At 38.0% G+C, this 138,921-nt stretch overlaps 19 protein-coding genes, 2 long non-coding RNA genes and 1 other non-coding gene across 31 annotated transcripts in view; 11 read left to right on the top strand and 11 right to left on the bottom strand.

Moving 5' to 3' along the window:
* Window positions 1-6,556: 6,556 nt before the first annotated feature.
* On the bottom strand, window positions 6,557-8,720 carry LOC114824893 (uncharacterized). The gene is made up of 2 exons (XR_003773444.2): window positions 8,518-8,720; window positions 6,557-7,801 (listed from the first exon to the last, which is right to left on the bottom strand). It is a non-coding gene; the product is annotated as an uncharacterized lncRNA (long non-coding RNA).
* A 9,634-nt stretch (window positions 8,721-18,354) lies between these two features.
* Window positions 18,355-19,903, bottom strand: LOC139195943 (uncharacterized). Its single transcript, XR_011581024.1, has 2 exons — window positions 19,753-19,903; window positions 18,355-19,161 (listed from the first exon to the last, which is right to left on the bottom strand). It is a non-coding gene; the product is annotated as an uncharacterized lncRNA (long non-coding RNA).
* Window positions 19,904-20,612: 709 nt separating this feature from the next.
* On the top strand, window positions 20,613-24,152 carry LOC103435983 (uncharacterized). 2 transcript variants are annotated; one of them, XM_029102492.2, is made up of 10 exons: window positions 20,613-20,975; window positions 21,486-21,562; window positions 21,855-21,934; window positions 22,070-22,130; window positions 22,412-22,479; window positions 22,603-22,684; window positions 22,786-22,869; window positions 23,024-23,101; window positions 23,398-23,517; window positions 23,784-24,152. In XM_029102492.2, the coding sequence occupies exons 1-10, from the start codon at window positions 20,735-20,737 to the stop codon at window positions 23,817-23,819; spliced, it is 927 nt and encodes a 308-aa protein (XP_028958325.2). In that variant the 5' UTR covers window positions 20,613-20,734; the 3' UTR covers window positions 23,820-24,152. The 2 variants fall into 2 exon arrangements, with proteins under 2 accessions (XP_028958325.2, XP_008372633.3); XM_008374411.4 differs by having other exon boundaries at window positions 23,779-24,152.
* Window positions 24,153-25,064: 912 nt separating this feature from the next.
* Window positions 25,065-25,949, top strand: LOC139196195 (uncharacterized). Its single transcript, XM_070821863.1, has 2 exons — window positions 25,065-25,331; window positions 25,488-25,949. The coding sequence occupies exons 1-2, from the start codon at window positions 25,065-25,067 to the stop codon at window positions 25,947-25,949; spliced, it is 729 nt and encodes a 242-aa protein (XP_070677964.1).
* A 16,342-nt stretch (window positions 25,950-42,291) lies between these two features.
* Window positions 42,292-46,471, top strand: LOC103409178 (uncharacterized). Its single transcript, XM_008347984.4, has 6 exons — window positions 42,292-42,815; window positions 44,009-44,067; window positions 44,173-44,435; window positions 45,138-45,212; window positions 45,301-45,363; window positions 46,164-46,471. Exons 1-6 carry the CDS (start codon window positions 42,709-42,711, stop codon window positions 46,206-46,208), a joined length of 612 nt encoding a protein of 203 aa, XP_008346206.1. The 5' UTR covers window positions 42,292-42,708; the 3' UTR covers window positions 46,209-46,471.
* A 1,129-nt stretch (window positions 46,472-47,600) lies between these two features.
* Window positions 47,601-47,673, top strand: TRNAK-UUU (transfer RNA lysine (anticodon UUU)). The gene has a single exon. It is a non-coding gene; the product is annotated as a tRNA-Lys (tRNA).
* Window positions 47,674-47,936: 263 nt separating this feature from the next.
* LOC103435850 (probable methionine--tRNA ligase) lies at window positions 47,937-51,479 on the bottom strand. Its single transcript, XM_008374273.4, has 14 exons — window positions 51,262-51,479; window positions 50,937-51,081; window positions 50,705-50,858; window positions 50,442-50,597; window positions 50,099-50,329; window positions 49,846-49,989; window positions 49,670-49,760; window positions 49,454-49,560; window positions 49,226-49,340; window positions 48,869-48,987; window positions 48,709-48,774; window positions 48,502-48,630; window positions 48,265-48,402; window positions 47,937-48,173 (listed from the first exon to the last, which is right to left on the bottom strand). The coding sequence occupies exons 1-14, from the start codon at window positions 51,398-51,400 to the stop codon at window positions 48,054-48,056; spliced, it is 1,854 nt and encodes a 617-aa protein (XP_008372495.3). The 5' UTR covers window positions 51,401-51,479; the 3' UTR covers window positions 47,937-48,053.
* Window positions 51,480-53,150: 1,671 nt separating this feature from the next.
* LOC103435848 (putative pentatricopeptide repeat-containing protein At3g25060, mitochondrial) lies at window positions 53,151-56,381 on the top strand. The gene has a single exon (XM_008374270.4). The coding sequence runs from the start codon at window positions 53,292-53,294 to the stop codon at window positions 55,131-55,133; it is 1,842 nt and encodes a 613-aa protein (XP_008372492.3). The 5' UTR covers window positions 53,151-53,291; the 3' UTR covers window positions 55,134-56,381.
* LOC103435849 (uncharacterized) lies at window positions 55,136-58,445 on the bottom strand. Its single transcript, XM_008374272.4, has 2 exons — window positions 57,541-58,445; window positions 55,136-55,691 (listed from the first exon to the last, which is right to left on the bottom strand). The coding sequence occupies exons 1-2, from the start codon at window positions 57,824-57,826 to the stop codon at window positions 55,318-55,320; spliced, it is 660 nt and encodes a 219-aa protein (XP_008372494.1). The 5' UTR covers window positions 57,827-58,445; the 3' UTR covers window positions 55,136-55,317.
* Window positions 58,446-66,505: 8,060 nt separating this feature from the next.
* Window positions 66,506-67,609, top strand: RIN4-2 (RPM1-interacting protein 4; the record flags this gene model as incomplete). Its single annotated transcript, NM_001293905.1, is given in 4 exon segments — window positions 66,506-66,510; window positions 66,512-67,018; window positions 67,304-67,486; window positions 67,580-67,609. Coding segments are annotated over 4 exon segments (725 nt in total), but the record flags the coding sequence as incomplete, so codon positions are not given.
* An 826-nt stretch (window positions 67,610-68,435) lies between these two features.
* Window positions 68,436-70,910, top strand: LOC103435846 (uncharacterized). Its single transcript, XM_008374268.4, has one exon. It carries the CDS (start codon window positions 68,929-68,931, stop codon window positions 70,720-70,722), a length of 1,794 nt encoding a protein of 597 aa, XP_008372490.3. The 5' UTR covers window positions 68,436-68,928; the 3' UTR covers window positions 70,723-70,910.
* A 1,198-nt stretch (window positions 70,911-72,108) lies between these two features.
* LOC103409180 (uncharacterized) lies at window positions 72,109-75,219 on the top strand. Of its 2 annotated transcripts, none has more exons than XM_008347988.4 (6): window positions 72,109-72,384; window positions 73,279-73,558; window positions 73,649-73,700; window positions 74,331-74,443; window positions 74,524-74,762; window positions 75,021-75,219. In XM_008347988.4, the coding sequence occupies exons 2-5, from the start codon at window positions 73,319-73,321 to the stop codon at window positions 74,752-74,754; spliced, it is 636 nt and encodes a 211-aa protein (XP_008346210.1). In that variant the 5' UTR covers window positions 72,109-72,384; window positions 73,279-73,318; the 3' UTR covers window positions 74,755-74,762; window positions 75,021-75,219. The 2 variants fall into 2 exon arrangements, with proteins under 2 accessions (XP_008346210.1, XP_008346209.1); XM_008347987.4 differs by having other exon boundaries at window positions 72,115-72,384; window positions 74,331-74,449.
* A 1,792-nt stretch (window positions 75,220-77,011) lies between these two features.
* On the bottom strand, window positions 77,012-78,229 carry LOC103409212 (uncharacterized). Its single transcript, XM_070822552.1, has 2 exons — window positions 77,648-78,229; window positions 77,012-77,605 (listed from the first exon to the last, which is right to left on the bottom strand). The coding sequence occupies exons 1-2, from the start codon at window positions 78,081-78,083 to the stop codon at window positions 77,166-77,168; spliced, it is 876 nt and encodes a 291-aa protein (XP_070678653.1). The 5' UTR covers window positions 78,084-78,229; the 3' UTR covers window positions 77,012-77,165.
* Window positions 78,230-83,366: 5,137 nt separating this feature from the next.
* On the bottom strand, window positions 83,367-86,639 carry LOC103435859 (oleoyl-acyl carrier protein thioesterase 1, chloroplastic-like). The gene is made up of 7 exons (XM_008374281.4): window positions 85,814-86,639; window positions 85,155-85,288; window positions 84,961-85,074; window positions 84,324-84,419; window positions 84,129-84,216; window positions 83,988-84,056; window positions 83,367-83,881 (listed from the first exon to the last, which is right to left on the bottom strand). Exons 1-7 carry the CDS (start codon window positions 86,174-86,176, stop codon window positions 83,606-83,608), a joined length of 1,140 nt encoding a protein of 379 aa, XP_008372503.3. The 5' UTR covers window positions 86,177-86,639; the 3' UTR covers window positions 83,367-83,605.
* A 3,838-nt stretch (window positions 86,640-90,477) lies between these two features.
* Window positions 90,478-94,309, top strand: LOC103435984 (membrane protein of ER body-like protein). The gene is made up of 7 exons (XM_029102490.2): window positions 90,478-90,856; window positions 91,362-91,850; window positions 92,129-92,185; window positions 92,306-92,860; window positions 93,037-93,225; window positions 93,414-93,475; window positions 93,608-94,309. Exons 1-7 carry the CDS (start codon window positions 90,622-90,624, stop codon window positions 94,070-94,072), a joined length of 2,052 nt encoding a protein of 683 aa, XP_028958323.2. The 5' UTR covers window positions 90,478-90,621; the 3' UTR covers window positions 94,073-94,309.
* A 294-nt stretch (window positions 94,310-94,603) lies between these two features.
* On the bottom strand, window positions 94,604-98,113 carry LOC103435857 (uncharacterized). The gene is made up of 2 exons (XM_008374279.4): window positions 97,659-98,113; window positions 94,604-96,221 (listed from the first exon to the last, which is right to left on the bottom strand). The coding sequence occupies exons 1-2, from the start codon at window positions 97,913-97,915 to the stop codon at window positions 94,832-94,834; spliced, it is 1,647 nt and encodes a 548-aa protein (XP_008372501.3). The 5' UTR covers window positions 97,916-98,113; the 3' UTR covers window positions 94,604-94,831.
* A 2,522-nt stretch (window positions 98,114-100,635) lies between these two features.
* On the bottom strand, window positions 100,636-102,956 carry LOC103435856 (dolichol-phosphate mannose synthase subunit 3). 2 transcript variants are annotated; one of them, XM_008374278.4, is made up of 4 exons: window positions 102,830-102,956; window positions 101,404-101,533; window positions 101,197-101,304; window positions 100,636-101,021 (listed from the first exon to the last, which is right to left on the bottom strand). In XM_008374278.4, exons 2-4 carry the CDS (start codon window positions 101,503-101,505, stop codon window positions 100,959-100,961), a joined length of 273 nt encoding a protein of 90 aa, XP_008372500.3. In that variant the 5' UTR covers window positions 101,506-101,533; window positions 102,830-102,956; the 3' UTR covers window positions 100,636-100,958. The 2 variants fall into 2 exon arrangements, with proteins under 2 accessions (XP_008372500.3, XP_070678652.1); XM_070822551.1 differs by having other exon boundaries at window positions 101,404-102,599; window positions 102,830-102,911.
* Window positions 102,957-103,037: 81 nt separating this feature from the next.
* LOC103419922 (FHA domain-containing protein FHA2) lies at window positions 103,038-105,421 on the top strand. Its single transcript, XM_008358009.4, has 3 exons — window positions 103,038-103,776; window positions 104,487-104,644; window positions 104,977-105,421. The coding sequence occupies exons 1-3, from the start codon at window positions 103,152-103,154 to the stop codon at window positions 105,184-105,186; spliced, it is 993 nt and encodes a 330-aa protein (XP_008356231.2). The 5' UTR covers window positions 103,038-103,151; the 3' UTR covers window positions 105,187-105,421.
* Window positions 105,422-105,677: 256 nt separating this feature from the next.
* Window positions 105,678-107,477, bottom strand: LOC103419921 (uncharacterized). The gene is made up of 3 exons (XM_008358008.4): window positions 107,018-107,477; window positions 106,761-106,865; window positions 105,678-106,025 (listed from the first exon to the last, which is right to left on the bottom strand). Exons 1-3 carry the CDS (start codon window positions 107,217-107,219, stop codon window positions 105,745-105,747), a joined length of 588 nt encoding a protein of 195 aa, XP_008356230.3. The 5' UTR covers window positions 107,220-107,477; the 3' UTR covers window positions 105,678-105,744.
* Window positions 107,478-108,142: 665 nt separating this feature from the next.
* Window positions 108,143-112,462, bottom strand: LOC103435852 (ethylene-responsive transcription factor-like protein At4g13040). 2 transcript variants are annotated; one of them, XM_008374275.4, is made up of 7 exons: window positions 112,152-112,462; window positions 110,978-111,094; window positions 110,641-110,768; window positions 109,871-109,949; window positions 109,314-109,494; window positions 108,650-108,771; window positions 108,143-108,572 (listed from the first exon to the last, which is right to left on the bottom strand). In XM_008374275.4, the coding sequence occupies exons 2-7, from the start codon at window positions 111,024-111,026 to the stop codon at window positions 108,430-108,432; spliced, it is 702 nt and encodes a 233-aa protein (XP_008372497.4). In that variant the 5' UTR covers window positions 111,027-111,094; window positions 112,152-112,462; the 3' UTR covers window positions 108,143-108,429. The 2 variants fall into 2 exon arrangements, with proteins under 2 accessions (XP_008372497.4, XP_017187578.3); XM_017332089.3 differs by having other exon boundaries at window positions 111,849-112,175.
* Window positions 112,463-128,468: 16,006 nt separating this feature from the next.
* On the top strand, window positions 128,469-130,049 carry LOC103419919 (wound-induced basic protein). The gene is made up of 2 exons (XM_008358005.4): window positions 128,469-128,670; window positions 129,774-130,049. The coding sequence occupies exons 1-2, from the start codon at window positions 128,600-128,602 to the stop codon at window positions 129,844-129,846; spliced, it is 144 nt and encodes a 47-aa protein (XP_008356227.1). The 5' UTR covers window positions 128,469-128,599; the 3' UTR covers window positions 129,847-130,049.
* Window positions 130,050-136,667: 6,618 nt separating this feature from the next.
* Window positions 136,668-138,921, bottom strand: part of LOC103435860 (uncharacterized) — a 4,263-nt gene continuing 2,009 nt past the window's right edge. For 4 of the 6 annotated variants that reach the window (XM_029102485.2, XM_029102486.2, XM_029102487.2 and 1 more), the window contains 3 exons: window positions 138,423-138,921; window positions 138,189-138,335; window positions 136,668-137,827 (listed from right to left, as the gene is read on the bottom strand). The exon at window positions 138,423-138,921 is cut by the window's right edge and continues 260 nt beyond it. In XM_029102485.2, coding sequence (XP_028958318.2) covers window positions 137,207-137,827; window positions 138,189-138,335; window positions 138,423-138,921 — 1,267 coding nt within the window. In that variant the 3' untranslated portion in view covers window positions 136,668-137,206. Of the gene's footprint in view, window positions 137,830-138,188; window positions 138,336-138,422 lie in introns of all 6 variants that reach the window. The other 2 variants (XM_070822547.1, XM_070822548.1) reach the window with 2 other exon arrangements.

The raw sequence follows: 138,921 nt of genomic DNA, 5'->3' as shown, positions 1-138,921 counted from the left end.
ACAAATTTAGAACATTCAGGTACTAAGACATGGTTTGGTTTAAACGGATTTAAGCATGGAGAACTTCGGGTCTCAACATGAGTGTTGCGCATTAAGAAACTTCAGGTTCATATGGCACTTTTCCGAAACTTGGGGTTCGGAAGTATGAATTTTAAGTTCATAATATCTGCAGGCAAACACAAATATATATGCAAGCAAATATGCAACAAGTATGTGCAAAAATATAACTTTAGGTTTACAATTATAATTGAATTAATTTATTTGGACTTCGGGCCAAATTAAAATGTGGGTGAAAAAATATATAACCCATTGGGCCTAAAATAATTAGGCGAATAAAATTCGGGAGCCCAAAAAAAAAAAGTCAACGGGGTGGCTTAATAAAATGGGTGCCGTGTGACCTAGGCCCAAAATTGGGCTAGGGTCTCGGGTGGGGCTGCAGGCCCACGGGAAAAAAGCTGGGCTGCTGTAGGCAGCCAAAACAAAAAAAAACTTTTGTTTTTCACGGGGCCGCTGCAGGCGAGCCATAGAAAAATTGTTTTTTTTTCTTTTATTTATTTCTACGGGCAGTGATAATGGGCTGCAATCTAGGAGCCCAGATTGCAAATTTTTCGAACAAAACACCAAAGCCCAAAGGGCTGGTGTTGGACTGAATGCAGCAAAAACCCTAATGGGCTCGGGTCTGAGGCAAAAAACATCCCAGTCGGAGCTGGGTGTGTGTCGCCGGGGAAGAACACTGGTTTTGATCGACGACGCCATGTCAGACAACGTTGCCACGGTCAAGGCAAGCCTGTGGGTTGACAAAAACTCAAATAGGAACGGAGATTTGAAAAAAAATCTCGAAATTCTTAAAAAAATCTCTACTTCGAGTCATCGACGACATGAACCAAAGATTCGAGACAATGGCTGCAAGCCATGTCGTGATCGAGAACAAGGACACCATCGATGGGTGTCGAGTTTGCTGAGTTTTTGAGGCTCGGAGCTTCTGGCTCCGTGGGTTTTCTGGGGAAGAGGAGAGCTGCAGGCTCTCGGATTTGGGTATGGAATTGGATGCAGGCTGCAGGCCTGGCTGAGGGACGTTCTGGGCCATCGCAGTTTGCGGGCATGGTGGCTTGGTGCAAAGACACGGGTTCGAACAGAACCCTAGTTCCCAATTCCAATCTTTTTCCAATTCAATTATATTATATGCATGTATAATTCAATGAATCACATATTTACGTTGATGCATATCCAAATAATAGTTTCAATGCATGTACATATGTAAGATTCAATTCATGGCAAATATCAAATTCACATAATTGCAGCAATTTTGGTTATGAGGCATACACAATTTATGTAGAATCTAAAATACGTTAAACGTAAAGTTGGGTCATGCATCATGGTGAATGTTCATGCGATCAGGGCTTCAAAAATATCGAGTTAAAAGTCATTGTTTTGGAAGAACCTGATTGCGTGATGATATGAATGAATTGGTTTGATGCAGAAAAATTATTTCTTCAATTTTTGGCTTTCATCTTCAAGCTTGTATCACGTTCAACATAAGAAGAAAAATAAATTGAATCAATAACAATATATGAATTCAATAAAATCAAGATTTAATCAATTAAAAATAATTGAAACGTAATACTCATCTGATTGTAGACGAATAAATTCTCTTTAAATTCTTCTAAGCACAGCGTGAAGAGCGTGCTGATAACGTGTTGTGGCCTATATTTTACAGAGATATGCGGCAAAGAGAAGAAGAGAGATTGGAGAATAGACTTGAGGAATTGTGTGTTAATTCCCCAGTCCTTGTGCCTTTATTTATAGTAATTAGGAGGAGAGAAACTTGCTCTCCAAGTAATACAAAATATATTAGGAAAGATCTTCTAGATCCCAAAGGATTCCTATTTTATCTCTACTTAGGATTTACACAATCACATATTGATAAGAACATATGTCACAACATGAGAGTTTAAAATAAGTTGTTGCTTAGTACTACAATCTAGTAATATTTATCTTTAGTTATAAGTGAAAGGTCTTAGGTTCGATTCTCGCCAAAGGCGAATTTGAACCACATTATTGCTAGCCGATTATGAGACTTGGTCCACCCTATTCTTCTTAAAGTAAATAATATCGTTTGTTCAAAAAAGATAAAAGCTCAGTTATTAAATTGTCATGCAACCAATAACAAGTGGGAAACTTGTTTCATAATGACTAATCTACCATGGGATCAAAGTGCTTAGTTAACCTCGTGGTGGCCGGAAAAGTTTTTTTGGGGTGTGTCTCTGATGAACCCTTAGTCGGTCACATGGTAACCACTTCATATAAAGTGTCTGACATTTGACATTGCTTTGTATGAAGTGTTATCGCATCTATCGACAGATTTTCTTAGTGTATGTCGACAACCATCCTACATGGCTCGGCAAGACTATAGACCTATATACCTCAGCAGTTGTTGGACGAAAGGCCACACTAAAAAATTACGTTTATTTTCGTCCCATTTGTGGCGTGCTATTTCTTCATGGACCCACCAATAAATTTTCCCTGAATTCGCTATTGTTGCTTCACATTTATCATTTTTATTTTGAGAAATTTTGTTTACACCCAATTTCGTCTCTGGACACCCTTACTAGAATTCTTTGGACATTGAAATTGAAAATCATTTCAAATTTGACCCTAAATTGGAGTTCACTTATTAAATAAAATTAAATCAACAAAAAATGGGCGATTCAACATCCAAAAGGGATCGACGACCTAAAAGCATCTCCAAAGAAGATGTCAAAATGTTCAAATCGTCATTAACAATCATAAAAAGCAGCAATAATGTTTTTCAACCGATAAGTCAAATCTGATGTGGTATGACATGGAATGATAATCCTCACCCTTGCTGCCAAATTTGACAAAAGCCTTTAAATAATTTTTAATTCATTATCAAATGCTTTTTATTTTTAAAACCTATACCATAATTAATTGTTGATTGATATCGTTCCAATCCTTACAAAATCTTCAAGTAGACAATAGAACGGTGGCTAACGCTTGCCACCACTACCACCTGCCCTTGTCTTAAGTCTTCTAAAATTTCATTACTTCTGTCTTCTTGCCCTTCTTTTCGTCTTGGTCTTCTTCATTCTTTCCTTAATTTTACAAAGTGCAGCTTCACGTGCAACATCACGAAATTATGGCATCTCTTGTAGACAACCCTCAAGCTTCTTGACGTCTCTTCTCCTTCACAGCTTCTGATATCCTACTGTTAATGAATATGAACTTTTAATATGAATTATTTATATATGCAACATTAAAATATAAAATAGAAATTATGAAAAGAAAATAAAGTATGAACTTTTAATATGAATTATTTATATATGCAACATTAAAATATAAAATAGAAATTATGAAAAGAAAATAATGTAATAAAATAATAATTTAATTTGACATATTGGGTGGAGTACAAATTTTTTTTTAAAAAAATGTCAAAATGCCACTTAGGATGTTAAATTCAAATTTTATGTTTAAAATTTGACTCCTCTTATGGGATAGTATAACAAGCCTCTTGTAAAATTATTTTTTCTTCTCACCCAAACATTGTTTTGTACAATTGCATCTTCAAATTGTGTCTCTTCTATTTTTCATTTGTGGTTACCTTCATATAATCTAGAGGCATTGAGAGAGACCAAGGATAGAAGGGTGTTGGGGCCCAAAAAGCTCACTTAAAGCTTAATCATGTCTCAAAGCCCAATTGTTATGAAAGCGTCATCAAGCCGAGCCTTAATCCATGCATAAAGTGAGAAATGACGAGTAAGCAAATTTACAATCATGGACGATAATATAATAGATTATGGGACACCAAGCTCATGAAAATCACACATATTTATCGTGCCAAGCGATATAATAATATTAATACATTAAAATTATAATTTGAGTCATGGCAAGCATGCGACACACTTAAATGAGCCTAAGCCATGTAACGGGGCTTACATGGGCTCGTCAAATGGATCGTGGTGTGGATGGTTATGGAAATTCATTGGACCTATATGGAATTAGGGTTGTGGAAGACTTTGGGCTACTTGGGAGCACTAAAAGTCCAAGCCTATGATTTTGGCTTCACGTGGGAAGGTTTGAGACATAACGGACGAAGTTTCCCATCTTCCTCGCAAACCAACTAGGATACTTAGGAAACAACCAAAACCCAAAGCTGAGCTAACGAATCATAACCAAATCACATGTAAACCTAGAGTCACGCGCCTTTTTATTGTGCAGAAAATGGGCTTTCCCTTCCAAGATCACACAGGAAAAAGAGGAAAGAAAGCAGGAAAGAGCGTTACCAAACATGAAGTCGTGCTATGGAACTTGGTGCAGGAAAGGAGAAACTCTTGGCGGTGTGCAAGTTGCTCTACGTTAGAGGAAACAGATGACCTTAACGGTTGATGAGGTGGGGGTGAGAGAGAGGGGATTTACGGCTGGACACCAACCTACTCCCTCTTTCTTTTCTTTTCATTTCATTTTTTTTTTTTACAAACGATAGAATAATTTACACTAACCACATCTAAACTACGAGGAGGGGAATTCAAACACAAAACCTCAGGTATAAAGACGAATATTTTTAACGAACCGAACAATAAGTCGCTTTTGATTTTTTAATTTTAGATCTTCCATTTTTCAAATACTAAGAAATATTAAAATTCAAATTGAATTAGGCATTTGAATCATTAGACATTATAATACAGTTGTCATTACAAAAAATTAAAGTTTTATGGGTTCAGAGATAAGAATTGAGTATAATTAAACATAATTTCCCTTTCATTTTTTGTCTTATTTTTCACATAACATGTTTCTAGATAATTCTGGGCCAGATTTTTCATAGATCGAAATTAGGCCCAAGTTTTTTTTTTGTTAAAAAACCCAAATTAAGTAGGGAAATAAATTTTAGCAGTGACGCGAGAAAGGCCGCACATAAAAACATCTCGAATGGTATAGGCAAAGGAAATAGTAAATTTATATTATAACAGTTGGCATGGTAAGTTGCCTACTCAATTGCCTTACAGAAAAAGTGTGTCACTTCAATGGAATAGGCAAACCACGTAGACAAATTTTATTTCAATATTTGCTACTTTTATCCTTTATTTTTGTCTTCTTATACATGACACATTTTATTATAAATAGAGACGTGGGATCTCATTTACCTATAATGTTGAAAGTTGGCGAGTGCTAAATGTAGAATTATCAGAGAGACGGGCCATACGGCCCACTTCCAACAACACTGATATTGTCCCCACTTAACCACCTGCACAATCCGTCAGGTGTGGGGTTTTTATCACAAAAGGCCTCGGTATTAGTTAGAGTGGGGTTAGGATATTTAAACTCTTCTTTTGTCATTGATACGGTCGATGTGGGACATTTCAACACGCCCCCTCACGTGGGACCCAATTAGCAGGTCACACGTGAGAGATCCACACATCGACAACCACGTGGAGCCAAGGGGACTCACCCTACACGCGGGGCCAAGGGATCCACCATCATCGCGCGGGGCCAAGGGGACCCACCCATCACGTGGCACTACGGTATGGGCCCGCTCCCTGGCTCTGATACCATGTAGAATTATCAGAGAGACGGGCCATACGGCCCACTTCCAACAACACCGATATTGTCCCCACTTAACCACCTGCACAATCCGTCAGGTGTGGGGTTTTATCACAAAAGGCCTCGGTATTAGTTAGAGTGGGGTTAGGATATTTAAACTCTTCTTTTGTCATTGATACGGTCGATGTGGGACATTTCAACACGCCCCCTCACGTGGGACCCAATTAGCAGGTCACACGTGGGAGATTCATACATCGACAACCACGTGGAGCCAAGGGGGCTCACCCTACACACGGGGCCAAGGGACCCACCATCATCGTGCGGGGCCAAGGGGACCCACCCATCACGTGGCACTACGGTACGGGCCCGCTCCCTGGCTCTGATACCATGTAGAATTATCAGAGAGACGGGCCATACGGCTTACTTCCAACAACACCGATATTGTCCCCACTTAACCACCTGCACAATCCGTCAGGTGTGGGGTTTTATCACAAAAGGCTTCGGTATTAGTTAGAGTAGGGTTATGATATTTAAACTCTTCTTTTGTCATTGATACGGTCGATGTGGGACATTTCAACACTAAAGCCCTTGACGAGCTACACAAATCATTCTTGTGGCCCTCGGAGATTTTAGAGATGATGAAAAACAAACAAGAAGAAGAAGAAGAATCTTATTTTGGGCGCTGTTTTGCGTCTTAAGTACAATATGCACTTCACTCACAATTGCCCGATCTATGGAATACTTTGTAGGTAGTGTCATCGTAGCATTGATAACAGCCATGAGCCCAGCTGCTACTCTGGCGAACATTCTGGATATGCTGTAGAATTTAACATTTGATATACACATCTAATTGTATTTACTGGTTGTGGTTGACCACATATTTTCTACGTACCCTACGGTATTGTACTGGTTGGTCAAATATTTGGGTGGCCTGGCCACACCATGCATCGAACAAAATATGTGAGTGGGTTTTAGCAAGAATGGAACGTGACAGAAGAGATTGCATAAGAGGGACAATTGACATTAAAAACATGAGTTTGAAGTTAACTGGAATGCATGGCATCCCATGATGAATGTTAATTTCCATGCACTTGACTTGAGCTAAAAAGAAAATCCAATGCTAAATAGATAAAATTGGCTTGGAGATGTGATCGATGGCATTATTAAGATCGATCCCTCGGAGTTTCTGGTCCCTCCATCCCCTGGTCTGGTCTCTCTGTCGTGGCAGCCTTACCTAAGAGTTCCCGTACGCTCTCAACATACTACAGATGTTTATTCTGGATTTTGGTTTGCGGCCATCTCGGAAGGTGTGTCGAGCTCCAACTCTGGCTTGTTGCTTGGGTGGTCACACACCACCTTCCATCTATGTGCAATTTGCACTGTTGCTTGCGGGAAGTTTTTTCCACTGGCTACCTTTACTTGTTTGTTGCGGACTTGGACTTTGTGGTGCTCGGTGATGGAGGGTGGAATGTTCTTCTTTTCCATTTTGGAGTCTTTGTTTGGTTGGTTCTCGGCCTGCATCTGGCGTTGGTTTGTGCTTCAGCGGCGGCAGAGTTGCTAGGGTTTTTTGCTTTTTGTCTGTATATTTTGGACTCTATCTTTTGGGTTTGGCTCTGTTTTAGTGGTGCTTTGGGGTCCATTTTTTAGTATAGTGCTTTCAATGTATTTGGACCTCTTTTTGTATCTTTGTTGTTGTGGTAATGAATTTTATAATGACCAAAAAAAAAAAAAGATTTCCGTTTTTCTAAATTACATGTCATCAAATTAATAATCACTTTATTTAGCTTTGAATTTTTTTTAGTCCTTCAGACAAACACTGACAAAATCGATCTTAATCCTAGTAAACGTCAGGTACAGGAGACTCATATGGTGTTGTGTCCAAGGTTGACCACACAACCACCGTGCGAGGCACAAATGGTGCTCTGTCCTTGGGACGATACGGGCACTTCTCGTACGGGTGTTGACCCATAGTCATACAACAAGCGCAAAACATGACAACAGCACGCCCTTCCCAGTAGCGCCCAGGGTGGCCATTAAGCTGATTACAACACTTGCAAACTATGTCATAGCCAGGGCCAACAGTAGCACCATGTGGGACATGCGTCAGGTACGGGCAATTGTGACTGAAGTGCTTCTTCTTGTTACAGCAAACTCTACAAAGCCTAGAAGCACCATGGCCGTCATTTGTCCAGTTGGAGTTGAGTCATTGAGTCTTCGACATCCTTTGGTACAACTTTCTGTTTTTCTGTTTGTTTGTAGTTCCTTAGTTAAATACAAAAATAAAATAAAACTAAATCCTCAATTCGCACAAATTAAGAAGCACAAGAAAATTCCAAATAATCTCTTCCAATATAATTGAAAGAAAATGAACGAAGCCAAGCCCCAAAATGAATGAAGAAACTCAGTATTTATAAAGAACAAAATGAACAATAATCAGAGTAGGAAGCATGAGAAGCATATAAGAAACAATAACCTCTATATGAACCCAAGTTAAGGGAATCAAATATTGGTGTCGGGCTGACACCACATACACCAGTAGTTTGCTAGATCAGGACATGGAGAACTCTAAAACCCTAAGGCTATATTTTGGACGAGGTTTTTCTAAGTCCCAAATGCACGAGAGATAGGTAGATGACACCTCCAAAATATGGGGCAAGGGAGGCCATTGTAGACGAAAACAGCACCAAGGTACAACAACAAAAGTCAATTCAATTCAATTCAATTCAAGACAAGACAATTATAGCTTAATTTTTTAAACTCGTCCATGCCAACTGCTTAATTGCTTGAAATACTCCGCTAAATCGAAGAAAATAAAGATTATCATGTAGTAGCAATTGAATTCCAGATAACCATTCGGGAGATGTTGAGAATTATAGTACTACTCAATTAGCCAAACCGGATAATCTTCTTCGACGTCACAAATTAGCCCTAAACCTAAAAATCAATAGCATATATATATACCTTTTCTAAGATCATTCTCCTCATCAAGCACTTCCTTCGCCGGTCGGGCTGGATTCTGCCCCTCTCCATATGCCGATCCCAAGTCGGATTCGGATGCCATGGCTTAGATAGTTTGCGCGAGAGAGATTGATTGCAGGGAGTTAGCGTTAGGCGGGGTGAGAGGCAGGAGTGCGTAAATTTGTGGTTTAAACAGGTCAGAGGTAACAGACCTAAGGTTGGCCATGCGTAGCGTTCACGAGGTTCTACTAAATTTAATTTGGGCTTCGGCTCTTTCTCTAATATTCTGTTTTAAAATTAAAGGATAACATTAGGCTTAGGCCCAATTTGGTATTGTTTTTTACACCAAAATTTTCTTCATTTTAAAGTGAAGCAGTAAAAAAGTATTTGATAAAAATAAAATATCGGGCTTATATTAAAAGCAAACCTCCAGATAGTTGTTTTTTGAAGATGGTTTAATAAAAAAAGGAGTTAAGCCTTTAATGGATGCTTTTAGTTCTTGTAATACGCTCATTAATTTTAAAAATAACATTATTTATCCTTCTAAACACATTTATCTTTGGAAAATAAAGTGACCACCACCACTATAAACCCTAACCTCTTACGCGACCATTGCCATTATCACTACCATTGTTGTCACCACCGCACCACAATCACCTCCCACCCCCACTACCACCACAACTGCCACCATCATCGTTGCCACCGCCGCCACCACCATCACAACCATTGCCTTCGTGACCGTCGTTGTTGTCATCGCACACAGTATTATGTCCATTTTTTGTCATTATATACAATTATATCACTTTTACATTAGAATTTACCAAACGCCTTTACACTGCTTTTCATACTCACAAACTTTAAAAAATACAGTTTATTCAAGGGCACAAGTACTACTTTATCTTGCAGCTGATTATTCTTAAAACATAACAAAAGTGATTTTTAAAATAAGCACAGTAATTCCAAACTGGTACTTAGCATTGGAGTCTACTTATATTTCTCTTTCCCGTGTTTTTAAACCTTGAACGTGTTTCAATCCTCATCTTTGTTGCATGAAAAAAATGTGACAGCAGGGTGTTGGAAAATAGAAAAAAGGAAAGTATTTCGATATTCATTTTCTTTTCGAGTAATGCTAGATAGACATTTTTAGATTAAATTTATAAATTATATGATGTGTCACTATAATAGGAAATAAACATGTTAATTAACACAATAGCACTACTACATCATATGGTTTACAAATTTAATTTAAAATTTTGATCTCCCCAGCATTACCTTTTTCCCTGCCGAAGTTTAGGGTATCCCACATTTTGAAGGGTATGACTAATTCCCAGTGGAGCCCGGAAGGCTAAAGGAATTTCATCCCACGTCCCTAACCACAAGCAAATCACACATCCTCCCAAAGCTTTTAACCAAGGAATTACCTATGTTTTTGCCATCTTCGTGCCTCGAACCCAAGACCATAGAGCATACCTGTCTTAGAATTCTACCGCATTTTCATTGGACTTTCTTGTGTATATTATGATATTGATCGAATCAGTGGTTTGGTTTTATTGATCTTTATTGTATCCTAAACTATGGTTTGGATTTCTTTCCTAGTATTGCCCTTTTTATTATTCTGGTATAAAAACATTCCTAATACTTGATGGAGCCTTATTTTCCTGTTTTAATCTCTTGTTGGAACATTCCTTTTTTTTTTTAAATTAAAAGTATGTCCAAATTAATAGGAATTTGCGTATGCTTATGTATAAAACCAGATATGTAAAAAGGTGCAAAGAATATTTTGCAGAAGATTAATTACTTCAATTGCTACTAAGAGACTTTATACAAAGAGAGATCTTGCCGAAGAAGTAACCTAGCCTACATTCTAGGTTTTACAAATATTCACAAATCAATTACAAACAATTTACAAAATAGTTTTCCTAAAACTAAGCCAAGATATCAGGAATGATATCATTGACTTCTCAACACTCCCCCTCAAGTTGGAGAGTGGACATTGAGAACTCCCAACTTGTGAATGATATTTGAGAAAGTTTCCTTCCCTAATGGCTTCGTGAGTGCATCTGCAAGTTGATTGGAAGAAGGAACAAATCTCGTAACAACTGAACCATCTTGTATCTTGTCCCGGATGAAGTGACAGTCCATTTCTATATGCCTAGTTCGCTCATGAAAAACTGGGTTAGCAGCAATGTGAAGAGCTGCTTTATTGTCGCAATGGAGCAGAGCCGGTCTTTGATGTAGTATACCTAGGTCTTTCAATAAATATCGTAGCCATGATAATTCACAACAAGTTCCAGCCATGGCTCGATACTTGGCCTCCGCTAATGATAAAGACACAGTCTTTTGTCTCTTTGACTTCTAAGAAATCAACGAATAGCCCAAAAAAATACAATACCCTGTAGTTGATCTTCGTGTTGTTGGACAACCTACCCAGTCCGAGTCACAATATGCATTTAAGACCAAATCATTCTCAGAAGAGAAGAACAAACCTTGTCCAGGTGTATTCTTGATATATTTCAAAATCCGAAGAGCTGCTTCCATGTGTGGTGTGCGGGGCTCATGCATAAACCTACTCAACACATGCACGGAATAGGTTATATCTAGCCTAGTGATTGTTAGGTATATCAGACGCCCTACCAATCTTCTATATTTTGCCGGGTCTTTGAGGATTGCACCATTGTCTGATAACTTAAGATTATGTTCCATGAGAAATTCGACGGGGCGAGCTCCCAAAAGGCCTCCATCTTTCAATATTTCTAAAGCATACTTCCGTTGGGAAATAAAGATCCCTTTCTTAGAACGTGATACTTCAATCCTAAGAAAGTACTTCAAATTGCCAAGATCCTTGATTTTAAAACAACCATTAAGGAACCGTTTTAGGGAATCGATAGCACTCGAATCATTGCCCATAATCAAAATATCATCAACATAAATTAGGAGGGCTGTAAAAGACTTGCCTTGTGTCCGGGTAAACAAAGAGTAGTCAGCCTTGGATTGTACATAACCAGTGGATTGAATCAAGTCAGAAAACTTTGCAAACCATTGACGAGAAGCTTGTTTCAACCCATATAAAGACTTGCTAAGGCAACAAACCAAGTTCTCCCCCTGTCGCCGAAGGCCTGGAGGAGGAGTCATATAAATTTCTTCATGAAGGTCACCATGAAGAAAAACGTTGTTAACATCTAGTTGATGAAGAGACCACTGCCGGGAAGCAGCAAGAGCCAATAAACACCAAACCGTGACCATTTTGGCAGTGGGAGAAAATGTGTCGTGGAAATCAACACCCTCAAGCTGGGTATAGCCCTTGGCAACCAAACATGCTTTATAACGCTCAATGGAGCCATCAGAACGGTGCTTAATCTTGTAAACCCAACGGCAGCCAATGGGAGTTTTGCCACGAGGAAGAGAAGTAAGAGACCAAGTGCGGTTAGCTTCCAGTCCCTCTAATTCAGAAGCCATGGCAGCTTGCCAATGAGGAAAATGAGCAGCTTCCTTATAACTCCGGGGTTCAACCTGTTGAGTAATATGGGCAAGGAAAGATTGCTGTGCAGTTGAGAAACGATGGTAAGTAAGGTAATTAGCGAGTGGATACCGCGTACCTGGAGTGAGACCAGACGACGAAGACGATGGAGGAAGAGGTTGGGTAAGCTTGAGAGTAGGATAATCATAATCACATAACTTAGGTGGCGGAGAAGAATGACAGCTAGAATGACGGAGCACCGGAGCAGGCGCTGACAGGGTAAGGTCAGAAACGGTAGATGGAGGAAGTGTTGCAGGTGCCGGAGATGCGGCATCAGCGGAAGGGGACGACTCAAGTGGAATCATAGGGTCAGATGGGTGGATAACGGAGGGTGACACGGGATCAGGTAAGTGAGGTGAAATAAGTGGTGTAGGTGAAGATACAGGTTGAGGGGAAGATGGAAAATGTGAGGTTTGATAAGGAAATATATTTTCATGGAAGACAACATCACGACTGGTAAAGATTTAGTGAGTGGTGAGGTTATATAATTTGTAGGCTTTCTGACCAATGAGATATCCTATAAAAATGCACTTGTGGGTACGAGGAGAAAATTTATGAGTAACATTGACGTCAGTGGCAAAAGCAAGGCAACCAAAGACTTTAAGGTGTGAAAAGGTAGGAGGTTTAGAATATAAACGTTCAAAAGGCGTTTTCTTGGAAAGAATGGGTGTGGGAAGACGGTTAATAAGATGAACGGCTGTGAGTACACATTCACCCCAAAAATGGAGGGGAAGATTAGCTTGAAAATGCAAGGCACGAGCGGTTTCAAGTATATGTCGATGCTTGCGTTCTACGACCCCATTTTGTTGAGGCATATAAACGCAAGAATGTTGGTAAATCACTCCATGATCTTTAAAGAAATCACGAAGGGAAAAAAATTCCCCACCATTGTCAACATGGATTTGCCAAATAGAAGTATTGAATTGAGTTTTGACAAAAGAAAAAAAAATCTTGAGAATAGATTGTGTTTCATTTTTGTGTTGCATAAGGAAAATCCATGTGAAGCGAGAATAATCGTCTACAATGGTTAAAAAATACTTGGCTCGAGAAGTAGATGCAACTTTAAAAGGTCCCCAGATATCCCAATGAATCAAAACAAAGGGTTTATTAGAAGAAATAGAACTAACACTAAAAGGTAATCGATGTTGCTTGGCTAAAGGACAAATATCACAAGCATTATTAGATGCAAAAGGGAAATGTAACAATTGTTTGGACATGAAATCTAAACGAGGGGCTGACAAGTGACCCAAACGCCGATGCCATAGCTCCGTAGGTGAAAGCACAAGGTTGTAAAATCGTCGAGGATGTTGAGGCCGCGCAGGAGCCAAGGCCACCAAGTAGTACAGCCCGCCTCTTCGCTTACCTAAACCAATCATCGTCCTCGTCATTAGGTCCTGCATAACACACCAAGAAGGAAAAAATGTTACTGAACAATGTAATCCACTCGTAATACGACTTACTAACATCAAATCTACTTTAAAGGTAGGCACACATAGCACATCTAGCAATCTAAAAGTAGAACTCAAAGGAATGTGACCAATGGAAAGTATGCGGGCTTTCTCTCCACTGGGTAACAAAACAGAAGACATTTGCTCATTTTTAACACCATCAGTAAGCAATTCTGGTGAGGAAGTGATATGATCTGTTGCACCACTATCGATTATCCATCGATGGAGATGCAAAAAGGGATTCGACAAACCTGTCTTAGTGGCATTGGCCTGTGGCTGTTCATCATTGCCCTGACTATTCATGATATGAAGAATCTGTTGGAACTGGGCATCAGAAAGCCCAGACATGACTAACTACATCTCCTTTTTGGTGGCTGCATTTTCTGAGACATGATTCACCGAGGAAGAACCCCGCTCCGTCTTAGGACGATGGTTCCCTTTTTGTGGTTTAACCTTATGCAAACGGTGGCCTGGTGGATACCCATGGAGTTGATAGCATGTATCAATGGTATGGTAGTCTTGATCGCAATGAGTACAATGCAAGGGTTTGCGATTAGAAGACTTTGAACCACTTTGACGCACAGTCATGGCTGCTGTGCCGGTAGTAACTCGAGAAGAGGCAAGGCTTCTTTGCTTCTCCTCCTGGAAAATCGATGCATAGGCTTGACGAACAGTTGGAAAAGGGTTCATCAACAGAAGCTGCCCTCGAACAGCACTATAGGAGTCATTAAAGTCCCATGAGAAACTGCATCAACTTGTTCCTCTCATTTTGTGCTCCACAAGTGCAAGAAATGGAATCATTGTAGGACGACAACTCATCCCATAAGCTTTTCATCTTCGTGTAATATGCAGCAATAGAGAGTTGATCTTATGTAAGCGAAGCAATGTCCCATTGTAGTTGAAAAAATCAATGAGCATTACTTTGACAATAGCGCTCGTGCAATTCCTCCTAAATTGCATGAGCGTCAGTCATATAAAAGATACTGTCAGCAATATCCAAGTCAATGGAATTAATAATCCATGCTACAATCATGGCTGGATGATCAGAATGATGAATAAAAAAAGGGTTGGAAACATTAGCCTTTGTATCGGAATTGTTTCTAGAAACAGTGTCGGTGGCCATGGAAAACGACGGAAAAGAATATGTGAAAATAACAAAGAAAAAAGGCAGCGGAAGGAACTAGGTTTTCAGCCTAGCTCTCGATACCATGTAAAAAGGTGCAAAGAATATTTTGCAGAAGATTAATTACTTCAATTGCTACTAAGAGACTGTTGATGCACAAAACCGGAGGTCTTGGAACAACGTAAATTCGACCGTGAATATGCAAGTAATATAAATAACACAAGATGTATCGTGGTTCACCCTAAGGTATGGGCTACGTCCACACTGATTATGTATTTATGAGAGGATTGTGAGGGAGAGAAACCTCTGTAATGTGAGAGGAGGTATGAGAGGGATGAGAAGGCTTTAGAATTGGTCCCCCCCTAATTGTGAGGGTGAAGGGTCATTTTATAGAATAAGGACTCCTCACTTATTACATATTTGCCCCTTCCTTTATCACATAATTACATTTAAGTCCCCCGAGTATTTATACGAGATCTAAATACGAGGCCCTAAATATGGTATAAACAGTAGTCCCCCAAGTCTTCAGTCAAAAGAGTCTTTTGGCTGGAGACTTGAAATTCAGTCCATGTGTGGGTCGAAGTAAATAGATGTTGTCTTGAACTGATGCTCGATATGAGGCAGTGCTCAATCTGAAATGATGCTCAACTAGAAGTAGCACACGCTGCGAGGCTGCTCGGCTCGTGGCTTATGTTGCCTTGGTTGGCTTGGCTTGCGGCGTTTGAAGGTGAGGGAGTCCCTTTTATAGAATAAGGGCTCGCTCCTCAATACATAAGTGATGGGTTAAGAGTGATGCTTACGGCGAGGCGGTTGCTCTCTAATGATGGTGAAGGAGTCCCTTTTATAAAATAAGGGCTCGCTCCTCAGTACATGAATAATGGGTGCTCTCTAATGAAAGTGAGGGAGTCCCTTTTATAAAATAAGGGCTCGTTCCTCAGTACATGAATAATGGGTGCTCTCTAATGAAAGTGAGGGAGTCCCTTTTATAAAATAAGGGCTCGCTCCTCCATACATAAGTAATGGGCTAAGTCCCCCAAGTATTTTTCATGAGGCCCAGTTGAGGCCCAATATATGGTACATAATGTAGTCCCCCAAGTCTTCGGTCAATAAAGTCTGTTGGTTGGAGACTTCAAATTGAATCCATGTATGGGCCGAAGTGGCGATTGTTCGGATGCGGTATTTGTATACCCTGCACTGAAGCTTTGTAGGTGAAGCTTTGCAACTGGAGCTCTGTAAATGAAGTTTTTGTAAATGAAGCTTTTGAAGCTGTAGCTCTGTAAATGAAGCTTTCAAAGCTAGAGCTTTTGTAAATGAAGCTTTTGAAGCTGATTGACATGAGTGATGATAATGAATGTTTGATTGACATGAGTGATACTCATGGATGTTGACATGAGTGATGTTCACGAATGCTGACATGAGTGATGCTCATGAATGTTGACATAAGTGATGATCATGAATGTTTATGTATGATTGTCATGAGTGATGCTCATGAATGTTTATGTATGAATGACATGAGTAGTGCTCATGTATAATTTGGAGTACTAGGCGTACTTTTGATCACCTGGTTGGTGGCATGAATGGCTAGTTGCCAAATTAGAGTACGGGTTTTACATCTCATCACCTGGTTGGTGGTATTAGTGGCGGGTTGCCGAATAATTGTGGAGTACTGTGCGTACTTTTGATCACCTGGTTGGAGCTATTTTGGGCTTATGGGCCTTCGCCCTCCACACAACATTCTAGCTCTCATGATATTGAGAAATTTCTTAAACAATTTTGCTTTGCACCTTATTTTAAAATAATCGGAATCGTTTATATTTTCATAGCTAAAAGCGCATGCAGTTTTTTCTTCTTGGCTCTGTTTTCTGACATCTGTTTCTCTCTCTAACAAGAAGTTGCTTATTTTCTTTGTTTCTTGGGAGTTTTTCAGTCGGTAAGAGTGGTAGAAGAATGTACACTAAACTAATTTAAATTATGTACGCGGAAGAAGATTCAAACACGGGATTCTATTTGAATCTCAGGTGCAAGGGTGAATACTTTTAACGAATTGAGCTACAAGTCACTTGCTTTTTTTTTAATTTTTTTTAGTACATTGATATTTTTACACTAGGGGAGGGGGAATTTGGCTAAGCCATACAATGGTCAACCTAATTTGGTATCGAATTCGCCATCCACGAGATTCCAACCTAAGACCTCTCACTTTCAAGTTAATAGGAATACCACTAGACTGTAGTACTGAGTGACCCATTTTTCTATTTTTTTTTAACAAATGATAGAATAATGTACACTAAACTAATTTCAAATATGTACGCGGAAGAAGATTCAAACACAGGATCTCTGTTGAATCTCAGGTGCAAGGGTGAATACTTTTAACGAATTGAGCTACAAGTCACTTACTTTTCATTTTTTTTTTAGTACATCAATATTTTTACACTAGGGGAGGGGGAGTTCCGCTTAGTCACACAATGGGCAACCTAATTTGGTATCGAATTCGTCATCCATGAGATTCCAACCTAAGACCTCTCACTTTCAAGTGAAGAGGAATACCACCAGACTTGCAAGTTGCCTACTCAATTACCTTATTAAAAAAGCGTGTCACTTCAATGGAATAGACAAACCATGTAGGCAAAGTTTATTTTATTATTTTATTTTCATTTCTAACATCTACTTAATTTTAGCCTTTGACGAGCTCAACAAATCCTTCTTGTGCCCCTTGGAGGTTTTAGAGATGATGAAAAACAAACAAGAAGAAGAAGAAGAAGAAGACGACGGAGAAGCTGATTTTGGGCGCTGTTTCCTTCGTCTTAAGGACAATATATTGCCCGTATTGGAAGAATGTCTCGCGGGGCACTATTGTTGGCCCTGGCTAAGGAATACTTTGTAGCTACTGTCATCGTAGTATTGATAACAGCCTTGAGCCCTGCTGCTACTTTGGGGAACATTCTGGATATGCTGTACAATTTAACGTTAGACAGACATATCTAATTGTATTGTACTGGTTGACCACATATTTTCTACCCTGCAGTATTGTAATGGTTGATCAAATATTTGGGTGGCCTGGCCACACCATGCATGGAACAAAATATGTGTGTTTGGTTACGTTATTTTAATAGAAGGAAGAGCGGCGAGGGTTTTAGCAAGAATGGAACGTGAGAGAAGACATTGCGTTAGTATGAGGGTAATTAATTTGATTACTGTAGGCCAGGTGTAGTGAAATTTTTTAATTTTAAGTGACTAAGTTTAACCGCACTACATCCTTGAAAATTTGAATTGGATGTAGAGGCACAAAACATGACGAGTTTGAAGTTAACTGGAATGGCATCATATGATGAATGTTTCCATGCACTTGACTTGATCCAAAAAAGAAAATGCAATGCTAAATTGGCTCGGAGACTTGAACGAGGGCATCATTAAGATCGAGCAGTAAGAGTTTCTGGCCCCTCCATCCCCTGGTCTGGTGTCTCTGTCGAGGCAGCCTTACCTAAGAGTTCTTGTTCGCTCTCAACGTACTACACATGCTAATTCCGGGTTTTGGTTTGCAGAATTGAGGTGTTGATGATGAGAGAGTAGAAGAACAAAATGGGTGATCTGAACCTTGAGTATTAAGATTAAGAATGCATTACCGAGATGGGTAGGTTAATTAGGAGTCGCAAGCATTTGATGGTGAAGAGCTGTGGCAAAGAAAACTCGTCACGATTGGCAATTAGTGGCAAAGGATTGCACTTGAATCTTGATCGCATTAATTTGACATGAAATAAGCCAATGTATGTGTTTTATTCTTATTCAAAGTTCAACTTTCAATTAGAGTATTCTCAAGCTCTTACTTATCTCATTATAATACTAGCTAAAAATAAGCAAGAAAAACAACGGCAAAATTGAGATCTTAATCCTAGTAAACGTCAGGTACAGGATACTCATATGGTGGTCTGTCCATGGCTGACCGCACAACCACCGTGCGAGGCACAAATAATGGTAGTCTGTCCTTGGGACGATACGGGCACTTCACATACGGGTGTTGACCCAGAGTCATACAACAAGCGCAAAACGTGACAAAGTTTTACCCAGTGTGGCCACCAAGCTGATTACGACACTTGCAAAATATGTCAGAAAGCCAGGGCCAACAGTAGCACCACGTGGGACATGCTTCAGGTATGGGGCAATTGTGACTGAAGTGCTTCTTCTTCTTACAGCAAACTATGCAGAGCCTAGAAGTGCGCACCATCATCGTCGTCATCTTCTTCTTTGTCGTCCAAGGAGTTTAGTCATTGAGTCTGATTTTCAAAGTATGTTTTGTATTTTCTTCATGATATCATTATAATTGTACAACAATATATAAGGAGATTGACTCCTTGATATATGCCACAAAGGTGGTTTAGGGAAGACAACCGACAAAATGGTTTAGAAAAGACAAGCTCCTTGAATTAAGAAGTTGACACAAAGTTGACAGCACAAAGATAAAGGAGATTGACACAAAGTTAAAAGAGATTGACATAAAGTTGATTGACACAAAGTTGCTTGCATCCAATAGTCTCCAACATCCTTTGGTACAACGTTCTGTTTTTCTGTTTGTTTGCAGTTCCATAGTTAAATACAAAACTAAAACTAAACTAAATCCTCAAATCGCACAAATTAAGAAGCAAAAGAAAATTCCAACATGGGTATTACAAATACATGAGAGATATACAGATGACATCTCCAAAATAGGCATTAGCGAATCCTTCTCATACGCCTATCATGTTCATGGACGGTTTTCTAATCCCTTCTATGTTAATTTGTGGCCAATTCCTTTCTAACTTACATCTATTCCTTAAAAACTTGAAAAACCCTCATCCAAACATCACAGCCTGGGGTAAGGAGGGCATCGTGGACGAAAACAGCACCAAGGCATATTAACGAGTTAAATACAAACAACAAAATTCAATTCCATTCCATTCGATTCAAGACAATTATAGCTTAACTTGTTAGTTGTTACGATAACCAATTAACTCATCCATACCAACTGCTTAATTTGCTTGAAATACTACGCTAGACCGAGGAAATAAAAATTATTCAGTGGCAATTGAATTCCAGATAATATAGTACTCAATTAGACAAACCAGATAATCTTCTTCCATGTCATGAATTTACCCTAAACCAGAAAATCAAGAGCATACCATTTTTACGATTATTCTCCTCATCAAGCACTTCCTTCGCCGGTTCGGCCTGATTCTGCCCCTCTTCCACGTGGTACATGGCCTTGTCAGAGAGAGAGAAAGCAGAGAGAATAATTTGCAGGAGCTAGGGTTTTAGCGCTGGGGTGGTCAAAACGCCCCTTTTGTAAAATAGAAAATGTGATATAAAAAATGTGATATAAAAAAGTATCAAGGTATTTTAGAGAAGAGTAATGTTAAGGTAGATCATTTGTTAAAAAAGGTAGACCAACTTTTTAAGGGGTGGTTTGGGAGTGAGATGCTTAAAAAAAACACCCATGAAAAAAAGCTGTGAGGGTTTTAGGTGTTTGGTAAACTGAAAAAAAAAAAAGGCTTATTTTGGAAACTGCTGTGAGAATAAGTTGAAATCAAAGGAAAAAGTTGAAGCTGCTATTTGCAGCTTTGGAAAACTGGTTTTTTTTCAAAGCACACGGAGCTACAGTGCTCCTTTAATGAAAAGACCCACTATCAGACTGCTTTTTTTTTTTTTTTCTAAAAGCACTTTTACAAAAAAGTTTACCAAACACTCTGCTGATTTATTTCACAGCCACTTATTCTCACAGCACAGCCGCTTATTCTCACAACAGCTTTTTTTTCAAAGCACAGCAATACCAAACCAGCTCTAAATCATATTGTACCTATATTTCAGACACATTGAAAAATCTTTTCAACACTTAAATAATAATTCAATCATCAACTACTATTTTATATAATTTACAAAATATAATTTAAATAGATAGTCTCACACATTACACGAGAATAGAAAGAGTGATTATGTTACACTCAACCCTTATAATTTAAATAGATAGTCTCACACATTACACAAGAATAGAAAGAGCAAAACCCAGTTCCTACGAGGACAATTCTTTTCTTAAATCCCAAGAAGCCGAAAGGTATAAATTGAGAATCAATCAACTGAGATGAAGGTTTTAGAAATGTCTTGAAAATGGCTGTCCTCCGACTCCTCCCATCTTTACAATGCTTCTATTGCAGGACTCCTCAATTCCCATTTTTTCATTTAAAACTCTCAATTCCCAACTCTTCTCCGATTTCGACCAGAAACTGCAAACCTTTTCTGGCCGAAAATACAGGCATGGCTGTTCCCGAAGTGGACAAGAAATTGCTTGGAGAGCTTGAAGCAATGGGATTTCCGAGACCCCGAGCAACTCGAGCGCTTCATTATTCTGGTGAAGCTTTTTCTTGCTCTTATTTTCAGCTTTGGTTTAACAAGATTATATGTTTGAAGGACTTTGTGACTTTTTCACGGACATGGGAGTAGATTAGACTATTTCTCAAACTAGAAAAGAATTTGTGATTTTATAAAGTGTGCGTAAACTTGATTGTTGAAAGTGTTTAATGGTAGAGGACTGAAAAATTGTGAAAGGGCTTAGTCAGAACTCCTTCGTATAAAATGAAAGCTTTTCAACCTTTAAGATTATAGTTTGCTAATTGCTCCACTAATGGTGATTGCGCTGTCCGGATTTAGCTTCTTCGGGTTGTTTAATGAATATTCTTTTGAGAGGATATAGGAGTTTTATGTGTTTTAAGGCTTGGATTAGTTGAGCTTGAATTCATGATCACATGCTGTTTTGAATTTTAATCAAACGCATTTTTATTTTCGTTAATTACTTGAATGCTCATGTACTATTCTCAAGTTTTCAGGTAATTTCAATTTTCTTTTATGCCCTTTTTACCAGGTAATGCCGGCTTAGAGGCTGCTATGGATTGGATTATTGATCACAATGATGATCCGGACATTGATGAGATGCCCTTGGTATGGTTTGGAATATTAGCCGGCGCTGCGCTTCTTTCTAACATTGCATATGATTTTTCACTGCAACAAACATATAATTTCCTGTTCGTTTAGGTTTTGGAGCATGAGATATTGTCCTGTTGGTTTTCATTTTGCTTTTGGTGGATCTTTATTTTATATGCTGGAAGGGTAAAAGATCTTTCAGTTGTATATATCATTCATTTTTTTATAGGGCGTTTGAAATCATTTTATCTACACATACAGTCACTGCATTTACTTTTGCAGTTTTGCTTAGTTGTTCAAATACGCACAGGTAACTGCGGACATTAACATTGAATCTCCAGAACCACTCTACATCACGGAAGGGATGAAATTGAAAGCACAGGAGTTAAGGTTACATTTTCCTCCGCTCATTAATCTTCCATATTTGATTTCTTTAAGTTGTCTGATATTTGAGACTTTTAAGAGTTGTCTTTCTAGTTATATCCGATTCCTTATTGTTGTTTTTTGTTTTTTCCTTATTATCAGGAATAGAGCACGCAAGAAGAAGGAAGATGAAGAAAAGAAATTGGAACGAGAAAGGGAGAAGGTATTAAAGAAGGATTCACTGATGAACTTTCGTACCGTTTTCTTTTTCAGATTACAAAGTTATGCTTGCTAATGAGTTGGTTGTTACTGAATTACAGAGGATGTTATCCATGCTTGCTTGTTCTAATTCTTCGATCTTTTGACTAAAATTACAGTGGGAATTCTGTTTATTTGTTTGTTAGGCACCCTTTACATCCCTAACCTATATATGTCGTAAACTCAAGCTGAAAAAAGTACCTTTGTTTTCGGTTCTAACTAATCCGTATACTATGTTTGTTTCAGGAGAGGATTCAATCTGGCAAGCAACTCTTAGAAACAAAGCGAATTTTAGAAGAAAATGAAAGAAAACGGTCTGCACTATTCACATTTTTTTCTATTGTTTCTGTCTGGTTTTTTTTTTTTTTAGCCTATATATTACTACTTTGAGAATTATCAATCAACTTCTGAGTGAAACAATAACTTTATTTTCTCAGCAATATAGAGTTCCGGCAAGCTGAGAAGGAGGAAGAGAAACGAGCAAGAGAGAGAATTCGCAGGAAATTAGAACAGGATAAGGTGCTTGCTTAATGCTGATCCACTTTTCTTTTAGGCTTCCCTACCAATGGAGGCTCAGTAATGTTGCATTACTCAAAAAACTGTATGCATGCCCTTTGCAGTTAGAAAGAAGGACCAAGCTTGGATTGCCACTGGGACAACCTGCACCCGAGAAACCTTCAACACCTTTAGCAAGTGAAAAACAGGTACTGATATTTTGTCGTGACGTCTATAGACTATGCATTTAATTTTCCTATATAAGACAATCTCATCGAAAAGTACAATTCTTTTTTCTTCTGGGAATTGCAGAATGAGAATACAAAGTATCATTAATGTTCTTTTCCTGATCTTTAATATCAGAATCCAATTCGTGTCAGTTCTGTTGCAAAATCGGAACACATGAGAGAGTGTTTAAGGTCCTTGAAGCGCAACCATAAGGTAAATGACTCCACTCTCTGTACAACAAGAATTGGAATAGTAGCACTTGTTCGTACTGGCTGTTACAAAAGGGAAAATAATCTTGCTCCAAATATATGGCATGTAACTGAAGACTAATTTATTGAAGTATACAGTAATTATGATCTTAAACCCATCTTAAGCAGTGTTCTAGACGATACCTTCTTTGTCCTCTTTAAGCTACATTTTTATTTCGTTCAACATTGGTGTAGAACTAGTGAACTACCATTAATTTAATTGATCCACATTAGTCTATTGGTTTTCTTTGGTTGGTCTAGGATAATGATGCTAAAGTGCGAAGGGCCTTCCAGACTCTGCAAATTTATGTGGGAAATGTTGCAAAGAATCCTGATGAAGAAAAATTCAGGAAGATCAGACTCAGTAATCCGTTGTTCTTGGTAAGCTTGTGTTGATTTGTCTCTTCTTTTTCCCCAACAAGTGAGTGTGTGTGTGCGGCGCGTGTTTGTTTTGAACACTAGCTCATTGGCTATATAGCAATGCTGATAATCTGGTAACTTGTGATGATTGTGTGTGTGTGTGTGCGTGTCTAGAGTAGATCAATATAATGAAATATTTCCTTTATAAGTAAAATCAGAAGGTTTTGAAAGATAATAACGAACAGTTGTTATATATTGTCTAAATTTTTATTTCTTGAACAGGATAGAGTTGGCAGTTTGGTTGGAGGAATCGAGTTTCTTGAGCTCTGTGGATTCGAGAGAACAGAAGGGGAAGAGTTTTTGTATCTTCCTCGGGACAAGGTTGACATGGCCACATTATACTCAGCTGCTTCTCATCTGAAGAATGCATTGACGAACCCCTTCTTTGGCCTTCTGCAGTATTGATGAATTGTTTTCTCAAGGAATATCATGTTAAAGCTCTGACATTGAGCCTCTTGCCTTGGTCTAAGAATTTTACTTTGGGGAAAATCAAGAACATGTAAAAATGAATGTAGTTTAATTTGTTTGATCTGGTAGCACAGTAATTTAATTTGTTTGATCTTATGGAACAGTAATTTTACACACTTTCACCGACATATCCTTTTTCTTTTCTTACAACCCAGTTTATTTATTGCCACTGGATTCAAAGAAAATCAAGAGGCATAAATAAACAAGGGTGTGCAAAAGGAGAAAATCAGCGTGTGAAAATCATTTTTCCTAGAATAATACATTCAAGACATGAATATCTTATGAGTAGAGTTGCCACTACTACATTTTGGGGCCTAATTCTAGACAACTCAATTTCAGAGATTATTTGGTAGAAAGCTTCTCAAATTAAGAACGAATACATTGGTTTATCAGATTCGCCGATCATCAACCTGCAGAACAACTCCATTTTAGATGTGTAGTCGAATGCCAAGGTGCTTAGGCTCGGCTCAAATAATTCTATTATGATTTTATATGACTATACAAATCTTGTGTTTTAGTCTTCCATCTGTTAGAGTATGAAGAATGAATGATGAGGATTAGGCCACGTGTCAGTAATTGGAAGGATAGATTACACTAGGCAGTTATAAAGGTTGTTAGGCTTAGTTGTAATGAATAATGTTGTAATAGAAGGATAAGGTTGTTGTAACAAGATAAAGAAGCAGATATGTGTAAGATTGAACACTGAAGAAAAATAATCAATGATTTTCTGTGTATCTTCTTTCTATCTTCTCTCTCAAGCTTTAACTCTTCTCTCTCTCATATATTCTCTCTCTGTTTTCTATATTCTTGAGTTCTTCACTATACTTAACATGGTATCACTCGCCTGTATAGCTTAGATTTAAGCTTCTTCGATCCTGCGATCTGTCTGCTTCCACTTCTCATCAAGATTTAAAGTTTCTTTGGCTGGTTTCTTTCTGATTTTTCTGGGCATTTCTTACCAGCTTCTTGGTATTCTTCATCTTCTATTTTTCTTGCACACCAGGTGTTTGACGTTTGTTCTCAGAGAGAAAATTCTTACAATGGTTACTGCTTCACAATTGCAAATTCTGCAATCACCGATTACTGGGTTGATTTCGTCGGTTTCAACGTCGATGACAGTCAAATTAGACGATACAAATTATCTTCAATGGCATTTTCAGATGAAGCTTATGCTCGAAGGTTATGGTATTATGGACTTTGTTAATGGCACCAATCCATGTCCTTCTCAATTCATGTCCCCTTCTTCTTGTGATTCCGGAGTTGCTTCTAGTGGGTCTGAATTAGGAATTGAGTCTGATGCATACAAGGTCTAGAAGATGCATGATCAGGCATTGATGCAACTCATTACTGCTACTTTGTCTTCAATGGCAATCTCGTGTGCTATTGGTAGTTCCAGTGCGAGAGACTTATGGGTTCGTCTTCAGGAGCAATTTTCTACAGTCAGTAAAACCTCTATTTTTCAGTTGAAGTCTGATCTGCAAACAATCAAGAAAGAGGCAGACTCAGTTACTCAATATCTTCAACGCATCAAAGAAGCACGAGACTATCTTGCCGCTGCTGGAGTCATGTTTGCTGACGAAGATATAGTAATCTTGGCCTTAAATGGGTTACCTGCAGAATACAACATATTCCGATGTGTGATTCGTGGTCGAGAAAATGTCATTTCCCTAAAGGAATTTCGTGCTCAGTTACTTGTTGAGGAAGCGCTTATTGAGAATACATCAACCACTCCATTTCTCTTTGCAATGGTAGTCAAGAATTCAGATATGGACCATAATGTTGTTGCATCTTCTGGTTTTCATGGAAATTCTAAAGTTCATGGGTCTTCTGGTTATAATGGTTTTTCTGGACAGCCAAATTTTTACAATGGTGGCAACCTATCTAAGTTTAAAGGCAAAGGCAAGGCTTTCAACAATCAAGGTTAAAGGCACTATAACAATCAAGGTTAGAGATACTCTAAACCAATTATACATGATTTTTCACCTAGAATTCTTGGTAGTCCATCACAGTTTCATAATGGTGGATCTTCTTCTACCATTATATGTCAGTTGTGTTCACAGCAAAGCCATACTGCTGCTAATTGTGCTTATCGAAGTACTGATGTCTCTGAAAATTGTCAGATATGTGATAGGAGTAATCACACTGCTAAGACATGCTTCTATAGAAATAAGGTTAAGAATAATTTTTCCCCCATGGCTGCAATGCAAACTACATTTTCTGGAGTACAACATCTTGTTATGATGGCTTCTCAGCCTACATATAATGTTCCTGCAATGATGTCTCACCCTGTGATGCCTTCTTCACTAGTGAATATGGTCCCTAGTCATATGCCTAATCAAATGTTAGCCTCTACTTCATATGCCATGCCTTCCGTTTCTACCTCTACATCCACTGGAGTTCCTCAGCAAATTTGGTTAACAAATTCTGGTGCCACCAATCATATGACACATGATCTGAACAATTTATCTTTTGCTTCGCCATATCCTCAACCTGATATTGTGCAAACTGCTAATGGGGAAGGTTTGCATGTTACACATATAGGCGATTCTCTCTTAAGAACTCCAGTTCAATCCATCAAATTAAACTCAGTTCTTTATGTGCCTAAACTGTCTCATAATTTGTTGTCAGTTCATAAGATTTGTTTGGACAACAATTGCTGGCTAATTTTTTATGCTCACTGTTTTTGGATTCAGGACAAGGCCAACGGGAAAATCTTGTTTAAGGGGCTCTGCAATAATGGACTTTATCTCATTCCTTCTTTAGCTGCACTTCCTTCTGCTCCAGTGTTCTTAGCAAATCAAGCCATTACCTGTCTTGGGAAACTTGTCACTTCTACCTTATGGCATAACCGATTAGGTCATCCCTCAAACCTAATTGTTTCTCTTATGCTTCATAAGTCCAAAGTGTCAGTTGTAAAGGATACATCTCCTATGGTTTGTCAAAGTTGTATGGAAGGAAAGTTTGCTAAACTTCCCTTTCAATCTGTGTCAACTAGATCTGTAATTCCTTTTGAAGTCATCCATAGTGATTTGTGGGGACCTGCACCATGTATATCCATTGATGGGTTTAGGTATTATGCCATTTTTGTTGATGAATGTACCAGATGTTGCTGGATGTTTCCCTTACTCAATAAATCAGATCTTCATTCTGTCTTTGCTACATTTCATCAGTTTGTGTATACTTAATTTTCTGCAAAGATTAAAATATTACAGAGTGATGGGGGTGGAGAGTACATAGGACACACATTTCAATCATTTCTCACCACAAATGGTATTGTTCACCAAAAATCTTGTCCTTATACCCCAGAACAAAATGGCTTAGCTGAGAGAAAACACAAACATATTGTTGAAACTGCCATTACACTTCTGCAAAATGCCAAATTACCATCCAAGTTCTGGTCTTATGCTTGTCAAACAGCTACTTACCTCATTAATCGAATGCCATCTTCTGTTATTGATCATAATTCACCTTTTGAAAGTCTTCATTATGCCATACCTGATATCCAGCACCTTAGAGTATTCGGATGTGCATGCTATCCTCTTTTAAAACCGTATAACACCACCAAATTACAACCTAAGACTTTGAAATGTGTCTTCTTGGGTTATGCATCTTGTTATAAGGGTTACATATGTTATGAGCTAAGTCATAAGAAAATCTATATCTCAAGGCATGTAATATTTGATGAGTTAGATTTTCCTTATGCTTTATTTACTGCAACATCACAACCTTCACATACATCACATGTTCCAGTCACTTCCCCTTCTTTGGTCCCTAACCTTCAGAATATTTTGGTATCTAATATTGAACCATCTTCCTCACCAATTATAAATGTTCCTCCATTTTCACTATCACCTATACCTGCCTTTCAGTCCATTATTGCCCAAGATTCTCCTGCAGCAGTGGTCCCTGAATTTAGTACTAACAGTTTACAAGTGGTTATGAGTATACCACCTATGAATCTTCATCCCATGCAAACTCGGTCTAAAAGTGGCATCTTTAAGAAGAAAGCTCTTATTGCCCCCCTTCACAGTGACTCTACTGTTGATTTTACACAAACAGAACCTACAACTTATAAAACTGCTTTGAAGGTTCCTGTGTGGTTTGGTGCTATGAAAGAGGAAATTGAGGCATTGCATTCTCAAAAGACTTGGACCTTGGTTCATCTTCCTTCTCAGAAAAAATTGGTGGGTTGTAAATGGGTGTTCAAGATTAAAAGAAATGCTAATGGGACAATAGCCCGGCACAAGGCTCGTTTAGTAGCAAAGGGCTTTAGTCAAGAACAAGGTCTTGATTATGGAGAGACGTTCAGTCCTGTTGTCAAACCAACAACTGTAAGGTTGGTTCTTGCACTGGCTTCTCAGTTTGATTGGGAATTAAGGCAGTTAGATGTCAAGAATGCTTTTCTGCATGGCATATTACAAGAAGAGGTGTATATGTCGCAACCACCTGGTTTTGAAGATGCTAGGTACCCTTCCTTGGTTTGCAAGTTACACAAATCGCTCTATGGATTAAAACAAGCTCCCCGAGCTTGGAATGACAGATTTACTCAGTTTCTACCACACTTGGGGTTCAGTAATACCTATTCAGATAATTCTCTGTTTGTGAAGCATGTTGGCAGCTCAATGGTGATATTGCTTTTGTATGTCGATGATATTATAATAACTGGTAGTGCCACTGATGGTATACAACAGTTTATTTCTGCTTTGAGAAAGGAGTTTGATATTAAAGATCTTGGCTATTTGCACTTTTTCTTGGGAATTCAGATTACTAAAACCAAGGCTGGTTTATTCTTATCTCAAGAAAAGTACATCTAAGACTTGTTGAAGAAAACAGAAATGTTCGACTCCAAAGCTGCTGCAACTTCTTGTCTTCCTTATAGTAGGCTGCTTAAAGATGATGGTCAGCCATATAATAATCCTTCTTTGTATAGAAGTATCGTTGGGGCACTGCAGTATCTTGTGTTTACACGGCCGGATATTGCATTTTCTGTTCATCAGGTTTCTCAATTTATGCAGGCTCCTATGGAGTCTCATTTCACAGCAGTTAAGCATATTTTACGATATCTTAAGGGGTCCTTATCTACTGGGATTACTTATACCAAAGGAGAGATGGTCTTAAAGTCTTTCAGTGATGCTGACTGGGCAGGGGACCCAAATGACAGGCGTTTTACCACATGTTTGGTTATGTTTCTGGGTAATAATCCAATATCCTGGTCATCCAAGAAACAACATACCATATCCAGGTCATCTACTAAGGCCGAATACAGGGCACTTTCCTCTACAGCTGCTGAGTTGGATTGGATTCAACAAATACTTCACTTCCTGAAGATCAAACTTCAAGATACTCCAGTCTTGTTTTGCGATAATATGTCTGCCATTGCTCTATCCTTTAATCCGGTTCAACATTAGCGCACTAAGTATATAGAAGTAGATGTCCATTTTGTCCGAGAGAGAGTTGCCGCAAAGAAGCTTTTGGTTCAATTTGTATCTTCTTCTTAACAGTTCGCTGATATCCTTACCAAGGGACTTAGCTCTCCTTTATTCAATACTCACTACTCTAATCTCATGCTTGGTTCATCCCACCATGAGCTTGAGGGGGGATGTTAGAGTATAAAGAATGAATGATAAGGATTAGGCCACGTGTCAGTAATTGGAATGATAGATTACACTAGGCAGTTATAAAGGTTGTTAGGCTTAGTTGTAATGAATAATGTTGTAATAGAAGGATAAGGTTGTTGTAACAAGATAAAGAAGCAGATATGTGTAAGATTGAACACTGAAGAAAAATAATCAATGATTTTCTGTGTATCTTCTTTCTATCTTCTCTCTCAAGCTTTAACTTTTCTCTCTCTAATTTCTTCTCTCTTTGTTTTCTATATTCTTGAGTTCTTCACTATGCTTAACACCATCATCAACCTGCAAAACATCTCCATTTGATCATCAAGCAGTCCCAGGCATTTCCGTTGCCACTGGCCAGTCTCAGCAAAAGCATGACAAGGCCCGGCTTTAGTAGAACCGAAGTGGCGCACTTAACTTTTCCCCATGAGAACTCATCTTGCTCTAACCCTAATTGCATGCCCCTTCAAAGAGAGGCTGCATGTATTTATATTCACATTCAGATTACATCAGGGATTGAAATCCCTATTTACAAGGCTGTTTCAAATTCAAAATTACAACAGAAGCTACAAAACATATTAAGGAAAACAACTAACATTCGAAAAGAAGTTTGAACTAATCTAACTCTTCTTGGATAAGAGTTTAGGTTGATCACAACCTCCTGAATTTGAGGAAACCACCACCAGACTCGGACTTGGTCTAACACTATTCACCTCTAACCAATTTATCCCTGACCTCAGATACTCATCATCCAATCTCTCCACCCTTTCTTGCACCTTCCTCACAAGGCAAGACGACCAATGCATTGCCAGCAAACCCTGGTGGAGCTTGAGGCATGACGCATTTGCGAACATCAGACTGGAAAAAATGGTAGTAGTTTTTTCGTCCGGCATGTTAAGCGCGATGCTCCTAGCCTTCCATATTTTTGCCGCCACAACTTGAAACGTAGTGGATCCCTTCAACTTGCCATCTTGGCCAACCTTTTTCAAGTTAGCCATGTTATACTATCCCAGAATCCAACAGTATGAAACTAGGGTTACATTTTAAACAATATAAACAGCGTGGCATATAAAGCCATGTATTGATTATAGAAACACTTACCTGCAGCCATGGACATTCTTGGTGCAAATTAGAAGCAGTCTTCTACTTCCAGTGCCCCTCAATGAACCGTACTAACGAAATAAGTTCGTAGTTTTGGTGAGATTCAGTCGGTATGGAAGCACGGACTGTTAAAAGTTAATGCTTTACTTAAACTGTTTTTGTAATTTAAAATGCTTTGGAACTCTGATCTAGTGCCACATGTATGGCTTAGATCTGTTGTAAAACAAGGCCTGACTATTTCCTTTATATGTCAGCCTTGTGCTATTGTAAAAAAAAAAATCTGAAAAAGTTGGCTCAATCTCTCTGTTTTTCTCTCTACCTTTTGACTCCTATTTTCTGCAGTAGTAAACTGCTCCTTCCTCTTAAAATCTCCATCTTTCTCATTTTTATTCAAGTTTTATTAATGTTGAAGATGGTCTGAATTCCAACATGGTATCAGAGCCAATCTGATCAAAAGAGTGGGGCGTTTTTTTATTCTCAAAAAAGGGGGAAAATTCTAAGTGAAACCCTAGAATAAAAATTTTTCAAATTCATGGCTGGTTCAAGTAGCAGTGGTGAGATTCGAACTCCTATCTTCAGTGGAGTGAACTACGACTTCTGGAGGACAAAGTTGAGAACAATTTTTGTATCTCATGATTTGTGGAGCTTGATTGAAGATGGCTATGTTGTACCTCTAAGTACTGTGATTTTGACAGAGACTCAAACAAGGGAGCTGAAGGAAAACATCAAGAAAGATGCAAAAGCTCTTGGGGTCATCCAAAATGCTATCTCAGATGAAATTTTTCCGAGAATCTCAAATGAGACAAGTGCTAAATCAGCTTGGGATGTGCTGGAGAAAGTCTACAGAGGCTCTACTAAGGTAAGGGCTGTCAAACCCCAATCCTTGAGAAGAGATTTTGAGTATATAAGAATGAAAGATGATGAATTGCTAGATGATTACCTGAGTAGATTATCTGAGATTATTAATCAAATGAAAAGCTATGGTGAAATTTTTTTTCTGATGAGAGAATAGTTCAAAAGTATCTAATTAGCTTGCCAAGAAAGTATGATAACATAGTTTCAATCATAGAGGAGACTAAGGATTTGTCAACTTTGAGTGTTGAAGAATTGATTGGTTCTCTCAAAGGTTTTGCTCAGAGACTATCTAGGCATGACAACAATGATGTAGAAAATGCTTTCCAAACACTTACAGTGAATCCAAAAACTCAAGTTAGTTCAAGTCAAAGCAAAGCCAAGTCCAACAAGAATTGGAAAGGCAAAAACAAAGCGTGGGAAGGAAAGGGTAATTTTGAAGAGAAGAAAAAGGTTGAGAAGAGTTTGTATGTTTCGAAGTGCAAAATTTGTGACAAAGCTCATTCCAGTGAATGTTGGTTCAAGGGAAAAGTGAAATGCCACAAGTGTAGCAGATTCGGGCATATGTAAAAGGATTGTACCTATAAAGATAATCAGCTTGCTCATTACACCAAAGCAGAAGATGAAGAGACCAATATGTTTTATGTTGGTCATGATACAACCGTCCAAGAAGAAGCTAAAGTTTGGTTTGTGGACAGCGGCTGTAGCAATCATATGACGGCGAACAAGAACATTCTCCATAATGTTGACACTACAAACCTAACCCGAGTGAAGATGGGAAATGGACAACTAGTTGATACATTGGGAAGAGGTACTATTGCCGTGCATACGAAGAATGGAAAGATGTTCATCAAGGATGTCATGTTAGTTCCTGATTTGAAGCAAAATTTGCTAAGTCTTGGACAACTCATTGAGCATGGCTACTACTTATATTTTGGATACAATACTTGCAAGATATATGATAGGAGGAATCGTCAACAACTCTTGGCTAAGATTGAGATGAGGAAGAGTAGAAGTTTTCCTCTCACAATTGAGTATGCAACTCAATCTGCATTCAAGATGGAAGTGCAAGAAGATTCAAAGCTATGGCATAAAAGGCTTGGCCACTTGAATTTTCAAAGTCTCAAGAAGCTACAAGAAAAAGAAATGGTGCATGGGTTGCCGAGCATCCAAGAAAATGAAGAAATATGTGAAGGGTGTGCACTTGGGAAGCATCATAGAGATTCATTTCCACATGGTAAAGCTTGGAAAGCAAAAGTTCCATTGGAATTGATTCATACAGATGTTTGCAGACCCATGAAGACCTCTACTCAAGTGGGAAACAAGTATTTCCTAATCTTCGTGGATGATTATTCCAGAATGACTTGGGTATACTTTCTAAGATAGAAATCAGAAGTGTTCTCAATCTTCAAGAAGTTTCAAGCTATGGTTGAGCGACAATCTGGTTATCTAATCAAAGTTCTTAGAAGTGACAGAGGAGGAGAGTATACATCCATAGAATTTGATAAGTTTTGTCAAGATATTGGTTTGGAAAGGCAGCTTACTGTCAGCTACACTCCACAACAAAATGGAGTAGCTGAGAGAAAAAGCAGAACCATAGTCGAAATGGCTAAGGCAATGTTGCATGACAAGGGAATGCCTCAATATTTGTGGGGTGAGGCAGTTAATACAGCGGTCTACTTGATGAATAGGCATCCAACAGTGGCAGTTGAAGGCAAGACACCATTTGAGGCATGGAGTGGAAGAAAGCCATCCGTGAATCACATGAGAGTGTTTGGGTCAATCTGTTTTGCTTATGTTCCGAAAGAACTAAGACAAAAACTTGATGAGTCAAGTGAAAGATGCACTTTCGTAGGCTATGCTTCATACACAAAAGGGTATAGACTCTACAATTTAAAAAGGAAGAAAGTTGTGGTTTGTAGAGATGTTCTTATTAGTGAGAAATCTTCATGGGATTGGAATCAAGCAACCATCCGAGAGGAATCTGCACTAATCAGAATTGAAGAAGAAAATCAACCAAATGAAGAGGAAATTGAGTAAGAAATTCCACAATTATCACCTGAAAACAGTCCACAAGTTCACTCTCCTACACCTTCGAGTCCAAGTTCAACGCCGGTTCGATTAAGGAGCTTAAATGAAGTCTATGAAAGCTGCAATTTATGTGTTGTAGAACCAGAAAACTTTGATGATGCAGTGAAAGAAGAGACATGGAAGGTTGCAATGCAAGAGGAGATCAATGTCATTGTGAAAAACAAGACATGGGAACTAGTAGACAGACCTTGTGACAACTTCGTCATTGGAGTGAAGTGGATTTATATGACTAAGCTAAATCAAGATGGTTCCGTTCAAAGGAACAAAGCTATTGGTAGCAAAGGGTTATTCTCAAAAACCCGGGATTGACTTCCAAGAAACCTTTGCACCAGTAGCTAGGCATGAAACAATCAGAGGCCTTATTTCTGTAGCTGCTCAGAAGGGGTGGTTTCTACACCAACTTGATGTCAAGTCGGCTTTCCTAAATTGAGTCCTAAAAGAAGAGGTGTTCGTTGATCAACCTCAAGGATTTGTTCTTAAAGGACAAGAGCACAAGGTGTATAAGCTTAAGAAGGCACTTTATGGCCTGGAACAAGCTCCGAGAGCATGGTATGGAGAGATCGACTCATATTTCAATGAAAGAGGTTTTCAAAGAAGTGAGAATGAACCTACCCTCTATGTCAAAACTGAAGGTACTTCAGATATCCTTATTGTTTCCTTATATGTTGATGATTTGGTTTACACTGGAAGTAGTCATAATATGATCTTGAATTTCAAGAATGACATGATGAGGAAATATGAGATGAGTGATCTAGGCATGTTGCATTATTTTTTGGGAATTAGTATCATTCAATCAATTGATGGTATCTTTATTACTCAAAAGAAATATGTAAAAACACTTCTAGAAAAATTTAAAACGATTGGTTGCAAGCCTGTTGCAACACCTCTAGTTGTGAATGAAAAGTTTCAAAGAGAAGATGGTAATGGTGATGCTGATGAATCTATGTATAGAAGCCTAGTTGGGAGTTTGTTGTATTTGACAGTGACTAGACCCGATATTATGTATGTTGCAAGCTTGTTGTCCAGATTTATGCACAAGCCTACTTGCATTCACTATGGAGCTGTAAAGAGGATCCTAATATACATACAAGGTACACTTAACTTTGGTATTATGTATGAAAGGAATGTTGAGCCAAAATTGTATGGGTTCTATGATAGTGATTGGGGAGGTAGTGTGGATGACTTGAAGAGCACATCTGGCTATACTTTTACATTAGGGACCGGTGTATTCTCTTGGACGTCTAAGAAGCAAAAATCAGTTGCACTATCAACGGCAGAGGCTGAGTATGTGTCGGCTTCAATTGCAACTTCTCAAGCAGTGTGGTTGAGAAGAATTATGCAAGATTTTGGTGAGAAACAAGAATCAGCAACTCCTATCCTATGTGACAACAAATCAGCTATTGCCATGAGCAAGAATCCTATCTGTCATGGAAAATCAAAACATATTGCTCTGAAACATCATTACATCAGAGGTGCTGTGGAAGACAAGGAAGTGGATGTGGTCTACTGCAAGACAGAAGATCAAGTTGTTGATATCTTCACCAAGGCATTACCAAAGGATAGATTCATCTACCTAAGAGAACTTATGGGAGTGAAGCAGCAAAGCATTAAGAGAGAGTGTTAAAAGTTAATGCTTTACTTAAACTATTTTTGTAATTTAAAATGCTTTGGAACTCTGATCTAGTGCCACCTGTATGGCTTAGATCTGTTGTAAAACAAGGCCTGACTATTTCCTTTATATGTCGGCCTTGTGCTGTTGTAAAAAAAAATATCTGAAAAAGTTGGCTCAATCTCTCTGTTTTTCTCTCTACCTTTCGACTCCTATTTTCTGTAGTAGTAAACTGCTCCTTCCTCTTAAAATCTCCATCTTTCTCATTTTTATTCAAGTTTTATTAATGTTGAAGATGGTCTGAATTCCAACACAGACTGCTCCTTAGTTTTATAGCTAGAGTTTTAACTAATTCCACTGTTATAGCTAGGATCCTTTATTGATTGCATATGATTAAAACTCCAATATATTTACTCCATTAAGACACCGAGAATCCTTGAACGTTCAATAACCAAGTTATTTATCCTCCTAAACCTGCCTAGTTGCCTGCCAAGGTGGACATAAGCAGGCTAGGTGGGTCTAAGCAAGCTGGGTAGTTTTTGTAAGGATGTAAAGGTAAAAGAATTTCACATTAGTGAAAGGAACAACCATGTAAGGACTTATAAGAGGTTGATCTACTCCCTATATTTTACAATTTATGTTTCTAGATACAATTACGTATTTTCTTTAAGTATAAGTAGACACTTATTATATGTTGTATAATAAATTTTATTAAAAAAAAGACCTAATCTCCTAAGGATTAAGCCCATACCCGCTGCTCGACTGGCGCCTTTTAAAACTATTTCATATTAACAGAAATAAGATCTCTAATGTTGGCCGTGGTTAAGTTGAGAATCACCCCGAAAGATAGAGACTCTCGTAGACTCTCTCAAGTAACATTGAAATTGGAATGAATCGAAACTGCAAACTTGATTAGTAGACAAGCAAATGTATCATAACACGTCTGTAACCCTATTGAATGGTATAATCTTTGTAGTAAAGAGTTACTTATTTAAGGGTTTTTTTTATTATTACAAATGGTCCCTAAAATTGTCTTCTCACCATTAAGATGGTCCCTAAAATTGAAAATCAATCAATGTAGTTCTTAAAAATAGGTGTCCCAAATCAATGTGGTCTTTCCGTCACAATTATTTTAAAAATTTTAGTAAGTGCTGATGTGGCACATAAATGGGCCCCACAAAATTTACAAGTTTTTATCAGAAATGGTCCCTGAAGTTGACCCATACTATCAAGATGGTCCCTGAAATTGAAAATCGATCAATATAGTTTATGAAAATAGGTGTCGGAAATTAATATGATCATTCCGCCACAATTTTGTAAAAAAAAATTGTTATGTACTGATGTAGGTTTAATAATATAATAATTGATTAAAAAAGTTGTCTAAATACCTTTTTGCACAATTAATTTTTTTTCTTTTTATAGTAGGGCCTATTCCGAAAAGAGATCACTTCCATAAGTTGTCAAAGGCACAAGGCTTAACCAAGGGAAATGATTTTCAACCAACAATAGACGCATCTCAGTTAGAACATCATTATCTTAAGGTAGACCTCATCGTTCTCTATGTCACCAGACCAGTAGGGGAACGCCCAACAAGCTCTCCAAGATTAAAGTTGTGAGGATGTTGATCACCTAAATGTTAACGATGATGTCATAGATGCCATCGTCAATCCAAGCTATCACCAGTCCAATTCGATGAAGGGTGTCGAAGTGCGTAAAAATGAGTGTATTGAGAATATTTTTTTTCTATAGAATAGACAGGGAATGCTATCATAGATGGAGGTAGAGGAATGTGGACTGGGATCAGAAGTGATTGCGAGACTACGTTTTTGGGTTGACAAATTTTTTATTAATTATTACATTATTAAACCTATTTGTAATTTTTTTAATTTAATTAGATTTGTATGACCTATTTATGTGTCACACCAACATATAACAGAATTTTTGACATAATTGTGACAGAAGAACTACATTAATTTAAGACACTTACTTGCGGGACTATACTGATCAATTTTTAGTTTTAGGGACCACTTTGATGTCTCGGGTCAATTTTAGGGACCATTTTGATGTCGCGGGTCAATTTCAATGACCATTTATGATTAAAAAAAGGACTTATATAGCTCATTTATGTGCCACATCAGCAGTTAACATAATTTTTAACAGAACTGTGACAAAATGACCACATTGATTTGCGACACCTTTTCGGGATTACATTGATCGATTTTCAATTTCAAGTACCATCTTGATAGTGAAGGTCAATTTCAAGGACTATTTGTAATAAAAACCCTTTATTTAAAGGTTGTACCTCTTTATAGTTTTCATATATTCATTGCATTTAGTTTACATAATAAAATGAAGCATCTCTTCATTAAGTGTATACTAATGCCTATTTTATAAGGGAGTTTTAACAAAGCGCTTCCGGTACTGTTTATTTTTAACGAAAAACCACATTTTTACCTTTTCCCTAGTACTATTCACTATACCTTCATTTGTCATTTTTCATTAAAACTAGATTTTTTTTTTTGAATTTTTCGTTAGTTTTCCTATTTTATAATGATAGTAAAAGAATCATATACTATTGCCTATTTTTAAGTGTATACTAATGCCTATTTCATTGCAAAGAAATGCAGCTTCACCCATCAATCATTTGCTCCTCAAAATATCTCATCTGTTTTTGAAAAATATGTTCTAATGATAGTAATCGTACTATTGTTGCCTTTTGGATACAGGTGCAACTCGAGCGGGTTTGAAGGTCAACTTAACCCTAACTCAACATTCACAACTTAGGTGCGGGTTCGGATTAGGTTTCATTTGGGCTCGTGTGGATTTGGGTTTAATTAGATTCGGGTTTACTAAGGTTGGTTCGGATTTGCCTGATCTTAAGCCAAATAGCAACAAAGCTAATTTACTTCAATTTCATAAATCAATCAAAACTTCAATTCAGTTCCATAAATAGATATCGCCGCGTAAAAGTTAAAACAAATAAAAAAGTTTTAACCATACAAAATTTGAATTAAAATACAAAAAAGTACCAAAGCTTGTAGGTAGGGGTGGGCTCAGTGCAGTTCGGTGCGGTTTTGAAGCCAAAACCAAAATGAAACCAAATTGTTTGGTTCGGTTCGGTTTGGTATGGTTTCAAACGGTTTCGGTTTGGTTTTTGAGAAAAAAAATATACAATTTAAAATATACACCTATTTATGCATAAGACCGTAAAACATGCATGACATCTCCACCCTTAGGAAACCATTCTCCTCATATTTAGCTTATAATTCCTAGTTGGTACGTTGATACACCCTAACCGAGATTGAGGCATGTTGGCCGTCACGTGAGGGTGACGTAGCCATGTGCATAGTGCGGAAGCAATTAAGATAAGAAATATACGAATAAATAAAAACCGAAAGCTACTAATGTGCACTAATAACCAGGAAGTGCTAAGAATGAGATACATGTGTAAATACTCCTAACCAGAGCGTAGAAAGTCTAGGTGCAGTCCAGTAGGATAAGTATTAGTTATACAGTACCATAAGATGTCCTACAATTATTTTATTATGTCAGAACCGCCGAAATCTTCGTACACCACCAACAGCAAGTCAACCTAAAACCTGAAGGGGCGCAAAACATAAAATGTGAGTGGGCAAAAACAAATGTTTTCAAATTCATTTCATTTCTCAAAAGTTCTAACCCCTTGCCTTAAAACATGTATAATTTTTCCAGAAATAGAATATAAACATATGCATAAATATATATGTAAATATCTCAATTCAAATCATGCTTCACCTAACTATATTCATTAATATGCCATGCCAAGATATAAACAGAATAAGTAATTCAGGTGAGAATAAATTCATGTAAAATAACATATTAGCCGGAACCCCTGTAGAAGTCTGTACGGCTGAATTCGTAGCTCATTAGTCAATCTAGCCGGAATCACTACAATGACCTATACGGCACTACACTGCACACAAGTCGGAACCACTAAAAGGGTTTGTACGACAAGACTGGGTGTTATATAATTATGCTCAATACTACGCTCTCATGATAGCTGGGCGATAAATATCTAGTCACCTACGAATCAGAACCACCTATAATGGTTTGTACGACAAGACTGTGCACCTAAATTGGATTTAAAGTAAGCATATGGTGCGGGAGGTGACATTATATACAAGCCTGTGTCATATCTCTGGCTAAATCACAATCACCCTAGGTGCAGGTTTATGAGCTCAAAGTTACTCAGTCACATGTCACATTATCAATAATTCACATAACAAAACATAACTCACCTAGTCCTTACTTGAGCGTCCGCATCACCACAATTATATATATATGTAAATAATTCAACTCATCGTTTAAGCATAATTTAGTAGGCATGGCATTTTCAAAGCATACTTTCATTTAAACACATTTTCTGGGAAAATATCAAGTATATAAGTATATATTGAAAACCAAAAGCCCACTCACTGGTATGTTGAATGGTCGTAACCCCCGAGTCGCCTTTGATTGTGCTCGTCATCTAGATAAGTCTCACCTATATGCGAAATAACTGAATAAACGTTATTTAAAGCACATAGACAACACTAGCTAATAACTTCTCATACATTGCTCAAATGGAATGTTTGAATACATCAACGTGATCTACACAACTCCACGAATATCCCCATATGTTTAGAAAAATTTTATGACCCCCCACACGCTGGCCAAGGCACGGCCAGACGAGTTGCCCACTCGCAGGCACATGCCTGGCACACTGACGGTGGCAGTAACGGCGTTAGGGAATATTCCGTCTAAAAGCAAGCATATTCCGTCAGTTATTAACAGCATCATCTAACGCCGTTAGCATATTCCGTCAAAACTGACGGAATATGCCCTCATCTTATCCGACAAGTCGCCGGACGCCAGTGACTTCGCTGGGTTCAGGATTTTATTTCAAAACCTTATATCTTCTTCATTTCTTAACCAAATTCCATAAAACTTGACCCATTTTGAAGATCTCACCAAGACGAACAAAACCAGGCCTGAGTTAAACCCTGAAACCATCGGAAACCCATCAAAAAAAGCCTCGATATTCCGGCAAATTTTAAAGCTCGTCGTTCTCGATAACCCGACGTCCAAATTCTTCCAACATACCACTCCAAGCCTCGTGAGGACCTCTTTAAGCTACATATAAGCTTGAAATCCTAAAAAACACACGATTTTACGATTGCATGAATAGTGACATAAATCGGGTTAGGGTTTTCAAAGAAGTTCTTCCCTAAAAATGGCACCATTCAACTCGTGTGAGTCTGAGGAACACGATGGTGTCCTTTAAACCCTCGATCTGCAAACTTTCCACTAGTTTGTTGTTGATTTGTACAGGAGAAAGGAGAGAGGGTGAGTCTGATGGAGAGAGCACGGGAGAGGAGAGAAAGAAAGGTACTTTTGTGTGTGTGTGGTCCAAATTTTGGGTCATTCACCACCACCAAAAATTATTAAGTTCCAGAAACTTAGGAACTAACCAATTAAGTTTAACCCAAATTTAACCACAACACCACATAACAACTCAATGTCCAAAGGCAATTTAGACATTTCACACCATCGAAACTAAATATTTCGGGACGGGTTGTGACATACGCTCTAGCCATTTGGACTTAGTCGGTGATCTTATGACAATTCTTACCATATATATCCTTGTTCGTTTTTATTTTATAGTTCTTTGTTGGGTGTTATATGTTTAGGTTGAGCACCCTTTTGCATTGGGCTCATTTGATCGAATGATGAAAGCAGCAAAAGGGAAGAGGATGGTTGTTTTCCTAGACTACGATGGGACCCTTTCACTAATTGTTGATGATCCTGACCATGCCTTCATGTTTGATGAGGTCAGTCTTTAATTTTCTTGATAACAACATTCATGTTTTTACATATGACTCATCCACCCTAATTATATTGACTATGTTCCATATGCTGACAGATGCGTGCTGTAGTATGGAAAGTTGCCAAGTATTTTGCAACAGCAGTGAGGTCGCAGAGATGCAAGCAGCCAGGTCGCACGCAGAGATGCAAGTAGTGAGTTCAGGGCACTGATGTCGACTGTGGAAGAGGTGAAGATGAGTTTTGAGAGAGAGATGAAGATGAGTTTTAAGAAAGAGAGAAACAGACAGATGCAAGCAATGAGTTCAAGGCACTGATGTCGAATAGTGGTGCAAAATTGGATGACTATTCTAGTTGAACTAATTAAAACATAACATTCAATATATGGTGTGGTTTCAGTTTCGATGCGGTTTTGAAAACCCAAAACCGAAACCAAACCGTTTTCTTTGCCGTGGTTCGGTTTTGAAACTGCAACCGTTTCAAAACCGCAAAACCAACCATTTAGTGCAGTCCGATTCAATTCGTGTTTCGGTTTCGATTTTCGGTTCCAAATGCCCACCCCTACTTGTAGGAAAAGGAAAAAAAAGAGCAGACATTTCATTATCCAAATATAAACAAGCCCATGCATAATATATATATATATATCATATATCCACAACAATCATTAAAATCCTTTAAAACAAAGTACATGAGGGCCTAAAAATTATCAAATAGATCCGGTTTAATGCTACAAGAAACCCCCATGCCAAATGCTTCAGCACTATCAACTATTCCTATAAATGAAATTGTACCAAATATTAGAAAAGTTGGTTGTTGGTCGGGTGTGATATATGCATTAGTAATTTAGGTTATAACCGGGTTACAGCGAGTTAATAAATCGGTTTGGACATAATCAGGCAAATGATAACCGGTTACAGCGAGTTAATAAATCGGTTTGGACATAATCAGGCAAATGATAACCGGTTTGAATTGAATACTGTCAGGTTATAACTTATATCCAAGAAAAAACCCACTTATTCGGGTTTAAATTTGGACTAAACATGGACGAGTTCTGGATAACTCACTTCAAATTGCACTCCTAGTATTGGACGACACAATTTTCCAAAATTAATTTAAGAAGTAAAAAAGGGATTTTTTTTGTAAAAGGCGGTTCCCAATGCGGTGCGTATCACAGCACTAATTCACCGTTGCCCAAATCCCCCTCCGAAAAATCAAAAGATGCCGAGATCCGAACCCGAAATATCAAGTGACGGCGTCATAATATCTCAAATTGTTTTGCAGCTGAACCGGCTTTCTCCGTTTCCAATCAAATATATATCTCTCTCTCTCTCTCTTTTCTCTCTCTCTTCTCTCTTCAATTCCTTCCGACTGTTTTACAGCGTTCATCTTTTTTCTCTCACTGATAAAACGAGGGTTAGGGTTTCCCAAATTTCCCCCCTTTTCCTCTCTCTCCATGTCTCTCTAGAATTTCGAATTAGGTTGTGCTTTTTCCCCATTTTTTTCCGACCCGTTAGGGTTCAAGACTTCAAGTGTGAGTTCGGAGTTGGGATTTAGGGTTTCTTGTATTTAAGGGAGATGTATGCTGATCGAGAGGAAGCTGATACCAAGTTGTCCGCAAAGGACCGCCTCAATGGCGGCTTCAGGGAGGACTCTGGTCGCCGTAGACAGATAGCCGGAAAGAGGTTCGCTTTCTCTTCCTTCCTTTTTCTTGTTTTTTCCGAAGAACGGGAATCGATGGCAATGATTCTTCTGGTAGTTTATGGATTTTGGTTTAGTTTGCACCGATTATATGTTTTTGGGTTTGAATTGTGTATGTTAGAGTGTTGTTTTTGTTGCCCTTTTTCTTTGTATGTTGCAGAATAGTTTTCGTGATGCGCTCGATTGATAGAAATATCAGATTTTGGAGTTGGATTTGTGTAGATAGTCAAAGTAGGTGGCAAAAGTTCAGGAATTTGGTCTCAGTGTTGGCAACTTTAATAGCTAATAATGATGATAGTATCCTTATAAATAGAAAAGCTTGGATATTGACAAACAATACTTTCAAATCCAATATGATTACGCAAGTAACAATAGTCCACAAAGGTTTTATACTTTCAAAATGCTGGATTTCAGGCTTACAACATTGTTATCAATACCATTAAAAATGTATGCAATTGAATTGGTATTCATATCCATCGATCTCCTTTTCATCGAAATGAGGACTCTTTACAAAGTGGTGTATGGAATCAAATTTGGATACCGTTGGACTCCTTGTTTTACCATTTTCTCTATTTCTACTACTTGACTCTTCATATTTTTATTACAAAAAGTTGTTATTTTTGTATTTCTAGTAGTGAAAGTTGTGAACTCTTATTTATGTATGACTTATGTCAAACACAAAGTGGTATATGTTATCAAATTTGGATACCATTGGACTCCTTGTTTTACCATTTTCTTTATTTCTACCGCTTGACTCTTCATATTTTTATTACAAAAAGTTGTTATTTTTGTATTTCTAGTAGTGAAAGTTGTGAACTCTTATTTATGTATGACTTATGTCTGTGTTTGATAAGACAGAATTGCGTGGCAGTGGCAATGTTATTAGCACAGTTGATTTTGTGTTTGATGAATTTTGAAGACTTCAATGAGAGCACTTGTAATTGTTTCATTCTTGATGAAATCATTGTAGTTACAAAGATACTGCATTTGGTGTTGCAATCTGGCCTTCACCAGATTCTTTGACCCATTTGGTGCATATACTTTTTGTTCAAAACTTCAGAGGATGCAATTTGTTGAATAGTTACTTTGTGTCAATTCAACTGTTACTGTTTGATCGGACTAATGTTATTCAGTCCAAAAAGCTTTATAATTGAGTTCATAGCATATCCTTTTGCAGGCAGAGACAAGATGGCAAGTGGGAGCATGATCTATACGAGGATGATCCTCAAGTTTCAAGTATGGGCTATGACACTTTCACCTGCAACTAAAACTTCAGCTATGGCTTTATGCCATTGAGTCATCTTTCTTTGGTTGCTGACTGTGTGTTAATATCTTGTGAAGATCGGAAAGTCGATGCTCGGGACCTTCGATTGAAGCTCCAAAGGAAAAGTTTCAAAAAAAGTGGAAATCGATCCCTTTCAGGTGTAAGGGACCTGCGCGAAAAGCTATCTGGTACTATGAATCCACAACCAATGAACACAGATCCACCAAAACCAAAAGTGGAGGCTGCCAAACCAGCCAGGAGAAGTATTGCTGTTGGCACCCCTGCAACAGAGACTAAAAAAGTGTCCAACCCAGCTCCTAGAAAGAGGGCTTCACAAAAGGCGAGAAGTGTTTTATTTTTTGTAAATTCATACCAGTAAGCACACACTTACACTCGGTGTGTTTGAGATTGCTCTCTACATCTGATTACTAGAATTAATATAGTTAGGTTCATCTTTACTACGTTGCTCAAGAGGAAAACGTTTCGATATTTAAAATGTTTCACCAAGCGGAAGTTTGCTTTACGACATATGACATGTTGATTTTAGATATGTGTTGACCCAGCTATCTTTTCCATTCTCTTTTTTAATTTCTATTTGTTTAAGGGGCCACAATGGGATGGGTTTGGGAATAGTATGTATATAGCAGTTATTGGGTTTACATTACAACATCACAACATAGAAGTATGAGGTTTCATTAGGACTTGATTTTAAATATTGTCTTCATGTAGAACGAATAAGCAGTTTCATACTTTATTTTGCACCAGAAAGGGTGGCCTGAAGGGACTTTCTAACAGGCTTCTTAAGAAATAAATAAGTAAGAATAAGACTTCTTTACAATACTCGGCGTGACAGGAAGAAATCATTTCATGAAGTGGTTCATCAATTGTTGGTGGTATACGGATATTTTTACATTGCAATGTCTTTAAGTAAGCATAAAAGAAAATTCATTTTGTTTCTAGATTGAAGTATTGAGTGTCTATGTTCCAATATCATTATGACAGTTGCCTCTTAATTTCATGACCCATACCTCTTTTGTTACAGGCTGGTTCATCAGTGGATGAATTTTTGACGTCCTTGGATCTTGAAAAATACTCCATCACATTTCAGGCAGAGGAAGTAAGCAGATTATAGCTTTTTTTTCTTTCTTTTTTCCACCACCTGCATTTGATTACTTTCGAGTGCTCAATTCCAAGTGTTTATGCAGGTTGATATGACAGCTCTTGTGCACATGACTGATGAGGACCTCAAGGCTCTAGGAATACCAATGGTAAACTCAACCAAATTCCCAGATAGAATTCTTGAAACATGAATTATGAATATCGTATCCCAATAGGCAATATATTATACTCAATTGTTGTTTTCAAAACTAAGAAATCCATACTTATTTTACGTCGACTTTATTGTTACTGAACCTTTGGTATGCTCTGGTGATTTGAAGTATGCTAGTTTACATGTTTGTTTTTGGGTGCGTGTCAGAAAACTTTGTATAGCCTATGTTTCAACATGCAAGAGTGGCATAAAAGCTTTTTGAAGTTATTTTTGAATCACTAGGAAAAATTCATTTATTGTAAAGCATACATACCATCCTCACAATAGTCTAATAAAATTAATTAGTATTGCATGGTTGAACAATAGTTACTTTCCTAACATCAGTCGGATGTCGTGGAGGTTAAAATAAAACAGAGAATTTCAAACACCAATTAGGGCTATCATTAATTAATGTTGAGGACGGTGTCTGTTCATTTGACCTGAAACTAATCCTGTTGCGTTACAGTTGTTTCAAACAGTTAAACTATTTGTTTTACTGAAATTCATTTTTTATAACACTAGATCAAAGAAAGATTAGGCTTGGGCACACCATTGTCCATGCCTCAATGGTTTTTTTGTTGTAGTTTTTTTTTCCCTTAATTTTGCTAGAACTACGCGATATGTTAGTATCCTTCAATTTCCCGTGATTGTGTATAATGTAATCGTGATGAACATACAAGCAATTTGAGTTTTCCGTTTGATCAAATGAGTTTTGGCTACGGAGCTTTGAGCTAACCTTTTTCCATCTGGGGGTTTCAGGGCCCAAGGAAGAAGATACTTTTGGCATTGGAATCAAGAGTCTGACACTTGAGGGTGGACTGTGGAGCCGTTTCATCGCCTTGTTTCATCATGTTTAGTATGACTCAGTCTAGCAGGCTTTATTGCGATTGGTATCAACCTGCTTGTAACTTTATTTTACCCCTCATATTTTTTTTCCCGTTCGTTCTAGTACGCATCGCTGTAAGTGGCTTTCAATGTGCTCATTATTGATATAAACCTTGTGAATTTGTTAGCTTGGAACAGCCCGAAATTTAAATTTTATGGATGTACTCTGTTTTCTCCCTAAATCTAGCTTGAAGATGATGTGTTCCGTCTACCGATACCTTTACTTTTTACTGACCAACTTGTATTCCTATGTGTTTTGCTCTTAGGTGAATAATTGCGTAGGAAATTTTTGAAGATCCCCCATGGCAGTTTTGAAATGGAATGTATATTTGGGCAAATAAATCCCTATTGAATCTGAAAAGGGAACCGAACGGCTAACACTTGAACAAATAACTCCGCCGCCCTCAACACCGCAGCCTCCTCCTCAACCCTGCCGGCAACCCAAGCGTGGCTCCACCTCCTCACAAGGAGGATCCGGAGAGGATCCTCATTCGTCTTAAAAATGAGTAAAACAATCCTAACGTGGATTCAAATTCAAAGCACGTACTCAAGAAGGTCATCTTTTGCCCTTTTCGATGCTTCCCTTCCTTACCACTTTGTCTACTCCCCAAGACCGCAAGAAACATGCATATATCACGAGAGCTGGATTGCTTTTTGATGCCTTCTGGCCTCCTGCCCAAATAACAGACACGTGCTTCGTGTCGACTATGATCAAGATGCTTTGTTCACTTTGGTCTTCCGTGCTAACTACCTCTTATTTTCCTGCTTGTATCTTCTCCATTCTCGTAGAGCTGCCAGGAGAACGTCTATTGAAACTTGCAGGAAGATTAGCATAAGAAAACATAAGATGATGAATGCATGATAACTAACTGGAGATACAAAGCTATATTAGTCTTAGAAATCAATGGGATTTCCACGGATTTGTATATCAATGGGATTCCTGCATGCAAAATCAAAGTCAGAAATCAACAAATATAAATTGGAGAGAGAGATGAGGAGAGAGACAGAGAGAGAGAGATAAAGAGGACCGAGAATGAAGGAGAAGAGGACTGAAACGGTGATGATCAGGCGCTTGAGTCCTTGCGTGATTCTGCACATCGTCTTGGGATCGAAGTCATCTGCTGGCTCTAGCGGTTTGGATGTTTCTGGGGTTTCCTTAGGAGGGAGGAGAGGCTCTGTGATTTCCGCCATTGTTGTGGAGGCTCTGTAGCTCTGAAGCATGTTGCTTTACAGGATTCCCCAGAATCAGGAGGTAAAGTAAACTAACAGCTGCTCTTTAAATAGAATCCTTTGTGGTTTACTGTCGCAAATGCCGTCTTAGCTCAGCCGGTAGAGCGCACGGTTTTTAACCGTGTGGTCGTGGGTTCGATTCCCACAGACGGCGTTTTTATTATTTTTCCATCTTTTTATTTTGTTGTTCTGCTATTGAATTCACCCATCATTTCGAGTCTCATCTCTTTTACCGCATGACATGCATTGGATGAAATTAAGCGTTTAAATGCATACTAAAAAATTCTTTCTAAAATTATATTATGCTCTGGTGTATAACATGCACCAAATAAATAAAGTGTTGAATATGCCAAAATTCAATTGCACTGATGCATACTAGAAAATCTCAACTTAATTCTATAAACACAACGTTCAAAATAGTACGCAAAATCCTTCAAAATTCATTATTAATTCAGAAATTAAGCACTTGGTAGCCTCCAACCCATCCATACAAGTTACTACAACAAGGAATCTACTTATTATATAAAGGAAGCATCAAATTTTTGTTTGCTCCAATTTCTCAGCCATTTTCTTTGCTTCAGCCTCTCCCTTAGCAACCCTTTCAGCTTGGCTTCCAGAAAATTTGCTCCTAAAGAACTCCACATCTTCATCTTTCTGTGAAACAATAAGTTGAACACAATTACATTACATTTCAAAAACTACAGACAACGAATACAGAAGATTATACATGAACATATAATGTTACCAATTCTTTGAACAAAGGCTCTGGTGTCCCAATCTTGTGACCATCAGGTAATATTTCCCAAGGCTTTCTTGCCCTTTCAACATCCTCGTTGCAAAGCGAAAATTGATTTTCGGGTGGCAAATTGAGCTGCTTTAGCACCTGTTGGACATGAAAAGGAAAAATTAATACCAAGGTGCTAAACATGGAGTGAAGTATTTTGTTTGTCCTTAATCTGCTCGATACAAGACATTTTTGTACCTTAAGAGAAAATGAAGGCATGAAAGGTTCCAGCACACACGCGAGAAGATAAACGAGTCCTGCAGAAGTCTTGATGACAATACAGCAGGAAGCTTGATCTTGTTTGTAAAGTTTCCAGAACTGGTTCTCCTGCATTACATATGGGAAACCTTTATTCATACACTGTCAATAATTTGAAGAAGAAAAACTGAGATTTTACGAGCTTACTTGTAAATATGCATTTCCCTCACTGGATATGCTCATTGCAATTTTCAGTGCTTGCTTTAGCTTGACCTATACATATCGCTGATTGTGAGATAATGTAACTTCTTAGTCAAACAAGATAGTGCAGAAAGGAATTGAGAGACTAGTTTCAGATATAAATTGCCTTCTCCATTGCTTCTATGTATTGATCCACATATATGCCGATTCTCTCTGCCAATCTTTTCGTCAAGGAATGTGATTCCGCCTCAGAAGCGTCTGGAATAATAGATCCATATCCTAGTCCTGCAGGAAAAAGTGAAAGTTCACATGAATGCCAAAATGCAAGAGAAAGCAGAACATGGTACATAAATTTGATCACGACATGTTGATCGAAGAAGAAAAAAAATGTGATACAAGATAAGTAAAAACAGAAATGTAAACAGAAGTTTTGAACTTCCGTAAAACGCAAGGAAATTGAAAACTTCGAAGTGAATTCAAGTAAACTCCGAATTATAAATTCTTTGTTTAGCGGATTACTGACCTTGAGGTTTTGCAATGAAGCTCAATACCCGGTTAATGAAATTTCCCAAATTATTCAGCAACTCAGTGTTTAGTTTTGCTTGTAAGTCCGCCCATGTAAAAACGGTGTCTGAGACCTAATCATGATTAAGGAAACAGATAATTAAGTAATAACCATTGGAATTTTCAACTATCCAAGTTCAACGCAAGAACTGCAAAATCACCAGCAGCTGAAGAAAAAACAGATTACCTCTGGCCGGTTAGCTAGCAAATAATATCGCCACACTTCTGAGGGAATGTTTGTTTCTTGCACATCATTGCCGAAAATTCCTATGCCCCTACTCTTGGAAAACTTCCCTGTGGCATCGATCAATGAGTGAAAATGAAAAGAGAAATAGAAGTATGAGTTGAAACTTTAAATGGTAAAACTTTTGCGAAGATCATCGCAATTCTCACGCGCAATTACCTGTTTCATACATCAGATATTCTGTGACGCTAAGGCTCTTCATCAGTGTCCAATTCTCTCCGGTTCCAAGAAGCGTAGATGGAAACATAACCTGGAATCAAATTGTACCACAAATAAACATTTCAGCAACAAATACAAAGTTACAAACTTCCAGATAAATAAGATGAAATCTTTACCGTGTGGAATGGCACATTGTCCTTGCCCATGAACTGGTACAGCTCAACATTTTTGGGGTTCTTCCACCACTTCTCCCAATCGGGCGTGTAGCATGAAGTGATAGAAATATAACCGATAGGCGCATCAAACCATACATAAAAAACCTAAGCATATCATAAATTGGCAAAGGAAAAAAAAGTTACCAACGTGCAAATTTCTAGTAAACATTAACAAGGGGAAAATCACCATTTGTTAAATAAATTAAGTGCTAACCTTGTCCTCAAATTTTTCGAGTGGAACGGGAACACCCCACTTAAGGTCCCTCGTCATACATCGCACCTTAAGTCCTTCTCTAAGCCATGCGTATGTAGTTTGAATAGCGTTCGGGCTCCAAGATCCTTCAACTGACAGGTTGTTGACAAATTCTTCCACTTTATCCTTCAGTAAAGGGAGCTCTAGAAATAAGTGGTTCGTCTCTCGTATGCATGGCCGTGCCTGACATGCCTGTTGATTACAGTTTCGAGTACAAAACCAGGAAATAAGAAGCTGGTAATTTCGACGAAATCCTAACAAATTAACTGTAATGAAGTATGAAATCTCAAGGAGCTAAACATACTTTACATCTAGGATCCTTAAGCTCAGTTGTATTCAACAGCTTTCCACACTTATCGCACTGATCTCCTCGTGCAGAATCATAGCCGCAATCTAGCGTTGGGCAAGTGCCTTCCACTAGCCGGTCAGCCAAGAAACGATCGCATGTTTCACAAAACAGCTGGATTGTTGCCGAAATTCAAACCATTTAGATACAAAATTTTCACTTAAGTAAGCAGTAAAGTGATGTAAATTTTCACACGAGCAGTAGTACTAGTACATATATACCTGCTGAATTGTGTTCTCGGAAAAATATCCGTTCTCCAAAAGTTTCTTGAAAATATGTTGGCAAATTTCTGTCTGTTGAGGAGTTGACGTGCGTCCGAATTTATCAAAACTTATATCGAACCACTCGTAGACCTGTTTATGAATTTCATAGTATCTACAAAACCAATTAAGCTCCGTAATTAGTAATAAGTTCATACTGCTATTCACTATCCGAATTTTTGTCACAACTTACTTGTCACAAATTTGCTGTGGAGTACAATTTTCCTCCCTAGCTTTTGTCTCGGTTGCAGTCCCATACTCATCAGTCCCACATATGTATATCGCATTGTACCCGCGAAGGCGACAGTATCGAGCGTAAACATCAGCACTTAGAACACCTGCATCATGTCCATATACGATATACAATCATAAGCATGCATACAAACATCAACCGCAAATCACGGTCTCAAACAAATTAAATTCACGAACATGTTGCACACGTGAAACTGCGATTTGTGTATAAATAAAGCGAGCTAAAACAAGGCGAGGAAAGAGCAGTAGTTGGGAATTATACTTACAGCCAATGATGGTGCCAAGGTGAGGGATGTTGTTGACATAAGGGAGGGCACTTGTGATGAGTATGTTGCGTTTTCCGGGTACCGGCAGCTTCGGATTTCTTTGGGAGTTGCCTTCCCCGCCGTCTGATTGATCGTCCATGATTTGATTACTCACAAAGAGGTTGTTCTGCGTGTTGTGGCTTAACAGAATGTTGGTTGCTTTAATATTCACAAACTAAATATTCTCCAAATATATGCTCAAACAAATAGATGCAATTTGCTTCTCCAACTTTTGGTAATGGAATTTGGAATCTGATTTCTTCTTCTTCTTTTTCTAAGTTGTGGGATTATGAGTAGACCAACAGAATTTATATAATTTTTCAATTGGTTCCTTCAACTTTAGAGCCAAGAAGACTGTTCTTCTTTTTCAGCTTAATTTAATAATTTATATATGAAGTGATCGGAGAGAATTAAATATTAAATACAAGAAGCGAAAATGGTGACCCTAACCAATAAAGCTCCTGGCTTTGCAAGGGTCAAGGATAATGTCTATCGTATAGAGCCTTACTCATGTTTTGCGAATAAGTTGTTTCTATGACTTGAATTTGTAATCTTTTACCAAAAAATGTAAAAGAAAATGAAGTAAATAATTGTCTTGCAAGCAAAGAAACGTGGGGGTCAAGGAAGTGAGCTTTCTTGCGAGCAAAGAAATTGAAAACTCGTCTAACTCGTGTCCATGCAAGGGAGAATGAGATTTCTAAGACGAACCCTGTTTATTTCCCTGCGCCAAGTTCTTGAGTCAAACAATTTAGTATGATTTAATTTGGTTCAAACTCAAAATGTTTATTAATTCTCAAATTCCAAATCAAATATCTAACTTGTATAAAATCACGACAAAGCCCAAATAGTACTAACCAAATCCGTACAAATTAATAGATTAATTTAGCTGATCACATAATGTCATATCTCAGCCTGAGACTTATACGACTCATCCATATCTCATCAATCAATGCTAGCACATAGGTCGGAGATTGATGAGATATAGATGAGTCGTACATGTCACTATAGGTGACTCTGACTTATGTGCTAGCATTGATTTATTGAGCACATGATTATTTATATTGCTCATGAGATGTTGGATTTACTGTTGGTATACTTTTGATTTTACATTGATACGTGATATGATTTTTTTTTAAGCTATACAGGTGTTACAGCAAGGGGTTATAACGATTTAGAAGGTTTTTATTAAAATTTTATTTCCAAGGTCACTCACCCTTGCTTTGTTTCCACCCTCTAGGTTTTTTTAGCTGAGCTTTCTTATCGACGAGGATTCGGGGCAAATCTTGGTATTGGAGATTACCTTCAATGGTATGATTCTTAATCCACCCTACTCTACTTTACTTATACTCTGACATCACGTGTGAAATTGGTTCATTTCCGCTCACAGCACACTCTCGTATTTAGACATTTTTAGATTTAAATTTATTCACATTTTTCCCACATCACTATATTTTATGGTTTCGTCACCCTCTTGGTGTCAGCCAGCACAACTCGATTTGGAGTCCAAGTAAACTTTCTAGGTTGGGGTGTGTCACATAAAGCGTGCATTTGTTCGCTTCAATTCTGTCAAGGATACAAAATTTTAGATGCAATCATAATAAATTTCATTTTGAATTCCAACCAATCAAATTCAACGCCAAAGAATCTATGGCTCGATCGAGAACATATTTGCCTCAATAATTCAAACGTATTTCCAAATGTTATCCAAGTACCATCACCAAAATCCCAAATAAATAAAAACAATTAATTAGATAATTTAAAGGGAAAAGAGTTAATGCTGTAAGAAAGGATTTGGACCAAATTATTCTGTCTGTTTTTTATCTGATCGAATATTATGTCCTAAACTAAAAGAAAGTATGATATTCGCTCAAAAGAAAATCAAACAAATTGCAAAAGTAAAGTAGGAAATAATAATCTCTCTTTTGCAAAGGCTATAAACAGTAACCTAGTAGGTGTTAACAGAATATCAAGTTTTAGCTTCCCATGCATAGATGCAGTTACTTCCATGGCCAAGGCGCCTCAGAGCTCTCCTCTTATCCTGCACGGATAAGAACTCCATAGCTAAAGTCCATGCTCTTATGATATTGACTAGTACCCTCGCCGATGGAAGCTTCAACGCTCGACTCATAGCGTCCTACGCGCGTATTGGGGATACGGTGTCCGCCCGCAAAGTGTTCGATAAATTGCCTCAACGAGGCGTGAATGCATGGAATGCCATGATAGTCGCGTATTCTCGGCAAGAGTACCCGTCTCAAGTTTTAAGTTTATATCATCAGATGGTAGCGGATGGAGTTAGACCTGATAGTTCGACTTTTACTGTCGCGATTAAGGCTTGCGCAAGCATGTTGGACTTGGAGATTGGTGAGGAAATTTGGTCTAAGGCGGTGGATTGCGGGTACGAACGTGATGTGTTTGTGGGATCATCTGTTTTGAACTTGTACGCCAAGAGCGGGAAGATGGATGAAGCAGTGGTGGTGTTTGAAAAGATGCCTAGAAAGGACCTTGTTTGTTGGACAACAATGATAACAGGGTTTGTGCAGAGTGGAAGGCCAATGGAAGCAGTTGAGATGTTTAGGGGAATGCAACATGAGGGAATCGAATTTGATGGGGTTTCGATGACGGGGTTGGTACAGGCTTGTGCAAGTCTTGGGGACTTGAGATTGAGTCTTTCTGTTCACGGGTTTATGATTCGGAGAGGTCTTCGTATGGATGTTATGGTTCAAACCAGCCTTGCCCATATGTATGCAAAGAACGGGCATTTGGAGCTAGCTTATAGGGTGTTCGATAGGATGCCTTACAAGAATGCCATTTCGTGGGGTGCTTTGATTTCCGGCTTTGCTCAAAATGGCTTCGCAGGGCGTGCACTCGAAATGCTAGTAGAGATGCAGGGCAGTGGATTTGAACCCGATTCAGCGTGTCTTGTGAGCGCACTTCTAGCATGTTCACAAGTAGGGTTTTTGAAATGGGGTAAATCCGCACATGCATTTATCTTGAAGAGGCTTGATTTTGATGAAGTTTTGGGTACTGCAGTGATTGACATGTATTCGAAATGCGGATCCCTTTCTTACGCACGTGCTCTCTTCGATCAGATTATTTCCAGAGACTTAATCTCGTGGAATGCTATGATTACAAGCTACGGAATTCATGGTCATGCAGAGGAAGCTCTAGCACTCTTCCTCCAGATGACGGAGACAAACGTAAAGCCCGATCATGCTACTTTTGCTTCTCTTCTTTCAGCCTTCAGTCATGCAGGCCTCGTACAAGAAGGCCAGTATTGGTTCGACGTCATGGTCAATAAGTACAAAACCACTCCGGGGGAGAAACATTATGCTTGCATGGTTGACCTACTGGCTCGCGCCGGACGAGTGGAAGAGGCTTATGAGCTAATTAATTCTGTGAATACTGAACCTGGCCTTGCTGTTTGGGTTGCCCTCCTGGCAGGTTGCCACAATCATGGGAAGTCGTCGATTGGAGAGGTCGTGGCTAAGAAGATCCTCGATTTGAATCCGGATGACTTAGGAGTTTACGCTTTGGTCTCGAACTTCTACGCAATGGCGAGGAAGTGGGATGATGTAGCAGACATGAAGAAGATGATGAAACAGAGAGGAACAAAGAAAGTGCCTGGTTATAGTGTTGTGGAAGTGAATGGAGAGCTCCATGCTTTTCTCATGGAAGATAAGACACACCAACATCATGGCGATATCATGCAAATCCTGAATAAGTTGGATCATGACATGAGAGCCATCGGATATGTTCCCAGGAATGAATTTCTGTTGCACAATTCGGAAGACGAACATTCCTTCCAGCAAAGAAAATTTATCAAAGTGCTCTAACAGATTCAAATTTCCGTGTGCATATCTATTAATCGAAAGGCATCGTGAACTAAATCTGGGAGTGTACGTTCTAATTTCACGAGAATTACAAAATTTTCAACAACTTTCCGGCAGGGGATCAGACAAGAACATCACAAGTAAGCAAAATACGTCTCAAAGCTCAAACTGCGGCGGTGTTTCAAAATTACCTGCTCCTATAACCTAGAGACTGAGTCTGAAGATTTTGGTTGTCTTCTAACAAGCGGTCATATTCGAGAAGTAGATCTGCAGCCTGTTTTTGGAGGGAGGCAACATGGGATTCAGCAGTTTCGATGCTTTTATCCTTCTCTGCACATTCCAATTTCAGCTTCTTCAAATCCTCTGTTAGAGTTGAGATTTTGTCTTGCAGCTGCTTGATTTCTTGGGACGATTTATCTTCCTTTTCTTTAAGCTGTATCTTCTCTTTCTGAAGCCTATCAAGTTCTTCTTTTGAAGCTCCCACGCTACTCCTCAATCCAATTAGCTTACTGAGATAATGGTGCATTCGATCAATTATGAATCCAAGAAATAGGGTAAAACCTGCAGGCAAGATCAATTATCGATTAGCTTACTGAGATAATGGTGCTTGATTTCTTGGGTCATCAGGGATAGAAAGGATCATTCACTGGAATGCAAACAACAGTTCGGACATCAATCCCAGAGCAGACACCATGCATGAAGCTCTACTGTCAGTTGCCCAAGAAGACTGTATAATCAACTTAAGCATTCCCTTTTCCGGTAACCAAAATCGTCTTCTTCCAGAACATGAAAGCGATTACTAGGTGTACAAGGACAGAGAGGCCGGACTAGCAGCAGCAACCAAGGGTAATGAAGAATGGAGACACCAAGTATTCAACCAGTAGACAGCGATTCTGAGGATTCGGGACACAGTCCAAGAGAGAGATGGAGTCATCTGGTTGCCAGGTTTGCATCATTTGACCATAAAAAGAGAGAGGAGCAAGAAACAGTTCTTAAGAGTGAAATTAATTAGGGTCATTCCGACAATAGGAGAGAAACCTGCAGCGAAACACATTTACAATGGATGGTGATAGTACGAGGCCAACGTGAAGATTTTATTAATGAATGGCTAATATCTTGTCGCCCCCATGCCTATTTACCTAGTGGATTGAGTCCTTACATTGACGATAGTCGCACTGTAGATTGTGAGTGCAAAACTTAGGTCGCAATTTTTTGATTGAATTCAATATAATTTGACTTGGTACTGAACTACTCCTCGTGCGTTACATACAGATTTATGATGTCACATCCTAGAAGATATACAATTATGCATGCAAATACTTGATTATTATTAAGCTATCGGAAAAGGAAAGGAAATGAAAATCATAAGAACTAACACTCCTAGTGATATGTCTTTAACAAATGTATACGGGGAACAAGGAAAACCAATGAAATTAATTTCACATTAAAACGGAAAAACCAACAAATACTGGCAAACTGGCAAAGGGTAGGCAACTGAAGGAAAACCTTTATATCTTATATTTTCACTTTCTTAATTAGTCTGATAAGCGATATTTAAGAAAATGAAAATATAGGATACTTCTTACCAACTACAGCTTGAATTTTGCTAAGAGAACAGAACAAAAAGGAAAAGGAAAAACCAAATAAAAAACGTCTGTATATTGAAACAAGTGATCTTTTCCACCCAAACGATATGATTTTCGCTAACGATTCAGATATCATCTTGAGAACTTTCATTTCAAGTTAACACCACACTATACTGAAGACTTACAATTAGACCAATTTCTAGTCCTTACTAGATCCACTAATCAAAACAACCAGTTTTTTCAGGCAAATCTTTTTAACACAGTCTAAAGAAGCCAAAAGATCCTTGCAATGTATAAAGAATTATTGACGGGTACATCTGTAAAGCCGAGGGTTAATCATGGTCCAACCAATTGCGAGAGAATCAATAGATTCTTTTCCAGGAGCGACCCCTTTCTCAACAGAACCTAGTGGCAACAACCTTAAAAGTTTCTTGTTTATGTGCAACAAAACTAATTGTGCTAGAGAACTTCTACTTTTCCCTTGGTGGACTCGTGTAATAATCCACACACTCGTACACATTTGTTAACTTCCAATTAAAACTGTTAAAAATGTATAGTCCCACATCGAAAACGCGAGAAAAAAAATTCAGTAGAACTTATATTGAGTGGTTCCACCACTAATTGCATCGAGAACTTTTGTACAAAATCTACGGGCCAGGTGATTAAGTTAGGTTCAGTATCGGTGTTCAATAGTAGTGAGCCGCTAGCCGGTCTCTATGAACTCTTAACAAAAACCCATAACTAAAGCAAGAAAACCCTAACTAAATAGTAACCAAAACACTCAAAACTACTAAGAAAACAGTGAGCAGGATTGAGGAACATACCCAACAATGAAGCTTCAAGCAGGTGGGTCCTCCACAGAACCTGATCCATCGGCGACATCGTCCCAAGCTTCACACCTTTGTTCTGGATCTTCACAATGCTGATGAAGTCGGAGATTAAAATCACAGACATGGTCCCGGCAATCGTTTTTATGGTGGCCGGACCCTTACCCATTTTTATCTGATCCAAGCTCTTTATTACCAGCTCCCTCAACGGCCCAATTTTCACCAGCAGAAGGAATGCTACAACCCCCTCGGCGAAAAGCACTACGAACAACAGCTGAATCATCCTTCCCTGCTTCCACCAAAAGCTCTGGGTGTTTTTTTTTTTTTTTTTTTTGCTTGGCTTGTGATGGAATCGGAACGGCTTCTCAGAAAAGCAGCTTCATTTCTCGGCAGGCAGAATCACAGATCCATGGAGTTGAAAAAGCAGCTTCCTGACACTGTAGCAATAAATACTGGCTGCAACAACGGATTTCTGACTGAAAATCAGATTTTTTTGGTGATGGGTAATGATATTTCGAGGTAAATAGCAAAACCCAGTTGCTACAAGCTGGATTTATCGACAAAAAATGGGGTTTAAGGACACAGATCTAGGCTTTTTGAGGGAAATGTAAGAAAGCAGGAAGCTTTTCTGCAGAAAACCATTTGTTAATTAACTTAATTTGGTGGCTTTTTCTGTAACTAGGCGGTGTAATTTGGTTTATTTGCAAATGGGTTTTGCTTTAAGATTAGGGGATGAAAAGTAAAGTTGTTTTGCAGAGTCAAAAGCAATGAACTTGATGTGTAATTGAAGGCAAAAAAACTAAGGAAGCTTTTAGCCGGAGGAAGAGCGGGACAAGGGTTGTCTGCCTCTCACGTCCGATGCTTTTTCATATCTTTTTATTTTATATAATTACGGTTAAATTATGTTAATATTTTATATTATCTTTTATAAAGATAATGAGACAAAAATAAATAGTAATATAAAATGTTGATTTAGCCTAACCGTGACCATACAAATAAGAGGGAACGGAAAGGCACCGAAAGTAGAAGGGCAGACAATCTTTGTCCGGAAGAGAGGTGGGAGAGAGATTGTTGAGTACTGTACTTGTTATTGTGAGTAGAAGCTGCAACAGCTTGACTTCGACTGTCGAGAACTGAGAAGGTCTCGCTACTTGCTACACATACTTTGACATTCAACCAAGCCATTATTTTGTCACATATATTCATATGCCACATTTTGCAATTGCATGCTAGTATGCTACCAATTTGACTATTTATTTATATGGCATTTGTTTGAAAATGCAATAGAAGAGGGTCCAATGGGCTACTATCTACGTTATGGCCACAAGCATGAAGCTGGGGTTCGTTGGTTATATAGAAAGGAATTTTAATAAAAAATTCTAGATGTTGTTCATTTTAACGAAAAATTATATTTTTACACATAAAAATCAATTCTAGTACTATTTACTTTACTCTTTATTTTGTCCTTATTGTTAAAACTCAAAAATTTTAAACCATTTTCATTAGTTTTCCTTATATGAAATCATCCACTTTCATTAGTTTTCAGATTTGTAAACGTTCATTGACTCACTCTTTTGTCATTTCAAGTTTTCCTTGGCTTATGTCGAATTAGTAAACATGTCATCAATGTTTTGAGTAAGAAAAAGGGAAAAAAGTGGTACAAAAATATCATCCAATAAAAAAGATTCTTCCAAAACAGCCTCATCATTCTGAATGATAGTTAAAAGCTTGTTTTGCTTATTTGGAAATGCTTTTAAACAAGCTAAAAGCACTTTTAGTGAAATGTTATTGAAATCAATCTATAGTAAAAGTGCAAGTGAATCTTAGAAAAACTTGAAGTGCTTTTAGAACCTAAAAACGTTTTTTCTAAAAGCACTTTCACTTATTTTAAAAGGACTTTCAAACAAGTCATATTTGTATTATTTGAATACGATAAAGTTTTATCATGCTCGGGTGCATGGTATTTACTGAAGTGCATGATATTTACTGAAGAATTGAAGGTATCAAAATCCTATAGTCATTCCTATTTTCATTTTATCAAAGAATCCAAAGCATGTAACAATTTATAACTCCGCTACACGCTATGCTCTGGTGCATTATACAAAAACTATTGAATAAGACCGAACTTTGACTATGAAACGATGATATGTCACAACACCCACCTTAAACATGTATGTATAAAACAATCCCATACAAACACCAAGTTTTTTTCTATTAAGTGTACGAATAAAGTTAAAGTGGAAGATTAGTGAAACTAATGAGGGCTTTCTATTTAATACAAACTTTATAAAAGTGATGAGATGAGATAAAGAAAAGTTGATGAAGGATTAGTGGGAAAGATTGTGCAATTAGATGTGAATACAATCTGGCCGTTATCCCAAAAGACAATGATTCTTTATGCAAAAAGGCACTACAATCATACAAAAGATGCACCATTTGTTATGTAGTTGGTCATTTTGTGCGAGGCTAACTAAGAAGCAAAAATATCAACGTGAATCCAAATTACTCCAGTAATCTACAATTCAAAGATGATATATAATTTTGGGTGTGACTGATGTATAGGTACAGTGTTGGTTGAAACCTTCTGACGGTCAAGTCAGCAAACCTAATCGAACTAAGCTAAAGTATTAGATACATTACATAGCTTGTGTTGTTTTGAAGCCCACGATTAGCTTAAACCATTACTGTGGATTCAAAGGTGAATCAATATTTGAACTCATATTATGCTCTTAATTGTAAGTCATACATACAAGAGATTTTTAGGTACAGGCTTTTATGTCTTGTTATGTATCCATTCAAAATGTACCCACAAAATAAGTTTTATGTATTCGAATCATACTTTGGTCTATTTTAATGAACCAAAATGCAGGAATCCCCTTTGTATTTTAAACAAACTCATGTTGTGACGTAACAAACAAATAAGCCCTTGCACAAAAAATTATCTCAATCAGGCCTAGAATACTTTTTTTCTCTATAAAGCTGTGTTCTTTCAAGATTTGAACCAGATTTCTTCATGTCAACTAGGGCATTTGTTTATGACAAGTTTAGTTTTGAATAAAGGCTTTATTTATGATTTTCTTTTTGTTTATCAACCCAATTGTTAATTAAATTAAAACTTAATTAGTTGACAAATTGGCCTTTCTAGAAGGTGCATAAGTTCATAACCCTACGTAACTGTACTAACCATGGAGGCAAATTTTACACGATTTATAGTTGATATAAGGAAAACATAAGATACAAATTTAACTGTGTATTTTGGAGTATCAATAGTTAAGTTTGTATTTTATATCAGCTCTTGAGTTGGTGCAATGTCTGCCAAGCCCCAGCTCCCACTCACAGTTTATAGACTTTAGGCTGGTTTGGTATTACTGTGTTTTGAAAAAAAATTGTTTTTAATGTGCTGTGAGAATAAGCTCATTTTTGCTGCTTTACGTTTTCAATTTTTTTTTTCACCCAAAACTGTGAAAATAAACTGTTTTTAAGTGTTTACCAAACACTTTTTTGAGCTCAGCTTTTTTTTATACCCACTTTTTAAAAAATTATCTCAGTACCAAACCAGTATTTTATCTGTGGAAGAACTTTCTATGGGATTAAAATAAAATATGCATCACCTAATTTAAGCTAGTGCATCTCACGTTTAGGTAGTAGGATTCTCTCTCCCTTCAATTCTCTTCCATTCTCTCCCATCTTCTCACACATTACTTTTTGTCTTATTGTCTTTAAAAAAATATTAAAATAAAATGTTAACGTGACTTAACATTAACCGTTCAAGTAGAAGGGGAGGAATGGGGAGAGAGATTAGGAGGGAAGAGAATTTTACTTCCATGTAAGGTTTAGGATGAAATTCACCATCGCAGGCAACACATATGAAAGAGCAACTTCACCCTTTAGGGTGATAATAGTATGTGCTATTGAGTAATTGGCATTTTTTTTTATGAACAGTAATTACCTAAGCGTATCTCCAGCCATAGATGAATTGTCCGAACAATTGGCATTAAAAAATTATTTAAAAAAAATCATACTATGTTTATTTTCGATAAAAATCAGGATAACAAGGGACTGTCAAATATGATAAATCTAGACCCTTGATTTTTGTCAGACAACTTGCGCCCACGTACGCGTGAAATGCATGTGTCTGGCACAAATAATTATAATGTGTGTGACATCACCCTGACGTCTGACTGCCTTAAGCAGTGCGTTGGGCGATTGTGGCCCGATTGAGCAGTCGGGCCTTCCGCTTTTCACTATAGCCTGAGTGACTGGGCATAAGGCTGGAGCTCATCCTATTGGTTTTGGTGGATCAAATCATCCACCCAATCCCCCTACCAATTGGGAGGGCGGAGTTGCTCTAAGGCTTTAATTGCTCCAATGTGAGATTATCTATCAAAGGCAACAAATACTGTGTGATGCAGGAGTACATGGACAATTCAGTTCAACACATAAATAATTAGTTCTAACACACCATATACTAGAATGTGCACATTCAATTCAAACTAGTTGATAATGGTTAAAGAATCTCAAGATTATTAAACGTTCGTGTATAAACTTTATTTCTATAATATGAAATTCAGACTCTCAACAATACTCGTAAAGATATTTTGTTTATCTCAAAATTGAGTGTGGTCAAACTCTTGGCGAAGCAATTTTAATTTTTAGAAAAAAGACAAACAAAAGAGTAATTATAGCAGTATTCTAAAAATCGGCCTAGGTGGCGTCTAGGCGCTGGGTGGTGACTGGCCGCAGGGATTAACTCAAAATCGGGACAGGGATTAGGCAGCCATCGAGACAGCTTGGGCAACCTAGGCAGGTGACTTAGTGGCCTAGGCGGTCCAGAAATTTTAGTTTTGTTCTGTTTTCAAGAATGCAAATCAACTGCATTCTTGTCCTTCTAGGTTTTTGGTTCACGGTTTGGCGAAGACGAAAGGATGAAGACGATGAGAAATAACTTTCTCTCTCTTCCTTTCACACCACGTACACTCTGCATACTTTTCTTATTTAATTTTTTTATTAGTTTCCCTCCAATCAAGTTTTGACAACAAGCATCAAGTTGCTTGTTTTTTTGTTAAAAACCATAGGCTGTCAGTCCCTAACATATTGATTTTTCTCGTAAAAAATGATGGGTGTCAGTCCCTACATCCACATATTTCACACCTTTATTTCTCTTTAAATTAAACATAAAGTAATATGATCTCTAAAAAATATTTTATAAATTACAAAGAACTACCCATATTCATATTAGAATTTTTTCTTTATTATGAATCACCCAACCCACTATGTGGGATTTTTACCTTTATTTTTAAAAAATTAGATATAATAATTCAAAATATCTTAAATTACATGGCATATATGTTTTTAAATTTTGGACTTGCTGGATATTTTTTTTGCATTTTATCCTTTTTTTGCATTTTATCCATGAATTTTATTCAAGTATATTTTTTTGTAAGTGTTAATATGCACTTATTTACAAGATATACAAGAAATTTACCTAAATCCGCCTAGACCTCGCCTAACCGCCTAGGCACACCCGACTAACGCCTAGCGTTTTTTAAAACCTTGAATTTGTGAACCAAATCAAGAAAATTATAAGCTAGCATTAAAACTTCTTATCTAATTACAATATGACATTTTAAAAGAAATTAAACCCCAAAAAATTGAGAAGAAGACAAAAAAAGGAGTCATGAGAAAATGTTTCCACAGAAATCGACAAGCGAACACAGCTTTCGTACTTCAGTTGAGGTTTCCTCAAATTACAATTTGAAGTTGGCCGCCACTAAAACTAACCTGTTTAACTCCAAATGAACACAATTAAAATTCCTAACAAAAACAATACAATCTCAATAAAACACATGGACAGAAAAAGACAAGCATAAAGCACATACGTACTAAAATGAATAAATAATAATAATGCTAAAGTCACACTGCATCAAGAACTAGTAACTACATCATTTTCGTATAATTAATTTGGCTAATCCCTGTACTAATCATGAACAATAACTTAAACCAATCAAATACGCATGAACTGTTATTGGTAGCTCTGCTTTAAAGAGTAGCAAAACACATAACACACTAAAAAACCAATTTCAGGAACTACTATGCATCAGTGGTGTTTTAAAAAATTACTATGCATTAGCCGCGTTTAAAAAGTCATATCTTTATGCTTCTTTTTTATAATTCATAAATGACCGACCCTCGCTAACACAATTTAAATTACTTCAAATTTATAAAGGCATGCTAAATTTTAAATGGAAGTGAGTAAATTACTATTTTATCATTTTAATGTTGCTTATTTTAAAGAAAAACCTCGCAATCAGTTATGTGTGCATGAACGATTCTCGCTAACACAATTTGAATGGGACAGAACGTTAAACATATCATATCTTACTATCAAAATTTGATGAGTGAAAAACGTAGCACGTTATAATTATAATTTGTAAGAAAAAGAAAATTAGAAAACAAGTAATGAAAAAATTGAATTATACAGGGGATAAATTAATTAATAAAAAAAGAGCATATTATCAACCAATAGCATTATCGCAAATAGACGGAGAGTCTTAACTCGCTGAGGGAGATGTTTGAACAGAGAAGCAGGACTATTACATAGAGAGAAAGGTCAAACATGACGGGTAGGGTCCGTCAATGGTTGATAAACCCCTCTATAACTCTCTCTCCTTTCTCTCTCTACACCCTCTTCCTCTCTCTCCCTCCCTCTCTCTCTCTAAAATAATTGCTCTCTCTCTTGGTGGTTCGTAGAAGGGTTTCGTGGAGGAGCTACTGGGGTTGCGTGTTTGTGGTGGGTGGTCCAGGAGATTCTACTCTGACATTACTTTCCTGGGTTTTTTCTAAATCTGGTGGACAGCAAAATGGCAGTAAGTTCACAACTTTCTCTGGGTTTTTTTGTGCTTTATTTTTTTGAATAAATGAATATTCTGTTTCCTTGTGGAAATAAAGAAGAGAATTTATGGAAATTCAGAAAAATATGAGCTTTATCTGATTTTGTCTTCTAATTTTGGAAATTTTCTACTTTGTTGGAAATTGAATGGAAAAATATTGAATTGGGATTGTAAGTTTACTAATTTATATTTTGATGTGAAAGCTTGTTGACATGTAAAGTTGCAAACTTTGATGTATTATTGATCTGGGTTCTGTTATTGGGGAGTTTACTTTAGGTTGCTCAATCAAAGTGCCTTTTATCATTCCTTCGAATCTACATTTCAGCTTCTGTATATGATATATGTTCAATAATTATTTCGAAAAAGAAGAAGAATTCTTGCATTTTTTTTGCTCATGTGGTTGAATTAGCATTGAAAAAATTGTGCTTGGGCGAACTGGAGCCCTAGCTTTTGTTAATTTGCGTAATAGTTGTACTGAGTTTGGGTTGCCGAGTTCTTGTTTTGAGGATTGGAATGGGGTTGAGCGGTCTACTGTAGTCTAGTTGATGTTGCATTATGCTTAAACACTGATGCATATGCCATACGGCTCCAGTGTTTTGATTCTTGGAAGTTGATACTTTTGCTGAAATTTTGGATGGATAATCTTTTGATGAGGCTGATGTTTTATGGTATCTTATTTGAAATTTTTAGTGCTAGTAGGTAATTGAAAACCTGTATGTGTTATATGTTTGATAATATGTTCTTAGACAAAATTTCTCTTCCCCTTCCTTCTTGTTTGCATAATCACACTTGAAATTCTCTGAGTCTACATTGTTTATTATGTGGGTGGAGAAATCTTTGTTCATTTTTTTCAATGAATTTTAAGGTATCTCCAACAGATACTGTTGGCGCACAAAGTGAGAATGTTGGATAATTGCCATTTCTAGAGAAATGAAATCAATGGGTTGACATTTTTTTATGTATTATAAGTTTATAACTTGGTATTTTTTCGTACTAGTAGGTGAGTCCGGAAAGCTTTCTCTCTTTAGCTCTCTCTCTCTCTCTGAATGAGTTGATTGGATGAAGCTGAAATTTATCTCTCTTTATCAACTTTCTTGTATGAATTGAAATTCTTTGGCTTCTCAGTTAAAATGAATATATGGGGTTTTACTTAGTGTGAAGAGAGATATCATTGTTCACTAGTGTTTGGTGCATTTTACAGCTTCTCCAAATCGATAGTGTTGAGTGACAAGGTGACTAGGTTGGATGAGTTATCCTTCATTTGTTGCAATTAAGGAGAACTGGAATTAGTGGCTTGATATTGGTTGTGCCAAGATAGTCTTATAATACCATTGATTTTAAAGGAATTTGGGTTTGATGTCAGTATATGCTGTTAAAAACTTAAACTTGGATGTTGCATTGGATTGATTGGCTTTTGATTAGAAACTAGAAAGGCATAGGTATGCAGTCTAAACCAAACAATCATGTGGGCAATTGGACAATCGTAGAGGTGGTATATTGGGATGTGTCATCTGGTATACCATTTGGCGTATGTTCATTTGAATATTTTCCATGGGCATTTAATCTTCCAGTCATTTCCCTCCCTCGCTTTAGGGCGCTCATGGTAGAAATGGAAACACGTTTAGGGAAGAGCATGCCATTGAGAAAATGCGTAACTGTCTCACCGGACAAAGGTGAGGTCACCATCTGTTACCTCATTCTTTGAATGCAACCAAAGCTTGTTGAAGAAGTATCTCTTTTGTGTTGCTCTGAGAAGGTTTAGGGAGTTGCAATAGATTTTGAATGTCCTTTTCTTCCCCGATCTGTTCTAACTGTGTTTATTTGAAAGTTTGTTGCAATGTGGTTAAGCGAGATCAAGTTGTGATCACATTGAACTGCCTGTCATACTTGTCCAATTCATATTTTTAAATTTGGTCCTCGTTTCTGTTCAGTGGTTTCATCTGCCTACTTGAACTTACCCATTCAATGACCCTGTTTATAGACGAGGTCTTAAATACTTCATATAATGCTACTTGATGTACTGAAATGTATTGATTGATGAAAATAGTAGGCATGACACTATTTTCTTAATGTGGCAGCAACGTTCACATGTACCAAAGTTTGGCAATTGGGAAGGCGAAGAAAGTGTTCCTTACACAGCCTATTTTGATAAGGCCCGTAAGGATCGAACTGGTGTCGGGGGAAAGATGATTAATCCAAATGACCCCCAAGAGAACCCGGACATCCTTTCTGACATATCTGCATCTTCTCCTCCAAAAGTTAGACCAGAACCAGAAAAACCAGTTCATGAACAGAGAAGAAGCAGGGAGGATAATGACCTAAGATTTGCCAACTCCCCAGCCCAGCGCAGAAATTCTGGTGAATCAGCACATCAACCTAGCAGAGGCCGTGGAGTTAGTTCTGGTGAAACCCATCGAAGGCCTGCACGGCCAAGTGCTGGGTCTGAGAACAGTGTTGAGCGTTCACCTCTCCATCGCAATGCGAGGGTCACAGGACGAGATTCACCCTCCTGGGAAGGAAAGGCTTCATATGAAACTAGCCATGGCACTCCTGGAAGGTCCCGCCTCAAACCTCGTGATGAAAGTGTAAATTTTCTTCCTCATATCCATTATTATATTGTTATACCATCATAAACTTGTCAAACTGTTGTCTATTTTTCCTTCTTTATTGTAATTACGGTAAAAAGATATGGTCTCAAAAACTTGTTTTGACTGATGATCAAGCATCATTCGAAAAAGTTTTGCTGGGTAAAAACCATTGTTTTCGAAATTATTGTTCCTGTAGTTAACTTAATAACAGGTAGTTTTATAGTGATACAATATCTTTGTCAAGTCTTGCTCTTGAGTATATTTTCTGTTTTAATGTGGCAGCCTGAGAAAGGTGCTGCTGTTCCGAAATTTGGCGAGTGGGATGAAAACGACCCGGCATCAGCTGATGGTTTCACTCACATATTCAACAAAGTGCGGGAGGAGCGGGCGGGAAAAGTACCAGGGACTCCTTCTCAGCCGTCTTACCAGGATGCCAGAAGGCAGGGTTCCAATGACAGTGCCAAGGTTTGTCACTAATCACCATATCACTCTCATTTTCATGCAAACACCGTTTTTCATGTCTCATTTCGTTTTCTTTTTCGGACTCAAATTTTGCAGAGTTGCTGCTTTCCATGGAGCAGAAAATGAGATTGAATCGTATCTCGGAATTTGTGGGTAAATGATAAGGTGTTTGGACCTGTAAATATCTTAAGGGCTTTGTATCCACGAGGGAGGAGTACCTTCTATAAAGTGCATCCATTTTTATCTGTCCAAGGTTGTGTGTTATTTTTGTATTAATAAAGCTTTCGTTCCATTCTGATTGGAAATCTTTCTTCTTCTTCTTTTTTGTCATCTTTTTTTGGGTGTGTTATTGTGCCATTGAGTTACCAATTTAACAACTATATATATGGTTGGAAAAAACTCGATTCTTTGATCCTATTTCAATAAATAATGTCCGGCAATATTTGTCTTGTTCTTTTGGGATGCATTTTCTCGTGGGAATATATGTTGCCTTCTTTTGACATCAGAGGGTAGAGATAAACACTAAACGATGCTCGCATCCTCGTGGTCTATTTTCTCAGCTCTCCTTCTCATTCTGTAATGTTGCCAAATGATTTTGACTTGGCTTTGTAGGTCACCATTTCAAAATCCCTCTACAAAAATTCAACCAAATCATAAATCAATTTCTTTTAAGCTTAAGGTATCCTACACTCTATAGAGCATAAATAATGTCTAGTGGGACTCGGAAAGATTAAAGGCATTCTATCCTACTTCTAACCGCAATAAAATAACATGTCCTCCCAAAAATTTGAACGTAGAATTATGCACGATTGTTCCCTACTAACATCATTACATTATTGCAGTGTCCGAGCCGCCGACAAGAAAAAGGACAAAGCCGAAAAATGAGGGTCAATTGTAAATAACCAATCCTCACCGTACAAATAATGGGATGGGAGTCCACCCTGAGGGCGCTCACTTACAATTCTCGCCCCCACAGACCAAACCAGAAACCCCAATCGAGCGCCAAAATTTCGCCGCGCGTTTCAAAACTTCAAATTTCGCTGAAAAAAGTACGTTAAAATACTCAAAACGAAAATGTTAGATTACATGTTTGAAAATTGAAACCTAAAATCTCAAATCCCCCCTCTCTGTCTCTCTCTTAGATTTCGGATTGCCAGTCCGCCATAGCTGAATCGAATACAGGGAACCGATTGCTGTGTTCGAATCCTTACAAATCTCAGGTACTTCACTTTGATTCAGAACTTCCAGTTCTTTTCACGCAGAAAAAACCCTTTCATTTTTCACTTCAATTTCTAGATTTACACATCTGCGAACCCAATTGAGCAGTTGTTTCAGAATAGCTGAAATTAGGGTTTCGCTGAATTGGGATTCATAGGAAAGCTTCGATTTTTGCTTTAGAAATATTGAAATCTCTATGCCCAATTGAGTTCAAACCCTATAAACTCATGGTGAGAGAGACAACTGTGGAGTCCTTCTACCGGAGGCTCCGTGAGTCCGCAACGGCGTCGTCTCAATCTCCTCTTCTGATATTCCCATCGACTTCAGATGCGGACTCGCTCTGTGCCCTCAAAATCATCTTCCATGTCCTGGAGTCCGATTCGATCCGATACGCGTGCTACCCCGTCTCGTCGTTTCAGGAGATTCACAAGTATGCAGGCCCGGATTTGTGTTCTTCGTCCGAAAACCCGGTTTCGATACTGTTGATCAATTGGGGCTGCCACCGGGACCTGAAGAAGCTCCTCAATTTGTCTCCCAAGGCTCGTGTTTTCGTGGTTGACAGCCACCGTCCGATCCATTTGCATAATCTGAGCGACCAGAATGATCGTGTGGTTGTGCTTTATACTTTGGATGACGAGAGGCAGGCTGATTTGGCGTATGACATTGAGGATGTGTCGGCTTTGGCGAATGCGAGTGACTTGAATAGTGATGATGAATTTGACCCCGAATCGGATAGCGACAGTGACGGTGATGACAGCCAGAGTGAGGAGGAAGAAGAAGGAAATGGAGACGGCTCGAGAAAGCGAAGAAGGGTGGATCGGGAGAACGACCCAGTTAAGCTCTTTCGGGACCTGAAGAGGAAATATTATCATTTGGGTACTTTTCATGGTAAGCCTTCAGGGTGTTTGATGTATGATTTGTCACATTCTTTGAGGAAGAACACAAATGAGTTGCTTTGGTTGGCTTGCGTTTCGTTAACGGATCAGTTTTTGCACGAGAGGTTAACGGATGAGAGGTACCAAGCTGCGGTGATGGAGCTTGAGCAGTACATTAACAGTTCTGGGAATTTGGAGGCAGTGACTAATGTGACTCTCAAAGATGGCACGAAGATTCGTGTGCCCCAGGCATCTAGAATTACATACGAAGATGAGCCTAGGCTAATGTTGTTGCAGGAGTGGAATTTATTCGATTCTATGCTTTGTTCTTCGTACATTGCTACTAAATTGAAGACATGGAGTGACAATGGGTTGAAGAAGCTCAAGCTTCTTCTTGCAAGGATGGGATTTTCGCTTGTGGATTGCCAGCAGAAATATAGGTACATGGATACAGAAGTGAAACGGCTGATGAAAGAGGAGTTTGAACGGTTTTTACCCGAATATGGACTCACTGATTTCTACTACAGAAGCTTTCTGCGGCTCCATGGTTACAGATCAAGAGTATCTGCAGCAGATGTGGTGTATGGAGTTACAGCGCTGCTTGAATCGTATGTGACATCAGATGGTTCTTGTGCTTCCAAGGAGTTTGGGATGGCTTATGATGCATTGTCAATGAACAATCTCGATAAGTTGAAAGGAGGAATGCAACAAGCAATAAAGATCCAGCGGGCAATTCTAAGGCAAGGAAGCATGGCAATAACCAAGAGAGGCTGCATAAGAAGTGGAAGGAAATTTCGTTGGGTGAAACTCGAAGACTCGTTGGATGCAAAATTGCTGGGGTACCCTCAGGCATTGACGAAATTCTGCTATTTTCTGATGGACGGTCTGAGAGAGAAGGGAGCTCGAATGAAGCCTCTGGTTTGTGCATGCTTGGCACAAGAGCCTAAAAAGGTGTTGATAGTTGGGGTTTGTGGGAAGCCTAGACTTGGAGCGGTTCAAGGAAACGCATTTGGAATCGCGTTCCGAAACGCAGCTCAGGAGATCGGCGCAGAGTTCTTCCATGAGTTGTTTGAGTCCTCGTGGATTGTTCTGGAGGCGGCTAAGATGAATAGCTTCATGGTGAGGCTGACAGAAGCTGTGATGTAGAATTTTGTAAGGAAAACGCCTAACTCAACACACTTTTAGCTACTTTTTCAGTCTTTGAGCAAAAATTTGGGTCATGTTTTAGATGACTGATATTTCGTATGCTTTTAGTTCATCTGTACCAAGAGGTATGTAATTGTCTTTTTCTCCTTTTTCTTCGTTTTTCTTGAATAAATCTTCTTATTTACTGCTGTTGTAACATGTTCTTTCTTTCTTATATAAACTGAGATTTTTTTCTGGTAAGTAATCAATTTCTCTGGCCCCTATTCTCAACCTGTAACCCATATGAGCTCGAAGTTTCCTTTGTAACCCTAGAACTGATTTTTACACCTTTTTTCTCTTTCCACACAATCTTCTTTATTTATAATCATCGAATATAATATAAACGTATTTAACGGCCGTTAATTACTTGGACAAATTTTGACCTTTTTAAGAGCTAGAGAATATTTTGTAGGCCAAGGTAGTTTTATAGAAATTCCACTTATTATGTTCAGTTGCATCAATTTGGTCCATCCAATTTCAAACTGTTACCATCCGTCAACGACCGTTAATTACTTGGACAAATTTGTTGATGAAGGCTAAAGTTGGTTGACGAGTGCATTATGCTTATCCGTCTCTTATAATTTTAAAATCCCGTTCTTGTGGATTAAAACAAATTAAAATAGAGAAATGTTAAAGGGGCTTTTTCAAAGTTATGCTTTTTCTTAGATTCTATGTCATCTCATATTTTTGACATAATATTTTATAATGCTGACATGAAAATTGAAGTTAAAGTGTAACGTGACAGAAAGTTTGAGAAAGTTCTCTTAGCATTTTTCATTAAAATATCTCATTTTCAAGCTAATGCAAGTTAAGAATTTGATTACTATACTTTCATGAAGTAAATAAAAATGAAATTGAAGAGCCCAGAGATTCTTGAATGAGGAAAATGATCTAATGACTTCAAAAGAATTGAACGAGAAGTCATATAAGGTGAAAATCTCATGTACGATTTCTATAGAGTGGCATTATGGCAGTAAGGGTGACTTATCTGTCAACTTTTCCACTATCACCCTCAAAAAACAAACTTTACCTTATATAAAGTAGCCAGAATACGTTTAACCTCTAGATCTAAAATCAATACTTATATACCTGAAATTAGCCATAATTTTCAAGAACATCGTCTAATCTTAGTAAGAGGGGAAGGATTAAAAATAATTATTATATTAAATATATTTTGTAGCCAATCCCGCAAGTCAATTAATTAGAATATTCTGCACACGAAATTTGAATGACCAACCCCGTAAACCGCAAACCAAAAGTCACGTGCGAGGCACAAGGAGGGCAAAGTGGTCATTTGCGTATAGGGGAGAGATAATTTCATCATCTCACACGTAGGCAACGTGACGTGGACTTGTTTCGTGCCTCACCGACCCGCTCGTCGCAGGTAAGGAAGGAAGGCGGAGCAAAATTATATTTCTCTCCATATAAATTCTAATCTAATTTAATTAAATAATAAACCTCTCGTATTTTAAAGCGGAAAATAATATTAAAATATAATAAACTTTCTTTCTTTTCATTTCTTTTTTTGTTTTTTTTTTCAAAATTTTCTTATATATTTGCAGACCCAGTGCTTCTGGGCAACCATTGGTAACTCCCTCCCCTCTCAAAAATCTCTGATCGAAGGTACGATTTTCAATTTAATTTCGAATTATCTCTCCCGTTTGCTTTCCAGAAATCGGATGTTAGATTCTCAATTTCTCGTTGTGAAATCTCGATTCTGGTGTGCCTCTTAATTTCCTAGGGTTTCTTTCTGCGAATTTATTATTTATTTTTACTGCAATTTTATGGTTTTCTATGCTTGTAGCGTTCTTATCTTGTGTTGTTTGGGGATTAGAAAAAATTTGGTTTTGATGGAAGTCGGAAATTTTAGCCCTGGGTCGGCAAGTTTTGAGCCGTTTGGTTGCTCAAAAATTGGGACTTTTAAGTGGAAATTGAAAATTTCAGTTGCAAATGATCAATTTTCTTGATGGATTATGATTTGATTTCTGTTTTTGTAGAAGGCCCTTTGTTTGTTGTGAAAATGTGGTCACTTTTTGGTCACAGATTTGGATGAAATCTGTGATTGCAATTAGGATTTCCAGTTCATTCAGGTTATGGTCAATTTCCATACTGTGTTTTTCTACTAGGGTTTTCGATTCTAGATTCTTTGGCCGAGTTTTTTTAGAACCGAATACGTTGTAGTGAGAGTTTGGTTAGTCGTGCTGGTTTGAGGCATGGAACTGAAGCACCAGTCTTTTTGGTAGGTTAACGAAGTTAAACAGTGAATCATAATCAAACTTTTGTTTTATCATTCGTTGGCATGGTTCAGCAGAGTCTATTGTCGGCTTGTTTGATATGAAAGTTGTAGGAAAGGAAATGGGCTGATAGAGCATAGTGTCATATCCTTGATTGCTTTGGTTTGAAAATACTGAAGTATGTTATTATTGTTTCTTCTGTTTTATAATTCTTCATTTGATTTCCGACAAAGTGAATCATGTATTTGAATAAGATTACTTCATTTCTAAAAAACAACTGTAGGTTTTAAAATCTTCAACTTGGATACAAGATTTAATATAACATGAGCACTCGGGGGGCCAGGGCGCCACATGCAAGAGGGCGGCGAAGAAAGAATGAGTTGAACTTGGACCTCAATAGTGCCCCACCTGGTGACAGTCGGGAACAGGAGGGAACTTCAACTCAGTCAGTGCCTCAGAATAATCAAGCGACTTTGCAAGTTCAGCCTATACCACCTAATACGATTGATGTTGAGGCTATTGATGATGATGTTATTGAATCCAGCCCCACGGCTTTTGCTGAGGCATGCTTATATTAATTTTACACATTCTTTTATTGTGAATTTCTCCATCCACTTAAGTGTATTGAAGAAAATGTTGTGATATTTTATCAGGCTAAAAACAATTCCAGAAGGAACCGGAGGACTGTTGTTGATGTGGAATCAGGTAATTTTGTTATATTGTAATGTAAACTTGTTATTTGTTACGGCAGAACTTTTTGGCATTTATGTGTTCTTTTGTGTGATATGCTGTTTCTTTGTTACTTCATGGTGAAGATTATGTTTTTGTTATTTTATTTGTTACTTGATTCTTGTTCCCTTCTGTCTAAGTTCAGGAGATTATTAGACAATTTGAATGTTCTCCTTTGGATTTTCCTCTCACTTCTGTTTTTGCTGCATCAATGATAAAAATTTGGTGTTGGGCAACCTATGAGATAAAGTAGGGAGATAATGTTAGAATAATGTGTCATCTCTTTCTTTTTTTTTTAAGCATTTTCTTAGTAGGATAAGATGTTTGTAATATAAGTTTCAGAGTCTTGAAAGTTGTCCTGGACAACCCTGTACAAGCTGACAGATGTTGTCGTCTTTGTTTCTTTGTCTATTGTTCTAAACAAGAAGGGGAGATTAGGAAATCTACTCACCTTTGAGTTTGACCTTGTCAGTGGCGAATTGTAGGTGCTCCATATTACTATTAGGATATGTGTTTGCAGGGTAATCAAGGTCTAATGTTGGTCACAATTTGTAATTTTTTTCATTGATCTTTATGCGTCTCTCCATCTCTCTGTGATTATTGCAGAACGGACGGCTAGGGTCACTCAGAACAAGCGCAGAAGAGTTGGACCAAACCAAACAATTATTAATTGTGATTTCTACATAAATCTGGAAAGCAACAGCAACTCCACCTCCACGGTAATTGTAAGCTTTTGACTTAAGGGCACCGCATTCATTTGTTGTGCATGTATGTGATACTTCAAATATTTTATTTGCAGAAACAGAATGTTACACAGCCACCTCCACCACCACCGCCACCGAAGGAGCCCACCTTTACCTGTCCCATTTGCATGGCTCCTTTAGTTGAGGAGATGTCAACAAAATGTGGCCACATTTTCTGTAAGGCTTGCATTAAAGCTGCAATAGGTGCGCAGGGCAGATGCCCTACCTGTAGGAGAAAAGTAACTATGAAAGAACTGATTAGGGTATTCCTCCCTACGACCTGTTGATTGGTGATGTAAGTTCACTCGGCTGTCCTATTCCTATAACTATTTGTTCACTCATGGAGCTAATATATGTTTGCTCGCTTGTGTACTTCTGTTCGCAATGTGCCTCTCTATATCGGTTATTATGATGCAAAGGTTACAAATAGCACTAACTAGATATTGGATTGCCAATTCTCTAATAGTCATAAGAAATTTACATTTCCTCATGGTTATAGAATTTCGTGTTTTGCTCGTCGTCAAGTACTTATACACGGTCTTGGTTGTGGCAGGGTTATGAAAGGTGGTTTTTGAGGGATTGAGGATTGGGGAATTGAATTGGCATGCCTGCAGAATTGAATTTTCATACTCAAATGGTTTGTATCAAAAAAGATGTTATGATTAGTGGGTATTTGTAACTTCTTTATGAAATCAGGCACCTTAATTTCAGCTTTATGCTGCTTTTAATGCAATTAGCTTTTGGATGAGCAATGAATGGCCCAAGTTCTTAGTGATGAATTACTGGTGCTTTATTTTACACGTATGGTTTATGGTTGGGTGAGGATCCGACTGCCTTGTATTGGGTGCAGAGAAGAAGGGGACGGAAGGAAGAAACCAAATGAGTATACCGGTGTTGACCATCTAACTAGCATCTTTTATGAAAGGTATATAGACTCAAGTGAAATGAATACCATTGATAAATAGTACACTGAAAGAATTTGACCTCTGAGCCGTATGAGGTTGGAAACTCTCAAGTATGGTTCTTTGGGAAGGAATTTACCCCTCTATTCTGACCAGGGAGAACAGGTTGTTCAACAAGGAGATTTTGAAATTGTGGAGGCTTGGTTCAATCAAGCTGTCGAGTAACAAGCAATAGCGCTTACTCTTAGTAATTATATTGTAGCATAGAAATGGTCGAAAATTACAAGGCGTTTCGACTCTTTGTTAGCAAAAAAGGGGACTCCTGGGTAAAGATGGTGATAAAGCTAACTAGATATGTGTTAATTGTGGTCGTGAGTGGTGATGTTTGTTTTTGTAATGATGATGATGGTATATATGGTGTTAATGTGGTCGTGAGTGGTGATCTTTGTTCTTGTGATAATGATGGTGATACATATGGAGTATTAATGTGCCTCCATTGACCATTCCTAGTTCCACCGCAAACTCGTCTTTGTATTCAGTAAGAAAATTTACTGAAAATTTTTGCTTGTAGCATTTCCAATTGACTTTGAATTCTTTGTTTACTAACACCAAACGAATAAGTAAATAAGTGGGTCCAACATGATTTTTTTTTTTTTTGAACAAATGGTATTATCTATACTAAGAGGGAGGAGATAGAATTAACCTCATAATAGACTAACAATAATGAAGTTCAAATTTGTATTTGACAAGAATTTGTTCGATCTCACTTATAAAAAAGAGAAATACCACTGCAACATGAATTTTGGTATGAGATATTTAAGGTATCCCATTAACATGGTGTATAGTCAATCCTTCTCATGTTTTGACTTACCCAAAATGTATAGGTACAAAAAGTATACCCTTTTATGGATTGTGTCAAAAACATCATAAATTTTGTGTGTCTAAATAAAAACATTAATTTAGAAAAAAGATTTGAACCCAGAAAATTACCTTTTATTTTAAAAAATAACTTTATTTACTACGTATTGTTACAGTACTATTTATTTTAAAAAGTAACTTTATACATACGTCCCGGTTAAAAAACTTCCCCTTCTCCCTAATAATAATAATTTAAAAGAAAACCGTTTAAAATAGAATCCGGTGGTGATTGTTCTTATGGCTTAGATTTTAATTTTTTTAATTTTTAATTTTTAATTTTTTAATTTTTAAAAATTTTATTTTTATGACAGTGGTATAAAATGTTAAAGATCCTTATTATTCGGATTTTGGATATCTTATGTACCCTAGATGTGACCCTACCCTGATACGTATCGAAAATTATAGAGTAGATGTTCTGACAAAATTATTGACAATACTTTAATTAGTAACGTTTTTGTTGAAGACAAGATAAGTAAAGGAGCTCATTCATTCACTACAATGGCTTTTATTTCAAGGCGGAGAGAATTTCGGGACCGGCAACGGAATAATATCTTTGCGGAGATATTATAGGTTGGGCGGTTAAGGGCAATGTACTTGCTTACTCAAGTTTAAATTCCGTCTTCATAAGTTATAATAATTTACAACACATATTGTCTTGTAAAAAGAAGAGTAAAAGAAAAATGGCCTAAAACATAAACAAATTAAAGAGAGATAGAGAGAGCAGTGATAATTGAAGCACGTTTATTTAAACAACAAGACCATAACATTACGTATAATTTGAGTTTACAACGTTCTTAGGCTCATGATTATTTATGTACGTAGTTAATAAGGCCTCAGTTCAGTGAGCCTGTCAAAGCATTGTGTGGTCGGGTGAGTGACTATGGATAGCCACCACCGCCAGCTCCACCGACGCCTTTCCCTCCATCATCATATTTTGGAATGCCTCCTTTCCTACCATAATCATACTTGGGGTTGTCTCCTTTCCCACCGTGGTCATCTTTAGGACGGTCTCCTTTTCCTTCTCGATCATCTTTAGAATGGTCTCCTTTCTTACCGTTATCTTCTTTAGAATGATCTCCTTTCTTACCGTTATCATCTTCGGAACGGTCTCCTTTTCCACCATGATCATCTTCGGAACATTCCTTTTCACCACGATCATCTTTGGAACGTTCTCCTTTGCCTCCGTGATCACTATCATCTCCCTTACCACCATTGTCATCTTTTCCGCCATAATCACCTCTAGGGTTCCGATCATCTCCCTTCCCGCCATAATCACCTCTAGGGTGACGATCATCTCCTTTCCGGCCGCCATAGCCACCTCTAGGGTAAGGATCATCTCCTTTCCGGCCGCCATAGCCACCTCTAGGGTAAGGATCATCTCCCTTCCCGTAATAATCACTTCCAGGGTAATTATCATCTCCCTTCCCGCCATAATAACCTCTAGGGTAATTATCATCATATCCTTTCCCACCCTGATCTTCTGCAAGTATCCCACGGAAACCGAACCCCAATCGTCCCAGCCCAGGTATACCAAGAAATGGCAATGGAAGCAAATCCCTAATCAATGGAATCAATGACAGCACCCCACCGCCATATCCTCCAAAAGGGCCACCATAGCCTCCATATGGCCCCCCATATCCTCCGTACCCTCCATATCCACCGTATCCCCCATAGTTTTTGGCATCATAGACCTCCTCTAATTTCTTTTCCTTCTCACTATTACTGGTCACCCCTTCAGAACTCACAAGAAACCCTACAAAGACAATGAAAACAAGCAACACCCTTTTGTTCTCCATAGTTATTTTGCATGAGAAGTCTGCGTAGAGATCTCCCGCTATTAATAGTGGCACTCTGCGAGAGGGAGTTAGAGAGTGAGAGTGAGAGAATCTTTTGATTAATTTATGTACTCTGTTTCGGTAATGGCATTGAGTAGGGTCTGCATGGAGATTTTGGTCTTTATGGAATGACTAAGTTGAGTGGAACTGCTGCGTTTTAAATCCCTGCAGGCCCAGTCAAGTTTGGTGAGGGTTTCTCCTGTTGGTTTGAAATTAGGTTGATCTGTTGGTAACAGGTAGGAGCAAATGGTAACTTCATTGATAAGCTTTAATGGCCATGGATTTTCATGGTTTCGTGACGATAAGGCTTTCTGAATCTAAAGCAGCATTTAAGTTTGATGTTTGATGGATGGTTTTGGAATTGATACAACTTTAACTATATTAAGGAGAGAAGTAGCATTTTATGCATTTTAAATTTGAAGCCACTTAATACTACAGTTTAATGGTATTCCTCTTCATTTGTAAGTGAGATGTCTTAGGTTCGATTCTCGCCAAATGTGAATTTGAATCACATTGTAACTAGCTCATCCCCTACCCCTTAGTGTAGACAATATTGTCTGTTAAAAAAAATTGAATTCCTAAACATTTGGAATGAGTCCTTGGGAATGGACTTTCCATCTATATTCCTAGTGATTGGGTATAAGATAATACTATTTTCATGTTGGTTTGTGTAAGATGAGAAATTGGTCAAAATGATAATTTTTTTTTAAATCTCCATTATGTCGTCCAAATTTCATTTTGATAAGTTCAACAATTGAGATTTAATTTCTAATCATTTTGTGTCAGCTATATCGTTGATAGTTGATTTTGGATCAATTCAATGATTGAAATTATTTTACTTTTAGCATATATCTCATGTCATTGTCTTTTATCACTATATCGTCGATATTGAATTATGTTGTTCATATTTTATTTTCATCGATTCAAATTGATATTTGATTTATCGTCATTTTAGACATTTTCAATGATTATTTAAAGTAATAATAAGTAATGAGGGTACAAAGGGGGCAAGAGTTTCAACTTCTCTTCATGGGAGTTTATGACACACCCCGACTTGGAATGTCCACTAGGACTCCAAATCGAGCTGTGCTGGCTGACATCTGGAAGGTGACGAAGCCATAAAGTGTGATGATGTGGAAAAATGTGAATAAATTTAAACCTAAGAGTGCCTAAATACTAGAGTGCGCTAGTGAGCGGGAATGAACCCTCTTCACACGTGACGTTAAAGCATAAGTAAGTACAGTAGAATGAATTAAGAATCGTACCATCAAAGGTAATCTCCAATACCAAGACTTGCCATGAATCCTCGACGATAAGAAAGCTCAGCTAATAAAACCTGGAGGGTGAAAACCAAACAAGGGTGAGTGACCCTGGAAATAAAATTTTAATAGAAACCATATAAAACATTATAACCCCTCGTTGCAACACCTGTATAGTTTCCAGGAAAATCATATCACGTATCAATGTGAAATCAAAAGTATATCAACAATAAATCCATAAATATACTACAACACAACATCTCATCAACAATATCAATAATCATGTGCTTAATAACCCATATTAGCACGCCAGTCGGAGTCACCTATGGTGACCTGTGCGACTACAACCATATCTCATCAATCAATGCTAGCTCATAAGTCAGAGTCACCTCTTGTGATATGTACGACTTATCCATATCTCATCACATATGCTAGCTCATAAGTCAAAGTCACCTCTTGTGACATGTACGACTTATCCATATCTCATCACATAGGCTGGCTCATAAGTATATCTCATCACATATGCTAGCTCATCATATATCTCATCACATATGCTAGCTCATCAGATATCTCATCACATATGCTAGCTCATCATATATCTCATCATATATGCTAGCTCATCATATATCTCATCACATATGTTAGCTCATCATATATCTCATCATATATGCTAACTCATCATATATCTCATCACATATGCTAGCTCATCATATATCTCATCACATATGCTAGCTCATCATATATCCATACACAAGAGTCGGAACCACCTATAGTGGTATGTACGACATGACTAAGTGTAAATAAATACGCTCAAGTGCTACAATCATGTGAAGATTGTGCGAATAATCACGGGTCACCTACGAGTCGGAACCACCTATAGTGGTCTGTACGACAGGCCTGTGCACTTACCTTGGATCCAAGGTGAGCGTAAGGTGTGTGGGTGAACATCACGTGAAGGACTGTGGCCTGGCCACGGGCCGGAGCACTAACACCGGGGTGCAGGTTTATGAGCTCTAAATGCATCTCATATGACATATACAACTCATAGGCAACATGTACGACAATGTTGGAGTTGTCTAAAACATAATATAGTCATGCCATCACTCGATCATTTCAACTAATACCATAAACTCAACTGAACTTACCTGGGTCTCCTGTGTTCACCTTTGCGCTTCAAACATTCATAATAATTATGTGCAGGTAATATACATATAGATAAACCATGATGCAATTTATTACTCAACCATGTTATAGCAATTTCAATTAGATACATATGTGTGTGTGTGTGTGTGTGTGTGTATTATGGCATAAAAATGCATAAGCTGTAACGCTCTACTCCCGAACTATTTATTTCCGAGAATAAATATCAGTGATAAGCCCAACTAGACACTAGTTTAATTAGCTATCATTACTTATGTTTCCGTACTTCAAATTCTCGATCCTTCACACCATGATTTATGACCAACATCCAATCACTAATTCATATGGTTAAATCTCACATTTTCTACCAATGTCCCTCACCTTGCACAATTTCCCAACAAGGCTATTACCTCAATTATTTTATCTTATTTATGTTATGGCTGCATCTAATGTCTCGTTAGACTACCTATGTACCCTAAATAGGGATCAAGCCATTTGTAGTTCGCATTAGTACTTCACAGCATTCATAGTAATTATATGTAGTAATCAATTTATAACTGTTTGTGGAATTATCAATCATATATATATATATATGTGTGTGTGTGTATACGATAGAAGGGAAAAGACCCACTTACCTGAGGTCCGTGCTACGACTCTCTAGCACGCATATTGAGTCATCATGAACCATCGTCGCCTATGACCAATTATCAAATCACATCTCAGAGTTCTGATCGATAAAATACATAATTTACATAAAATGCATCCTTACATAATTCAATTCGGAAGATCTGCATCACGGATTTCTGATCCGTTGCTTCCAAAGATCCACAATATACTTCTAGAACAACATCCTAAGGTTTCATTACGATCCAACGGTCAGATCTCTGCCAATTGCCAAAACTAAATGGCGGTCAACATTTTAATTTATAAACTTACAAATCCAATTTAGGAAAATCCATACGTCGGATTTCTTATCCGTAAGTTTCTATGGTCCTCAAATATTATGTACTATAACATGTTAAAGTTTGGTGACGATCCAACGGTCGGATCGTCGATTCATATCTTTACCAAGTAACGTATCCTAATGAGTTTAGGTCCAAACGATCAACCTACGATATACAATTGCCAAAACTAAACTCAAGACATCTAATTTATCCTAAGGATAACATCGACGGTCCCCTAGGCACGCGCCGCCGCAGGTGGCAGTCGACCGCCTTGACTCGCCGGAAAATCCAACTATTTCCAAAAATTATCAAAATTTACAAGAATGAAGATCTCAATGAGTAGAGTAAACTTTATACCTATGGCCAAGTCCAATTTGGCCGAGAAAAGCTCCAATCTTGCTCAAACCCGCCGAAACCCTAGAAAATGGTGTGCTTCAATTCGACCTCCATACTCACTCAGACGCCTCAACCACTGCCTGGGCTTTGTTCTTGTGTTCTAGAGGAGTGTTCTAGTGGTGGTAATTCAAGGAGATGATTTCACGATTGATGGATTTCGAGCATGGGTCTCACGGCACCCCCATGGTTTATTTCAATGATTTACACCCAAATCTTTTCCATATTTGGGTGGAAATAGAAGAGAGGAGGTCAAGGGATGATTTCCAGTTGAAGAATGGGTGACTTTCGTCGGAAAAGTGGTGGAATCTAGCCGGAATTAGAACCTGGTCAAAACCGGTTTTTGCTGTGGGTGTACGGGTCAGCTGGGTTAGGTGCTCCACACCTCCCTCATTTCCCTCCTGGTTCTTCTCTCCCATTCGTCACTCTCACTCTCCTCATTTCCTGATTGGGCAGTGCCCATCTTCTTTTTCTCTCTCTCCACTTCGCTGTCATCAGGCAGCCTTCCTCCTTTTCTTCTCTTCTTTCCTTTCCTCTTTTTTTTTCCCCGTTAATTTTTCTAACCTCTCAATTAATAAAAATAACAATAACTATAAGAAATGAATAGAATAAATAACAACCCTTACCAACATACTTTTGAAATACGGTAAGGTAATAGTTCATACGCATCTTGAACTAGCGATCAACGAAAGTCAATACCCTCATCTCTAGGGTATTCTCGTGATTTCACATTTTAAAATTTATAAAATAGTAAAATTTGGGACGGGTTGTCACAGTTTGAAATGCATGTAAGATGAAAAACTATCCCGCCACTTAGTACTATGATCTTGTAGTATTTTTCTTTATTGGTAAGTGAAAGGTCTTAGGTTCAATTCTTGTTAAAGACGAATTTGAACCACATTATTGCTAGCCCATTATACCCACTCCCTCACATCTTTAGTGTAAATAATATTGTTTGTTAAAAAAAAATATGAAAAACTATCCCATTAATGCACTTTTCAAACATGAAAGTAGAGTTTCATGAATTAAACCTATTTTCAAGTTCCTAATCCGTGCTGAAGAGTAGGGTCATAATTTAAGGGTGTGATATCCACAGACATTTTTTACTTCTCACACACTCTCTTAATTTTCAGGATTTAATGAAATGACGATGATCAAATGACATAAATGAACAAGGAGTGTGAGAAGTAAATAGAGGTGTGTAGATAGCACATCCCTAATTTAAAGGTCCAAGAATTTCTGCCTGAAATAATAGGTTTATTCCTTGTGACAGTTCAACTCCCTTTAGTGTAACAGAAAAAAAATTAATCCAATCGAAAGTCATCCGCAATGAAAAAAAAAATATACAAGAAAACAATGACTTTTTTGAAGTCTCAATAACATCGTTCCCTTAATATCAAACTCGTATTTCATTAAAGTTATAAGCCAACGATGACTAACAAAACCGTAGGCTGTTATTTTTGAAGCTTGCACCAATCCAAAAGGAAACCAGCAAGAATCACAAACGATGGCAATTGGAACATAAGTATTACATTTGCAACTAAAATCCAGACCTTACATTGCACATCAGTGCAGGAAATAATTGCATTTGGAAGAGGACAACTGGAAAGAAATAAACTGAAAACGAAAATATGACAGATGACATCAACTAGGAAACAAAACCTCTCATACAATGGACAAAAACAAAGGAAAACAGAAACAAAAATCAACCCTAAAACCGGCGAAACCAAGAGATAAGATTACTTCCTCATCTTGCAGGTTTTTCTCTCCAGATAGTTCGTCCCCGGTTTATTTCCGAACCATCGCCTGCTAATCTTAGGAGATGCAAATACTGACGGTAGTCCTTATCATCTTCTGTTGCAGTAGGGGATCCATTTGTTCCGTTACCTGAAAGAGCTGGAGCATCGTCTAAAGGTTCAACACTAGTAAGGGAATCGACTATGTCATCCTGTTGACACTCCCGCCTGTAATCTAAGGTGATTGTTTGCAGTTCATGGCTATCGATGAGTTCTTGAGGCATGCTCTGTAAAAGATAAAATTGAAAACATCTCTTATGAAACCAACAATAACCTACGGCCATAGAACACCACAAAAACAAACATATGAATGAAACAGACATAGATGCCAACCTCTAGAACCCATCCGATATAGGCGACATTATTAACATGCTGGTTCATGTCGAGATCTGCTCTCCTTGGCTGCGAAATTAAAAAGCATACTGAGATTACTGGATAAATTTGACAACATAAATGAATTGAAGATATACTAACCACAAGTCCCAGTGTAGAATACTGAGCAGGATCTTCAAGTTTGGAGATTTTCTTTAAGCTACTATTGTTTGGCTCTGGAAATGCTAATCTATCATCCCAAGAGAAGAAAGCAATCAGCAGATTGTGCATGAGGGATAACTTTATCATATAGAAGCGATGAAGTCATACAAAATGTGAAAAAAAAGGACCATTTACCTCAGTTCTCGTGGAGCAAAAACTAAATGCTCTTCCCTAACATCATCGGTGACTTTCACAAGTCGCCTAGTGTCTTGGTTCATCATCACCCACTTGCTGTAAACATGCAGTACATATGGCCAATTTTTAGAATATATCTCAGAATAGGCTCACATAAACTGAGAATTGCTAGAACAATCCAACAACAATACATTAGAATTGCAGAAAACATTCAACAACTTCTTCACATGCAATCTTCAAAATGGATGATTGATTTATCAAAAAGGAGAGAAAGGAAAAGGCAAAGAAAAAATATGAGCAAAGATTGCAGTGCTAATAGTCATGCAGCCAAATTAAAATGACGTCATGCCCAATAGGCATCGATGAAAAAAAAGAAATTGGGTTCCTTTCAGAGCATCAAGAAGATAATAACTTTACAGTTCAAAGACCTGCCGCATGTACATGCTTACTGGTTCTTAGAGAGATGCCAGACTCAAATGTAATATTAATGAGAATACGGAAGTTGGTTCAATACAATAACATGTTCTTCAACGTAAATTCAATGTTGCATGACAAAATATCAGTGTTTCCATACTTATATCATGTTTTCATGGATGTCTTAAAAGCTTAGAACAACAAAAATAAAAAGAATACGCACCTCGTCGCTCTTCCAATGACTTCACCGGTGGCATAGTCCTTGAGTATCCAATCACGCCTAGTGCCAATTCTCCCTTCCCCTTGGCACCATGTTTCTATTTCAACGACATCACTCCTGTACCACGAACCCACATTTTAAGTTTCACATTCCGGATTACAAATCAAAACCCGAACTGTAATCTAGAGAACACCCACCAAGCTGGATATTTGTAGATTTCAATATGCATGCGAGCAGTAACCCAAATGAGATGCATTTTTCTCATGGTGGTTGTGGTCGCAAATCCGTCAGTAGAAAAGCCAACAGCTTGAGCATGGTTGCATCCTACCTCCTGCATCACAAAATGATCACAGAAAACGAAAATCATCAGAAGAAGACCAATTGTTTCCACAATGCAGAAACTCAATTAGCTAATCCAGAAATACAGTTAAAAAAAAAAAATTAAGGAAGAGAATATAATCACACAATGTTCTTCCCTTTGCTTCTAGGCAACTAAGATTTCAAGCAATCAAAACAAAAATCACTTAATTAAATCAGAAATTACAGTGATCAGATAATTACAGTTATTTGGTAACTTGCATTCCCAATCAAATTTTACGTTCCCCCTCCTCCAACCACTGTAAATTGGACCATTAAACCATGCAATTCACTTCATAAATGCATGTGGGGGAGATGGCAAATATACCAAACAAAAATCCCCAAATTTTCCCCAAACAAAATCCAATCAACCAAATCGATACATTTCTACAAACCACAAAAATCGAATCGAAAAGAATGAACATTTCCCACAAAAATTCAAATAAAACCCAGCAAACACACATTGAATCGAAACCAAAAATTCCAACTCTTAACACACCTGCAAGAGATTGGCAATCGTCTCGACGGTGGCAGTCTTGTTAATCCCGACCTCATAGCACCTCACTATAAAGCACTCCTTATAGGACTTCCCGTCCTCCGCCATGCTCCCCTGCCTCAGCCGGTCCGCGAGGGTGACCGGCCCGGTATTCGTCTCGACCCGACCCGCCAAGCTCCCGGGCCCCCGGTCCGATACGACGGCGAGAACCGGCGTTTTGGAAGGTGAGGCAGCGCAGCGGGCAAGAAAGGCGCCGTCTTTCCGGCGGGGGAAAATTGGGTTGGGCTTGGGTGGGCCAAGGAAGCGGCATTGGGCCGCCACGCCGTGAATTTGGTCCACTCCATTGTATGTCGAGAGCTTCAACATTTCCTCTCTTTCGTCACTTTCTCTCTCTTTATTTTACTATTTTTTTACAGGAAGTTGAGAAGACCGGCGGCCAACCAGAGAAGAAGAGATTTTGTGTGTGACTTAGAAAAGCCGCTTTTTTCTGCTTATAATATTTTTCTGGCCGATAGGACCGAGGTGGAGGAGCCTCGGAGAGCGGAAACGCCACCGGGTTTGGAGGAATTTACGAGATTGCCACTGGATTTGGATCCGGAAACCCAACCGGATTAGGCGACTGGATGCGGTGGAAAAAAATCATCACCAAATCATTTCTATCAAATCCATCTAATTAATGAATTTGGACCCTTAAATGAATCCGTAAATTTAACTATTTAATCAAATTTTAAAAACTCAAATTAATTGATTTGATGAATTTAATGGAACACATCTGAAAATGATTCCTTTCCGGATACGGGAGGCCAAGTGGAGTGTGACCACAGTTTTTGAGTCATGCACGTGGACCGTGGTGCTTTATCAGCCGACGTTTGGAATACTGTCGTTGGGGTCGAACGACATTGGGGACTTGTCGGCCCCAAGGTTTATAGTGTGGGCGTACAGGGGTATTTTGTGGGCCCAGTAACCACCGGCAATTGGGTTTCACACCTTGGTACAGGTTTTGACTGGCCCACTATTAGTAGTTGGGCCTAAATTGGGCTATATATCTTCCTTTATACGAGAGGTAGGTAATTTGGGTTAAGCATCGGTCATAATAATTTAGAAACAATACTAGGAAAATCAAATCACGTGTTGTTAATATAAAATAAATATATTAATTAACGCTTGAGTAATAATTTAATCATTAATATTCACATAATTTGATTTATAAAATTTAGTCTCCCTAATATCCTTCCGCTTACAAGGCCAAGCATGATGCAATTTTGGGCAGAGCAAAAGTGTTTTGATGTGTCCCTTTCGCCCCATCTCCTTCTCACTTGTATTTGTTTTTTTGTCTACTTGCAAGGCTATGTGATGAAAGTTTAGTCTTTGAGTCTGAAGCTCGTGTCCCTTGAGTTCTCTTTCGGACACTATTTGACCCAAATAAAGATACCGAAAAAATAGGTCATCACAAGCAGTCGAGCGCATGATGTCTTGATCAGGTTAGTAATGGGTTTGCTGAACTACTTATGATGTCTTGATCAGGTTAGTAATGAGCCTCCAGAACAAATGATATTATTTATATTAAATGGTGAACTTAATCTCACAATAAGTTAGTAATAATGTGATTCAAATTCACTTTTGATGAGAATCGAACCTAAAACACTCATTTACAAATGAAAATTAATAATAAATAAAAATTAAAAAAAAAACTGAAACAGGTTTGAAAAATAATTTATTTAAAACCTTACGAAATGATAAATACTTTAATAGACCAAAATCAATCGAAAATACAATTTTATTTAACATGCAAGTCAAATAAACAAATATATTAGAGGTCCGAGAATAACAAAATAAATTTAATTGTTGCCACTGTCATGCCTGCATAGAAAATTATGCAGTAGGAAGGGAGCAATGTGTGGAAATAACCTTTAAAATTTGATCAAACGACTAAAGTTATTATAACTTTTAAAGGGAGTTCCTGTTTTTAGCTGTTTGATCAAATTTCAAGAGCTCAGATTTGTGGATTTGATGGAAGAGAACGTGTACTTCCCCCTAAGGGATTGCCCCGTTTTACTTAAAAAACAAAAATATCATCTAACATTTGAGTAAAAGTCTCAAATCATGAGCATGCTCGATCGACCAATTAAAATTAGTTGCACACAATTAACTGTACGGAGAAACCCGAAACCACATTCACATACAATTTCATCATTTTCTATTTTACCATGTCTCTTCCCGCTTATAGTTAAAAATGCTATTTTTATGTAGCTATTAGGTTACCTCGTCTACAAAAATGCTATTTTTAACATATTTTTTTATACCGCATTTATACAAGTTTTCTATTAAAAGTGAGACTCACTTGTATTAGTGGCTCGTACATTTATTAGAGAATTTGTACAAACATGGTATAAAAAATGTGATAAGTGTAGCATTACTCTCTCATCTAATCACTTTCCACACACTAATAATATGACCAATGCCTTTGTGCTAGCATGCTGGCTAGATCACCACGTGGCAAACTTAGCCACTCAATGTATACCATGTGTTATCGACTCACTGGTCCAACTCTAAACCCTAAATGCATCTACATCTAAAATTTTTCGAAAATGCTACGAACTTGTATTCTAATTTACTTTCATCTTATGACTCCACAATAATAATAATCTTGAAAAACTAATCGCTTCTGAGGCACTTAAAAATTCTGAGGTTTCACATGTAGGATGATGAGAAACAATGTGAATGATCAAATTGGCTTCATATGTTCATATCTAGAGACATGGATTCCGTAAATCCCACCCCCCAAACTTAAAATTCTGTGAAGATCCAGAAGCATATACTAAAATGAGTACTATATTAGTCTGACTGTTAGATGGATAATTTTTTTTATTTTTTTTTATTTTAATTTTTTTTTGTGTGGCCAAAGATGGATGAATTTCGTGAGGTAGGAAATATGGAGAGATGACATTGATATTGTGGTACACAAACATTAAACTGTTGTCCCTACCCTAGGGATCACCAAGGACATTGTCCTAACCATAAAAAAAAAAATCAAAAGGTTAAAAAAAAAAAAAAAAAGCACATAAGTCAAATTGGGTGGATTTTTCATATGTTGGGCCTTTAAGCCAATAAAAAAAAAATAGGTGTGATATTCTGAGATAAGGATTGTCTACCCTCCTTGTTCTCATGTTCTCCTATTTTGTATGGTCACTGTTAAACCATGTCAACATTTTATATTATTTTTTTATAGAGATAATAAGACAAAAATGAATAGTAATATAAAATGTTGACGTGGCTTAACCGTGACCACACAAATAGGAAAGCACGAGAGAGCACATGAACCAGGAGGGCAGACAATCCTTGTCCGATATTCTAAGCTATATAGGAATTACATTCTTATAAGTTGTATATTAAACTCATGAGCGTGATACTTATAAACTAAGAGGTTTTAAAGTATGACTCTCGTAGGTATTGAAATCACAGGTCTTAGGTTCGATTATCGTCAAATGTGAATTTGAACGACATTATTGCTAGCTCATTATGAGGCTTAACCCACTCTCCATAATATAGATAATTCGTTTGTTCAATAATAAACAAAAAACAATAGTATTATAAGTATCAAACTCAAGCTGCTTCATTAAGTATCACTTACTCAAACAATTGTGAAGACCTTAAGTTGGCTTTTAACTTGAATTTTTTGTATTTGAGAAATTACATCATTGTTTTTAAACATCTCCTTTTATGTCTAGGAGAAAGACTTACACAATACGAGCAATGTAAATATACAACTAAATTATCGTATTAACTTACTAGTTGATCAACACAATCGATTTGCAAAGACTTCATTTGTATTTCAAGACTCCAAACGATTAAGAGCAATTATCTTTATCCGAAGTTCTTAATGTGATTTCAACTCCCTTTTTGAATAATATAAAGCTAAAAATACCTTTAATTTTTTGGTCAAGAACATACAAAACTTTAATTCAACACTTAAAAAGCATGACAATTTTTTTTTTTCAATCACCTAACTTGGATATAATCATTTCATTGTTAAATACAGACTCTACTTTTGTCTTCATCTAAAGGTTTGAATTCTAGCACATTACAACATAACTAACCTAAAATGTCAAAACTTCACATTTTACAGGTGATAATATATAGGACAGTGATATTCACACCCCCATTTTATCTCTCACACACTTTTATTAAATTTTAACCATTGATCTTCTTTTATTTATTCGTTTAGACGACAAAAATTTAAGAAGTATCTGTGAGAAGTAAAATGAATGTGCAAATAATATTACCCTATATATATTCTCATTGTATAGAGATTATATACTCAAATTATGTTTTATTGATAACATGATATGATGGTTAATATTCACTTCTTTCTTTAAATTATTAAGAAAAGTGCTCTAAAAATTAAAAACCACATATTTGAACACTGATTTGACGTGACAAGTGCTATGTCATGTCAATAATGAATTTATTTCGCTAAATCATCACTTATGTTTCAAAAAAAAATATAATTCAAATATGAGGTACAATATCCTAATAAATATAATATTGGTATACGCTCATGCATACCGTGTTCGGATTTCTTATTTCTAAATTATTGTAATAATTTTCGTACTCTTCCCCTCTCATTATAATAATAAATGAAAACAAATACTGACTCAAATACGACAATCGTTAAATAAAATTGAATCATCAACCGCGCCATGTCACGTGGAAAATGTGTTCTCCTTCTCCCTAGATTTCCCTAACGTTTCCATATATAATACTGTTCACACAGTCTCAGAGCTTTCCCCAAGGCAATTGGTGGAAAAAAAATGGAGGCAACGAATCAGTGGGAGGAGACAGAGGAAGCAGCAGAAGCAGGCATGGCTCTGAGAAGAAAGCCGCCACAACAGGACAGCAAGACAGCAAACCTCGCCACCACTGTCTCCCAGGGTGACTTTATCTTTTCTTCCTCTGAGAGTTCATTAGCTTCTAGCGAAGCTGAAGAGGCAGAGGAAGTCAAGGAAACCCCAAGCAATGACACTCCCATTTCCCACAAAAATGGAGGTAAAGTTCAAAAAAAAAAAAAAAAAAAAAAAAACGCTTCTTGCAAGTTTTACCAGTGGTGAAAAGGAGGCCTTGCATGACGGCGTGGCATTCGAATCCCGTTGATAGCTATTCTTACATCTAATATAACAAAATTTATCGTTTGACAAAAAAAAAAAAAAAAAAAACACTTCTTGGTATGTTCATTAGTTTGTTGTGCATCAAGAACTGCATTTAGTTATTTCACAATGAAAGTTTTGGTTTGTTTTTCTGCAGTTTCAGTAGTAATTACTAGTTGTTTGTTTTACCCTTTCTTTTTAACTGTTTTTTAGCTAGGAAGAATCAAATGGGTTCCAGTTAATTGACTAATCAATTTACTCTTTTTAAAGAGTAAATTTCAATTGGGATCTTAGTTGGCGGTGGACATGGAAATCCATGCTAAATAGGGTATTATGTTTGCATGATTGCGTTCGGCCAAGCTCAATGGTTTTGTGATGAGACGTTTCAACTCTCTCCATGGTTTCAGGTGCTGAATCTCCATATGAGATCTCTGGATTCAGTGGCGGACATGTCGATTTTTCTTTCAGGAAAAACCCTGGAGATGAAATACTGGATGTCAAAGTAGCCTTTGATGAGAGTGCTGTTAGTATTACCAACCGTCAAGATGTCGGTGATAAGAAGGTTGAAGAAGAGTTGAATGGTTCTGGTACTTTATCTTCCAAGCAGTCAGTTGAGCAGAATGGACGTGATGCTTCTGGAAACAATGGGACAGCTGAACATGGGGGAGTTAAGCTGCGAGAAATCAGTGAACAAGAAGCGTCTGAATTGTATCTTGAAAGGGTATATCAGAAGCCGGCCACGCATGATTTCTACTGTCCTAATTGCAACTCTTGCATCACAAAGGTTATCATTCGCGGTAGAGAACCGGAAAATACACTACCTCCTGCTGCACCACCTCCTCCACTAGTTGATCCAATTCGATGCACTTCGTGTTTCAGTTTCCTCATTCCGGCAGGTAGTCTTGCATCCTTACTCTAGTAACAAGGAATTTAGAACAAGGAATTCAATTGCCTAACTATTGCCAGTAAATGAAAGAAGAATTTTTACCCTTTGATGTGAAGGTATATAAAAAATAAATTGTAATATATTTAGATCATCGTATTGCTATTAAACTTCCAGAACCTGAATCTTTCCTCTTGTTATGTTTCCGTTTATCAATTAGGCATTTGCGGTGTGACATTTTCTGTTTTGAATTCTTGGCTGATAGTTTAACCATTCTTTCAATGTAAATAGGCAGCTGGTTCTTTCCTAAATTGGAACATAAAGATGAGGACGATCATACGAAACAAGGTAAACTTTTCTACTGTTTTGTTAATAAACCTTATTGAGATGCCGTTAAAGTATAATTCAGCGGTATTCAAGGTTTTGCTTATCAAGTAGCCAAACCTCTTACTTGATTTGCTGATGCAGAAACCAATATTGGAAAAGGTGTTGAAGTTGGAGAGTTGGTTCCAGTTCCATCGCATGACTCGGCTGGAACACTACAAGATCAAAGTAGTCAAACTGCACCAGTAAGTAAAGGTCCAGCGCCTGAAGAGCCTGTTGGAGCCACTGAAGCTGCAACAGTTGAACCCTCACGAGATAATATTCAGGGCAGCGTTGGAGTCGAAGTTCCAGTTCCATCACACGGCTTGGATGAAACGCAATATGATAAAAGTCCGGCAATGCCTGCTCAGCCAATTGGAGTTGGAGATACTGCCTCAATAGATAAACCTGTAGTGACTGGTGAGCCTGTTGAAGCTAGTGTTGGAGCTAAACCTTCTGGAAATAATTTTGAGAGCGGTGTTGAAGTTGACGAGTCAGTTCCATCACATGAGTCAGATGGAACAGTACTTGATAAAAAACCTTCGGTGCCTGTTCTCCCAGTAGGAGTTGGTGAACTTGTGACCACGAAGCCCCCATCATCTCAAATAGATGTGGTAGCCATTTCACGAGATCCCGCACAAATTCAAGACAGTGATGCAGGTATGTGTAAGACACAGTCATACATGAGAAACTATAAACATGGAATCATTTTAAGAAAGTGGAAGTATCGAGCACCATAGCAACCTTCTAATGCAAATTTACATGTATTCGAAGACTGAAACACAAGTTCTTTAATACATTATAATCTAGAATGATGCGATACTGTGTTGATACAGGGCCTACTACATCTGAGCTTCCTGAGAGCACGATAGTCGTTATTAGTCCAGAACCAACAATCATACCCCCCGAAACAGGTGATACCAAAACGTTAGAAATCGTCAAAAGCATTGTATACGGTGGTTTAACTGAAGCAATTACAAGCTTAGGCATCGTGACATCCGCAGCCAGTGCTGATACTGCCACACGTAAGTTGCTTCTATTTAAGTTGATTTAATTTTAAACTGCCTGAGATTCTTTATATACGAGCTCATTGCATCTAGTTTTTATGTCTATTACATTTTCATTCCGGTAGTTGAAACTAATAGATTTAGTTTTTCACTTGCGCGCCTTGATCATCATCATGTTTAGGTTTGTAACCATCTTCTTTTTGTAGTGAACATTTTAGCTTTGGCATTGGCAAACTTACTTGGCGGACTTTTCATCATTGGTCACAATGTGAGTAATTTTACAGTCGAAAAACTCAGAACTTCCATAGCAGCTCTTTCAAATTCATTTACTCTTCACCCCGTCATAATTATTATTTTGACAATGTTTGTTTGTTAATGTTTTATGACCTTCAACCTGCAGCTCTGGGAACTGAAAGATGATTATTCAAAAGTGCCCTCTGGTGAAACAGATGAAGAAGTGGGAAAATACCATAAAGTACTAGGGAAAAGAGAGAATTTCCCTCTTCATGCCTCTATTGTTATATTATCATTCATTGTTTTCGGGTTAATACCTCCTGTGGTTTATAGCTTCTCGTTCCTCCAGAGCAACAACAGGGACCTAAAGATTGCAGCAGTTGCAGTAACTTCTTTTCTATGCATCATAGTTCTCGCACTTGGAAAGGCTTATATCCAGAGGCCACCAAAGTACATAAAAACTTTACTCTACTATATTACCATCATGATTGGGGTGGGAGGTGTTTCTTACTTAGCAGGTGACCTGATTGACATACTCCTAGAGAAGCTTGGCTGGTTCCCCTCAACTGAATCCGTCTCTCTGCTGCTCCCTCAGATGAATATACTGAAACCTGCACTCGAATCCTATTGATAAGATGCGGTCTCAAGTTGAGGGAAACCAGCCAAGCTTGAGACCACATCGTATCAGTAGGATTAACTTGACATCACTTAGTCTAGTGAAGCCTGCACTTGAATTCTATTGAGGCTCTCAACAAGAGATTTTTTGTAGTTTTTCTTTGGAGCGTTGTCCTAGCGCAGAACCCTAATATCTGATCAATGCTAATGTTCTGAATAAAATCGTTAACGCTATGCAGTTTATTTTGAGTTATATATGCCATTGTCCAGGCTCATTTTGTAATGGAGATGATCTTCTTTTACTCCCTTTCTGAATTTGTGATCCGAATCTCAAGCTCAACCCCATGGCCAAAAATGGCAGAACACAGCCAAGTTCAATACTTTTCCTTTTTGTTATATGCAACTCGAAAGCGGCTGCCCTATCTGTTCTCTAACCAGGCAGTTATCAGCTAAATGTGCCATTCAATATACCATGGGTTTAACATGGAGACAGATTAACCTGCTAAAATTTCCCAGAACTAAAAAACTATCTACTTGCCATAGGGAGTTTTTCACCCTCAAAGAATAATTTTATAGATGATATGTAACCAGTAACACAAGTCTCACTAGGAACAAAATTACAACTTTGCTGAATTTTCTTATTCACCTGATATCTGTCACTCTGCACAGTCACTACAAATTTGTTACACTATACCATAGTGGAAATTAAACCGCCGTTTAACTTAAAAAACTATATATTTTCTTCGTCCTAATCACTTTCCAGATAAGAATCAACTCAGAAGTTCCATTTCGGAGAGGAATGAACGGCACTTTGCCGGGGTCTGACAGGCTGCTCGGAGTTGCGCTTCTTCATGATTGAGGAGACAGTTGGGCTGTAGTAGTCATTGCTCCTTTGAGAAGTTGCAGCTTGCGAATGCATCTTCCTTCCATGGATAAAGCTTCTCTGATTTTCTAGCAACGCCCTGCGCTGCACTGGGTTACTTTGGGTGGCTCCCCATCTATTATAGTTCACACAACTCTGGCTCCTTCCCACTTCTTGAAACTTTCCATCTGCAGGAATAGTATAATTTCGACTCTCAGCAGTTTCGGCGGAGTACAGAGTCTCTCCCTCACTGCTATACCCATTGTGCAAATCTGAAACATCTACTGGGAATGAACTAGACTCAACCTCACTTTGGGCCCCATTAAATGAACCCGTTGAGGCAATTTCAGCATTTGCATTAGGACTGGCTGGTCCTCTATCTTCAACTCTGTATCCTTCTCTTAATCGGATCTGCTCGGGAGGCTCCTTGACAAAATTCTCACCAGAATTTGGGGGTAACTTTTTGGTTGACTGTGGTTGAACTGTTGGTTTTGCAACCCTTGGAGGAAAATTAATGTCCAAAAGCTGAACTGGGGAACCTTCTTTTCTCCAAAGAGGAATAGCTGTTAACTTTGGTGATTCATAGATTTCTGGAGTAGGAATGCCTTGTACATGTGCAGCATGACGATCACTTGTTAGGGCCTCTTCATCAACAGTGTTTGCGGCAGCAGAGCAGCTTGGTCCTAGCTGGTCCCCAGGTTTTGAGATTGTATTTGATGAAGATGGTGTTCCATCATTGTCACCTTCAGTTGACTTAAAAACTCGCCGCTGCGTGAAGGAAGCACAAGAGTGCTCACTTTTCTGGCCAGAAGACATCAACCGAATAAGTGGTAGCTTAGGCTTGTTAAGATCATCGAGGCTGCCTTCCCAATGTTGATTTAACCAATCACAAATGATTGGAATGGGGATACCAAATTGCATTGGATGATCCTTCTTCCATGATGACGAGGATGATGAGGAAGTTGATGAGGATTTGGTGTTTGGAGATGTTGCTAGTTTCATAGGATCACACATCATAAATGCAAGATTCCCTTGTGCATCGAATCCAGCTGAACCAGGGCTCCACGTTACTCCATCAGTTGACAATTTTATGAGATTGTCTGTGGCTATCACTACCTTACCTTCACCAACTGTCAATTCCTTCTTCTCCGTGTAGCCAAGAAGGTAAACTACACTGCCAAGATCCAGGTTTGGTTTAGAGCAGGTCCTCAAGTGGTGGAGGTGCCCTTGGGCAGTTGAATCTCCATCTACCGCATCCAAACCTACTATTGTAAGATCCAAGATGGAACTGGTGATAAAAAATCTGCAATCCAATGAAAGAATGAGAAACACTACTCGAAATGCGTAAATATGCAAAGGCTACCATAAACCATAATGTATTGATGCTTTAAGAGAAGAATGTCACAAAATTCCATTCGCCTAAACACTAGAGGACTGAACTACTATCAGATCCAACAGAATTTCTATGCAATACTAAATCATTTATAACGTGATAAACTGAATCATCACGATCATGATGCTATGTACTCCAATTTTCAATTACCTTTCATTTTCTTAATCACTCCCAGAGGAGGCAACCCACAAGATAGCTACATATATATATGTGTGTGTGTGTGTGTGTGTGTGTGTGTGTAGCACCATGAAGCCTTAGGACCAACTTGAAAGTAAAACAACAAAATTTCCATGACTCAGGGAGAGGACTTGCCAGATGAGTTCCGGAGATTTTGAGAAGAGCTTCCTAAGAAGTTGAGAAAGCAATTTCATTTCTTAACCTTTTCAGAGACAATGACCATTATTGACAATGCCTTCCATTTTTTTAGTCACTGGCATCTCTTATTGCCTGCAAATTCTTGCTATTTTTAGCTATGCCATGCCATTCCTCCATCATTACCTCTAGTTTTAGTTCATTTAACACAATGCATTATCAGTACTAACCCCTAGTCTCCATCCCCTACATTAAAGACTTCCACATTTAACTTATCTGAATGGTTACCACCTAACGCGGACGTGGGATTTGGGTAGTTGGCCAGGGCAGCGTGCCACCATGTTGCACTCAAGTTCGAATCCCTCTATCTTTTTTTTTTTGTTGAACAAACGATATTATCTACAATAAGGGGGTGGGGGGAGTGACCTAAGCCTCACAATGAGCTAGCAATAATGTGGTTCAAATTTGTCTTTGATGACAATCGAATCTAAGATCTCTCACTTAAATTAGAATATCGTTTTGTCAAAAGGAAAATGATTAGCAGTTGACACTCTTTTTCTCCTAACCCGTAGTTTATATAGAAATGAATGAATATGATCTAATCAGATCCAACAACTGCACAACCACCAGAAGGTGCGTACAAAACAATCCAACTTCTTAGCAGCACCTATAACCCTTTTCACATTACAACTTTTGACCAATTCAAATCTCACCAATGCAAACAAAGGGTACAACCAAATTTTCAGTACAAAACTAATCAATTCTCCATTGAAAGCTAAAAAAAATGGGTAGAAACATCATGTAATCAAACTATTCAAAAAATTCAATTTCTAACATTTGGGACCCACTACAACTAAGCACATAAAACAATCCTAATGCATTGAAGAGGCCTAATGGGGCTGGTTTTCCACTTTTCCAAAAACAAACCAATAGAAAACACTAAACCCATTATTTACCTTCAATTAATTCCCATATAACCAAGAAAAATCCAAACTTTATTAATAAAACAAATTAAGCAAATCTAGTACTGACTACCTTTGGGGAACGAGAGTTGCAGCAACACCGTTTTGCAGCCGGATCTCGGAGCTCTCGGCAGCCGCTACAGACGGAAGGTTGACGTGGGTGGTCAATAGTAGACTACGATGGATCAGAAATCCGGTGCCAGAGATCCCATTTGCGGCACCGGAAATTCTGGCCATGGCCGGAGCCTTGCCGGAGAAAATGGCGGCTTTCATCTTCTCAGACTTGCTCACTCCCTTGCAGAAGCACCATGACTCTCTGAGACCACCCATTTCAATGGCGGGTCGAGAAACTTGGAGGATTTAATCAAATGGGTTATCTTTATTCGATTGAAAAGCTTCACAATTTGGATCTACGGCGAGCTAAAGTGGCATTTTTATACATGGGTCTGCATTGTCTGCTGCCATGGTTATGAAGGAAAAGAAAAAGACAGAGAGAGTGAGAGAGAGAAGGACGAGACGGACGTGAAAGGAGTTAAAGGGAGAGTTTGGGTTAAATATTGTGAGCTGGATATTGGGCCAAAAGAAAATGGCTTGTCGGAGTGTGAGTGAGCGAGGACTGATTTGGTACCGAATTGATTTTATAAAAAGTGAGTATAAAAAAAATTGAGTTAAAAAATGTGTTTGGTTAATACTTAAAAATAGCTTATTTCATAATTTTAGGTAAAAAAAGTTGAAAATGTGAAGCAGCAAAAATGAGCTTATTCTCTCAGCACAACAGAAACAGTTTTTTTTTTTTAAAGCACATAAAAAATGAGCTTATGATTGATTGCTTGCATACTTTGAATTATTAATCACTGTAATTAAAACTATCTAATTGTCTTAATGTCTGATCACCATTAGGATTTTTAAAGTAATTTGATGTAATTTTGGTCGGAAGGTTCTCTGAAATTGGCGTTGGTTTCTTGTGATTAATAATTGTAATTTCACTTAAGATGAACGCTACGTCTTAAGGATTACATGATTTTTCAAAGAGTTTTTATAAAGCATAATGAATCTCCCATATTCGGAGAGAAGGAGAGTTGAATGTGGGAGTGGGAAGCAAATGTGTGATTGTGACCGGTGAGTAGGAGAACGGTAAAGGCAGTGAAAATGCAGTGAACCAGTCAATTGTGGGGGATCACAATTTACAGGTGCTATTGTGTAATTGGAATGTTCATGTGAACATCATCAAGTCTCTTCCCTTTCTTTTTCTTTTTTATGTTTTCAATGAAGATGTATCTGGATATTGAACAATCGCTCTTTTTTTTTTTTAAAGAATGATTGTCGGTATGTGATAAATTGTGTGTCAATATTAGGGTTGTTGTAACCAATGAAATATGCTAAAATATGTTATCGAGAAGTTATCGACAACGTCAATAGCGCACCATGCACATAAAATTTTTAATCAAAGAACGGACACTTGTTTTGATAATTTTTTTATGTAAGGGTGCACCTGCATTGTATTGATATTCATTATTTATGACATATAAACAATTTGTTTCTCATCAAAGAACGGAAGTCGTTTTCATACCTAGATTACATATTCCATCCATAAAAAAGAATTATGAATTTTAATTAGTACTAAACAAACATTTATTTTTCTGCAAAAAAAAAAAACATTTATTTATAGACCAAACCAAATGAAACATGTATTTGGGTTTGTTTTCTTCTTATTTATAGACAATTCTTTTTTCTTTAGGGAACTTTAACGAAAAATTCCCTGTATTATTCACTTTAACGAAAAAACCACATTTTTACATTAAAAAGTCAATCCTGATACTATTCAATTTATCATTTATTTTGTCCTTATCGTTAAAACTCAAAGTTCTCAAACCCTTTTCATTTGTTTTTTTTTTCTTTATGCACTTTAAAAGTGATTCTAATATTATAAAAATAAAAATTATTAGAGTCCATAGGAAGTCATAGTGAAAGGATTTGGATCCGATCTAAATTGTGAGGATCCTAGATATCATCACATCTTAACCATTCATCGTATATCATACGGTTAGAGATCATTTAAATTTTATTATTTAAAATTAAACACAAATAGTATCTAACGAAAACTGATCGCATGATATACGATAAACGATTAGGATGTAAGAATCCATATGATCCCCACAAAGAGGATCCGAAGATGATCCTCATCTATAGTGAAGGATCCACATGGGCCTATCTCATCATGTGAGATGTAGAATTACCCAAATCATTTATCACATGATGATGATACACTACTTTGATGAGGACTTACGTTTTAACAAAGATTTACTGCAACTCCTCAACAAAGATTACCGCAACAGTCCCTTCCAACTCAAGTATATACTAATATGGTCATGAAAAAAATGTAGAGTAACTCTGAATGACCGGTCAATATTAAGAGTTGGTTTGAGATTGCGGAGGCGGAAGACGACGGACGTGACGAAACCAACGGCATCATGCATTTCAAGCATTTGGGGCTGTGTGGTGTATACCGGCAAATGCGCGTAATTGAGTTCATTACATACGTCTCAAACAAGCTGTACTGCCATTTTGTGTTTGTTTGTGCTGCTGCAATGTATGAGCTTGTGTTGTCTAGTTGTGTTTTATATTTTGTATTTGGTCCCCGTTGTTCGGTTTCCATCTAACTCTGAATCTCACTAATGCAAGACGAGAACATTTTAGCAACATTTCAACGAGACGGGCCAATAATCTACTAGTAGTCACTACCACTTGTACAGCACAACGGGAAAAATAAAAGATGTATAAGACCTCCATGTGTGCAACATACTTTAAACGGAATCTAACGATAAGAAATGATGCTCCACATTTCGACAAATTCAAAGACATCAATTAATGAATTTTAGTTCGACGACAAAATCGAAACTAAGGTGTAAGTTCAAGGACCAACCCGAGATTATACTCTTTATAAGTTTATAAGCTGGCTATGTTTTAACTTGCCTGCTTTACTTTCCGATCAAGTAGATATATGAACATGAGGAGGAAAAGAAATGGAAGAAAGAGGAGGTAAGTCCCACTTGACAAAAACTTCTATACCTGTAATAGAAGAACAAAAATACACAATTCATAAGGTGTGCACTTTCCAAAACTGCTTCTATTTCCCACAATTCAGAGGCTTTTTTGTTTGTTTGTTGCTAAAAGTTAAAAACTCCAAAGGCGTCGTTCGTTCCTTAAACTCAGTTAAACCTTTGCCAATTTTCCATCAGGTCGGAAATAATAAGCTGTCATGAAGTTGTGCACCATATCACTGCAAGAACGAGCGGAGTTCGATGGATTCTATACTAAATTAGGTATTTTCTTCGTATCCAAACACAGAAGAGGGACAACTCTGCGTGCAGAATCAATCGCAGCCACCCACATCGACCCCTTTCTGCTTTAAAAAATCCTTGGCCTCGGCTATGTCCTAATGGATAAAAAATCCTTAGAACAGGTTTTAGTTCCTTTTTTATAAAGACAAACATATATTAATGTAAAAGGTGAAATGTGTGTAATGAATGGCATAGAGAATGAGCAAGATTAACCAAAGTATCATTCGGCAAAGTAAACTGAGCAGAAAATACATAGAAAAAGTATTCTACCTGCTGCAACAGTACTGCTTCTTGAGGACAAGTCGGAAATTGCATCAAACCAACTCCAACCATTAGCAGGCCATAGCATCCTAGAGACACAATGAAATATATTGGTAGCTGGGAACAAGATAAAACAGAGCATAGTTACAATATTATAACATCAAAAGTATAAACAGTGACATAAACTGACCGAAATCAATAAATAAAATAACTCACCAGCCAAGTATGACTCCTCGGAATAATAGACGTCTGTAAGAGACCAATCCACAAGGCAGAGATGGCCACCAGCAATGTCAGAATTTTCACAATATGCTTCATTGATTTATAATAATCACTTCCCACTCCTCTGCAAGTTACAAATAACATAAGTGAAAAGAACAACAGCCTTGTGGTGTATTAAACTTGCTTACTTGAAATAATATAATGTCTTTCAAATGCATGCATGAAAGCAACAGCAAATTCATGATCAAGCACACAAGGCAATGCACATCTGCGGGTTGATTCGTATAGTGTAACGTATTAATTGTGAAACCATATTCTTTATTTGAGCAATCAATTGAAGAGGAATTGTAGCTACTTTAACAATACATGAAAACTCAAACCAAAGGAAAAATATAACATGAGTCGTTTATATTTGATTTTTGCTAAAGGATGTCTCTTGAGAAGGAAAAGAAAAAACTGATGTTACATGAAATCAACAAGTCAAACAATGAAGACTAAGACACACATCACCGTAAACAAAACACAGATCATGCTGCATCTTCTATTTGGACCTCAAAGCTAACTAATTCATTCAATCAGTCCAAGATATTTTCGACCCGTGAATTCTCAAAAAACATAATGCGGTTAAATCCTACTTCTTTACTTTCCAGGGTCCAGTGGCCCTCCCCTCCCTCGAAACTCCTCCCCCATCACCACACTCAAGAGATTTGACTACTACAAGTCTACAAAAAGTAGTCGATCCCATGACCTACGGAGTAGAAATGCACAAAGACACAGTTCAAGCCGGCACGAGAACCGGTCAATAACTTCCTCACTCCCACTGAAGCACATATTTAACTCAAGGATGAGCACAGTCCAATCTTTCCCATGTCCAACAGTTCAAGCCAGAACAAGATGTGCGACGAACAACAGATAACTTAATGTTTGCATATGGACAGTAAAAGTGTAAACTTTGAGAAATAGTTGATCCATAGCTGCCATCAGAAGGGATAGATCATAGTAATCCTTTTCATTGTTCCAGTCCATGTAAATGGTAATAACCTGGAACTCAAAGCCCTTGCGCAATTTCCCACATCATCTGGCACACTTTTTTAAAATTTCAATCAACAAACAAGAGCAAACCCTAATTCAAAAATTGGTGTCATTCCATGGATCATGTGAGATCCCAACCAAAAAGCTAAGAGCATCAACTGCACCAAAATCCGATATAAGATCCATTTAATTCCCAACAAAAAAAAAAGAGTAGAAATCCTCACTTCGAATTACAAAGTGAAGAAATTGAAACACAAAAGGTGACAAATTTGTGAAAGAAAAACAGAAAATTCACATCAAAATTGAATAAAAATTGAATAAAAATTGAAAGAAAGCAAGGATTTTTAGCAGAAATAGAAAGTAATTAGAGATGGGTAGAAAGAATTACAGTGAATTTCGCGGCGGAGAAGAAGCAGAAGAGCTACAGAGACCCAGGTGTTCGTTTAGGGCAGGAGGGGGAGTAGAGATAATTGAGAGGGTAAATCCCTAAAAAGGACTCCAAAGGGGCAAATGTGAGAATATCGAAAAATTGACTTTTGGGGGAAAGAAGTGAATACTTTGTTTATTTCTATTTTGGCCCCTGAACTTAATACAATTCTGCAGTTTTCCATTTAAGTTTAAACCCCATTGCAATTGAGAAATAGACCGAAACCAATTGGAATTTGGGGGATTATATCAGTTCTCCGATCCGCGAATCTGTGAAAATTTCAATGGCCGCGAGCAGCAGCGATGTGGAGGCGGGGTTCGCGAAGCTCCAAGGCGAAGACTTCGAATACTACATGCAGACCTACTCCATAATCCTGGGCCGCAACTCCAAGAAATCGACGGTGGACGTCGACCTCTCCAGCCTTGGCGGCGGTATGAACATTTCGCGCCACCACGCGCGAATCTTTTACGACTTCACGCGTCGTCGATTCGCCCTCGAGGTCCTCGGAAAGAACGGCTGCCTCGTGGAGGGCGTACTCCACCTGCCCGGGAACCCGCCGGTCAAGCTCGATTCGCAGGACCTTCTTCAGATCGGAGATAAGGAGTTTTACTTTCTGTTGCCGGTGAGGAGCATTCTCGGTGGGCCTGTGGGGCCTAGGCATTACCCCGGCTCGGTGCCGGTGGTGCCGAGCCCCGTCGGCCCGGCCCATTACGGGTACCACTCGGGTTCGGGCGCGGGGTCGATTGGGAAGAAGGGGAGGGGGAGGGAGTTGTATGAGGACGAGTATGAGGACGAGGAGGATGTTGGTGGGGGGAGTGGGAGTGGGAAGAAGATGAGGAGAGAAGGGTACGATGGTTTCGGATATGGTGGCGGGTCGGGTTCTGGTTCAGGCAAGGCCGGAGCTTTGGGTTAGTAGTTTTTTCCAGTTCTAGCTTTTTCCTCTTTCCTAGAAATTGATAAATTGATGGGCATTGATGTTAATATGAAATTGGAATCCGACGAAGTTGCGTTCTCTGAAATCATATGAATCATGGTGTTGTCAAGTGTTTTCATTTCAATCACATGTTTAGGATCGGTGTTGTTCGAATTTCGTCTTGAATTTCTGTGAACTTGTCGGCCTTTTCGTAGAAAGGGATTATGAGGTGCATTTGTTCTGTTTGTTTTACAGCTTTAGGAGATTGTTATCAAAGTATTGAAATTGTTCTTTTGTTGCAGGTTATACTCTATGATTTTTATTGATGTTCCTTATTAGAATGGTTTTCGTCTTCTTTATTTTTGGTTTTCGGGCGTATGGATTGTGTGTAGCTGTGGTTGGATGCGGTTTATGTTAGATAATCAAGAACTAGTGTTTTTCATTTCGTCCGAGGATATGGCAAAACTATACATTCGAAGCCATTTTTTTTAGCTCAAACTCCACCCGATACCTTGTAGAGTCTTTGGCTGTCTTTTTTATATTATTGCTAGTTTTTAACTTCTAGATTGTGATATGGGTTGATGGAATAGGATTGATCTGTTTGATACTTAACTGTAGTGACACTGAAGATACATGTTCTTTCCTTAACTTTGGCACACTTGCATTGGCTTCTCATCTTCATAATTTTATCTTCGATTTCTGCAGAGAAGAAGGGAGATGGAAGGTCAAGGGTTGATCGAGACACTGACAATCAGCAACTTCTGCATTTGGAGGAAAAGGATGTGGTGTCCTCTGTTGCTACTGTGCTCTCTGATCTTTGTGGTCCGGGAGAATGGATGCCTATGGAGAAACTTCATACTGAGGTTAGTCTACACATATTCTGATGAACAAAATATTTGTTAGTCATAACCTTTGGCACTTGGTTATTTTCTATTCTTCAACTGCACTCTTCCTTTGATGATTGTCAGAATGCATCAGCTATTCCACTATTTAGTCTCATCTGTGATGGATGGTGCAGTTATCTGCAGTCATCAGCAACGTAGAAGCACATCCTTAGTTATTCATATGAGTAGCATAATTTAGTTACGCTTTGCATGTATATGCATTTGGATGGTGTATTCTAGTTTTGTTTATTGTAGGTTTATGAGTTGGAACCTTGGTTTTCTCTGCCTTACTCCATATCACTCCTGTTCAGTTGGTGGAGCAGTACAGCAGCGTCTGGCATCACACTCGAGTGAGGAGGTATCTCACTTCTGAGGACTGGCCTGGTCCAGAGTCAAAAGGGAAACCGTGGTACGGCTTGCTTATGTTGCTAAGAAAATACCCGGAACACTTTGTCATCAACACAAGGTCCAAGGGCCGGGTAACACTGGAGTTTGTTTCTCTCGTCTCTCTGCTTTCGTAAAATTTTAAGACATCGGAGGAGCTTCCTTGATGCTGATTGTTTACAATGTAGCTTATCCGGCAAGTGAGTTTCCGATTGCCAAAATTTGTACACTTGTAGTGAGTTGTCGAGCAGCAATATGAGATCTTAGGCCCCAGTTAGGGTAGGATGTAGAACGATTAGCAATGACATTTTCTGTACATGATGGTAACAATACTATTTAGCTTTATATCAAGTTCTTGGGTTTTTCTTCTTCTTTGCAAATTTTCATTACTTTAAATTTGCTTCATCTGAGTTAAACGTGGAGATAGAAGTCTTCTTTTGTTTCTTGATGGTGAAGTAATAAGACTAAGTTTATGAGCTTATTATCCTTGGACTTAGCCAAGAAATGTAAATGTTTGATTCCGAGTTTGAATAATCTACTTGCATCTTATTTATATCTTCAATATATTTGTAAAGACCTTAGCAATGCATCCTTAAAATGGGGGACACGATGACAAACGCAACCAAAATTTGAGAGGCATGCCCTGAAACGTTATTATTGACATATAAGAAAGTTTAAGATACATGTAACAAAATTTAGGACTCTTTTTTGCTTAGGTTACCAAGTGCTGCCCTCTGTGCGTACATCTTTTGTTCGCGAGCCTGTTTTGCAGCGAGCGCTTCCTCATCAAGTACTTTGATAGGAGACCAGTCGGGCATTTTCAACCAACCGTCATTCTTCTGTGACCCGTCATTACTCCCAAGCATAGATTTTTTGTAGCTCTTTAACACAGGTCTTAGTCTAATCGTAGCATAATCCACAGTTGTCCCAACAAGAGTAAAGATGATTGAGTAGCGGACAGCACCAATTCGACCCCCTATAAACCAATGAACAGAACAGTTAAACCACGTATGGCAGGAGGGAGGATTTCAAAGTAGTACGAACTATAAAGCAGACAATTAACAAATATGCTAGCAACTTTAATTTTAGAGATGCAGCTTGTGAGTCAAGACGTTTGTGCTGATGATTCAGGAGGTTTGAGAGATTTAGTTCCGAGAGTCAAACTACTGTGAGTATACAGTAATTGCTTGACCAATACAGATAGCTCCACCCAATAAATCAAGACCTTAAACGAGCATGTCTCTCTCTCGACCAGTGATGTCCTGCTTAAAGCTGGCAGTGGATGGATTCTCTACTTCTGGAACCAAGTCCAGATTCCTGGATAAGGAATATCCGAGCTACATTTGAATCAGAAATTTTCCAGTTCATCTAAGCGAGACTACAACTTATAGCTCACCAATTGAGCTCGTATTTCTCCCTAGAAATCATTAAACTGAACTCATGAAATATTTTACAGGACAAAGTACTCATTCCTAATAGCCAAAACATATTACTGCGCTCCCAGATTACATCAGGTTAGATCATATAGACCCCCCAACCCACTACAAATGAATCACACAAGTCCAAGCCACGAGCCGAGAGGTCGAAAGGCAATGTAAATTTCAGTGATTCCCTATCACATTGCTTCGATCACAAACAATAAAAGTAAACACAATTTCTTCCTCTACTTTGCAAACACGTACAGGTAGACACAGACTGAAGGAATTCTCACCCTGAAGACGCCCAAGAATAGCACCAGTGCCAAACCCAGCAATTGCAGAGTTCACCGGATCATTAGGTCCAGTTTTTCGAGTTACTCCCACATATTCACGAGCCCCTGCCAAATCCAAACAAACCCATTACAATTCCACCACTCTCCATCCAACATTCCCTCTCAGGCATTTTAACAAACACCAAGCAATCAAACCAAACGGGTACATAAACCCGAAGCTGGAGATCAAAATTTCAAAAGAAAGAAATGAAATTTACCGCAGTAACAAGCGGTAACAATGGCGAAATTGGCAGCATATGTGGCGCAACTGGTCGGGAGACCCACGACTTTTCGATGCTTGGAGACCAACCCAGCTCCTCCACCGAGAATCCCAGCTAGGAGAGTGGGAAAGACGATGCGCTCCTTCCAAGGCGACGGCGGCGGCTCTGCTTCTACGGCTTTGGGATCGTCGGAAGCCATGATTGTAATGAAAGCTGTGAAATTTGCTTTTGCTCTTCGCCTGAGCTCTCTTCAGCCTTCAACGCGAGAATTTCGGAGTCGTTTTGTTATGGGAGGCGGTTTTTCGGTGCAGCCATCGCCCATCGGGCCATGAGGTCGAATCGGGTTGCGCCTCAGCCGGAATCGGGTTTTAGGTCGGGTATTCGGATAGTAACCATATTATAAAATTGGACTCGGGCTATCTATTTCTTTTTCATATTTGACCCTTCTTTTTCTCTTACGGCTCAAAGATGAAAAAGAAAACTTTTTTATACATGGAAAAGCATATCTACAAATTGTTTCAAGCGCTCTAAAATCGTCATTATGCACTTATTATTTTTATTTTTGTATTATGAAAGAGTACATGGCGACTATATAGGATGCAAAAATCAGATTCGAGGGTTAAGAATGTGTTTTCCGATCAACGATCACTCAAATCATGGAATTATCGGATTCGCTCAGTTAAGGATTTGTCAACTGTTTAAACAAGGAGTTGGATATTTATATCAATAGCCTCACTTTAAACCACGTGGTAATCATCGTTACGTTCAAATAAAAATAGATGTGAATTAACTTGGCCATTCCTAATATGAAAGTGATTTCCGCACACTTCTTTTCCTTTGCACACCAATGTATATTTCTAACCTTTTGAATTGTATAAATCAAGGACGAATCAAGTAACCAAGATATACAAGGGTGCGCGGGAAAAAAGGAGTATGAAAATCATTTCTCAGAGCTTTAAGAAGTGTTAATTCTTATCCATTTCTTCCACCAATGTGAAGTATTAAAACAAGCATTGTTTAAGTTAGGGCCACTGCTATTTGATAGCAGTATTTCATTCAAATTTAGCATATGATCACAGTATATCAGCTAATCAAGAAACTATAAACAGATTACTCTACAGATTATACTTCTTGGAACTAAAGATTCCCAAGCATTAATAAGTTAAAGGTTTCAATTTCCACTGCAAATTATTGCTTCGAAGCAGCTTATCTGATCGAAGCGATTAACAACTATGACGCTCCTAATCTGGAACTAATAATTATTTGGGGCATTTGCCTTATTAAAAGACCATGAAATCCACCATTTGCCCTAATATGAGCCTGTATACACCAAAAAATGGGAGGTCTATCAGCTAACCGCTTAACTGTTAGAAAGGAGGAAACTAAGCATCGCCCTTGAACGTTTGTGTTCAAGAGTCTAACATGTCTTGCTCTGCATCTTCTGAAGCTGAGAGGACATTCACTTCTTCTTTGTCATCCTCCCAGTTTGCGTCTTCCAATTGAGGACTCTCGGACCTCTTCTCTGACTCTGCCCCTGACCTTCTCCGGTGCTCTGAAATATTTCACGAAAGCAAACAATTACAGAATGGAGACACGTAAAGTCTGGGGAATGAGAAGAGGAAAACATACTTTTGTTGGTAATTGCATGACGAGTCATGGCCAAGAATTCATCCCACTTGAATTTCCTGAGTTCTTTCTTCTCCTCCTCAGAAAGCTCGAAATTTGGTTCCCTCCCACACATGAAAGCGGCCCTGAACACAAATAACAAAACTAACAAAGTTTATATGTGCCATAATTTATTGCATTTGACACACAAAGGCTACCACCCATTTTCCTTTTTGGTTTATCAAGTTTCATGTTTTTGAACGTCGGGGGATTGGCACTAACCACTATATCATGTTGGTAATGCAGACACAACAGGCCTTTAGATTTTCAAAAAAATAAATAAAAATAAAAAACCAGAAATAACATAAAAAAGGACACGGGTAACCACTGGCTGGAATGAACATTTAGGGTGGCATGTCTTATCTGATGACCCTGTCTGAAGAATGCGGATGAAAAAAACCAGTGAAGCAACAATGAAGACTAAGATTGTTTTATTTGAAGGTATTGTTAATAACATGATAAAGAACCACTAATAAGAGAAGGCACTCGGTACTCGGTAGACAAAAGAAAACTGCAATGGTTTATGGTTTTCAAAATTATGCACAACTAAAGATCTAGTATATGCTGATCTTTACTCATAGTGCTCATCCAATAAGTAGTGTTCGTAGTGACAAAAACGCAATAGTACCTGTCGTACAAATGAGCAGCCTCTTCTTGTGAACCAACAGTGCCCAAGTGGATTTGTTTCTTATCAACTTTTATTGCTGCCTGCCACTTCATATTCTTGAAATAGACACCTCTCATCAGACATGGTTCCTGGTTCTGAGCATGCTTTCTGCGATGTCGCTTTCTGCGTTTGATTGGTGGCCCTGCAAATAGCATATTATGTTTTAGAAACGATCAACCTGTAACACTGGCATACCCTCTCAAGCTAATTGTAATGGATAAACGTATACGTTCTTTAAAACTTCCATTATCGAGATTCAAGAATATGCTGTGTGCCAAGATATTTCTATTGGCATATATACCAAAAGTTGAAAATAACTGCAAAATCAAAAACTCGCATCTTCTCTGAGAAATGAAATCGCAAAGACAACCACAAAGTAGCTCATAATGTAAAGACAGAAAATACAAGTTTCAAAAGGATGAGTTCGCAAATTTGTGCGTCCAAAGTCCATGATATCCAGCATTCTAATCCGTAATATATAATTAGAAATGATAGCAAATTTAATATACACAACAAACCTGCCACATCGTGCTGCTCTTTGGATAAGCTACAACCCGATGCAGTTGAGGACCGAAATTCTGCTTTCACAATGGTATTCTGGTAATAAATAAAGCATCAGATAGAATGAAGCCAAGAAGCCAAGAAATTATTGAAAGGAATCCAGAACTCTAGTGAAATCTCCCAGATAGAGCTTTCGAGTTTCTACTTATGGCATATATTTTTCGTTTTTTGGCTGAACCAATTCATTAAAATAAATATTATAGAAGAAAATGCTGCTTTTTAGCCTTCTTGATCAAGTAACTAGTAATTAAGAGCATACTTGGTGACAAAACCAGGCCTAGGGGCACCAACATCTCAAATGGTTTATTGCTTGTGAAAATCCTTTTCTTGCATTAAAAGAAGGGAACTGTAGTTTTCTTTTGAAATATAGAAAGTTTGGAGCGCACAATGAGAATTTTGTAGTGCCAATAACAATTCCCTAAAAGAAATATTGTTATAATGAAAACGGTTTTTTAGGTCTTATATGGTGATCATTTCCATCTTACCATTTTGCTATGGGTACCCTGCTCAGCTTACGCTACGCTATCGAGACATGCAGCCTACGGATTTTTGTTCTAAAGCATATATGGAAATTTTCTCTTACCATACATACATATAGGTTAACAGAAAACATAAAAATCCTGCCTGACGAGTGTCCTAAACAAGCTAATAAAACCTTCAAAGAAAACAGTTGCCCATCTAATGTACGTAATTTAATGATATAGACTGATCGACAATCTACTCTTACCCCATCTGGTTGATATGCATCATTTGCAGGCATGGGATGCACACTGACAGGATTCGCACGGGTGAAATTTTGAGGAGTGGTTCCATTGTTGAAAACCCTAGGAAGTGGATCTAGAACCGGAGGTATCTCTGCAAAGACAAAAATTGGTGAATAATTCGTTTAAGCATAAAAAAAGTCATCAAACTGAAAATGTATCACAAAGCGCTGAAAGGTTACGACACAACTTAAAACTCAAAGAGGATTAGCATGTGAATTGCTAAGAGTAGAAGAACAATACATGCTATTCAATAAAAACAATCAATCATATGTTGTATAGCACATTTCCACTGATTATTACCACAGCATAGTCCCAATCCCAACAGTCTGCGCCTTCTTAAGCTCACCATGGTTGATTTCAACTTGATTATCGAAGCACAACACTCACTTGGCAGCCTTTTTCATGCATCACCCATTCCTTGGACAAATCAAGTAGACATATTACAATGAAAAGTAAGGTTACAATTTCAAACGGGGTACGACTTAACAATTAAAATGTCAACAAAAAACATAATAACGTGAGAACAAGTAAATCAAAACACAATGCCACTAACTATAGAGAACCACATTAAAGGATGAAAAACTTCAGCACATACATTTCTTAACTACGTCATCGAAATTCATATGCAATGTGAATGAAGGTCAAGGCACTTCTGAAGAAACTACTACAATACTATTTACAAGTGATCAAGGATAAAACACCACCAAGTGGTCACATGATCTAAGATTATATTTTCGATTTCTATTGCTACAACAAAAGATTATTCCAACAAAGCCATAAGGAACTCAAAACTCCAATCATAAAAGATACATATGAACTTCCCCTGAGATTTACTTAAACACCTTATGTGCCTTGAATAAAGTGAGAAGACAAACAATTGTGCTTGTACAACCGAAAACAGTCTCAAGTCGAATTAGAACACATCGAAATCAACAGAGACAAGCAAAATTCATCCAATCACTTGACTTCAACATCTCTCATTCAGGCATCTTTTTCTTTTTTTTTTTTTTTTTTCAGAATTGCAGTAATTGGCGCAAGGTGACAACAACAAACTCAGTCATATTTATCTTGCAAACAGAAAACCGAACCATCTATCATGCAGGATGGATTAAAATCGAAAAAAATCCAAGAAAACCACAAAAAAAATTGATAAAAATTCCAAATGTCTGACCTTTGAAAGCTAAGTCAACCCACCAACCTACCACCTTTCATGGAAGTTTCATCACCAGAAAAACAAAACCCAAAAACCAAAATTCAAAAACAAACACAAAACACACACACACACACACACACACACACCAAATCAAGAGCAACACAAAAACCCCAAACGAAAAAAAAGCCCTCCTTTGGCTCCAACCTCGTCAACCCAAAAAGTCCACGGCCACAAACACAGTCAACACGCCATGAAAACGCAACCCATTAGACAAAAAGACGAAAGTAGCCATTGGGAAAGAGAAAGGCAGCTCCTTTTTACCTGAGGAGGCAGAAAGGTGGCGGTTCTTGGAGCTGGGAGAGAGGCAGCGGAGAATTAGAGGCAGTTGTAAATTTAATTAAATTCCCTGGAAAAGGAAAAGAAAAAGGATTGGGATTTTAAAGGAAGGGAGGGTGGTGAGCGAAGGAAGAGAGAGAGAGAGTGTGTGTAATTGTATTTGTGTCTCATGCATCTACCACCTTTTGTTTTGTTTGTTTGGTTTTGTTTTTTTGGTTTTTTGGTTTTTTGGTTTTTAAGAAGAGAGGGGTGGTGGTGAGACTGGTGGTGGTACTGTGGTAGGGCTGATGAAGGGGGAGTGACTAGTCTCCTTAGAGAGAGAGCAATACTTATGTGTGTACTTTGGTTTAGGGTTATAATTCCAGTTTTACCCTTTGAACATTTGTGATTGGTACCTTGGTTGGTTGACATTATATTTGAGATGCGATGAGTTGACCAATATGCCCCTTAATAATTTTTTGTCTGGGGTCATGAGTTGATGATGTCTCCAAATCCAATCATGCTTGCTTGTGGGTGAAAGCAGAAAAGGGTTTTCTTCTAAAAAATTTCTTCTTTTGGGTAAATATTTGTTCTAAAAGTTGCTGAAGCCCTATGTGGTGGATAACAAAGTGAGAGTCATATGATATGTGTTGGTTAATTAAGGTAAAACCCTTATTAGGAAGGGTAAAGCCTTCCTTTTAAACTTTGACTGCAAGAAACATCCTTCCTTCTTTGTCCTTTTGATTTTGGGGTTTTTTTTTTTCTTTCTTTGTCTAAACAATTAGGGATGCTAGAGAGATGACTAACGATCAAGTTATCCATTTCAAGCGATAATACATCTGGTGAATTCCCGACACCACAGTCTCCAATACCAGTGGACGTACCAAAGCCAATCCTTCATCTAGTTTTTGAGCAACTCTTGTTTAGTAACATGGAATTGTAACAAATAAATCTGACATTTTGAAAATCGGAAAAATGAAGTCATAGCCGACTTTAATAGTAAGCTCTCCTCTTTTGCATAAACAATATGCTCAACTTTACAATAGGTCCAAGTCCAATAATAAGCGTTATCTTTTCTATACTAGCAGTGACCACTATTAATAAAGACGATTAATCCACATGATTCCCTTATTAGAATCCATATTGAACGCCAAAATAGTTTCCTTATCAAATTATAAGCAGTAAAAACCAGTTGACATACTAAGTCTACTTCCATGTAATTAGGACAAAATAATATTACTTTCATAAGACTTTTCTGCACCAATTTGAATCAATCAGCTATAACAATTACTTTCATACTCATATTCTTACAAGAATATGAATGAAAGAAGTCACTCCTATTTTCATGTGATCTTATTACTTATTGACACGTTAAGGAATTAGAACAAAAATGGGCTCCACACAAAATCAAGAACAGACGCCTAATTAATTGGAATGAGGATCTTGCATATGGTTGGTACATATTCTTTGCCTTATTCGGAGTATAGCAAGACGCATGAATTAACCGAGAAAATCATTATCCCCAAATGCCAACCTCATTAAAACTATGTTAAATTACATTTCAAGTCCGAACCTATGCATGTATTTTTATTTCTCACACATGAACGTTGAAAAAAAAAAGAACAATAAAAAGGGTAATCCCGTCATCCGAACAGAAATTCCGAGTGCCGTGCAGGTGGGATAGATAACGAAACAGGGCGAGGGGCAAAGGGGTAAAAGGGTAATTAAAGAGATAGCGAAGGGTGGACAAAGAGGGGGTTAGGAAATTATTATTAGTGTTGCGTTGGTTGGTAGCGAGAGAAGGGCACCGACGAAACGGTGATTGGGTGGACGACTGGACGGCCTGCCAAATAAGAATGTAGATAACGTCCCGCCAACCCACACCCCTAATTCCAAACTTTTACAAATCAACCTTTTTTTCTAGAACCATAAACTTTATTTTCTGCCTAATCATTGCCCTAATCAGTACTCAATGCGTCTAATCAAACTTACAATTTGTTTCACATGCATTCCTCCCTTTGAACTTGATACATAGCGATGACAATCGCTGTTTTTAAGAGAATGATTTACACAAAACAAAAACGTTAAGATGACAGTATCTCAAAGTAATTATGAGATAACTTGTAAAAATTAAAAAAACGTGACAAATGATAGATTATAAGGAAAACTAATGAAAATGGCTTGAAAACTTTGAGTTTTAATGATAAGGACAAAATAAAGGGTAAAGTGAATAGTACCAGGATTGATTTTTTTGTGTAAAAATATGATTTTTCGTTAAAGTGAACAGTACCGAGTACTTTTCATTAAAGTTCCCTAGATTATAAGCACCATCGCCCTAAGTCTCTAAGGGTGGCATTATGAGATCATTGTGCAAGCGTTGACAAACATGTTTGGCTAGGTTACACTTTTGATCTCGATAATCTAACTTTATTGTTGTTTTAAGTACTTCAAGTAATTATTTTTTTTAAGATAATACTTAAGTATTTACTAGTAGCTACTCTCTCATCTTAATTTTGATCCAATGATATTTTAACACATGTTTTACTGCTTTAAAAAAATAATAGACATCTTAATTAATTTTTCTTATGCTCTAAAACCAAAAAACATGTGACATTTTTTTTAATTGAGCCAAATTAGAAAATGAGTACCTAAGTAATTTTTTTTGGGTAATGCTAGGTTAACCAAAATTTTTAAAGTATATTTGCAAACCAAATGATGTGGTTATAGAATGACTGGATTATTAATTAAGTGTTAAATTAACATGCTTGTTTCTTATTGGTGACACGTCATTTTGTTTAAAAAATTTGGTCTCCCTAGCTGTAACATCTCACATCGCCCAGAGGAGTGGATCATGTAAGCCTTATATGTATATTCTGATCTCTACCTAGCACATTGTAACATCCCACATCGCCTAAGGGAGTGGATCTTATAAGCCTTATATATATATATATATATTCTCATCTCTACCTAACACGAGGCTTTTTAGGAGCTCATTGGCTTCGGGTTCTGTAGGAACTCCGAAGTTAAGCGAGTTCGCGCGAGAGCATTCCCAGGATGAGTGACCCACTAAGAAGTTCTCGTGTGAGTTCCTAGAAACAAAACCATGAGGGTGTGGTCGGGGCCCAAAGCAAACAATATCGTGCCACGGTGGGGAGTCGAGCCCGGGATGTGGTGGGGCTCCAGGCCAGGATGTGACAATTTGGTATCAGAGCCAATCTCTGGTCGAAAGTGTGCCGACAAGGACGTCGGGTCCCTAAGGGGGGTGGATTGTAACATCTCACATCGTCAATGGGAATGAATCTTGTAAGTCTTAAATGTATATTCTCATCTCTACCTAGCACGAGGCCTTTTGGGAACTCACTAGCTTTGGATTCCATTGGAACTTCGAAGTTAAGCGAGTTCGTGCGAGAGCAATCCCATGATGGGTGACCCACTGGGAAGTTCTTGTGTGAGTTCCCAGAAACAAAACTGTGAAGGCGTGGTCAGGACCCAAAATAGACAATATAGTGCTACGACAAAGTCGAGCCTAGGCGGGGATGTGAAAATTTGGTATCAGAGCCAATCTCTGGTCTGAAGTGTGCCGACGAGGACGTCGGGCCCCTAAGGGGTGTGGATTATAACATTCCACATCGCCCAGGAGAGTGGATCATGTAAGCCTTATATGTATATTCCCATATCTACCTAGCACAAGGCCTTTTGGGAACTCACTGGCTTTGGATTCCATCAGAACTCCGAAGTTAAGCGAGTTTGTGCAAGAGCAATCCTATGATGGGTGACCCACTAGGAAGTTCTTGTGTGAGTTCTCAGAAACAAAACCGTGAGGGAGTGGTCAGGACCCAAAACAGGCAATATTGTGCTACGACGGAGTCGAGCCCGGGCCGAGATGTGACAATTTGGTATCAGAGCCAATCCCTGGTCGGAAGTGTGCCGACGAGGACGTCGAGCCCCTAAGGGGTGTGGATTGTAACATCCCACATCGCCTAGGGGAGTGGATCTTGTAAGCCTTATATGTATATTCTCATCTCTACCTAGCACGAGCCCTTTTGAGAACTCACTGGCTTTGGATTCCATCGGAACTCCGAAGTTAAGCGAGTTCGTGCGAGAGCAATCCCATGATGGGTGACGCACTAAGAAGCTCTCGTGTGAGTTCTCAGAAACAAAACCGTGAGGGCGTGGTCCGGGCTCAAAGCGGACAATATCGTGTTACGGCAGAGTCAAGCCGGGGATGTGGTAGGGGCCCGGGCCGGGATATGACAATTTGGTATCATAGCCAATCCCTGGCCGGAAGTGTGCCGACGAGGACGTCGGGCCCCTAAGGGGGTGGATTGTAACATCCCACATCGCCTAGGGGAATGAATCTTGTAAGTCTTATATGTATATTCTCATCTTTACCTAGCACGAGGCATTTTGGGAACTCACTACTTTGAATTCCATCGGAACTCCGAAGTTAAGTGAGTTCGTGCGAAAGCAATCCCATGATAGGTGACCCACTGGGAAGTTCTCGTGTGAGTTCCCAAAAACAAAACCATGAAGGCGTGGTCAGGGCCCAAAGCGGACAACATTGTGCTATGGCGGAGTTGAATTAGAAAATGAGTACCTAAGTAAAAATTTGGATAATGTTAGGGTAACCAAAATTTTTAAACCATATTTGCAAACCAAATGATGTGGTTGTAGAATGACTGGATTATTAATTAAGTGTTAAATTAACATGCTTGTTTCTTATTGGTGACACATCATTTAGTTTAAAAAAATTGGTCTTCCTAGCATTATCCCTTTTTTTTCATACTAATGCACTTGAAGTTAGAGAACCTTAATAAATAAGTACTTGTCAATAAAGCTTGTCAATGAAGTTAAATGAAATAGAAAACTTCATTCTAATCCTTGGCAAATATGACTTTTAGACTAAAACCATGAGTAAGATCAAAATATAATTTTAGTCCATTGATACATTAATAACCTCATTTATTAATTACATTTGCATTTTTTTAATTAGTTATCTTTTTCTTCCTAATTTTAATGTATTAATTTTATTTCATTATAATTATAATTTTCATTTCATTTATTGTAATATATTTTGTTGTAAACATTTAGATATACTAATTCTTGTTATACAATATATTTCGATGTATTTTGTCTTTTATTCATTTAGGTACATTAAATTCATTATAATACATTTCGGTGCATACATTTAGGTACACACATTTCGGTACATACATTTTGTCACATCCCGACCTGAGCCCTCACCACATCCCGGGCTCGACTCCCCACCGTAGCACGATATTGTCCGCTTTGGGCCCTGACCACGCCCTCATGGTTTTGTTTCTGGGAATTCACACGAAAACTTCTCAGTGGATCACCCATCCTGGGAATGCTCTCGCACGAACTCGCTTAACTTTGGAGTTCCTACAGAACCTGAAGCCAATGAGCTCCCAAAAGGCATCGTGTTAGATAGAGATGAGAATATACATATAAAGCTTACATGATCCACTCCCTTGGGCGATGTGAGATCTTACAATCTCGGGCCGAGATGTGACACATTTCGATACAGACATTTATGTACATTAATTCAATATAATACATTTCGGTGCATACATTTCGGTACACACATTTATGGTATATTAATTTAATATAATACATTTCGGTGCATACATTTCGGTACACACATTTATGATATATTAATTTAATATAATACATTTCGGTGTATATATTTTAGTACATACATTTCGGTACTAACATTTAAATACATTAGTTCAATATAATACATTTCGGTACATACATTTAGGTACATTAATTGAGTCTTTCAAGTTTGAAGAATGTTAAATAAAATTAATAAATTAAAAAAAAAAACTTTTTTTTGGTCAAAAAATAAATTAAAATTTGTATATTAATAAAGTTAAATATTTAGTGGGAGACATTAAATAAAATGCACATTAATTATTTTGAATTAAGAACACATCAAGGAACTATAATTAATATGTAATCTAACACTAGGTTTATTTTAAATTTCAATTTTCTTGAATGATTAAAGTTAAAAAACACTGCTTCGATACGTACTTGACTTCATTTTGAGGCATTTTAACGAGGTCAAATTGAAGTCTTTGTTAGCAATTTATTATGATGTTCTTTACTTTCTCGTTGAGACATTTTATCAAACTTCTTGTTATGTTTTAAATAACATGTGGTAATTGAATAAAAACATTGAACTGAATTGGTTAGTGATTCTGACGAACTTCATTAAATGACTACATATGGCTTATTTTGATAGCGAACTAAACATGGATTTTTGGAAAAATTAAAACGACTAAGCTAACAATTAGGCCAAGCAACACTTGTCAAAATGTTGCCCAAAATGTAGTGACAAAAATGAGTTGAGTTGGTCATGTACTTGAGCATCTTTTACTCTGCATTGTTCTTGCTCATATACGCCCAGGTGGTCAACTTTGGTCCCTTGCGTTCATGGCCCACTCTTTCTCGGACGCATGAAATCAGATGCCACGTATAACATGATAGCCACATATCGGCCGTCCGATAGCATGGGGGTAAGAGGTCTAGTCAAATCATAGGTTTGTTTTCGGCAAACGAAACAAAGATGGACAATGATTGCTGCCCTCCCATTTCGCATGTCTTCCGTGCCCTCATGTTTTATGTGGTCACGGTTAAATCATGTCAACATTTTATATTATTATTTATTTTTATCTTATTATCTCTATAAAAAGATAATATAAAATGTTAACGTGGCTTAACAGTAACCATACAAACAAGAGGGCACGGATGATCATAGAAAATGGGAGGGCAGACAATCCGTGTCCAACAAAGATCTCCCATAGTCTGAATCTTTCATGATGTCATGACATAAAGGTGGGCTAACATTGGAAACTGGGTGTAGTCGGTACTCTTTTTTTTTTTTCATTTTTTGTTGTCGAAAACTATGATTTATTAAGCAGAAAATATGTTACAGGCTAACTCAAGAGAAGACAAAATAACTCAAAATATACTGGGGAAATCAGAAATGCAAAAGCCCAACACAATAAGCAAACAAACTAAAAGCCTCAACCCTATCCTCCAAACGCATAAAGCAGCTCCCGTCGTCGCCGTCGTGAACATCTTGCTAGCATCAAGGCAACAACAATAGAGAAAATGGCTAAGTGGTCAACTTGACCAAGACATTGTAGCACAAAAATTACAAATTTGTAACCAAAAGCACACCACAATAAGATTTCGTCATTGGAAACGCGAAACTAAGAAATAGTCATTGGATCCAAATTTCCTTCACCAACCCCTAAAAATATATACAAAAATAGTAACACATAGATAAATGTGAGGCTAAGGGTTACCTTACTTTGGCTGAAGCCGCAGAACACTTTGCCTCGAGGGGGTTTCAGCATGCTAGACGGGGAAGGAAAGTGAGGGAAGTCTGGCATCCATTTTCTGTTCAGAGCCACAAATCGAAGCAAAGGATGGGGTGGGAATGAGTCATAAAGAAGGGAGGTAAATGGAAAGGATGGGGGAGATGGAGGTTTGGATTTGATAAGGCACGACCATAGGAGAGAGAGGGTGGAAAACTAAATAATGAAAGGCAGTGAAAACTAATGAAAAGTGTCGGAGATGCTACGATGAACATTAAGAAAGAGTCATGAAGCCCAAATTCGAGACAAGCTCAAAAGAAAATTTGAAACCAATTAAGCTCAAAGAAAACTGAGACAAAGCTAAAAAAGAAAATTGAAATACGAGAAAAAGGGAAGATAAGGAGGAGAAAAAAGGGGGTTGCCACAGGCACCCAAGCCAAGGGACTAGGGTCGGCGGATGTGTTTGTGTTTTCGGCGAGAGAGATCCATGTTAGCTATTTCTTAGTCAATACTTTACATACAAGGTTTTGATATGGAATAAGATGCCTCATTAATCACGAGAGTAATGGTACATGTATTATGTTTATATATCTTACTCTAAATAAAGATGAAATTTGCTTGTATAATTGAGTTTTTGAAGAAAGTTGAGATTAACTTAAAAACTCATACAATATGATATATGGAGAGTAGCTCAACTCCTTATAAACTTATGCATACTCATTATCAACAGTTCTACTTCTATTAAAATTCCATTATTTAAGGAGTATGAAAATTCTTGGGTCATAGTATTTTGTTGATGTTGTGCTTATGAGAATACAAAATAACATCATGAAGTGACGATACTAGGTAGTATGTAAATCTTAGATTAGGTTTACATTGACATATACAAGATTTCCTCCGCAAAGTTGAGATTAACTAAAAAGAATTGATCTTTCCACAAGAAGAAAAACTTGTACGTGTAATGGACTGCATACGCTTATTTGTCTGTTTATTTTATTAGGTGAGACATGTCCGACAACATAAAAAAAACATAGATCGTTACAATTTGCTAGCAAAGTAATAAATTACAATTTACCATAAAGAAACATGCCACATTTGGCGTTTAGGCTGGGATGAGTGGAGGCTCATTAGTTTCTATGTATGTCGAAGCAAAGAAAAAAACAGCTTTTAAATTTTGTCCAAAGTTAGAAGATGATCGGGCATACCATAAATCACTTATGCGCATTGTTTTTGGAACGAAGTTTCTAAGAACATAAATTTTTTTTAAAGGAATTTCTATGTAAAAAAAAAAAAAACTTTCAGCATGGGAGTGACTTATACAATCTTTTTCACTTCCTGCACACCCCCTCTTTTTCTAGATCTTAATTTTGCTTGCTATACAACTCAACTCCAACATAATTATTTTGATACAGTTGACAAGCTTCGCTAATTCCTTTTATTGAGCACACTGTTCTAAAAATCGTTGCCTAGCGCCGCCTAAGCACTAAGTGGCTGGCCACCGCCCCGATTAATGCTTACAACAACAACAACAACAACAACAAAGCCTTTTCCCACTAAGTGGGGTCGGCTATATGAATCCTAGAACGCCATTGCGCTCGGTTTTGTGTCATGTCCTCCGTTAGATCCAAGTACTCTAAGTCTTTTCTTAGAGTCTCTTCCAAAGTTTTCCTAGGTCTTCCTCTACCCCTTTAGCCCTGAACCTCTGTCCCGTAGTCACATCTTCGAACCGGAGCGTCAGTCGGCCTTCTTTGCACATGTCCAAATCATCGGAGCCGATTTTCTCTCATATTTCCTACAATTTCGGCTACTCCTACTTTACCTCGGATATCCTCATTCCCAATCTTATCCTTTCTCGTGTGCCCACACATCCCACGAAGCATCCTCATCTCCGCAACACCCATTTTGTGTACGTGTTGATGCTTCACCGCCCAACATTCTGTGTCATACAACATCGCTGGCCTTATTGCCGTCCTATAAAATTTTCCCTTGAGCTTCAGTGGCCTACGACGGTCACACAACACGCCGGATGCACTCTTACACTTCATCCATCCAGCTCGTATTCTATGGTTGAGATCTCCGTCTAATTCTCCGTGCTCTTGCAAGATAGATCCTAGGTAGCGAAAACGGTCGCTTTTTGTGATCTTCGCTAGATTGCTCCGGTCATTAGTGTGGATAAGTATATAAATGGATAGAGATAGGAAAGCAAACACAAGATGTACGTGGTTCACCCAGATTGGCTACGTCCACGGAATAGAAGAGTTCTCATTAATTGTGAAGGGTTTACACAAGTACATAGGTTCAAGCTCTCCTTTAGTGAGTACAAGTGAATGATTTAGTACAAATGACATTAGGAAATATTGTGGGAGAATGATCTCGTAATCACGAAACTTCTAAGTATCGGAGTGTGTTGTCGTCTTGACTTGCCTTATCTGTCTCATAGGTAGATATGACATCTTCTCTGGAAGTACTCTTCCTCCATCCAGGGGTGGTATCTTTAACTGGTGGAGATGCACAAGGTAATGTATCAATTTCACTTGAAGCTTACTTGTAGTCTCAGGCTTGGTCAAGCGCGATACAAACCATGTAGTAGGAGTCCCCTAAGTCGCCGAGCTAGGGGGTCTGCTGAAAGAGGTGACAGACAAGGTAAGCAATCAGAGCTCCGACTGATTGTTCACCTTATCCCCATCTTGCAGCAGCATGAAGGATAAAGAGAAGAAAAATGAGAAGAGATGATATGAGATACTTTTGCTTTTGAAGAAGTAACTTTCCACATGCTTATTCTTGAACTGAGCTGGAGGGTTTTCTGGTTTCCTCCAGAGTATAAGGCCGACTGAAGAATTTGAGGGTCAAAACAAGTCCATCAAATCTAGAGTACGTTCCACCCTGCTGATATGGGATACTTTTGCTTTTGACAGAGTAATGGATGTATCGACACGTGTGCTGTTACGCTTATCTCCACATGCTTCCTTGTATCCTTCGCACTTGCCCTATCTGTTCCTCAAGCAGATGCGGAATCTTCCCTGGAAACATAAGATGTTGAAGATGAGTACTCGAGAGCAATGCCAGGTAAGTAATCAGGTAAGGAGTTCCAGGCAGTCAGTTCCTGGCTGGAAGCTTGATTCCAAGTGCTGACTGATTGCTCTCTTTCTCCTTGTCTTGCAGGTAAAAACAAGGCCAAAGGAAAAGACAGGGAAAAAGCATGATATGGGATACTCTTGCTTTTAACCCTGATGATATGAGATATTCTTGCTCTAGAATAGCTTGTTTGCAGAGGTATTATCGGGGGGAAAGAAAGCTGAATATTTCGAAAGGCTTCGTTGGGAGTGCCCTCTCAGATATGATGAAGGGTTGAGCATTTTTGCAGGTCTGCCTGTCCGTTGGGGATGGAGGTCGACATATATAGGAGTCTCCCTAACAACAAGTAGTAATGCTATTCTTTTACCCTGCTTGGTCATAGCAGGGTAGTGGGAGCTGCCAGTTTCACATGTTTTAACTCTGTCAGAGCACTTTGAAAAAGTGGTCTGTGGTATCTGGCTCTCGAGATTCGGAGAACGATGCCTCTTCGATTTTTGAGAAAGCAATCATGCTGGGGGTCTGGCTCTCGAGATTCGGATAGCAGTGTCTCTTCCATTTTTGAGGAAGTAATCATGTTGGGAGTCTGGCTCTCAAGATTCGGAGGGCGGTGCCTCTTCGATTTTGGAGCAAGCAATCCTGTTGGGAGTGTTGTCTCGAATGTGAGTAAAGGTTGGGCATGTTTGCTAGTCTACCTTGCCACGAAGCACAAAGGTTGACACACAGGGACTTTCCAATTATCCAGCAATGGTACTGTTCCTTTACCCTCTCTTCGCTTTTGAGAAAGTAGTCATGTTGGGAGTCTGGCTCTCGAGATTCGGAGGACGGTGCCTCTTCGATTTTGGAGCAAGCAATCTTGTTGGGAGTGTTTTCTCGAAAGTGAGTAAAGGTTGGGCATGTTTGCTAGTCTACCTTGCCACGAAGCACAGAGGTTGACACACAGGGACTTTCCAATTATCCAGCAGTAGTACTGTTCCTTTACCCTTGTGGGTAATAATATGGTAGCTAGACCTTCAAAATTTATGTGTCTAAACGTTGTTAGTGCTGTTTCTTTGCTATTATTTTACCTTTCTTGGTCAGAGCGATGTAGTGGGAGCTGCAAGCTTCACGTGCTCAACTTTGGCAGAGAACTTTGGCAAAGTTATCTGTGGTACCCATGAGCTATTGTTGCGTGTGGGAAGTGGGTGATTGAACAGTAAGATTCATGTGCTTTCTACTTCACCAGAAGTCTTCGACAGAATGCCCATAATTTCTGCAAAGCTGAGTGTGCGTGTGACAGGTGCTGACAAGGCTAGAAAAGTAGGTGCCTCTTCGATTTCTGAGATCGGCCCTCGTGGTCTCTGAGCAGCCCAGCTTTTGAGAAAGCGAGTGCCTCTTCGATTGATTCGGAGAACGATGCCTCATCGATTTTTGAGAAAGCAATCATGCTGGGGGTCTGGCTCTCGAAGATTCGGGGAGCAGTGTCTCTTCGATTTTTGAGAAAGTAATCACGTTGGGAGTCTGGCTCTCGAGATTCGGAGGGCGGTGCCTCTTCGATTTTGGAGCAAGCAATCTTGTTGGGAGTGTTTTCTCGAATGTGAGTAAAGGTTGGGCATGTTTGCTAGTCTACCTTGCCACGAAGCACAGAAGTTGACACACAGGGACTTTCCAATTATCCAGCAATGGTACTGTTCCTTTACCCTCTCTTCGATTTTTAAGAAAGTAGTCATGTTGGGAGTCTGGCTCTCGAGATTCGGAGGACGGTGCCTCTTCGATTTTGGAGCAAGCAATCTTATTGGGAGTGTTTTCTCGAATGTGAGTAAAGGTTGGGCATGTTTGCTAGTCTACCTTGCCACGAAGCACAGAGGTTGACACACAGGGACTTTCCAATTATCCAGCAGTGGTACTGTTCCTTTACCCTTGTGGGTAATAATATGGTAGCTAGACCTTCAAAATTTATGGGTCTAAACTTTGTTAGTGCTGGTTCTTTGCTATTCTTTTACCCTTCTTGGTCAGAGCGATGTAGTGGGAGCTGCAAGCTTCACGTGCTCAACTTTGGCAGAGAACTTTGGCAAAGTTATCTGTGGTACCCATGAGCTATTGTTGCGTGTGGGAAGTGGGTGATTGAACAGTAAGATTCATGTGTTTTCTACTTCCCCAGAAGTCTTCGACAGAATGCCCATAATTTTCGCAAAGCTGAGTGTGCGTGTGACAGGTGCTGACAAGGCTGGAAAAGTAGGTGCCTCTTCGATTTCTGAGATCGGCCCTCGTGGTCTCTGGGGAGCCCAGCTTTTGAGAAAGCGAGCGCCTCTTCGATTTCTGAGATCGGCATTCGTGGTCTTTGAGCAGCCCAACTTTTGAGAAAGCAAACGCCTCTTCGATTTCTGAGATCAACCCTCGTGATCTCTAAGCAGCCCAGCTTTTGAGAAAGCAAACGCCTCTTCGATTTCTGAGCAGGCGCCTCTTCGATTTCTTAAGCTCCGTCGAGTGCAGATTTTTATAGAGGCTGGCATTAAGTTCCAAAGCACACTTGAATCTCCACCAGTAGAAGCTTCATTCTTGCACTTCTAAGATCTTGATTTGTCCGACCTCTTCTCTCTTCAACACCTTTGAAAATGTCTGGCCCCTCCGACCGTCGTTTTGACTTGAACCTTGTTGAAGAGGCAGCCCCGCCTTCTCCAGACAACATATGGCGCCCATCTTTCGTCTCCCCTACTGGTCCTCTTACCGTTAGGGATTCCGTGATGAAGAATGATATGACCGCTGCGGTGGTGGCCAGGAACCTTCTCACTCCCAAAGATAACAGACTACTTTCCAAACGGTCTGATGAGTTAGCTGTTAAGGATTCGCTGGCTCTCAGTGTTCAGTGTGCAGGTTCTGTGTCTAATATGGCCCAACGCCTATTTGCTCGAACCCGCCAAGTTGAATCATTGGCGGCTGAAGTGATGAGTCTCAAACAGGAGATTAGAGGGCTCAAGCATGAGAATAAATAGTTGCACCGGCTCGCACATGACTATGCTACAAACATGAAGAGGAAGCTTGACCAGATGAAGGAAACTGATGGTCAGGTTTTACTTGATCATCAGAGATTTGTGGGTTTATTCCAAAGGCATTTATTGCCTTCGTCTTCTGGGGCTGTACCGCGTAATGAAGCTCCGAATGATCAACCTCTGATGCCTCCTCCTTCTAGGGTTCTGTCCAGTACTGAGGCTCCAAATGATCCCCCTCCGGTGCCTTCTCTTTCTGGGGCTCTACCGACTGCTGAGACTTCTCCTAAGCAACCTTTGTGAAGGCTCCGTCTTGTGTGTTTATTTTGACTCATGTATATGTACATATTTGTAGCTGATCGGGGATATCAATAAATAAGCTTTCCTTCATTTCAACGTATTGTGTTAAATACACCAAAGCCTTCTTCGCTAAGTTCTTTGAATTTTCTTTTGTTGAAGCTTGTATGTTGAAGCTTTCTGAGTGGAGCATGTAGGTTGGGGTAGTGTTCCCTTAATTTCCCGAGTGAGGAAAACTTCTCGGTTGGAGACTTGGAAAATCCAAGTCACTGAGTGGGATCGGCTATATGAATCTTAGAACGCCATTGTGCTCGATCCTGTGTCATGTCCTTTGTTAGATCCAAGTACTCTAAGTCTTTTCTTAGAGTCTCTTCCAAAGTTTTCCTAGGTCTTCCTCTACCCCTTCGGCCCTGAACCTCTGTCCCATAGTCGCATCTTCTAATCGGAGCGTCAGTAGGCCTTCTTTGCACATGTCCAAACCACCGTAACCGATTTTCTCTCATCTTTCCTTCAATTTCGGCTACTCCTACTTTACCCCGGATATCCTCATTCCTAATCTTATCCTTTCTCGTGTGCCCACACATCCAACGAAGCATCCTCATCTCCGCTACACCCATTTTGTGTACGTGTTGATGTTTCACCGCCCAACATTCTGTGCCATACAGCATCGCCGGCCTTATTGCCGTCCTATAAAATTTTCCCTTGAGCTTCAATGGCATACGGCGGTCACACAACACGCCGGATGCACTCTTCCACTTCATCCATCCAGCTTGTATTCTATGGTTGAGATCTCCATCTAATTCTCCGTTCTTTTGCAAGATAGATCCTAGGTAACGAAAACGGTCGCTCTTTGGTATTTCTTGATCTCCGATCCTCACCCCTAACTCGTTTTGGCCTCCATTTGCACTGAACTTGCACTCCATATATTCTGTCTTTGATCGGCTTAGGCGAAGACCTTTAGATTCCAACACTTCTCTCCAAAGGTTAAGCTTTGCATTTACCCCTTCCTGAGTTTCATCTATCAACACTATATCGTCTGCGAAAAGCATACACCAAGGAATATCATCTTGAATATGTCCTGTTAACTCATCCATTACCAACGCAAAAAGGTAAGGACTTAAGGATGAGCCTTGATGTAATCCTACAGTTATGGGAAAGCTTTCGGTTTGTCCTTCATGAGTTCTTACGGCAGTCTTTGCTCCTTCATACATATCCTTTATAGCTTGGATATATGCTACTCGTACTCCTTTCTTCTCTAAAATCCTCCAAAGAATGTCTCTTGGGACCCTATCATACGCTTTTTCCAAATCTATAAAGACCATGTGTAAATCCTTTTTCCCATCTCTATATCTTTCCATCAATCTTCGTAAGAGATAGATTGCCTCCATGGTTGAGCGCCCTGGCATGAACCCGAATTGGTTGTCCGAAACCCGTGTCTCTTGCCTCAATCTATGCTCAATGACTCTCTCCCAGAGCTTCATTGTATGACTCATTAGCTTAATACCCCTATAGTTCATGCAATTTTGTACGTCGCCCTTATTCTTGTAGATAGGCACCAAAGTGCTCGTTCGCCACTCATTTGGCATCTTCTTCGTTTTCAAAATCCTATTGAAAAGGTCAGTGAGCCATGTTATACCTGTCTCTCCCAAAAGTTTCCACACTTCGATTGGTATATTGTCTGGGCCTATTGCTTTTTTATGCTTCATCTTCTTCAAAGCTACAACCACTTCTTCCTTCCGGATTCGACGATAAAAAGAGTAGTTTCTACACTCTTCTGAGTTACTCAACTCCCCTAAAGAATCATTCATTTCATGTCCTTCATTGAAAAGATTATGAAAATAACCTCTCCATCTGTCTTTAACCGCGTTCTCTGTAGCAAGAACCGGCGTTTGAAAATTAAGAAATGGTGCCTAGACCTGTTGAGGCACCTGCTTAAACCGCCTTAAGCACCCACTTAGCCCGTTTAGACCCGCCTAGGTTGCAACTCACTTAGATTGAAAATAGATAAATTTCCTTTTGCATTTTATTGTTTCCAATAAATTGTAAGAGACTTCTTGAACACTTAAATAAACACACATTATATGTTTTCTCCCCATGTTTTCATTATGTTCTAATACTTCATAATATATATGTCATTATATTTTATAGTTTATGATGAAATTATATATATTTTAACTATAAACAGACACTTATTTACACGAAATACAATAGATTTACTTAAATCTGCCTAGCGTCTGGCGCTAGTTGTGCTAGGCTCCAGCCCGCCGCCCGACTAGCGCCTAGCATCTTTTAGAACCTCGATTGAGTGTAATGATGTAAATCTTAATGAGGTTAAATGTGCAACGTCAAGCAATTCAACTTTCTCAATCTGAAAAGTGCATGGTTAAAAAAGGTTAACTCTATCATTTTGACTTGGTTGCTTTATTCAATTCAATAGCCAAAAATTTTTGATACGTTGGTGGATAAATAATCTCTCCTTAAGAAACAGCCTCCAAACAAGAAATTGGGCTTTTTTATTAATCATAAAGAACTTAGCTGGGCTTTTTCTCTTTTATATCCGAAAATTTGTCCAGTAATTATACGATGTTGAGGCTGGTACTCGATTAAAAACCCGGCCCACCAAATTTCCCACTTTAAAAACCCGCCGTACCTCCGCATTCTAACCGCAGATAGCAGAAGCCAAACGACTCAGAGACAACGACTCAGAGACAAATTAGGGTTAGGGTTTTCTCAATCGTTAGTGCCTAATCAGCTAAGCAGAGTAATCGCGACAATGATCTACGACGTCAACTCCCCCCTCTTCCGATCCTTCCTCAGCCAGAAGGGTGGCTCCTCCGACAAAAGGTCTTCCCTTTTCCTCAATCCCTCTCTCTCTCTCTCTCTCTCTCTCTCTCTCTCTCTTTATGCTTTTAGGGTTTATCTTTCTTGTTCCTTTCTTGTAAAATTGGGGCATTTTGTTTCGACTATTGCGTATATATTTTTGGTGACGAAAACTTTGGCATTCTTATATTGTTGAAATGAAAGTGATGAAAAGATTACAATTTGTTGTTGATAATTTGGGATTTCAATCAGCCCAAGGAATAAGACTTTTTATTCAATTTCATGCATTTTTTTTTTCTTATGTGGGTGTTTCTTTTTATCTTTCCCAGCTGAGGTTTTGCTCCAATTTGTATGTCAGTTGTGTGTTCTATCAAAAAGATTGTTTTTGTGTTATATCTGTGGATGGGGAGTTGATGATTCTTGGGTTTTTCGTAGCAGTCTTGTTTAGTCTAGCTTTTGCATCGGCGTTACTAAACTCAATTTCACATTTGGGTTTTGTGTATAAAGTATACATCATAATCTGTCGAGTGCAAGGTTTTATGTATACAAAGAGTATGTATGTTAAATGTGTGATCGGTTGCTAGTTTTTAAGGTGCAGCTCTCTGTTGTTCTTTTCGCTTATATAGTCTCCCAACATTACGTGTTGAGAGTCAAGTGTCATCTATGCCATGAGATTTGATGCAAACTTGTTCGTTAACCGTTGTAGTGGAACTCATTTTACTTAATTGAAGCTGTCTTGAGTTATCCCATTTGGATACTTTAAACTTATTATGCAATTTTAGATGGTGTATATGGGGTGTTAATTTTTGGAAAGGTGTATTATCTGATAAGAAGGAAAGGGGTGTTAATGTCTCGATGAGTGCTTCTGAAGGGTATAACAGCTTTCGGTAACAGGGCTCCCCTTCTATATAGTTATTTTTCGTGTTCCTTCAGTTCTTGCTGTGCTCCTTGAAACTTTAATATGTAGAATTGATACGCTATTAGGCTCTGATAGTTCTTTTTCTATTTGGTGCACTCTGCCTCATCACCTTTTTACATGTTTCTTTTTTCCTTTCCTGTTCTGTGCGATCGGTTTGTTTTCATTAGATACGTCCTAACATATCGTTTTATTTTGTTGGGAACTCCAGGAAGTTGGAAGAGCAGAAGCCGAAGGAGCATCGACCAAAGGCCAGTGAGAATAAGCCTGTTATGAATGAGTGACAACAGATTGACATATAAGCTATGAATTGGTTTAGGACCCTTGGTGTTGTTAACTAGATGAGTACTATGTGTTTAAGACAAGATTATTGCTACGTATTGGCTTTTCGGTAACTTCTTAAGCAACCATTTATGGTTATATGTACTTTTGACCGTTGGAATTATGATTTACACTCATTTGAGTTGCACACAGAGCAACCCAGAAAGCCAAATGACCAGAAAACTCAGTAAAACAAGCCAGGAATGGGATTCCTGGGCCACCCATCAAGAATAAGAAGCAAACAAGCCATTTGGGTATAGTGCAATGAATTCATGACACAATTTTTTTTAAGGGAGACTTTGGATGCGGTCTTTAGCTATGAATATTTTTTGACTGAAATCTTGTTGGTTTTTCAATTTTTGATCCAAGTTTTTGAAATTAATGTGATAATTTATTTCTATGTACGTTACTATATTTTTTAAATTAAAAATTGAAATTTATAGTTGTTTATATTAATGAGATTTTAAATAAAAAACCATAATTTGTGGGATTAAAAATATTAAAATATAAATATACTATTGTCTGTGTGTGTGTATATATATATATATATAAACATGGTACATTAATCAAAATTAAGCAAAACATCATTGAATCAAAACATGGGTACATTCTTCAAAATCACAAAAAGAAAAAAAAAGAAAAAAAAAAAGATATTAGGCTTAATAAAATTAGTAAATTTCTTTGATTAAATTTAACGTGGATACATTTTCAAATCAAAGAAAAAAGAATGTACCCATATAAGATTAAAAATGGATTAGGAAAAAAATTGAATAATTTTATATAAAAAAAATGGTACATTTTACATATAACAAATTGGTATATTTAAGAATGAGTACATTTTAAGATTAAAAATTAAAAACAAAAGTACATGAATGGTACATATAATTAGCATGGGTACATTTAGCAAAATTAAAAATGGGTACATATAAATAAATAAAATGGGTACAAATACAAATAAAACTTTATAAAATATGGGCAAAAAAAGAAATTAATATATGGGTACAAATTAAAACTAAAAAGAAAATTGGTACAAATTAAAAAAGGGTTGGAAATTAAAAATGGGTACAAACTAAAAATAAAAATATATGATAAAAAATTTAGCCATAAATATAAATATACTAATTGTAACATTTTAAATATTAAATGAATATGTTTAGAAATAAAAAATATTTTATTATTGAAATAATTAATGATGTTATTAATATCAAGGATCTTGATCAAAAATTGAAAAGTAATAAGGTTTTAATCAATGAAGTAGCAAAAGGAAGGATGAGAACTTAATTTCCATTTTTTTTTTTATTTTTGACACAAATCTTTGTGGGATTTACTTAGTAATGTATTTGGATCTTTTTGGGTTTTCCTCAAAGATCATGTCTACCCACAATAAGCCAAATCTAAAACTGTATAACCGGTAAATTAAGGGTTTGGGGTTTTTGTGTCGAATTGTATTCGTTTATTTTCTTTCCTACATATGCATGTTTTAATGGTTTTTTTTTTGTCTAATTTTTAGTAAGGATGAGGGAAGACTTAAAATATAGGCAATTCGAATTGAAATACATTATGGAGTGGGTCTCACAAAAACCTGTGTCAAAGTTGTGTAAAAAAATTATCGTGACGGTTCTGCCCCTGTATAATTTTCAAACCATTCAATTGCAAGCACCAATTCACACAATAAATAAGCAAAATACCTGAAATTTGCATCCCAAGGTCTTTCTCTGTCGTAATTGTTGGGATGCAAATTTCAGGTTTTTTGCTTATTTATTGTGTGAATTGGTGCTTGCAATTGAATGGTTTGAAAATTGAAATGTTGTGAAACTAAATAGGTCGGTTTCGAATTCAGCAAGAAGTAATGGATTGGAATTACAAAAGAGAGAGACCTTCTTGGGATGCAAATTTTAGGTTTTTTGCTTGTTTATTGTGTGAATTGGTGCTTGCAATTGAATGGTTTGAAAATTGAAATGTTGTTAAGCTAAATAGGTCGGTTTCGAATTCAGCAAGAAGTAATGGATTGGTTTCAAAATTTAGCAAGCAATGGATGGGTGGTAAAACGGGAAGTTTGGTCGCGGGAAAAACCCATTCTTTGAAAAAGCTCCAAAAGAATCCCCTTCTAAGCCGCCGGCCCTAGCCTTTGGTTTTTGGGTCAGTGGCAGTCCTCATTTCTCTCTTCCTTTATTCTGCTTTTCCTTCTTCTCTTCCTTTTCTTCTCTGTTTCCATGTTTTTTTATGAGCTTTGTCTCATCTATCTGAGCTCTTATCTCAGTTTTGTACCCGCTCTTCAACCAACTGCTGCTCACCACCATCTATCTCCTCCCTCCCCATCACACCCTTTTCTCCTACCTCCCTCTTCCTGCCCTTCATCCTTTCCAACTCTTAACCAGGAATTAGATCTCAGAGTGTTGGGTTTTATCTTGACTCAAGGCCCAACCTTCATAACTTACTGTCAATCCAGCTTACCGGAAAAATTGGGAGAAGTGTGAAATGATTCAAGTCGGAACAAGGGTGTTTTACACACCCCCTTCGCCCTCCCCCTCCTCCTATTACTTTTGGTGACTTTTCTTGCAAGTGTGGCTATGGAGGCTTAAGCTCTTGGTGGATTGACTGTGCTTAATACTGTCAGATCTAGTTTTTGGTTAGGGTGCATTTTTTAGTTTGGTGTGATATCTTCCTTCGCGGAGGTAGTAGCGGTTGTGGCTGAGTTTTGGCGCTTGGAGATTAGGGTTTTATTGTTCACTGCTTCTTTTGTAGTCTACGGGCCTAAATTTGTGTGGGTCTCCCTTTGTGGCTGAGGTTGTAGCTCTTTTTTTTTTGGGCTTGGTTTCTTTTTTATGTTTGCTTTGTTGTGTAGGACTTTGTGTTTTGTTTAGGTTTAGGCCTTTCTTAATACAAATTGTATTTCTCTTTCATTAATGAAGCTTCATTCTTGTCCAAAAAAAAAAATAAATTGGGTGGGTGGTAATTGTTAGCTGAATTCGATCGAGAGATAGAGTGAGGAACTGAAGGCATAGTCCCAAACTGTACCGAAAAACTGAGTTCTTTCTTTGGAATTATTGAATTTTTCTATTTGGTTTTGGTTTTCGAAATCTCATCACGAAAGAGATCGGTTTGGGATTCCGTTTATGTTTTTAGGATTGGAAGTATATTCTTTATTTACAGCATCTCCAATCTATTTTTTGTTGTCCAAAAAGTAAATAAAAATGCAAATTTACATACTTTGGAGATCTTGCCAGTTAAAGAGAAAAATAAATGAAATCTTAAATTTGCATCTTTCTCATTAGAGTATAATTGAAATATACATCTTTCGAAAATATAAAGTGAGGTGTAAATGTTGCTTTTACCTCTCAAATTTAAGTGTTTTCACTGGAGATGCCCTTAATAACTTTGATTTCTCCCTCAATTGAATGAGTTGACATTGCTAGTTTACTTTCTTAGGCATAAACATTGGGCTTTGCCCTCCATGGCCATAAAAGTAGAAAATAAAACAAAATCTGTTAATTTATTTGACCACATAAATTCTTGATGATTAAAAATGACCAGGAAAATTTTGTTTGAACTCATATAACATTTTTCTACATCTAATTTAAACTCTAGATATGAAATGTCTTTATTACGCTATTGCAAAATCACCATTTAGTAGAAGACAAAATTAACAATAAAAATAAGATTTATCAATAAACCTACCCCAAATAATCAAACCCTAAAAAAAATGATAGCACCAGTACAAAATTACAAATCATCTTATTAAAAAATTGATGAGCAATATGGTTTTTATACTTATGTTTATGATTCTTTCTCTTACACCAAAAATAACAGCATCCATTACAAATGAACAATAAGTTTTCTCACCGCAGATCAAAGCTTCTTGTGTGTTATTCGGTGATTTCTACTCTTCCCTATTCACTTCTCGATTATTTTTATGTTGTGTAGTGTTCTTTCCTTCACTTCTATATGTTTATCATCTCCAGCTCTCCAGCTAACATCTGCATACTATTCGGCATCTGCTATGTGTTTCAATAGGTTTTTTAAATGGGACACTTTGGATGCGGTCCCTAACTATCAATATTCTTTGATTGAAACCTTGTTAGTTTTTAGTTTTTTGTTGAGATCCTTAACATTAATGTAATAATGTAAGTTACTATATTTTTAAATTAAAAATTAAAAATTGAAATTTGTAATTGTTTATATTAATGAGATTTTAAATAAAACCCATAATTTATGGGATTAAAAATAATAAAATATAAATTATACTCTCTATTATATTGTGTGTGTGTGTATATACATATATGTATGGGTACATTAACCAAAATTAACAAAAAAAGTTATTGTACCAAAACATGAATACATTCTCAAATTAACGAAAAAGAATGTACCCATATAAGTTTAAACATGGATTAAAAAATTTGAATGGATTTTATATTAAAAAATGGTACATTTTACATATAACAAATTGATATATTTGAGAATGGGTACATTTAAGATTAAAAAAATTGAAAATTTATATGAATGGGTACATTTAAGATTAAAAAATTGAGAATCTTTTTATATATAAAAAAACTAATAGGTACAAACTTAATTTAATTTAATTTTTTTTTATTTTGGAAATGTTTGAATTGAAAATTAATTAGAAGTTTAATAGAGGTGTGAGTATTAAACCCTAAATTAATTACTAATTTTTATATTAAAAATTATATAATAAACATTTAAATTCATTATCACATTAATGATAGGGACTTAAATCAAAATTTAAGAACTAATAAGGTCTTAGTCAATGAACAGTAAGAACTAGGGACATGATACTAATTTTTCCTTTTTAAATTAAGGATAATTAACAACTCATCACAATAATTAATCTGATTTACATATTTCTATGAGGCGATATGCAATCATATACATGATTACCTGCAACAAATATTATGCATTCCATTAATATGAAGTAGTATCATTAAGGGTAAATTACATAGAAGCCCCTTAGGTTTGAAGTTTATTACAACCCCATACAACATCTTTAAAACATTTCACTTTCATCCTCACGTACTATTTTATTTCAAAATAACACCTCCGTTACATTTTCCATCAATTGATTCGTTAAGCGTTGACGTGGCTGCCACATTTGTGCTACGTGGCAAAAAAAATAATTTTTAATTAAAAAAAAAACCTGAATCTTCTAAATAAATATATAAAAAAAAACCAAAAACAAAAGCTGAAACACACCTCCCCACAACCCCCACTTCATCTTCCCTCCTCCCCTCCCCCACCCAACCTGCAACCCAGAAGAAGAAGAAAAAAAAAAAACCCATCTTCATCTTCCCCGACCCCCCTTCCTTGCAATCCACCCCTTTCTTCCCCCTCCCGTCTTCCCCAAACCCACCGCACCCATCCTCCACGTCCTCCTCCGCACCTACCCTTGCACCTACCCTCCGCACCCACCCATCTTCCCTTCTCTATACACCCCACTCCTTAAATCCACACCCATTGGGGAAGACGGGATCTGGGTTGTAGGGAAAGGGAGATGGTTTTTTTTTTTCTTTTCTAGGTTGCAGGTAGTGGGTGCGGAGGAGGAGGTGGAGGATGGGTGCATAGTGTGTTTGGGGAAGATGGGAGGGGGAAGAAAGGGGTGGGTTGCAGGGAAGGGGGGTCTGGGAAGATGAAGATGAGTTTTTTTTTTTTTTGGGTTGCAGGTTGGGCTCGGGTGGGTGGGGGGGGGGGGAGATGGGAAGATGGGTGAGCGGAGGAGGTGGAAGATGGGTGCGGAGGAGGATGGGTGGGAGTGGTTTTGGATTTGGGTTGTAGGGAGGGACGACCGATGGGGAAGATGATGAAATGGATGGGGTTTCGGCGGCCGGGGGTGGGGGCAGAAGTGGGGTGGGGTGATGGGATCTGGGTTTTCTAAGTTTTTTTGTTGAAGATTTAGGTTTTTTTTTTTAAATAAAAAAATAAAAAATTATTTTTTTGCCAATGTGGCAGCCACGTCATCACTTAATGGATCAATGGATGAAAAATGTAACGGATGTATTATTTTGAAATAAAATAGTACGTGAGGTATGAAAGTGAAATGTTTTAAAGATGTTGTATGATATTGTAATAGTCTAATAGATCTCAAACATGAGAGGCTACTATGTAATTTACCTTATCATTAATTACAAATAAAATGCTCTGTTTGGGTTTTTTATTTTAAATGGGTGTACAAATAAATTAACGTATTGAACAGGGTTTGTCAGGGTAGTTAAGATAGTAAATTTAAGTTTAAAGAGATATTAATAGTTTAATTAACAATAAATTGAGTGTAAAAGGTAAGTCAAGTATAGTCACGTTCAGTTACCTGCATCTGAAACTTCTTTCTGAATTCATGGGAATTGCTTTTCGTTTCTCTTTACAAAGCCAATAGCATATAGCATAAGTTCAAAACAGCCAAAGTTTCATGACTGAGGCATATAGCAAGTTGTTCAATTTTGGACACTGTTCTAAAAATCCCCGCTTGGTTCGGCCTAGACGCTAGACGGTTGGCCACCGCCCCGATTAATATCTTGGCGTTTGAAAATTAAGAAAATGACGCCTAGACCTGCTGAGACGCCCTCCTAGACCACCTAGGCACCCGCTCAGACCTGCTTAGGCATCCACCTAGGTTGCAACTCACTTAGATAGTAAATAGATAACTTTCATTTTGTATTTTATTTTTTTAATAAATTGTAAGAAACTTATTGAATACTTAAATGAATACACATTATATACTTGTTTCCCATGTTTTTCCTTATATTCCAATACTTCATAATATACATGTCATTCTATGTTGTAGTTTATAATGAAATTATATATATTTTAAGTATAAATAGACACTTATTTACACGAAATATAAAAGATCTACTTAAATCCTCCTAGTTCGCTTAGGAGCTAGGCCTCAATCCGCCGTCCGACTAATTCCTAGCGTCTTTTGGCAGACATCGTCTAAAAACACTGAAAAGTAAAAACCATGTCTAAGTTTCGGAGGCGTTTGTAATATCAACAACCTTAACCTTGCCCTCGGCAGACATATCCTCGGAAGCAGCTTTAGAGTTGACCGGAGAAATCGCTTTAGGTATTTCCTTAGAGTCGGCGCTTGATTCGGCTCCCTCAGACGCCTCAAGCACCGCGATTTCGTCTGATAAGCTATGAGGAATTGGAAAGTTGGCCTTTTTGATAATTTCATCACCCAATGGAGATTGAACTTTGGAATTACTAGCGGTTTGATTGCACTCTTCCTGAAGTTCGTGTACAGAAGCATTCAAACCTGGCATTTTTGCTTCCTTTTCTTCCAACTTCTTCTTTAAAGCTCCAATCTCATTTAGCTGTTCATTGATTTTTTAGAGAAGCTGCACTGTTCTTTGTCTGCAATGATAATAAATCAGCATTTAGTGCATTCACTTTCTTCTTGTCAAGCTCCTCTTGTCGTAGAATCTTTTTCATTTCATGGTTTAGCATTTTATTTGATTCCCTGAGTGCTACGCACTCTTTGTTGGAAGAGTCAAGTGCGTATGCCATCATCGTCTTGAAGGTTAGGTACCTTTTCTGATCAATGCTCCTAGCACTCTTGAACTCATTGAAAAGATCTACACTTAAAGTTCTATCCATGCCAACGATGTATCTCTGATGAATGGCATCGAGTTTGCTCATTTCCTCTTTGCACAGTTGATCGAACTGTGCTTGAGCTTCATTTATATTGATGCTTTCATGTTCTTCATCATTTTGCTTCCTTTTCTGTTTGTTCTTTTTCTTCTTCAAATTTTTATCAACCTCTGCCATCTCATCTTTGTTTGCTTCCTCTTTTTGGTGGGAATGATCATCCAATTTATCATCTTCAGGTTGAGCATAAGGAATGACATCACTTTGCTTTCTTTTCTTTGTTCTTGTTTTTTCTTGTTTTTTCTTCGAAGATTCTTCTTGTGGTTGAGCACAAGGAATGACACCATCAATCTGCACACAATCACATTATATACTTGTTAACTTACATAGTAATGTAATTATTTTTGGTTGATAAACAAAGTCAAAGATTGATAAACATAAACTACTTCTAGAACTGCAAATTGGAATTATTTACGAATTTGCAGTAAGACATTATTTCTGAAATTGTAAACCGTTATTATTTTGTTTAAGTGTTTACTGACAATATTTTGTTGTTAATTATGTTTCTAAATAAAGAGACCATTATTTTTATAGAATTGCAAATTGAAAACAGCTATAGAAATGCACTATTTCTAGAAGCGTAAACATGAAATATTTGTGAAATTGTAAACTGCAAATAGTCATTATTTACTGAAATGTAGAGTGAAATAACTTGATTATTGGTCATTTTGATTTGTTCAACTGGGACATCTTTGATTGCTTTGTGTATCATACTTGTATCCCATCTTGCAATTGCCGGAATCATGTTTTCTCGTCCTTTGACCGTCTTAACCACATTTGTATGAAGACATATCCAATACTGTACGAACCAGGAAACTGAAGTTAGTTTTGTGAAATTTATAAAAAAACAATTCATGCTCTTCGTACTATTATTCTTATTTCTTACCAAAACAAAGACGGTGCAGCCGCTAATTGTTGGTTCTTCTCCTCTATCTTTTTTCTTCTTCTGTGCTTTGTTTATCATCTTGAGGAGGTAATCTTTCACTCCTTTCGCCCAGTTATATTTACTGATCTCATCCAACTCCCCACATATCTTTAAGAAACTCCAGGTAATATACGTTCCAGAATTAGCAAAAAGAAGTGATTGGATGAGATGAGCACAGATTATGGAAGTAGTATCTTTTGCACCTTGAGGAGATTGGTCCAGGAGTGATTTTTCATAGGCTTCTATTAGTTGCTTCCTTTTGACAACGTTTGCATGCTTAAAATATTTGTCAACGAAGGGGTCCTCTTTTCCATGTTTCGTGGACTTGTCTGTGTTTGGAAGCTCCACTCCTCTGTTGTTCAGACCAAATATCTGAACAACATCATCGTTTGTTATTCCCTTTGCTTCATTATCTCCAAACTTGAATTTTTGCTCCTTTGAGTTGTAGCATTGCATGATC

Source organism: Malus domestica, chromosome 05, assembly GCF_042453785.1.
Source record: "Malus domestica chromosome 05, GDT2T_hap1".
Lineage (NCBI taxonomy): Eukaryota > Viridiplantae > Streptophyta > Magnoliopsida > Rosales > Rosaceae > Malus > Malus domestica.
Note: the sequence above shows the minus strand (reverse complement) of the source record. Positions and strands in the feature narration are given on the sequence as shown.

Coding starts and splice junctions, on each gene's coding strand:
- LOC103435983 (XM_008374411.4), top strand. CDS start 20,735: ATGGCTGTCCTCCGACTCCTCCCATCTTTACAATGCTTCTATTGCAGG. Junction 21,563..21,854: donor ACATTGATGAGATGCCCTTG/GTATGGTTTGGA, acceptor AAATACGCACAG/GTAACTGCGGACATTAACAT. Junction 22,131..22,411: donor TGGAACGAGAAAGGGAGAAG/GTATTAAAGAAG, acceptor TGTTTGTTTCAG/GAGAGGATTCAATCTGGCAA.
- LOC139196195 (XM_070821863.1), top strand. CDS start 25,065: ATGGTTACTGCTTCACAATTGCAAATTCTGCAATCACCGATTACTGGG. Junction 25,332..25,487: donor TTGAGTCTGATGCATACAAG/GTCTAGAAGATG, acceptor TCTATTTTTCAG/TTGAAGTCTGATCTGCAAAC.
- LOC103409178 (XM_008347984.4), top strand. CDS start 42,709: ATGTATGCTGATCGAGAGGAAGCTGATACCAAGTTGTCCGCAAAGGAC. Junction 44,436..45,137: donor GAAAGAGGGCTTCACAAAAG/GCGAGAAGTGTT, acceptor CTTTTGTTACAG/GCTGGTTCATCAGTGGATGA. Junction 45,364..46,163: donor AGGCTCTAGGAATACCAATG/GTAAACTCAACC, acceptor TGGGGGTTTCAG/GGCCCAAGGAAGAAGATACT.
- LOC103435850 (XM_008374273.4), bottom strand. CDS start 51,400: ATGGACGATCAATCAGACGGCGGGGAAGGCAACTCCCAAAGAAATCCG. Junction 50,859..50,936: donor CCACAGCAAATTTGTGACAA/GTAAGTTGTGAC, acceptor TTGGTTTTGTAG/ATACTATGAAATTCATAAAC. Junction 48,403..48,501: donor TGCCTTCATTTTCTCTTAAG/GTACAAAAATGT, acceptor CATGTCCAACAG/GTGCTAAAGCAGCTCAATTT.
- LOC103435848 (XM_008374270.4), top strand. CDS start 53,292: ATGCAGTTACTTCCATGGCCAAGGCGCCTCAGAGCTCTCCTCTTATCC.
- LOC103435849 (XM_008374272.4), bottom strand. CDS start 57,826: ATGATTCAGCTGTTGTTCGTAGTGCTTTTCGCCGAGGGGGTTGTAGCA. Junction 55,692..57,540: donor GCTTGAAGCTTCATTGTTGG/GTATGTTCCTCA, acceptor TCTTGCCTGCAG/GTTTTACCCTATTTCTTGGA.
- LOC103435846 (XM_008374268.4), top strand. CDS start 68,929: ATGGTGAGAGAGACAACTGTGGAGTCCTTCTACCGGAGGCTCCGTGAG.
- LOC103409180 (XM_008347987.4), top strand. CDS start 73,319: ATGAGCACTCGGGGGGCCAGGGCGCCACATGCAAGAGGGCGGCGAAGA. Junction 73,701..74,330: donor TGTTGTTGATGTGGAATCAG/GTAATTTTGTTA, acceptor TGATTATTGCAG/AACGGACGGCTAGGGTCACT. Junction 74,450..74,523: donor ACTCCACCTCCACGGTAATT/GTAAGCTTTTGA, acceptor TTTTATTTGCAG/AAACAGAATGTTACACAGCC.
- LOC103409212 (XM_070822552.1), bottom strand. CDS start 78,083: ATGGAGAACAAAAGGGTGTTGCTTGTTTTCATTGTCTTTGTAGGGTTT. Junction 77,606..77,647: donor AGATGATCCTTACCCTAGAG/GTGGCTATGGCG, acceptor CTTACCCTAGAG/GTGGCTATGGCGGCCGGAAA.
- LOC103435859 (XM_008374281.4), bottom strand. CDS start 86,176: ATGTTGAAGCTCTCGACATACAATGGAGTGGACCAAATTCACGGCGTG. Junction 85,289..85,813: donor CGATTGCCAATCTCTTGCAG/GTGTGTTAAGAG, acceptor TTTGTGATGCAG/GAGGTAGGATGCAACCATGC. Junction 85,075..85,154: donor ATCTACAAATATCCAGCTTG/GTGGGTGTTCTC, acceptor TTCGTGGTACAG/GAGTGATGTCGTTGAAATAG.
- LOC103435984 (XM_029102490.2), top strand. CDS start 90,622: ATGGAGGCAACGAATCAGTGGGAGGAGACAGAGGAAGCAGCAGAAGCA. Junction 93,226..93,413: donor CAGTGCTGATACTGCCACAC/GTAAGTTGCTTC, acceptor TTCTTTTTGTAG/TGAACATTTTAGCTTTGGCA. Junction 93,476..93,607: donor TTTTCATCATTGGTCACAAT/GTGAGTAATTTT, acceptor TTCAACCTGCAG/CTCTGGGAACTGAAAGATGA.
- LOC103435857 (XM_008374279.4), bottom strand. CDS start 97,915: ATGGGTGGTCTCAGAGAGTCATGGTGCTTCTGCAAGGGAGTGAGCAAG. Junction 96,222..97,658: donor GCAACTCTCGTTCCCCAAAG/GTAGTCAGTACT, acceptor ATTGGATTGCAG/ATTTTTTATCACCAGTTCCA.
- LOC103435856 (XM_070822551.1), bottom strand. CDS start 101,553: ATGTTATTTGTAACTTGCAGAGGAGTGGGAAGTGATTATTATAAATCA. Junction 101,305..101,403: donor CGAGGAGTCATACTTGGCTG/GTGAGTTATTTT, acceptor TCTTGTTCCCAG/CTACCAATATATTTCATTGT. Junction 101,022..101,196: donor AAGCAGTACTGTTGCAGCAG/GTAGAATACTTT, acceptor TTTATCCATTAG/GACATAGCCGAGGCCAAGGA.
- LOC103419922 (XM_008358009.4), top strand. CDS start 103,152: ATGGCCGCGAGCAGCAGCGATGTGGAGGCGGGGTTCGCGAAGCTCCAA. Junction 103,777..104,486: donor AGGCAAGGCCGGAGCTTTGG/GTTAGTAGTTTT, acceptor CGATTTCTGCAG/AGAAGAAGGGAGATGGAAGG. Junction 104,645..104,976: donor TGGAGAAACTTCATACTGAG/GTTAGTCTACAC, acceptor ACTCCTGTTCAG/TTGGTGGAGCAGTACAGCAG.
- LOC103419921 (XM_008358008.4), bottom strand. CDS start 107,219: ATGGCTTCCGACGATCCCAAAGCCGTAGAAGCAGAGCCGCCGCCGTCG. Junction 106,866..107,017: donor TGTTACCGCTTGTTACTGCG/GTAAATTTCATT, acceptor TGGATTTGGCAG/GGGCTCGTGAATATGTGGGA. Junction 106,026..106,760: donor TATTCTTGGGCGTCTTCAGG/GTGAGAATTCCT, acceptor ATTGGTTTATAG/GGGGTCGAATTGGTGCTGTC.
- LOC103435852 (XM_008374275.4), bottom strand. CDS start 111,026: ATGGTGAGCTTAAGAAGGCGCAGACTGTTGGGATTGGGACTATGCTGT. Junction 109,495..109,870: donor AGAGCAGCACGATGTGGCAG/GTTTGTTGTGTA, acceptor TGCTATTTGCAG/GGCCACCAATCAAACGCAGA. Junction 108,573..108,649: donor TCATGCAATTACCAACAAAA/GTATGTTTTCCT, acceptor GAAATATTTCAG/AGCACCGGAGAAGGTCAGGG.
- LOC103419919 (XM_008358005.4), top strand. CDS start 128,600: ATGATCTACGACGTCAACTCCCCCCTCTTCCGATCCTTCCTCAGCCAG. Junction 128,671..129,773: donor GGTGGCTCCTCCGACAAAAG/GTCTTCCCTTTT, acceptor TGGGAACTCCAG/GAAGTTGGAAGAGCAGAAGC.